The sequence below is a fragment of the Scyliorhinus torazame genome, chromosome 3 (genome assembly GCF_047496885.1).
Source record: "Scyliorhinus torazame isolate Kashiwa2021f chromosome 3, sScyTor2.1, whole genome shotgun sequence".
NCBI lineage: Eukaryota > Metazoa > Chordata > Chondrichthyes > Carcharhiniformes > Scyliorhinidae > Scyliorhinus > Scyliorhinus torazame.
The window spans coordinates 321,092,094-321,236,272 of record NC_092709.1 but is presented as its reverse complement, the minus strand read 5'-3'; positions in this window follow the sequence as shown (position 1 = coordinate 321,236,272).

The window sequence follows — 144,179 nt, the reverse complement described above, 5'->3', positions numbered from 1 at the left end:
ATTTACTGTACATTTCCCACCTGTATTCGACCTTCCAAAATGCATTACCTCACATTCCTCTGGATTAAACTCCACCTGCCATCTCTCCATCTGCCATCTTATTTAAATAAAGAGAGATTACAGAGCTCGGTGGTACAGAAGGATCTGGGTATCCTGGTGCACGAGTCACAAATAGTTTGTAGGTGCTGCAGTTGATCAGACAGGCAAATGGACCTCTCCATTTGGACCCTTCCCTCTGGGCCCCTACCTCCTCTCAATCTGTTCAGTGAGGACTGAGCGTGAACTGGGCTGCTTCAATTCCTCTTCTCCACTTGGCCATTCTAACATGTATCCTTCTGAATCTGCAGCATTCTGTTCTCTCAAGTACAACCTGTCGACATGGGTATTACTGTTGTTATCTGCCCTACTGGCAGATAAGGAGCCGGGACAGTGAAAACAGCGGGGGAGGAGAGAGAGCCAGGACAGTGAAAACAGCGCGGGAGGAGAGAGAGCCGGGACAGTGAAAACAGCGCGGGAGGAGAGAGACCTGGGACAGTGAAAACAGCGCGAGAGGAGAGAGAGCCGGGACAGTGAAAACAGCGCGAGAGGAGAGAGAGCCGGGACAGTGAAAACAGCGTGGGAGGGGAGAGAGCCGGGACAGTGAAAACAGCGCGAGAGGAGAGACAGGCGGGACATTGAAAACAGCGCGAGAGGAGAGAGAGCCGGGAGATTTAAAAAGCGCGGGAGATTTAAAAAGCGTGGGAGTTGCGATTCTGTGCAGAGATTTAAAAAGATCGTGGCCCAGTTTCTGGAGCCGTTCAGAGGAGGAGGAGCAGTCTCTGTCAGGGAGAGAACCTGAGAACATCTAAGACCCTCAGAAGGTAAGTAAGTGATTTTTACTCATTTTTACTTTTATACCTTTTTCAAATTGTGTGTGTGGGGGGGGCGGAAACTGAAGTGACATCACAGAAAAGCTGTGACCTGAGTGGCTGGTTGGGAATCTACACTAAATTAAAAAAATTAAGCATTGGTAACTAATTAAACATAATTACTTAATTATAATTTAGAGGCGTATCTAAGCCAGAGATCGGAGAGTACTATATTTAGCTTTCACATTTATAGTAGAAATCTAGTACTAGTAAACAGATAGATAACGGTAACTTTAAAAGATTTTTAAAAAACTTTTAATTTTAATTTATTAATTAATTGACGCAATGTCAGTTAGAGGGGTGCAGTGCTCTGACTGTGAGATGTGGCAGGTCCGGGAGGCTTCCAGCGTCCCGGGTGGCTTCATCTGCAGAACGTGCACCCAACTGGAGCTCCTCACAGACCGTATGGTTCGGTTGGAGCAGCAGTTCGATGCACTTAGGAGCATGCAGGTGGCGGAAAGCGTCATACATCGCAGTTATATAAATGTGGTCACACCCAAGGTGCAGGCAGGGAAAGGGGTGACCACCAGAAAGGGCAGGCAGTCAGTGCAGGAATCCCCTGTGGTTGTCCCCCTCTCGAACAGGTATACCCCTTTGGATACTGTCGGGGGGGATAGCCTATCAGGGGAAAACAGCAGCAGCCAGAGCAGTGGCACCACGGCTGGCTCTGATGTTCAGGAGGGAGGGTCAAAGCGCAGAAGAGCAATAGTAATAGGGGACTCTATAGTCAGGGGCACAGATAGGCGCTTCTGTGGACGTGAAAGAGGCTCCAGGATGGTATGTTGCCTCCCTGGTGCCAGGGTCCAGGATGTCTCCGAACGGGTAGAGGGCATCCTGAAGGGGGAGGGCAAACAGGCAGAGGTCGTTGTACATATTGGTACTAACGACATAGGCAGGAAGGGGAATGAGGTCCTGCAGCAGGAGTTCAGGGAGCTAGGCAGAAAGTTAAAAGACAGGATCTCTAGGGTTGTAATCTCGGGATTACTCCCTGTGCCACGCGCCAGTGAGGCTAGAAATAGGAAGATAGAGTAGCTAAACACGTGGCTAAACAGCTGGTGTAGGAGGGAGGGTTTCCGTTATCTGGACCACTGGGAGCTCTTCCGGGGCAGGTGTGACCTATATAAGAAGGACGGGTTGCATCTAAACTGGAGAGGCATAAATATCCTGGCCGCGAGGTTTGCTAGTGTCACACGGGAGGGTTTAAACTAGTATGGCAGGGGGGTGGGCACAGGAGCAATAGGTCAGAAGGCGAGAGCATTGAGGGAGAACGAGGGAATAGGGACAGTGGGGCTCTGAGGCAGAGCAGACAGGGAGAAGTTGCTGAACACAGCGGGTCTGGTGGCCTGAAGTGCATATGTTTTAATGCAAGAAGTATTACGGGTAAGGCAGATGAACTTAGAGCTTGGATTAGTACTTGGAACTATTATGTTGTTGCCGTTACAGAGACCTGGTTGAGGGAAGGGCAGGATTGGCAGCTAAACATTCCAGGATTTAGATGTTTCAGGCGGGATAGAGCGGGATGTAAAAGGGGTGGCGGAGTTGCGCTACTGGTTAGGGAGAATATCACAGCTGTACTGTGGGAGGACACCTCAGAGGGCAGTGAGGCTATATGGGTAGAGATCAGGAATAAGAAGGGTGCAATCACAATGTTGGGGGTTTACTACAGGCCTCCCAACAGCCAGCGGGAGATAGAGGAGCAGATAGGTAGACAGATTTTGGAAAAGAGTAAAAACAGGGTTGTGGTGATGGGAGACTTCAACTTCCCCAATATTGACTGGGACTCACTTAGTGCCAGGGGCTTAGATGGGACGGAGTTTGTAAGGAGCATCCAGGAGAGCTTCTTAAAACAATATGTAGACAGTCCAACTAGGGGAGGGGCGGTACTGGACCTGGTATTGGGGAATGAGCCCAGCCAGGTGGTAGACGTTTCAGTAGGGGAGCATTTCGGGAACAGTGACCACAATTCAGTAAGTTTTAAAGTGCTGGTGGACAAGGATAAGAGTGGTCCTAGGATGAATGTGCTAAATTGAGGGAAGGCTAATTATAACAATATTAGGCGGGAACTGAAGAACATAGATTGGGGGCGGATGTTTGAGGGCAAATCAACATCTGACATGTGGGAGGCTTTCAAGTGTCAGTTGAAAGGAATTCAGGATCGGCATGTTCCTGTGAGGAAGAAGGATAAATACGGCAATTTTCGGGAACCTTGGATGACGAGAGATATTGTAGGCCTCGTCAAAAAGAAAAAGGAGGCATTTGGCAGGGCTAAAAGGCTGGGAACAGACAAAGCCTGTGTGGAATATAAGGAAAGTAGGAAGGAACTTAAGCAAGGAGTCAGGAGGGCTAGAAGGGGTCACGAAAAGTCATTGGCAAATAGGGTTAAGGAAAATCCCAAGGCTTTTTACACGTACATAAAAAGCACGAGGGTAGCCAGGGAAAGGGTTGGCCCACTGAAGGATAGGCAAGGAAATCTATGTGTGGAGCCAGAGGAAATGGGCGAGGTACTGAATGAATACTTTGCATCAGTATTCACCAAAGAGAAGGAATTGGTAGATGTTGAGTCTGGAGAAGGGTGTGTAGATAGCCTGGGTCACATTGAGATCCAAAAAGACGAGGTGTTGTGTGTCTTAAAAAATATTAAGGTAAATAAATCCCCAGGGCCTGATGGGATCTACCCCAGAATACTGAAGGAGGCTAGAGAGGAAATTGCTGAGGCCTTGACAGAAATCTTTGGATCCTCACTGTCTTCAGGTGATGTCCCGGAGGACTGGAGAATAGCCAATGTTGTTCCTCTGTTTAAGAAGGGCAGCAAGGATAATCCAGGGAACTATAGACCGGTGAGCCTTACTTCAGTGGTAGGGAAATGACTAGAGAGAAGCTCAACGCTACGACCAAGAAAGCACAACAGCGCCTACACTTGCTCTGGAAACTAAGAAAATTCAGTATGTTCACATTGACTCTTTCCAATTTTTACAAATGCATCACAGAAGGCATCGGTCTGGCTGCATCACAGCCTGGTATGGCAACTGCTCGGCCCAAGACCGTAAGAAACTACAGAAAGTTGTGAATACGGTGCAGTCCATCCCACAAACCTGCCTCCCATCCATTGACTCTGTCTACACCTCCTGCTGCCTGGGGAAAGCGGGCAAATAATCAAAGATCCCTCCCACCCGGGCTAGTCGATATTCCAACCTCTTCCATTGGGCAGGAGACACAAAAGTCTGAGAACACCCACTAACAGATTCAAAAACAGCTTCTTCACTGCTGTTACCAGACTCCTGAATGATCCCCTTATGGACTGAACTTATCTTTCCACACGTCTTCTCTACTGAGTAGTACTACACTCCTGTATGCTTCACCCGATGTCTATGTCTCTGTATTTACATTGTGTATTTATCGTATGTCCTCTGTTTTTCATGCATGGACCAATCAGCCTGGACAGTACACAGAACAACTTTTCACACTACCTCGGTACGTGTGACAATAAATTAAATCCAAATCCTTCATGTAGTCCAACCCTGACACTCCCTTTCCCTTCCTTGACCTCTCTGTTTCCATTTCCGGTGATATACTGACCACCAATATTCATTACAAGCCCTCTGACTCCCACAGCTATCTCGACTGCAGCTCCTCACACCCTGCTCCCTGTAAGGACTCCGCCCCATTTTCCCAGCTCCTCCACCTCTGTCGAAACTTTTCCAATGACGCCAGGAGCGTTTCAGACATGTCTACCCTTTTGAAAGAGAAAATGCTGGAAAATCTCAGCAGGTCTGGCAGCATTTGTAGGGAGAGAAAAGAGCTAATGTTTTGAGTCCGATGAGTCTTTGTCAAAGCTAACAGACAGAGAAAATGGGAAATATTTATACTATGGAGTGAGAATGAAAGATGAAAGCTTTGACAAAGAGTATTCGGACTCGAAACGTCAGCTCTTTTCTCTCCCTCCAGATGCTGCCAGACCTGCTGAGATTTTCCAGCATTTTCTCTTTCGTTTCAGATTCCAGCATCCGCAGTAATTTGCTTTTACCCAATGTCTACTGTTTTTCTCAATCCAGGTTACCACCACCATGGTTGACACGGTATTTAAACGTGTCTGATCCATCTCCTGTCCCTCTGTCCTCACCCCTTCCCCTCCCTCCCAGAACCATGACACGTTCCCATTTGTCCTCACTTTCCACCCACCAGCCTCTACATTCAAAGAATCATCCTCTGCCATTTCTCCCAACTCCGGCTTGATGCCATCACAAAACATATCTTCCCCTCGCTATCCCTCTGAGCCCACCACAGGGATCACTCCCACTGTGATACCCTGGTCCACTCTTCCATCGACCCCTTCCCATGCAATCGCAGAAGGTGCAACACCTGTCCCTTTACCTCCTCCTTCCACAGTGTCTTCGTTTCACTTGCATCTCCTTCAATTTGATTTACCGTATTCGCTGCTCCAAATGCGGTCTCCTCTACATTTGGGAAACTAATGGCAGACTGGGTGACCGCTTTGCCCCAACCTTCCTGTTTCCTGCAATTTCAACTCAGCATCCTGCTCTCCTGCCCATGTGTCTGCACTTGGTTTGCTGTCGTGCTCCAGTGATGTACAAGACAAACTGGAAGAACACCTCATCTTCTCATTAGGCATGTTACAACCTTGTGGACTCAACATCGAGTTCACCAACTTTAGATGTCCAGTTTCCCCTCCATCTTGACCCCTTTTTTCATTTTTTGGTTCCCTTGGCTTGCTCAGTACAACTCCACCCCCACAGGGACACCTGTCACTTGTTTTTCAGTTTGCTTCCACTGAGCACTGACCTTTATTCTCCTATTAACATGTACTGCTCTCTTACTTTTACCTCTCTATTAGCACTTCTTCACTCCTAATGGCACCAGTAACACCCACTTTGTCAATCTCTCCTCGGCTCCAGCCTATTTCTGACCTTCCATTCTGCCCCCCCCACCCTTCATCTATATAATTCATCACATTTCTATCCCTCTTCAGTTCTGTAGAAGGGCCGTATGGACTTACATAGATACAAAGAAGATAGAAGCTCCGTCATACATCACGATCATGGCTGATAATCCAACTCTAGTGTAATCCTGCTTTCTCCCCATAACCATTGGTCCAATTTGCCCAAAGTGTTATATCTAGCCTCCTCTTGAATATATTCAATGTTCAACTACTTCCTGTGGTAATGTATTCCACAGGCTCACCACTCTTCTTCAAAAAAGGAGACCAAAACTGCACACAATATTCTAGGTGTGGCCTCACCAAGGCCCTGTATAATTGCAACAACACATCCATGCTCCTATACTCAACCTATCGCATGAAGGCCTACACACCATTAGCCTTCTTTACCGCCTGCATAAGGACACCTAGGACCCGCTGTACACTCCGCTCTCCCAATTTACAATCATTCAGGTAGTGATCTGCCTACCTGTTTTTGCTTCCAAATTGAATAACCTCACACTTATCCAAATTATACTGCATCTGCCATTGATTTTCCCACTTGCCCAACCTGTCCAGATCATGCAGTAGAATCTCTGCATCCTCGTCACAGTTCACCCTCCCACCCAACTTGGTATCATTTGCAAACTTTGTGATGCTATATTTTGTTCCCTCATCCAAATGTGAATAGCTGGGGTCCCAGCACTGATCCCTGTGGCACCCCACTAGTTACTGACTGCCAATTTGAAAATGACCCATTAATCCCTCCTCTGATTCCTCTCTGCCAACAAGTTTTCTATCCACCTCAGTACACTTCCCCCAATCCTATGAGCTCTAATCTTGCACAATAATCTCTTATGCGGGACTTTGTCAAACGCTTCTGAATGTCCAAATATACCACGTCGACTGTACAAGTTACATCTTCAAAGAATTCCAACAGATTTGTCAAGCATGATTTCCCCTTCATAAATCCATGCTAATTCTGACTGATCCTGCTACTGCTTTCCAAATGTTCTGCTATAAAGTCCTTGATAATGGATTCAAGAATTTTCCCAACTACCGATGTTAGGCTTACTGGTCTATAATTCCCTATTTTCTCTCTACCTCCCTTTTTGAATGTTGGAGTGACATGAGCTACCTCCAATCTGCAGGGACTGTTCCGGAGTCTATCGAATTCTGGAACACGACCACCAATGCATCCACTATTTCCAGAGCCACCTCTGTAAGCACTCTGGGATGCAGATTATCAGGCCCTGGGGATCTATCCGGCTTCAATCCCATCAATTTTCAATTTTCCGAGCACCATTTCTCGATTAATATTGATCTCCCTCAGTTCTTCCCTCTCACTAAACCTTTCATTCTCCACCATTTCTGGTATCTGATTTGTGTCCTCCTTTGTGAAGATAGAACCAAAGTATGTATTCAATTGCTCAGCCATTTCATTGGCCCTTATTATTCGTTCCCCTGTTTCTGCCTGTAGGGGGCCTACATTTATAGGCCTTTCTCTTTCACTTCACATAGCTATAGACTTGAAAGGTTAACTCGGTTTCTCTCAGGGCAGCACGGTGGTGCAGTGGGTTAGCCCTGTTGCCTCACGGGCGCCTAGGTCCCAGGTCCAATCCCGGCTCTGGGTCACTGTCCGTGTGGAGTTTGCACATTCTCCCCGTGTTTTTGTGGGTTTTGCCCCCACAACCCAAAGATATGCAGGCTAGGTGGATTGGCCACACTAAATTGCCCCTTAATTGGAAAAACTGAATTGGGTACTCTAAATTTATTTTTAAAAACTCTGTTTCTCTCTCCACAGATGCTGTCAGATCTGCTGAGTTTATCCAGCATTTTCTGTTTTCTATTTCAGATTTCCAGCTTCCACAGATTTTTCCTTTTATTTGAGAGGCTATGCTTGAGTCATACTGGTGAGACCACCTCTGCAGCAAGGTGTGTAGCATTGGTCATGTTATTTAAGGAAGGATGTATACATGTTGGAAGCAGTTCAGAGAAGGTTTACGGGAGTAATACCAGGAATGGGCGAGCTGTCGTATGGGAAATGTTGGACAGTCTGGGCCTGTATCCGCTGGAGTTTAGCAGAGTAAGAGGTGACCTGATTGAAACATGGAAGATGCTGAGGTGTTTTGTCAGAGTGAAGAAGATGATTCCTCTGGTAAAAAGAATTGACAACTCGGGGTCACTGTTTAAATAAAAAGGGGGTCACCCATTTGAAGAAGAGGGTCGTGAGTCTTTGCTTCCACTACATTCTGAAGAAGTGAGTTGCAGAGTCTTTGAATATTTTTAAGGCAGTTAGGTGGCTCCCTGATAAGCACGGGGGTGAAAGATAATTGGGGTAGGCAGGAATGTGGAGTTGAGGTTACAATCAGATCAGCCGGTATCTTACTTAATAGCAGAGCAGGCTCGAGGGGCCGAGTGGCCTACTCTTGTTCCTAATTCATCTGCTCGTATGTGTCAGAAGGAATGAAACAAGAGGATTTACACTTCATTAAGGAGGTTGAAGTTTATACATCCTTTATCACTCAGCACTCACCAGCTACTGCAGAGAATAATTTACCATCCTTGGCTTGTGTGGCCTGCCTGTGACTCCAGGCCCACAATAATGTGGATGACTGATCATTACGCTCTAAAATGGCTGAGCAAGCTATTCATTTGTATTCAAGAGGGTGGCATCACTGCCACCTTCTCAAGGACAATTAGGGATGAGAAACAAATCCTGCGAATGAATAAACAAAGCTTACAATTTTGACAAGCTGGTGTGGTGCCAATAGAACTTGTCTGTTGAAACAGCAAAATTGAGCTTATCATTTCACCAGCCTGGCTTTTCCGCTGAATGAGTCTGACCTTGGAAGGTGCTGCACACTTAAAATTCCCACATTCAAGAAGGAACCACTTATTTGCCTTTTTGACTTGCTTAACAGACACACACAAAATCACAGGATATGGAGACCTGAGACGTTTCAATGCACAGTGAAAATTAAATTCACTAACGACGGTGAGGTATAATAGGGTTGACTATTATATATAGGGTTGGCTAACCACTGTGCCACCCTGCTATCACCCTCTCTAAGCACAACAGAATCAGAGTTGGAATTGAAACCAATACCCTGTTAGCGGTAATGAATACAAAAGAATCATTCAACACTCATGGTATGGTAGCACAGTGGTTAGCACTGTTGCATCACAGCGCCAGGGTCCCAGGTTCCATTCCCGGCTTGAGTCAGTATCTGTGCGGAGTCTGCACGTTCTCCCCGTGTGTGCGTGGGTTTCCTCCGGGTGCTCCGGTTTCCTCCCACAGCCCAAAGATGTGCAGGTTAGATGGATTGGCCATGCTAAATTGCTCTTCGTGTCCAAAAGGATTAGGTGGTGTTACTGGATTACGGGGATAGGGTGGAGGTATGGGCTTAGGTAGGGTGCTCTTTCCAAGGGCCAGTGCAGACACTCTAAATCGATGAACACTCGGATCTGCTCCAAACGTCAAACATGTTATTGTTGTAGGACTGGCTGGGAGCAAGTCTCTGAGTAAAACCAGGTAGCTGTCCACTGAACAAAGGAAAATGATCATCAGTTGTACAATTATAAATACTTAATTGGGCCACCTCGCTGAGCACGATCCAATCATAACAATTATAGATTACGTGCATCGATTTTTAGAACCAATTAAATTGGGTAACAGGCAACAGGGAAGTGCGTGATCGTCTCATGGACAGCTAGGGGGTTACTCATGATCTCATGACCTCTTCCAGATCCCCTTATCAACTGTCCTTGGGTCTTATGCATAACTTTGTTACAGGCTGTACCATTGTCAGCATTCCATAAGAGCATCTGCCTGGGGGCTACAGATTAGGAAAATTCTGCTGAATACGCCTTTTCTGTGTGAATCAGTGTGAGATGGGCCTTACAAGGAATGTGGTCAAGTTAGTTAGCTAAGTCCCATGATACCTCGCAAACATTTCATTGCTAGTTATAATTATATATTAGCATACAGTATGTTGTGCTTTTAAAATACTTGCTTTTTTATATAATATTTATTGCGGTTGCCTCTGCCCTGGGAAACACACTTCAACATCCCCAACATATAAACACTGTGTTCAGCATGAAATTAACTGTAGGTTTTACCCTTCTAGGCACAGAAACATTAAAACTATACCTTATTGATATCGTGTTTATCAATATATATATATTAGTCCCTTAAAATTACCTTATATTTTTGAACAACCTCAATTGGCAGGAAGGTCAACTATGGGTCTTTCTGCCCATATCTAATTCTGGCAGAGGGTGGAAAGGAGGTGGGGATTAGATACACAACTATCCCACTTAATATAATGCCATTCCCGCCTCCAGTCTTGCCACCAGAGGGAACAGAACATTCCAACTAAGATCTTAACCAGATCCCAGGTATGTTTCCAGAACGCTCAGTATGGTGTTAGTGACTTAACTTTTTAGCTCCACCTGTAGGCATAAGAAATCTAATACAATGCTCATAGATCAGTGAATGGACCAACACTATCAAGCACAGATCTATTAAACTATTGAACACTACAAATGCGATCAAGTAGGCTGCAGCTGATAATACACAAGTCTAGTTATGCATCAAAGCGTCATCCAGCAGAGGGCAGTAGAGCAGAGCTGCTGATTGGTGTTGCAAGGGAAATTTGCATACCTCTGTCGTGGTCACCCTAAATTGATGGTGTACCTGAGCTAGAGACCCTAGCTGTTCGAGTGAAGACAAGTATCCAGCAGAGGGCAGTAGAGCGGAGCTGCTGATTGGTTTTGCAAGGGAAATTTGCACACCTCTGTCGTGGTCACCCTAAATTGAAGGTGTACCTGAGCTAGAGACCCTAGCTGTTCGAGTGAAGACAAGCATCCAGCAGAGGGCAGTAGAGCGGAGCTGCTGATTGGTGTTGCAAGGGAAATTTGCATATCTCTGTCGTGGCCACCCTAATTTGAAGGTAGTTTGTGGAGGAGCTGTTGTCAAGTGACACTTAAACCCGAAACACTTCTTCAGTGTTTCCCTCCCTACCCCCTCCTCTTACCAAAAAAAAACAACAGCTGTGAAGATCAAGAGGAAGGCTCGAGGTCAGTGACTGGTAAGTAGTGTTTCTGTTTTCTTTTTCTTTTCATTGGTATATTGATATATTTTTTTCTTCGTTGTTTATTTATTTAATTAATGTTTGGGTGTAAATTGTAATTGTTGAAGTTAACCGAAGGTTTAAGACATGGCAGGAGATCTCAGACCCATGTCATGCTCCTCGTGTGCGATGTGGGAGCTCAGGGACACGTCCACTGTCCCTGGCTCCTTCATGTGCAAGAAGTGTGTCCAGTTGCAGCTCCTGTTAGACCGCTTAACGGCTCTGGAGCTGCGGATGGACTCACTTTGGAGCATTCGCGATGCTGAGGACATCGTGGATAGCACGTTTAGCGAGTTGGTCACACCGCAGGTGAAAGGTACTGAGGGAGATAGAAAATGGGTGACCAAAAGACATAGCAAGAGTAGGAAGGCAGTGCAGGGGTCCTCTGCGGTCATCTCCCTGCAAAACAGATATACCGCTTTGGATACTGTTGAGGGAGATGGCTCACCAGGGGAAGGCAGCAGCAGCCAGGTTCATGGCACCATGGCTGGCTCTGCTGCACAGCTGGGCAGGAAGAAGAATGGCAGGGCTATAGTGATAGGGGACTCAATTGTAAGGGGAATAGACAGGCGGTTCTGCGGACCCAATCGAGACTCCAGGATGGTATGTTGCCTCCCTGGTGCAAGGGTCAAGGATGTCTCAGAGCAGTTGCAGGACATTCTGGGGGGGGAGGGTGAACAGCCAGCTGTCCTGGTGCACATAGGCACCAACGATATAGGTAAAAAACGGGACGAGGTCCTACAAGCTGAATTTAGGGAGTTAGGAGTTAAACTAAAAAGTAGGACCTCAAAGGTAGTAATCTCAGGATTGCTACCAGTGCCATTAGCTAGTCAGAGTAGGAATGTTAGGATAGATAGGATGAATGCATGGCTCGAGAGATGGTGCAAGAGGGAGGGATTCAAATTCCTGGGGCATTGGAACCGGTTCTGGGGGAGGTGGGACCAGTACAAACTGGACAGTCTGCACCTGGGCAGGACTGGAACCGATGTCCTAGGGGGGGTGTTTGCTAGAGCTGTTGGGGAGAGTTTAAACTAATGTGGCAGGGGGATGGGAACCGATGCAGGAAGTTGGAAGGTAGTAAAACAGGGACAGAAACAAAAGGCAGTAAGGGGGAAAGTGTAAGGCAGTGAAGCCATAGTCAAAAATCAAAAAGGGCGACAGTACAAGGTACAGTGACTGAGGGGAGCTCAGTGAATAGGACCAGGAATATTAAAAGGAATAAAACGAGAAGTGAAAACATTAATGGTAAGCGACGCGGCAGGTTGTTACATGAAGATATGGATTCAACAACAAGGAAAATTAGGAGAAAGGTTAAGAGGAAATATAACTCAGGAGAGGTTACTGATCGAGGTGTTAAGATTCAGAAGAGGTAAAAAAGCCAACATAGGTACTTTACCTGAATGTTCGTAGTATTCGGAATAAGGTAAATGAGTTGATGGCGCAAATCATCGTGAATGATGACTAAAACATGGTAAAAGGATGGTCACGACTGGGAGTTCAATATCCGAGGGTATCAAACTATTCGGAAGGACAGAGTGGATGGTAAGGGAGGTGGTGTAGCTCAGTTATTTAAGGATGATATCCGGGCAACAGTAAGGGATGACATCGGTGCTATGGAGGATAAGGTTGAATCCATTTGGGTGGAAATCAGGAATAGTAAGGCGAAAAAGGTCACTGATAGGAGTAGTCTATAGGCCACCAAATAGTAACATTATGGTGGGGCAGGCAATAAACAAAGAAATAACTGATGCATGTAGAAATGGTACAGTAGTTATCATGGGGGATTTTAATCTACATGTCGATTGGTTTAACCAGGTCGGTCAAGGCAGCCTTGAGGAGGAGTTTATAGAATGTATCCGCGATAGTTTCCGAGAACAGTATGTAATGGAACCTACGAGGGAACAAGCGGTCCTAGATCTGGTCCTGTGTAATGAGACAGGATTGATTCAGGATCTCATAGTTAGGGATCCTCTCGGAAGGAGCAATCACAATATGGTGGAATTTAAAATACAGATGGAGGGTGAGAAGGTAAAATCAAGCACTCGTGTTTTGTGCTTAAACAAAGGAGATTACAATGGGATGAGAGAAGAACTAGCTAAGGTAGACTGGGAGCAAAGACTTTATGGTGAAACAGTTAAGGACCAGTGGAGAACCTTCCAAGTGATTTTTCACAGTGCTCAGCAAAGGTTTATACCAACAAAAAGGAAGGACAGTAAAAAGAGGGAAAATCGACCGTGGATATCTAAGGAAATAAGAGAGAGTATCAAATTGAAGGAAAAAACATACAAAGTAGCAAAGATCAGTGGGAGACTAGAGGACTGGGAAATCTTTAGGGGGCAACAGAAAGCTACTAAAAAAGCTATAAAGAAGAGTAAGATAGATTATGAGAGTAAACTTGCTCAGAATATAAAAACAGACAGTAAAAGTTTCTACAAAAATATAAAACAAAAAAGAGTGGCTAAGGTAAATATTGGTCCTTTAGAGGATGAGAAGGGAGATTTAATAATGGGAGATGAGAAAATGGCTGAGGAACTGAACAGGTTTTTTGGGTCAGTCTTCACAGTGGAAGACACAAATAACATGCCAGTGACTGATGGAAATGAGGCAATGACAGGTGAGGACCTTGAGAGGATTGTTATCACCAAGGAGGTAGTGATGGGCAAGCTAATGGGGCTAAAGGTAGACAAGTCTCCTGGACCTGATGGAATGCATCCCAGAGTGCTAAAAGAGATGGCTAGGAAAATTGCAAATGCACTAGTGATAATTTACCAAAATTCACTAGACTCTGGGGTGGTCCCGGCGGATTGGAAATTAGCAAACGTGACACCACTGTTTAAAAAAGGAGGTAGGCAGAAAGCGGGTAATTATAGGCCAGTGAGCTTAACTTCGGTAGTAGGGAAGATGCTGGAATCTATCATCAAGGAAGAAATAGCGAGGCATCTGGATGGAAATTGTCCCATTGGGCAGACGCAGCATGGGTTCATAAATGACAGATTGTGCCTAACTAATTTAGTGGAATGTTTTGAGGACATTAACAGTGCGGTAGATAACGGGGAGCCAATGGATGTGGTATATCTGGATTTCCAGAAAGCCTTTGACAAGGTGCCACACAAAAGGTTGTTGCATAAGATAAAGATGCATGGCATTCAGGGGAAAGTAGTAGCATGGATAGAGGATTGGTTAATTAATAGAAAGCAAAGAGTGGGGATTAATGGTTGTTTCTCTGGTTGGCAATCAGTAGCTAGTGGTGTCCCTCAGGGATCAGTGTTGGGCCCACAACTGTTCACAATTTACATAGATGATTTGGAGTTGGGGACCAAGGGCAATGTGTCCAAGTTTGCAGACGACACTAAGATAAGTGGTAAAGCAAAAAGTGCAGAGGATACTGGAAGTCTGCAGAGGGATTTGGATAGGCTAAGTGAATGGGCTAGGGTCTGGCAGATGGAATACGATGTTGACACATGTGAGGTTATCCATTTTGGTAGGAATAACAGCAAAAGGGATTATTATTTAAATGATAAAACATTAAAACATGCTGCTGTGCAGAGAGACCTGGGTGTGCTGGTGCATGAGTCTCAAAAAGTTGGTTTACAGGTGCAACAGGTGATTAAGAAGGCAAATGGAATTTTGTCCTTCATTGCTAGAGGGATGGAGTTTAAGACTAGGGTGGTTATGCTGCAATTGTACAAGGTGTTAGTGAGGCCACACCTGGAGTATTGTGTTCAGTTTTGGTCTCCTTACTTGAGAAAGGACGTACTGGCACTGGAGAGTGTGCAGAGGAGATTCACTAGGTTAATCCCAGAGCTGAAGGGGTTGGATTACGAGGAGAGGTTGAGTAGACTGGGACTGTACTCGTTGGAATTTAGAAGGATGAGGGGGGATCTTATAGAAACATATAAGATTATGAAGGGAATAGATAGGATAGATGCGGGCAGGTTGTTTCCACTGGCGGGTGAAAGCAGAACTAGGGGGCATAGCCTCAAACTAAGAGGAAGTAGATTTAGGACGGAGTTTAGGAAGAACTTCTTCACCCAAAGGGTTGTGAATCTATGGAATTCCTTGCCCAGTGAAGCAGTAGAGGCTCCTTCATTAAATGTTTTTAAGATAAAGATAGATAGTTTTTTGAAGAATAAAGGGATTAAGGGTTATGGTGTTCGGGCCGGAAAGTGGAGCTGAGTCCACAAAAGATCAGCCATGATCTTATTGAATAGTGGAGCAGGCTCGAGGGGCCAGATGGCCTACTCCTGCTCCTAGTTCTTATGTTCTTATGTTCTAAAACAAACAGAGGCAAAATATTAGCCAGCATGGCTCGATGTTAAGAAAAGAAAGGCAGTCATGGAGGAGTAGGTCGCACATTTGATAGCTCCCGTCCGTAGTGGACTTTTGGACCTTTTCCCCTGATTTTTCTTGGATTTTTTGGGATAAATCGGCTGCAGTAAGGAGGTTTCCCTCTCTGGTGTATGGAGAATATGACCAGAAGTGGCCGTGTGAAACGACTCAGTCCTGGTAGTGAGAAGCAAGCGGAGCTGGTACCGCGGGACAGCATGGCGGAGGGCAAGGGCCAAGGAGAGACGGCGCAGTGGTCGACGGAGCAGCTGGTGAAGTTTTTTGAGGATTGCTTCGCCAAGCTGAAAAAGGATACACTGGACCCGATCAGGGCTTCGATTGATCAAGTAGTCTTGAATCAGGAGACCCAGGGGAAAGCGATACGGGAGATCGAACAAAAGTTATCTGACCAGGAGGACGATATAACCATGCTGGAGAACAAGGTTGAGGTGCTGGATGATCGCCAGAAGAGGATGCAGGAGAAGCTGGAGGACCTGGAGAATAGGTCCAGGAGGCAGAACCTCAGAATCGTTGGCCTCCCTGAAGGCAATGAAGGATCGGATGCGAAGGCATATGTGACGGACTTGCTGGAGAGGTTGATGGGGGCTGAGGCATTCCCTCCGCCCCTGGAGGTGGACAGAGTGCATAGCGCCCTCGTGAGGAAGCCCAGGGCGAATGACCCACCGAGGGTCATGGCGGTACATTTTCACCGGTTTACAGATAAGGAGCACGTCCTGCGGTGGGCCAAGAAAGAGCGGAGCAGCAAATGGGAGAACTGTGAGGTGCGTATTTATCAGGATCTGGGAGCGGAGCTGGCCAAGAGACGGGCTGGGTTCAATCGGGCAAAGGCGACCCTCTTCAAGAAGGGGGTGAAGTTCGGGATGCTGTACCCAGTGCGGCTGTGGGTTATGCACGAGGAGCGAGACTTTTATTTTGAGAGGCCGGACGATGTATGGGCATTCATTAAAGAAAAGAAGCTGGAGACTATTTAAAGGCACTTAAGTTTCAGAGACGTTTTGTAGCGTGGCTCGTATTACTGTACTGGTTTTTCAAAAGAAGGGATTTCATGTCGTTCTGGGGGAAATTGTGGTCTGCGGTGATGGTGGTAGGGTGCGTTGCCTTGCAGGTATTTGATGTGGGGGAGGGAGGGGGTCTTCAATTTAGAGCTTTTCTTTGGGAGACGGGATTTTGCCTGAAGTGACTGTCGCTTCACTGTTTTCTGTTAATTGCATTTTTTGTTTGTTTGTTTTTGCTGCTATTTACTTACTGTGGAATGTGATGCTGTTAATAAGTTTATTCATGTGGGGGGGAGAGGTCCGAACAATAGGGAGACAGACTGTTTGGCACCAGGGGCGGCGGTTATCGGGGTCAGCATGGTATAGCTGACTCTCGGAAGCGCAGTGGCGGGTGAGCAAGTGTTAAACTGGTGCTTATCCTGGGGGATGAAGTTTCTGGTGCTATTGGGGGGGGGGGTGAAGGGGGGGAGACTGCTTTGCTGACAGGGGAGGAAATATTGTCGGGGAATAAATGGGAGATCAGGAGCGGCTGCTGCTCATGGGGGTACTCGGGGGGCGTGGGCCCGGGGCTGGCCTAAAAAGGGTGATGGCTAGTCGGGGGGGGGGGGGGAACGGAAGCCCCCATCCAGGCTGATTACGTGGAATGTGAGAGGACTGAATGGGCCGGTCAAGATGGCGCACGTGTTCGCGCATCTAAGATCTAAGGGAACTGAAGGCAGACGTGGCTATGCTGCAGGAGACGCATCTTAAGGTCATAGATCAGATGAGATTGAGGAAGGGTTGGGTTAGCTAGGTGTTCCACTCAGGGCTGGACTCAAAGACCAGGGGGTTAGCAATTTTGATTAGGAAGCGAGTGGCATTCGAGGCTGGGAGAATCGTGTCAGATAAGGGGGGTAGGTACATAATGGTGAGTGGAAGGTTGGAGGGTGTACGAGTGGTGCTCGTGAACATATATGCTCCGAATTGGGACGACGTGGAGTTTATGAGGCAGGTGTTAGGTAAGATCCCGGGCTTAGAGTCACACAGCCGGATCATGGGGGGGGACTTTAACACGGTCATTGATCCGGAATTGGATCGGTCAATATCTAGGTCAGGAAGGAGGCCGGCTGTGGCAAAGGAATTGAAGGACTTTATGGCACAGATGGGGGGTATAGACCCATGGAGGTTTATATGGCTGAGGGCGAAGGAGTTTACTTTTTTTTCTTACGTCCATAAGGTTTACTCACATATTGCCTTTTTTGTTATGAGCAGGGCGCTAATACCGAGGGTGGTGGGGACGGAATAGTCGGCAATTGTAATGTCGGATCATGCCCCGCATTGGGTGGATTTGCGGGTTGGCGAGGAGAGAGGGCAACGTCCGTTATGGAGACTGGATGTGGGGTTGTTAGCGGATGAACCGGTCTGCGGGCAGGTGAGTAAGTCCATTCAGAACTATCTGGGAACAAATGACATGGGAGAGGTATCTGCGGCGACGGTGTGGGAAGCTCTGAAGGCGGTTGTTAGAGGGGAGCTAATTTCGATTCAGTCCCACAGGGAAAAGGGGGAACGGGCGGAGAGGGAGAGATTAGTGGAGGAGATACTCTGGGTGGACAGGAGATATGCTGAAGCCCCAGACACGGGGTTCCTGAGGGAGCGGCGGAAGCTGCAGGCGGGGTTTGAGTTGTTGACCACAGGGAAAGCAGTGGAACAGTTGAGGAAGGTAAAGGGGGCGATTTATGAGAACGGGGAAAAGGCGAGCAGGCTGTTAATGCAACAGCTTAGGAAGAGAGGGGCGGCCAGGGAGATTGGTAAAGTAAAGAATAGGGTCGGGAACATGGTCTTGGACCCAGGGGGGGTGAACTAAGTGTTTAAAGAATTTTACAGTAAATTATATGAGTCGGGACCCCTGGCCGGTGTGGAGGAGATGAGGCAATTTTTGGTTCGGTTGGAGTTTCCGAGGGTGGAAGAGGACCTGGTGGAGGGGTTGGGAGCCCCAATTGAGATGGTTAGGGGCTGTTTAGCACAGGGCTATATCGCTGGCTTTGAAAGCAGACCAAGGCAGGCCAGCAGCACGGTTCAATTGGGGGGGCGGGGGGCGGGGGGCGGGAGGAGACAAACCTCTGTATTGCGAGATCCTACTTCAATTAAAAGGCTGCTTTTCAGCACCACTGTGTTGATTTAGTGAGTCATGTATCTACCCCAGTGAGATGTTTGATTAACATTCATAGATGATAGTGACTCACTTTAAGATGATGGGTTTGTGGCAATTGATTGTCCCTTATATTTCGTTTAATGGAATATTTCACGCTGAAAATGGCAGGCGCCATTCTTTCATACTGGTTTCAACTTTGGAATCACGAATTGCGGAGCATTCTGCTCTGTAGGTTTAAAGCAAAAACAAAAAAAAAGACCCTTCTTCAATCACTGAGAGTGACAGCATTTATTCAGGTAGCTCACGTCAAAAGAGGGTATCAAAGTTCAAGCTATAAGACCACTCGCCAGACGTCATCAAATTTAATTTGCAGCCTTGTGTTACAAGCCTTATGTTACACTTTCCTGCCCACAGCCAGCAGGACCTGACTAACATATGTGTGTCCGACCGAATGTCAAACGTTGAAGTTAACTGTTTAATTTGTTCAATGAAGGGTGTTACAGACAGGAGGGGGGGTTAATTTAAACCACACTAGTTTCTCTGCTCTTCCCACCTGTCTGTAAACAGAAAGATGTTTTTGATTTATTTTCCACTTCTTTCAGTGGTGGCACGGTAGCACATTGGTTAGCACTGTTGCTTCACAGCGCCAGAATCCCAGGTTCGATTGCGGGCTTGGGTCACTGTCTGCGCGGAGTCTGCACGTTCTTCCCTGTGTCTGCGTGGGTTTCCTCCCACAAGTCCTGAAAGACATACTGTTAGGTAATTTGGATATTCTGAATTCTCCCTCTGTGTACCCGAACAGGCGCTGAAGTGTGGCGACTAGGGGTTTTTCACAGTAACTTCATTGCAGTGTTAATGTAAGCCTACTTGTGACAATAATAAAGATTATTCTTATTATTTTCCAACCTCCCAGTTTTTTTGTGATTCAATTTTCTATTAATAACCCCACAGCAAACTCTAGATAGGATGAAATCAAAGGGTTAATTTATTTGCACATCCTCAAATGTGGGAGGAGGGCAGCAACATTGATTCTTTAGCACTCACACAGCAAAATAGGGAGATAAAAAAAGATGTACAGTGCAGACACCACAAAGGAAAGAAATATTGGGCGCGATTTAATGGGAAAAGTTCAAAGTGTCATATTGGGTGCAACTTCCCGGGTACTTCCCGACGGCTGAGCCGGTGAGACCGCGGTCCTTATTTAACCACAGTTAGTGCTGAAAAAGATCCCCCATGAGCTTTATGGAGGAACTGGCTGTCCCGCCAGTTGATTCGCTGGACTCGGGCCCCGGCAACTCCCCACTACAACGGGGGAGCTAGAACATAGAACATTACAGCGCAGTACAGGCCCTTCAGCCCTCGATGTTGCGCCGACCTGTGAAACCACTCTAAAGCCCATTTACACTATTCCCTTATCGTCCATATGTCTATCCAATGACCATTTGAATACCCTTAGTGTTGGCGAGTCCACTACTGTTGCAGGCAGGGCATTCCACACCCTTACTACTCTCTGAGTAAAGAACCTACCTCTGACGTCTGTCTGAAATCTATTTCCCCTCAATTTAAAGCTATGTCCCCTCATGCTAGACATCACCATCCGAGGAAAAAGGCTCTCACTGTCCACCCTATCCAATCCTCTGATCATCTTGTATGCCTCAATTAAGTCACCTCTTAACCTTCTTTTCTCTAACGAAAACAGCCTCAAGTCCCTCAGCCTTTCCTCATAAGATCTTCCCTCCATACCAGGCAACATTCTGGTAAATCTCCTCTGCACCCTTTCCAATACTTCCACATCCTTCCTATAATGCGGTGACCAGAATTGCACGCAATACTCTAAATGCGGCCGCACCAGAGTTGTGTACAGCTGCAACATGACCTCATGGCTCCAAAACTCAATTCCTCTACCAATAAAAGCTAACACACCGTACACCTTCTTAACAACCCTCTCAACCTGAGTGGCAACTTTCAGGGATCTATGTACATGGACACCGAGATCTCTCTGCTCATCCACACTGCCAAGAATCTTACCATTAGCCCAGTACTCTGTCTTCCTGTTATTCCTTCCAAAATGAATCACCTCACACTTTTCTGCATTAAACTCCATTTGCCACCTCTCAGCCCAGCGCTGCAGCTTATCTATGTCCCTCTGTAACTTGTAACATCCTTCCGCACTGTCCACAACTCCACCGACTTTAGTGTCATCTGCGTATTTACTCACCCATCCTTCTACGCCCTCCTCCAGGTCATTAATAAAAATGACAAACAGCAGTGGCCCCAAAACAGATCCTTGTGGTACACCACTAGTAACTGGACTCCAGTCTGAACACTTCCAATCAACCACCACCCTTTGTCTTCTTCCAGCTAGCCAATTTCTGATCCAAACTGCTAAATCTCCCTGAATCCCATGCTTCCGTATTTTCTGCAGTAGCCTTTTTCAGAAACGCTCCCTCCGGACTCACTCGCAGGCAGCACACGACCATGGCACCACGTAGACCTGCTCCACGCTCCTGGGAAGCCAACCTGACCAGGCTACTGGATCGCCTGGAGGCGAGAAGGGACACCCTGTTCCCCCGAGGGGACCTTGGCAGCGGCCGTCAGTTCAACTACAACTTTCATATTTGTACATTAAAGCCGCTGTATAATTGCAATATTTTGTCATCATGAGCGATCCTGTGGATGATACTGAAGGGTTGAAATCACTTGTGAATGGAAAGGTTGACAGGAATGGTGAGGAGAGGGCACAGACCCTGATAATGAATGGCTGGCTGAGTGCTCTGGGATTCAGAGCAAAGGTGGAAGAATTGGAAATAAATCGTGAATACCGCGAGGACTTTACCTCCTCCATCATCCATCACCTTTATTTGTGGGCACTAATAACTCTGGAATGTTTAGATGATCCCCATGATGGTGATTATTGTAAAAACTCATCTGGTTCATGAGTGTTCCTTTAGGGAAGGAAATCTGCCAACTTTGCGTAGTCTGGCCAACATGTGACTCCAGATCCACAGTAATGTGGTTGGCACTTAACTGCTCTCTGAAGCAGAGGGCAGCATGGTAGCATAGTGGTTAGCACTATGTCTTTGCAGCGCCAGGGTCCCAGGTTCGATTCCCAGCTTGGGTCACTGTCTGTGGGGAGTCTGCATGTTCTCCCCGTGTCTGCGTGGCCCTCCGGGTTCTCCGGGTTCCTGCCACAAGTCCCGAAAGACGTGCTTGTTAGGTAATTTGGACATTCTGAACTCCCCCTCTGTGCACCTGAACAGGCACCTGAATGTGGCGACTCGGGGCTTTTCACAGTAACCTCATTGCAGTGTTAATGTAAGCCTATTTGTGACAATAAAGATTATTATAAAAGTGGTCTAACAGGTCACTTAGTTCAAGGGAAATTAGGGATGGGTAGCAAATGCTGGCCTTGCCAGCAATGTCTTCATCCATGAAAGAAACACTGCTTTGATTCACCCTGAGAAGTGCCACTTGTTATTCCCAGGCCCCAAGCAAATATTTTTAAAAATTATTTCATGAGATGTGGACATCGCTGACTAAGCCAGCATTAATTGTCCATTGCTAATCGCCCTTAAGAAGGTGCTAGTGAGCTTCCTTCTTGAACCACTGTAGGCCATCCGATGCAGGCACACCCACAGTACTGTTAGGAAAGAGTACCAGTTTTTGACCCAGTGACAATTAACATACTTACAATCAGAATGGTGTGTGCCTTGAAGGGGTATCTTGAACTTATAGGTGATGGTGTTCCTATGCATCTGGTGTTCCTGTCCTTCTAGTTGGTAGAGGCTGTCGGTTTGGTAGGTGCTGTCAAAGAAGCTTTGGTGAGTTGCTGCTGTGCATGTCCTCGATGGTACACACTGCTGCCATTTTTCATCAGTGATGGAGGGGTGTCAGTCAAGCGGGCAGTTTTGTCCTTGATTTTCTCAAGCTTCATGTATGATTTTGGAGCTGCACTCATCCAGGCAAGTGGAGAGTATTCCATCACACTCCTGACTTGTGACTTGTAGGTGGTGGACAGACTTTGGGGAGTCAGGAGGTGAGTTACTCGCCGCAGGATTCCTGGCCTCTTACCTGCTCTTGTAGCCACAGTGTTTAGAGGCTAGCCCAGTTCAGTTTCTGGCCAATGGTAACACCCGCATAGAACATAGAACATTACAACGCAGTGCAGGCCCTTCGGCCCTCGATGTTGCGCCGACCTGTGAAACCACTCTAAAGCCCATCTACACTATTCCCTTATCGTCCATATGTCTATCCAATGACCATTTGAATGCCCTTAGTGTTGGCGAGTCCACTACTGTTGCAGGCAGGGCATTCCACACCCTTACTACTCTCTGAGTAAAGAACCTACCTCTGACATCTGTCTTATATCTATCTCCCCTCAATTTAAAGCTACGTCCCCTTTTGCTAGACATCACCATCCGAGGAAAAATGCTCTCACTGTCCACCCTATCTAATCCTCTGATCATCTTGTATGCCTCAATTAAGTCACCTCTTAACCTTCTTTCCTCTAATGAAAACAGCCTCAAGTCCCTCAGCCTTTCCTCATAAGATCTTCCCTCCATACCAGGCAACATTCTGGTAAATCTCCTCTGCACCCTTTCCAATGCTTCCACATCCTTCCTATAATGCTGCGACCAGAATTGCCACAATACTCCAAATGCGGCTGTACCAGAGTTTTGTACAGCTGCAACATGACCTCATGGCTCCGAAACTCAATCCCTCTACCAATAAAAGCTAACACACCGTACGCCTTCTTAATAACCCTCTCAACCTGGGTGGCAACTTTCAGGGATCTATGTACATGGACACCGAGATCTCTCTGCTCATCCACACTGCCAAGAATCTTACCATTAGCCCAGTACTTTGTCTTCCTGCTATTCCTTCCAAAATGAATCACCTCACACTTTTCTGCATTAAACTCCATTTGCCACCTCTCAGCCCAGCGCTGCAGCTTATCTATGTCCCTCTGTAATTTGTAACATCCTTCCGCACTGTCCACAACTCCACCGACTTTAGTGTCATCTGCAAATTTACTAATCCATCCTTCTACGCCCTCCTCCAGGTCATTTATAAAAATGACAAACAGCAGTGGCCCCAAAACAGGTCCTTGTGGTAAACCACTAGTAACTGGCTCCAGTCTGAACAATTGCCAAGATGTTGATCGTGGGGGATTCAGTGATGGTAATGCCATTGAATGTCAATGGGCAATGGTTAGATCCTCTCTTGTTGAGGATGATCATTGCCTGGCACATGTGTGGCTTGAATGTTATTGCCACATGTCAATCCAAACCTGAATGTTTTCCAGCTCTTGCTGCATATGGTCACAAACTGCTTGAGTACCCTGAAGAGTCAGGAATGGTGCTGAACATTGTGCAGTCATCAGTCAATGTCCCCACTTTTGTCCTTCATTGATGAAGCAGCTGAAGGTGATTGGGCCCAGGACACTACCCTGAGGGATTCCTGACTGATGTCCTGGAGCTGAGATGACTGAACTCCAACAACCATAAGCATTTTCCTTTGGGTTAGGTATGAGTCCTACCAGCAGAAGGCTTTCCCTCTGATTTTCATTGACTCCAGTTTTGCTTGGGCTTCTTGATACCACACAGGGTTGAATCCTGCCTTGATGAGCGGGCTATCACTCTCACTCCACCTCTTGAGCTCAGCTCTTTTGCCCATGTTTGGTTCAAGGCTGTAATGAGGTCCGGAGCTGAGTGACCCTGGCAGAACTGAGTGTCAGCGGACAGGTTATTGCTGAGTACGTGCCGCTCGATTGTACTGTCACAGTGCCATCCAGCACTTTGCTGATGATCGTGAATAGCCAGATGGGGCGGTAATTGGCTAGGTTGGATTCATTCTGCTTTTTGTGGGCAGGACACACCTGGGCAATTTTCCACATTGCTGGGTGGATGCCAGTGTTGTAGCTGTACTGGAATAGCTTTGGTTAGGGGCGCAGTTGGTTCTGGAGCACAAGTCTTTGAAATGCATTATCTATTTCGGTCCTAAAAGCCCTGGTGCACTTGTTCCCAGCCTTCCAGAACTTTGCGCATTTTCAAGTCAAGCTGGCTCCCGACTGGATAACCACCAATTTCTCCTCAGGCCACTCCAAAATTTACAAAGTTGTGTCTAAAGTTGCAGGAGTGAGATACAAAATTTTGATTAGTACATCAGGAGCAAAGCATTTGGAGGGTATTTTGTGGAGCTTTTAAAAATTCTCTTGTGGTATCGCTGCCTAGGCCAGTATATATCTCTCATCCTGAATTGCCTTTGGGAAGCTGATGGTAAGCTGCCTTCTTATAAGGGGATCAGGGGTTAGGGGTTATGGGGAGCAGGCAGGAGAATGGGGATGAGAAAATATCAACAATGATTGAATGGCGGAGCAGACTCGATGGGCCGAGTGGCCTAATTCTGCTCCTATGTCTTATGGTCTTATGGTCTTCTTGAACTGCTGCAGTCCATGAGGTGTAGGTACAACCGCAGTGCTGTTAGGGAGGGATTTCAGCATTTTGTCCCAGCGACAGTGAAGGAACAGCAAATATATTTCCAAGTCAGGATGGTGAGTGGTTGGAGGGTAAAATCCCGGTGGTGGTGTTCACATTTACAGGGTGGCCTTCTGGACGGTTGAGATTGTGGGTGTGGCTGATGCCTTGCTCGGTTTCTGCAGTGCATCTTGCAGATGGTACACACTGCTATCACTGTGGTCGGGGATGGAGGGATTGAATGTTTGTGGAAGGAGTGCTAATCAAGTCGGCTTCTTTGTGCAGGATAGTGTAAAGCCTATTGAGTGGGATTCTCTGTCCCGCCACACTGGTTGTGATCTTATTAAAATTGGCCTTCCCCCAGTTTAGAACTTTGAGTCAAGGCCCATCCTGATCCTTTTCCACAACAGTCTTGAATCTAAACTGGTGATCGAAGCGAGTATGGCAAGGGTTTGGGAACCAGAGCGCTAGCTAAGTAGATGTAATAACTTAAGGGGAAATAGAGATTAAAAATAAGAGATCAACATCACCCTGTCTGCTCAAATGCAGTGGTTTGAAGTGTATTTGTTTCAACGTCAGAAGAATGGCAGGTAGGGCAGGTGACCTTAGAGCACTTATTAGTACTTGGAACTATGATGTTGTGGCTATCACAGAAACGTGGTTAAAGGAAGGGCAGGATTGGCAGCTAAACGTTGGAGGGGGCGAAGCATCGCAAAAGCGGCACTGCCCCCGATTCTGGCGCAAAAGGGGATTTTCCGATCGATCGCCAAATGCGGTTTCGCCGTCGGCGACCGGTGGGATTCTCCGGATGTCGGGATTCCCTTTTCCCGCTGGCAGTGTACCCCTGCCAGCAGCCTTCCTGGTGGTGTGGGGGTAGCTTCAATGGGAAATCTCATTGACAAGTGGGCGGGGCGGGGGAGAATCCCGCCGCTGAGAAACACACAGCTTGGGTACCGGAAAATCCAGCTCCAGGTAGAATTAGGCCCTAGTGGACTGGGAGCAGTCACTTTCAGGTAAACCTGTGACAGAACAGGGCCAAAATCTTCCAATTAAGAGAAATGGTGGGTCCAACAAATTCAGGGATATGAAGAATTGGATAAGGAGAAAAAGGAAGGCTTATGGCAGTTTTCAATGCCTCAAAACGGCAGAAGCCCGAGAGATATATAGAATTTACAAAGGAGAGTAAAATGGGACATGAAAGGATACTGACAGGTAAAATAAAGAAAAATGCTACATCGTTTTACAAGTACCTTAAGAGCCAAAGGATAACGCTATGAATAGGGCCCATTAAGTACCACAGTGGTAATTTGTGTGTGAAGCTGAAGGACGTAGGTAGGGTTCTAAATGAATTCTTTGTGTCAGTGTTCACTCGTGAGAGGGACAGTGTGGGTATAGAAATCAGGGAGAAGGGCTGTGATAAAATTAAAGAGATTAACATAGACAGAGGAGGTTCTGAATGGTCTGTCATGCTTAAAAGTAGACACATCTCCAGGGCCAGATGAAATGTATCCCAGGCTGTGGAGCGAGGCAAGGGAGGAAATAGCAGGGGTGCTGGCAACAATTTTCAATTCCTCTCTCTCCACAAGAGACATTCCAGAGGATGGGATGAGAGTCAATGTGGTACCATTATTCATGAAGGAGAAAGGGATAAACCAGGAAACTACAGGCCATTCAGTCTAACCTCAGTGGTGGGGGAACTGTTGAAAGCAATTCTGAGAGTCAGAATTAATCTGCATTTAGAGAGGCAGGGATTAATCAAGAACATTCAGCGTGGTTTTATTAAGGGTAGGTCATGTCTGACCAACTTGATTGAATTTTTCGAATAGGTAGCCAGGTGCATAGATTTAACATAGTCTACTTGGACTTCAGCAAGGTTTTTGATCAGGCCCCACATGGGAGAATGATGGCGACGGCAAGAGCCCATGGGAACCAAGGAAATTTTGAAAATTGTATCTCGAATTGGCTGTGTGGCAGGAAGTGGTGATTTTTAAAAAAAATTTAGAGTACCCAATTCAATTTTTCCAATTAAGGGGCAATTTAGCATGGCCAATCCACCTACCCTGGACATCTTTTGGGTTGTGGGGGCAAAACCCACGCAAACACGGAGAGAATGAGCAAACTCCACACGGACAGTGACCAGAGCTGGGATCGAACCTGGGACCTCGGCGCCCTGAGACAGCAGTGCTAACCACTGTGCCACCGTGCTGCCCATGAGGGGTGATTTTCTGACTGGAAGCCTGTTTTCAGTGTGGTCCCGGAAGGATCAGTATTGGGGCCCTTGCCATTTGTGGTTTATACAAATGATTTAGACATGAATGTAGTGGGTTGATTAATAAGTTTGAGGTTGATACGAAAATTGGTGGGGTGGTAAATAGTGAGCAGAATAGCCTTAGATTGCAGGAGGATTTAGATGGGCTGGTCAGATGGCTGATCAGTGGCAAATAGAATTCAATCCGGATAAGTGCGAGGTGATGCACTTGGGCAGGACAAACAAAGCAAGGGAACACATGATAAACAGCAGAACACTGGGAAGCATTGAGGATCAGGGGGACCTGGGTTGTGCATGCGCACCGGTACCTTAAGGTAGCAGAGCAGGTGGATACAGTGGTTCCGAGGAAATATGGTACACTTGACTTTATTAGCCGAGGCATAGAGTTTAAGAGCAGCGAGATTATGTTGGAACTGTATAAAATGTTGGTTAGGCCACAACTAGAGTATTGTGTGCAGTTCCTCAATCTACATTATAGGTGGGATGTAATAGCATTGGAAAGGGTGCAGAGGAGATTTATCAGGATGTTGCCTGGGTGATGCACTATCAATTACGATGAGACGAGAGTAGAGAGTAATCGAGGCTTTATTACATAGAGAGGTGTCGCCTCCTACAGCTGCTGCTGAAATGGCTGCAGTTGGGAGAGCACACACATTTATACTCCACCTACTGGGCGGAGCCAGCAGGCAGGGATCTACCCCAGTACCTGTAGTACAGGGACCTTACCGTAACACCCTCGTATGCAGTGCAGTATATACAATACAATACAAAAGTGGTGACTACCACATTCACCCCCTGTTAGAAATGAGTCCAGCGGGGGTGGTGGAAAACTATTTACATACAGGTTGTCATTAAAATTTCAGAGAAGGTTACAAATTTAGATGGTCGGGCGTCTTGATCCGTCGTTGAAAGCGCCACGAGTTAGGCGTCGGCTCGGTCGTCGGTGACTCCGGGAGCATGTCGACATCCTCTTCATCTCTGGGTGGGACCAAGGGGAGGATGGATTGTCCTGGAGCGGGGGCTGTGGTGGGGTGCACTAGGGGAAGGGAGGGTGGTGCTGGGGCAGAGGGGGGATTGTGCCAGGTCCCTGAGGGAGACTGTGTCTTGGCGGGGTACGCTACGTAGGCGTACTGCGGGTATGCGTGGAGTAGCTGTACCCCCTCAACCAACAGGTCCGCCTTGTTGAGCCGCACGTGCTTGTAGAGGAGAATGGGTCCTGGAGCTGCCAGCCACGTTTGGAGCGAAACCCCGGAGTTGGACTTCCTGGGGAAGGCAAAGAGACGTTCATGGGGGGTTTCGTTAGTCGCCGTGCACAGGAACGACCGAATGGAGTGAAATGCGTCGGGTAGGACCTCCTGCCAGCAGGAAGCCGGGAGATCTCTGGACCGTAGGGTCAACTGGACTGCCTTCCAGATCATCCCATTCTCCCGCTCCACCTACCCGTTTCCCCGGGGGTTGTAGCTGGTCCTCCTCCTCAAAGCAATGCCCCTGTTGAGCAGGTACTGGCGCAGCTCATCGCTCATAAATGAGAATCCCCGGTTGCCGTGGACGTAGGCGGGGAAACCGAACAGAGCGAAGATGGTGTTGAGGGCTTTGATGACGGTGGCAGACGTGATATCGGGGCATGGGATGGCGAAGGGGAATCTGGAATATTCGTTGACCACATTGAGAAAATATGTGTTGCGGTCGGTGGAGGGGAGGGGCCCTTTGAAGTCCACGCTGAGGAGTTCAAAGGGACCGGAGGCCTTCACCAGGCGCGCACGGTCTGGCCGGTAGAAGTGCGATTTACACTCCGCGCAGACCTGCCAGTCTCTGGTGACAGACCTGACTTCCTCGATGGAGTGGGGCAGATTGCGGGCCCTAATGAAGTGATAAATGCGGGTGACCCCTGGGTGACAGAGATCATCGTGCAGGGTCCAGAGTCGGTCCACTTGTGCGCTGGCACATGTACCTCGGGACAGGGCATCGGGGGGCTCGTTGAGCTTACCGGGGCGATACAAAATCTCGTAATTAAAAGTGGAGAGCTCGATCCTCCACTGCAAAATCTTATCATTTTTGATTTTACCCCATTGTATGTTGATAAAAATGAAGGCAACCGACCGTTGGTCAGTGAGGAGAGTGAATCTCCTGCCGGCCAGGTAATGCCTCCAGTGCCGCACAGCTTCAACGATAGCTCAGGCCTCCTTTTCGACGGAGGAGTGCCGAATTTCGGAGGAATGGAGGGTGCGGGAAAAGAATGCCACGGGCCTGCCTGCCTGGTTGAGGGTGGCGGCCAGAGCGACGTCTGATGCATCGCTCTCGACTTGGAAGGGGAGCGTCTTGTCAACTGCGTGCATCGCGGCCTTGACAATGTCGGCCTTGACACGGTTGAAGGCCTGGTGGGCCTCGGCCGTCAGTGGGAAACCGGTGGAGTGGATGATAGGCGGGCTTTGTCCGCATAAGTTAGGGAACCACTGGGCGCAGTACGAAAAGAACCCCAGGCATCGTTTGAGGGCCTTGGGGCAGTGGGGAAGGGGAGATCCATGAGGGGGTGCATGCGATCGGGGTCGGGCCCTAGAACTCCGTTCTGAACCACATAGCAGAGGATGGCTAATCGGTTCGTGCTGAACACACACTTCTCCTTGTTGTAGGTTAAATTGAGGAGTTTGGCGGTGTGGAGAAATTTGGAAAGGTTAGCGTCGTGGTCCTGCTGATCGTGGCCGCAGATGGTGACGTTATCCAGGTATGGGAAAGTGGCCCGCAGTCCGTACCGGCCAAACATTCGGTCCATCTCCCGTTGGAAGACCGAGACCCCGTTAGTGACGCCGAAGGGAACCCTAAGGAAATGGTAAAGGCGGCCGTCTGCTTCAAACGCGGTGTACGGGCGGTCCGCCTTGCGAATGGGGAGCTGGTGGTAGGAAGATTTCAGGTCCACTGCGCAATCTGATTGACCATATCAGATATGCGTGGGAGGGGGTACGCGTCGAGCTGCGTGTACCGATTGATGGTCTGACTGTAGTCAACAACCATCCTGTTTTTCTCCCCCGTTTTCACCACGACCACTTGGGCTCTCCAGGGGCTGTTGCTGGCCTCGATGGTACCTTCCCGCAGCAGTCGCTGGATCTCAGACCTGATGAAGGTCCTGTCCTGGGCACTGTACCATCTGCTCCTGGTGGCGACGGGTTTGCAATCCGGGGTGAGGTTTGCAAACAAAGAAGGTGGGTCGACCTTAACGGTCGTGAGGCTGCATGCAGTAGGGGGTGGTAGGGGCCCACCAAATTCCAGGGTTAGGCTCTGGAGGTTGCACTGGAAGTCCAGGCTGAGTAGCGAGGCAGCACAGAGGTTGGGAAGGACGTAGAGCCGGAAGCCGCTGAACTCTACGCCCTGGATGGTGAGGGTGGCGACGCAGTACCCCCGACCCCCGGATCACCACGGAGTGGGATCCGGAGGCCAGGGAGATTCTTTGGTTAATGGGGTGTACCGCGAGGGAGCAGCACCTTACCATATCGGGGCGGATGAAGCTCTCCGTGCTCCCGGAGTGCAGAAGGCAGGATATCCCATGCCCATCGACCTTCACCTTTGTCGACGCGGTCGCGAGGTTGTGCGGTCGGTACTGGTTGATCGTGACAGAGGCGAGACGCGGCTGGTCGGCGGCGGTTGCAGGCGATGAGCGGACCGATGAGGTGCCCGACCGGCAGGGGTCCTGAAGCAGGCAAGATGACGGCGCCCTTGGGCCGCATGTATCCTGGGTCAGGCAAGGTGGCTCCGCCCATTTTGTGAGGGGAGAAAGATGGCGGCGCCCACGGACCGCATGTGGTCTGAGGCGAGGAAGATGGCGGCACCCACTGGCCGCACATGGGGGTGCCAGGACAATAGCGGCGATTGAGCAGGCCTGGCACACTGCAGCGAAATGCCCTTTCTTGCCTCAGGCCTTGCAGAGCGCGCTCCGCGCCGGGCAGCACTGCCGTGGCTGTTTTGTCTGTCCGCAGAAGTAGCACTTGGGTCCCCCGGGGTTGGTTGGCTGCCGCATGGCGCAGGCGTGGGGTTGGCTGGGGGCGGTTGCTGATGGGGTCCACGACTGGGTGGCCGCTGGCGCGGTTCACGATGCCCAGGAGAGGTGAGCCGTGCGGTCGAGGGCATACGCCTGTACATTGCGTGAGGCGACTGTGAGCGAGAGCGCTAGTTTCTTGGTCACCGCGAGGTCAAGCGTGGCCTCTTCTAAGAGGCGCTGGCGGATGTAGTCAGACCCTATGCCCGTAACGAACTCGTCTCTCATTAGCAGGTTTGAATGTTCAGTGGCCAAAACGGCCTGGCAGTCACAGTCTCTCACCAGGGCGAGCAGGGCATGCCAGAAGCCTTCCACAGACTCACCGGGAAGTTGGTGCCGCGTGGATGGGAGGTGCCTGCCGTAGATCTTGTTGGTCTGCTGAGCGTAGTTCTCCTTCAGTAGCACCATGGCCTCTGCGTAGGTAGGCGCGTCCTGGATGAGGGGAAAGACATCGGAGCTCAGCTGCGTGTACAGAATCTGGAGCTTCTGTGCTTCTGGGATTGGGTCTGTCGCAGATCCGATGTATGCTTCAAAGCAAGCTAGCCAATGTGCGAGGTCCTTTTTGGCGTTGTCTGCTTGAGGGTGCAGCTGCAGGCGATCCGGCTTGTTGCGGAGATCCACCTTTGTAAAATCTCTGTGTAATAAATTGATGCACTATCAATTACGATGAGACGAGAGTAGAGAGTAATCGAGGCTTTATTACACAGAGATGTGTGGCCCCCTACAGCTGCTGTCCAAATGGCTGCAGTTCGGAGAGCACACACATTTATACTCCGCCTACTGGGCGGAGCCAGCAGGCAAGGATCTATCCCCGTACCTGTAGTACAGGGGCCTTACCGCAATACCCTCGTATGCAGTGCAGTATATACAATACAATACAACAGTGGTGACGACCACACTGGGCTGAAGTGTTTTGGCCCATAAGAGCTTTTGGATAGGCTGGGGTTGTTTTCTAGAGCAGAGGTGACTCAGGTGGAGGGGGACAGGAATGAGATGTATAAAATTATGAGGGACATAGATAGAGGAGACAAGCAGAAACATTTCCCCTTGGTGGAGGGATCAATGACAAGGGGGCATAGATTTCAGTCTGGACTCTGACATTCTAAGCATATGGGCAGCCCAGCGGAGTGGTTTCGGATGATAATGGCCTCGTATTCATGCTATTGAATCCTTTAAGCACATCCATGTTAGTACGCCTGTCCTCCCAGCTGATTCAGAGCAAAAGTACATTTGAATTTTGCAATGTATTTTAAGCTGTGTTGTTTAAGAGTCTCCATGATGTAATGTTGATCCCTACAAGTCTCAGTGATTATTTCAAATCCTGTAACAAAGTTTAATGTCTGTAGTTGACATATGCAAGCTCCTGTAAGCTGATGTGAAATATCTCTCTGACGGGTTTTGCAGAATCCAGTGCAGATTCAAAATCTGTATTCATGCTTCACCTCTTCTGAGGCATCACACATCTCGGTTGGCTTCTTAAAATCCTTGAAGTTCTTTTAAGCTTTGCCATAGACACAGGGATCATGAGAGAATAGTCAGGCTACATCTCCGCCTGGCGAGGAAGCAAATCAATTACCCACCTCAAGTGTGCACAGGCAAAGGACATCATATGAAGCAATGTCAGAGGAGATGTGTGCCAGGAGACTGCACTTCAGCAAGGAAATAATGGGATGCCTTTGTGAAATGTTGATGGAAGATCTGAATCTGAACTCTAACTTCTGTACTGCCTTAACAGTGGAAATGAAATATGTGACCGTGTGACAACTTGTCACTGAACACTTTGCATCTGGGTCCTTTCAACATGGCGTTTCGGGGGATCGACAATGAAGTACAGGAATGATACAATCGTGCGCATATAGCAACACGTCAGGTAATGGAGAGGACAATTGGTGTTTTGAAATCATGTTTTCGATATCTGGCCAGGTCAGGAGCTTGTTACAATATGCACCAGAGATAGTCACAAAGGTTTTTGGAGAGTGTGGGGCATTGTACAACTTTACCATTCGGCATGGACTGAGCATTCATCCGAAAAATGTCTTGCCATCAGAAATGGACAGGCTGGAGGAAGGTAATATGGAGCCTGATGCAGTCATATCTCCAGCTCCAGGTGTGCAAGCCCAGGCTCCAGGTGACATAAGGGCCATTTGAGATGGCCTGGCAGCTGACTTGGATCTTGTAAAATTAACAATTGTTCTGTCAAATCCCTTTCTCCTTCCTCATCTCACTCCCTCCCTCTCTACCCTCCCCATCCACCTCTACCCTCCCCTCCCTCCCTCTCCTTCCACACTCTTCCCTCCTTCCTCCCTTCCCCATTACAAATAGACAGAACCGTTTTGTTTATGAAATGAAATGAAAATTGCTTATTGTCACAAGTAGGCTTCAAATGAAGTTCCTGTGAAAAGCCCCTAGTCGCCACATTCCGGCGCCTGTTCGGAGAGGCTGGTATGGTTTATGTGGGAAAATGTATTTTATTAACCGCTGTGTTTAAGTGAGAAAATATATTTTATTGTAAGAAATTTGGAAAAGCTGAGGTTGATATTCCACAAAATGTCATTGTTCAGCTGATAAAGTTAAACATTAAATTAAGTGTTAACTGGTTTCAAAGTTTGGTATTTATAAAATTATTTTTGTTGATTAATGTTTTGCTTTAACCTTTACAAATGTCTGCAAATGTTTTATTCAAACATCAAAGAACAGCATTTAAATATCAGACTTTTTAAACTTAGTAACGTAATTGAGGTAGTCAAAGCAGAAAAATAATAAGAATAAACATAAGGAAAAAAAATCTGATGTTACAAGGACAATGACAAAAAAAAGAAAAAAGCTCTGGGGGATACTTTTTAAATCTTATAACTAGGTTAGAACCACCTTGCAACAACATTTTATGACGCCTTCCGCAGGTCGATAAGGAGACAGTGTTATTTACATCTTGTCTTGCTTCAAGAATCTCCGCTGTTCATGGTTCAAGAATTTCAGACTTCTCTTCGTCCCAACTAAATTTTCAGTTGTCAAAATCTACATTCAAACATACAAACACCTTTAAGCGTGCCACATGTAAAGAGACATAATAATATAGTGCAGATTTAAATAGTTTCACAGATTTAAAACAAATAACAAAACCGATGTTCACTGACAAATAATCACCTTTAATCATAAAAAAAAAATTAAAATTACTTTAAAAGAACCAATAATGACAATGTCTGTATAAAAGAAAGTTCAAAGAAAACCCTTCTACATACCTTTAAAACGCTTGTAAAACGTCTTGCCTGTTGTCTTCAATGTAAACCTGCAGTTTAAATGCCTACCCTCAATGGGTGTTCCCGAAGCTGCTGCGTCACAACGGGGCGTGGCTACATTGAAAGTGCGCCATGCTGGACCCTGCGCAGACAGTCGCGCTGGAGGCTGCCGCAGGAGCTGAAGGTGCGCCGCACTTTTCGCGCGCAAAGTGCGCACTTCTCGCTCCAAGTATCACCAATGCTCGGAAGTTACGGGTCATTAGGTCTGATAACCAAGAGCCTGGTCAAACATGTAGGTTTTAAGTCTTTTAAAGGGGGGAACTGAGGTACAGAGGAAGAGAACTGTAGTGTGGGCATTCCAGGGCGTGGGACCTAGAAAACTGAAGGCATAGCTACCGATGGCAGAGCAATCATGATTGGGAAGACGCAGGAGGCTAGAATTAGAGAAATGCAGAAATCCTGGAGGATTGCAGGAGATAAGGATGGCCCAGGCACTTGGATGGATTTGAAAATCAGGTTAAGAATTTTAAATGGAGTAAGTTAATTTACTGGGAAACAATGTAAATGAGCAAACACAAGGCTGATAGGGGAGCAAGACCTGCAGCGAGTTAATATGTGGCAGCAGATTTTTGGATGACCTTAAGTCAATAGAGGGTAGAATGCGGGAGGCCGGCCAGGACAGTGTTGGAGCAGTCAAGCTGAAAGGTAACAAAATCATGGATGAGGGTTTCAGCAGTAGATCAGCTGAGGCAGGGCGGGGGGGTGAAATTAATGTTACAGAAGTGGAAAAAGGCACTGTTAGATTCTCAAATGGAAATGGCAATCTGAAGCCAACAAGACCTTTCCATCCTTTTTTTTCCTGGTAGTTTATCGGATACACCTGTTTTTCTTTCTCTGTCCACGATGGAGCAAATATCAGACCATCAGAGTGAAGGACATAAACGGAACCATTGGTGGTCCAGAAGCCATGCTCTGTTATTGCCCCTGGCAGTCTATGTTCTTAAGAAAACAGCCTGGTTGCACTCAGTATCAGCTGCTATTTACATCTTGTGTTCTTATTGCTTGTTTGTTAGAGCTCTTTGACATGTTTATATAAAATATCCATTCTCTTCAACTCATTGGTAAATCATTGGAGTCCCTTGGTGCCGATTTGAACTCAACCCTTAGGCTTGACTGAGAGCCAGATATGGTCCACCGCAACTGTTGAATTCATCTGGAACTTGTATTTGCAATGAAAAAAAGGAAGACACTAATGGCTGTATTGATGGTGATCAACATAACTGTATATTTTCTGAGCAAGCTATGTTTTGTGCTCCGAGAAAAACATCAGCTGCTGTTGGAGGATCATCAATTAGGCGAAAGATGCTCTTTGATCCACCTGAAACTTGATCTTCCAGAGCAGAGAGGTCCCCATGACTGGGTGCTGCCAACGGGCACATTCCAAGGTCCAGGACGATATGCTGAGCTACGTATTAAAGCTTGAGGCAACCACTGGACAGGTTTATTGTGGAAAGTCTACTGTCTTATGTCTACCTGCCATTGAATACTAAGGGGCTGGAAACTGTCAGACAGTATCTTAGCCATGAAATATATATTGTGAATTGTGCAATAGTATTTGGGCACCTCAGAATGCCAACACTTGAACTGTACTGCATCTCGGGAAATGTCTAATCTGAACTGTTTCTAATTTTTGATGAATAAAGTATATTTCAAAAAACGATATGGAGCAAAGTTTAGAGTAACAATAAAGAACAGAGCCTTTGAAATGGAGGGGGCCATTCACCCAAACATTATCAGGACCAAACAGGTAAATACTATGCCTACAAGAGCAGGACTGCAGCGACTGACTCACCTCCTGACTCTTTAAAGTTTGCCCTCCAACTACACGGCATAAATGCACTGTGATGAAATATTCTTCACTTTACTGAATGGGTGCAGTTACAACAACATTCAAGAAGCTTGCCACGATCCAGTACACAATATCCTATATTTAACTTTAAACATGGAATAGAATTTTCTGGAACAGTCTGTTACTTGAAAATTGACACTAGTAAGACTGTTAAGTTGGATGCCAAGGCTCAGGTGACTTTTGCAAGTTCTGCACAAAGGATTAACTCATGTCTAGGAAAATGCCTCTCGAAAATTCTCAAATGCAGATGGGTTTCCTAGGTACCAGCTCAAAGGAAGAGATGGAGCAAAGAATAACTGCCAGATGTGTTGGGACCATAGCGATAGAATATCAAATAGGGGCCGGGATTCTCCGAACCTCTGCGCCGAAATTGCAATCGGCACGGGGGCGGTGAATGGGCCGTCAGACCCACAAACGGGTCCGACTCCATTCTCCGCGGACCGGAGAATCACAGGCAGTTGCGCGGTCGACGCGGCACCAGTCGGGGGCCATTGAATGAGGCCCCCGCAGCGATTCTCCGCCAGCAGCTGGCTGAGTTCCCGCCAGTGTGGTTCTAACATGGTTCCACCCAGCGAGCACTCAGAGTGGCGGCTGCTGCGGCCGCCCTGGTGGGGGCGGGGGGATCCGTCACCGGGGGGTCCTCCAGGATGGCCAGGGTTCCGATCGGGGGCCGCCGATCGGCGGGGGCCCTTGATCTGGGGGGCGCCTATATTGTTGTGGCCAGTTTGCTGTGTGGGTCCGTCATGTCGCGCGGGGCTGCCGCCGCAAGCCCGGACCCGCGGCCGGAAGTGCAGGGCCCCGTATCGGCAGGTGGAGCTGCGCGGAGCACTCCGGCGCCCTGCTGACCCCCTTCAGGTAAGTGAATTGCTGGGCCAAGGGGCCCATTGACGCCGGTGTGCAACGCTCCGGTGTTGACGCAGGCGTCAACACTTAGCCGCCGTTTTGGAGAATCCCGCCCAAGGCCTTCCAGTGAACTAATCATAGCTGGCATGTTGCTGGGTAATTAATCATTTCCCCATTGTGTATCAGTCACCCTGGCTTTAATGCATTTATGCGGACAATAGACGCCTTCGACACGTGCATGAAACTGGCTACAGGTAATAAGTTGATTTTCACAAGAACCAGATAGTAACAGTAGACTAGGAAGTAAAGTCGCTATCATCCCAGATGACCATAGGCTGCTTTTCGCTTTGAGGAAGAGTTGACTGGTGGTATTTTCACCTGAGGATCACCACACCTCAGGCGAGGGTCAAGGTTGCGAAGGCGGGCTTCATGAATAACCTCAGCCGGTACGGGAATTGAACCCAGTCTGTTGGCCTTGCTCTGCATCACAAACCAGCCGTCCAGCCAACTGAGTTACACTGCACCCCCCATGGTTAATCTGCACCCCCACGGTTGACTACATTGCCACCAGCTGCAAAACATCAGCCAGAAAGGAAGCAGACTCACACCTTTTTAAAACTGAAGAATATACATCGATTAAGTCTCCCAGCCTGATATCTATTCCAAAGCTGCTTGTTAAGAAATTTGATATCCCAGTAAAAATAAACCATATGTGAGTCAATTTGTAGCCTGCTGAATATCTATCTCTTCAAGGGAATCCCATACTAATCCCTGATATATAACTCCTGTTGTTGAAACTATCCTTTCAGAACGAAAACGCAAACTACCTTTTCTGGGTCCACAACTGTTCACCCTCTGAGCCAAACACATGGGTTGTGATTTACCGGCCTTGTCGCTTCCGATTTGGTGACCTGACAAGGCTGTTGAATCTTGCGAGAGGCCTCCCCTGAGATTCCCAACACTTGAGACGTTTCGTGAGATTCAACCAAACCTCGCAAAATGTTGTGATCAGGATCTCGCCCTCGCTGGGCAAGATCCAGATCAGTATATTTAAACGAGCCGTCCAGCTTATTTAAATATGTCTGCACCAGATTCTCACGCATCTGGGAAACTAACAGCCTCCCTGGCAAGGCCTTGAACAGTTCAGTATTGGTCCACACAAACATGGACCAGGTGCAACAATACCTGGGGGGTTTCACAGGCCATTGGAGACCCCAGAGTGGTCGGGGATAAGGCAGGGTGGCCCCTTGGCTCCCCTTCCATCACCTTGGCATTTGCACCTTGGCATGGCCAGGGTCCCTGGGTTTTTCAGTGGCGGAGGTGGCCCGTCAATGGGATTTCTTGTTCCGCCTTTGTAAATAGGATTTCGCTTTGACTGCACCCCTCATTGCCGGGAAACCCATGTGCCTTTGGTGGGACTGGAATATTCCACTGGTGCAAACAGCCGGTAAATTCCACCCTAAATGTGGTTGAAGCAGTGTAGATCTCACCCGAAAGTTCAATGAGAAACCCGCTCAAAATTACAATTCAAAATGTTTTGGTTGAGTTCTGCTCGTGAACTATGAGCTATTATTTTGTTTATAATGTGAAACGGTGCCCTGTTCTCTTGACCTGTGCCTTTTTTATATGTGTTTGCACTGAGTGCTGAATTTGGTGCATTTGAGTGCGATAGTGAGAGTTTGGTGACCGAGGGAGTATAAGGCTTAATTTTTATCTAAACTTTAGTCTTTCTTTTATTTAGTTAATTAACTTAAAAGTTGCTGTTTGGTTTAGAAGAAGATGAATTTTCAATCAGCTTTAAACAGGCTTCTACTTGTAGGCACTTGCAGCTGGAGCTTGTTAATTAGTTAATTGGATTAGGCCAGTTTTCAGAGGCTAGATTCACAGTATAAAAGTGATCCTCTACAGTGCAGACTTTGTTTGCACTGAGTGCTGAATTTGGTGCATTTGAGTGCTATAGTGAGATTTTGGTGACTGAGGGAGTGCTGAATTTGGTGCATTTGAGTGCGATAGTGAGAGTTTGGTGACCGAGGGAGTGCTGAATTTGGTGCATTTGAGTGCGATAGTGAGAGTTTGGTGACCGAGGGAGTTAGGTGAGGAGGGAGTAAGGTGCTCCTTTCATTTTGTTTCCGACATTTCCGCAAAGAGTGCGAAGAGAGCCAGGAGCTTACAGAAAGTGTAGCTGACTGGGAGCAGGGTCGGAGGGCGGAGATCTAGTTAGTCCACAGGGCAGCTATATTCTGTCAGATAAGAGGGGATGGAGGCTAGGCCAGTTACATGCTCCTCCTGTAGGATGTGGGTGGTGAGGGATACCACCGGTGTCCCCACTGACTATACCTGCGGGAAGTGCACCCAACTTCAGCTCCGCAAAGACCGTGTTAGGGAACTGGAGCTGAAGCTGGATGAACTTCGGATCATCCGGGAGGCAGAGGGGGTGATTGAGAAGAGTTACAAGGAGGTAACCACACCCAAGGTACAGGACAAGAATAGCTGGGTTACAGTCAGGGGGAAAAAAACAAACAGGCAGAAAGTGCAGGGATCCCTCGTGGCCGTTCCCCTTCAAAACAAGTATACCATTTTGGATGCTGTTGGGGGGGAATGACCTACCGGGGGAAGGCCCTAGCGGCCAGGTCTCTGGCACTGAGTCTGGCTCTGGGGCTCAGAAGGGAAGGGGGGAGAATAGAAAAGCAATAATTGTAGGAGATTCAATGGTTAGGGGAATAGATAGGAGATTCTGTGGTCGCGAGCGAGACTCCCGGAAGGTATGTTGCCTCCCGGGTGCCAGGGCAAGGGATGTCTCGGATCGTGTCTTCAGGATCCTTAAGGGGGAGGGGGAGCAGCCAGAAGTCGTGGTGCACATTGGTACCAACGACATAGGTAGGAAAAGGGGTGTGGAGGTAATAAACCGGTTTAGGGAGTTAGGCTGGAAGTTAAAAGCCAGGACAGACAGAGTTGTCATCTCTGGTTTGTTGCCGGTGCCATGTGATAGCGAGGCTAGGAATAGGGAGAGAGTGCAGTTGAACACGTGGCTGCAGGAATGGTGTAGGAGGGAGGGCTTCAGGTATTTGGATAATTGGAGCGCATTCTGGGTAAGGTGGGACCTGTACAAGCAGGACGGGTTGCATCTGAACCAGAGGGGCACCAATATCCTGGGAGGGAGGTTTTCTAGTACTCTTCGGGAGGGGTTAAACTAATTTAGCAGGGGAATGGGAACCGGATTTGTAGTCCAGCAACTAAGGTAACCGATATTCAGGACGCCAAAGCGTGTAATGAGGCAGTGGGGAAGGGAACACTGACAAAGGAGAGTACTTGCAGGCACGGAGATGGGTTGAAGTGTGTATACTTCAACGCAAGAAGCATCAGGAATAAGGTGGGTGAACTGAAGGCATGGATTGGTACTTGGGACTACGATGTGGTGGCCATCACGGAAACTTGGATAGAAGAGGGGCAGAAATGGTTGTTGGAGGTCCCTGGTTATAGATGTTTCAATAAGATTAGGGAGGGTGGTAAAAGAGGTGGGGGGGTGACATTATTAACTAGAGATAGTATAACAGCTGCAGAAAGGCAGTTCGAGGAGTATCATCCTATTGAGGTAGTATGGGTTGAAGTCAGAAATAGGAAAGGAGCAGTCACCTTGTTAGGAGTTTTCTATAGGCCCCCCAATAGTGGCAGAGATGTGGAGGAACAGATTGGGAAACAGATTTTGGAAAGGTGCAGAAGTCATAGGGTAGTAGTCATGGGCGACTTTAACTTCCCAAATATTGAGTGGAAACTCTTTAGATCAAATAGTTTGGATGGGGTGGTGTTTGTGCAGTGTGTCCAGGAAGCTTTTCTAACACAGTATGTAGATTGTTCCGACCAGAGGAAGGGCAATATTGGATTTAGTACTGGGTAATGAGCCAGGGCAAGTGATAGATTTGTTAGTGGGGGAGCATTTTGGAGATAGTGACCACAATTCTGTGACTTTCACTTTAGTAATGGAGAGGGATAGGTACGTGCAACAGGGCAAGATTTACAATTGGGGCAAGGGTAAATACGATGTTGTCAGACAAGAATTGAAGTGCGTAAATTGGGAACATAGGCTGGCAGGGAAGGACACAAGTGAAATGTGGAACTTGTTCAAGGAACAGGTGCTACGTGTCCTTGATATGTATGTCCCTGTCAGGCAGGGAAGAGATGGTCGAGTGAGGGAACCATGGTTGACAAGAGAGGTTGAATGTCTTGTTAAGAGGAAAAAGGTGACTTATGTAAGGCTGAGGAAACAAGGTTCAGACAGGGCATTGGAGGGATACAAGATAGCCAGGAGGGAACTGAAGAAAGGGATTAGGAGAGCTAAGAGAGGGCATGAACAATCTTTGGCGGGTAGGATCAAGGAAAACCCCAAGGCCTTTTACACATATGTGAGAAATATGAGAATGACTAGAGCGAGGGTAGGTCCGATCAAGGACAGTAGCGGGAGATTGTGTATTGAGTCTGAAGAGATAGGAGAGATCTTGAACGAGTACTATTCCTCTGTATTTACAAATGAGAGGGGCGATATTGTTGGAGAGGACAGTGTGAAACAGATTGGTAAGCTCGAGGAAATACTTGTTAGGAAGGAAGATGTGTTGGGCATTTTGAAAAACTTGAGGATAGACAAGTCCCCCGGGCCTGACGGGATATATCCAAGGATTCTATGGGAAGCAAGAGATGAAATTTCAGAGCCGTTGGCAATGATCTTTTCGTCCTCACTGTCAACAGGGGTGGTACCAGGGGATTGGAGAGTGGCGAATGTCGTGCCCCTGTTCAAAAAAGGGACTAGGGATAACCCTGGGAATTACAGGCCAGTTAGTCTTACTTCGGTGGTAGGCAAAGTAATGGAAAGGGTACTGAAGGATAGGATTTCTGAGCATCTGGAAAGACACTACTTGATTAGGGATAGTCAGCACGGATTTATGAGGAGTAGGTCTTGCCTTACAAATCTTATTGAATTCTTTGAGGAGGTGACCAAGCATGTGGATGAAGGTAAAGCAGTGGATGTAGTGTACATGGATTTTAGTAAGGCATTTGATAAAGTTCCCCATAGTAGGCTTATGCAGAAAGTAAGGAGGCATGGGATAGTGGGAAATTTGGCCAGTTGGATAACGAACTGGCTAACCGATAGAAGTCAGAGAGTGGTGGTGGATGGCAAATATTCAGCCTGGATCCCAGTTACCAGTGGCGTACCGCAGGGATCAGTTCTGGGTCCTCTGCTGTTTGTGATTTTCATTAATGACTTGGATGAGGGAGTTGAAGGGTGGGTCAGTAAATTTGCAGACGATACGAAGATTGGTGGAGTTGTGGATAGTAAGGATGGCTGTTGTCGGCTGCAAAGAGACATAGATAGGATGCAGAGCTGGGCTGAGAAGTGGCAGATGGAGTTTAACCCTGACAAGTGTGAGGTTGTCCATTTTGGAAGGACAAATATGAATGCGGAATACAGGGTTAACGGTAGAGTTCTTGGCAATATGGAGGAGCAGAGAGATCTTGGGGTCTATGTTCATACATCTTTGAAAGTTGCCACTCAAGTGGATAGAGCTGTGAAGAAGGCCTATGGTGTGCTCGCGTTCATTAACAGAGGGATTGAATTTAAGAGCCGTGAGGTGATGATGCAGCTGTACAAAACTTTGGTAAGGCCACATTTGGAGTACTGTGTACAGTTCTGGTCGCCTCATTTTAGGAAGGATGTGGAAGCTTTGGAAAAGGTGCAAAAAAGATTTACCAGGATGTTGCCTGGAATGGAGAGTAGGTCTTACGAGGAAAGGTTGAGGGTGCTAGGCCTTTTCTCATTAGAACGGAGAAGGATGAGGGGCGACTTGATCGAGGTTTATAAGATGATCAGGGGAATAGATAGAGTAGACAGTCAGAGACTTTTTCCCCGGGTGGAACAAACCATTACAAGGGGACATACATTTAAGGTGAAAGGTGGAAGATGTAGGAGGGATATCAGAGGTAGGTTCTTTACCCAGAGAGTAGTGGGGGCATGGAATGCACTGCCTGTGGAAGTAGTTGAGTCGGAAACATTAGGACCTTCAAGCAGCTATTGGATAGGTACATGGATTACAGTAAAATGATAGTGTAGATTTATTTGTTCTCAAGGGCAGCACGGTAGCATTGTGGATAGCACAATTGCTTCACAGCTCCAGGGTCCCAGGTTCGATTCCGGCTTGGGTCACTGTCTGTGCGGAGTCTGCACGTGCTCCCCGTGTCTGTGTGGGTTTCCTCCGGGTGCTCCGGTTTCCTCCCACAGTCCAAAGATGTGCGGTTTAGGTGAATTGGCCAATGATAAATTGCCCTTAATGTCCAAATTGCCCTTGGTGTTGGGTGGAAGTGTTGAGTTTGGGTATGGTGCTCTTTCCAAGAGCCGGTGCAGACTCAAAGGGCCGAATGGCCTCCTTCTGCACTGTAAATTCAATGATAATCTATGATTAATCTAGGACAAAGGTTCGGCACAACATCGTGGGCCGAAGGGCCTGTTCTGTGCTGTATTTTTCTATGTTCTATGTTCTATGTGTGTGCGCATGAGTAAAAGTATTCGGACATTCAGAGTACTTTCGTGAACAAATAATTCTCTTTATTTCACCCACAAAAGCTTGCTGCTGTTATTTAAATTCACACTTCTGGGGCTCGGGGAAACACACATTTTCCTTTCCAAAACAACATCGATGATATAGAGGGAAAGGGTACAAAGGTTTCAGTTCTCTCCTAACCCAGTCTGTAATATTGTGAGGCTGAGATTTTTACAATTGGAAAGGTCAGTAAATCAACAGTAGTATAAATACTGGAAAATTGCACATACCTTTTATATGGGTGAAATGCACATCAATGCTCATTGCAGTCACTTGTATCTGCTTTATTAGCTGCTTTATTAGCTGGTGCTGGTCCAGATTCCATATTTATAATAATATTACAGCATATACAGATTATATTAGAAGGTGCTTTGCACTTCTGTACCGTAGTTTTTATTTGTTTCTACCTTGCTCACTGTTTATTTTGTACTCACTGAAAATAAGGTAATTATTCTAGATGGAACACATTCTTTTATTTTTAATCTTTATTGTCACAAGTCGTGGTGAATTTTGTGCCTTCCACTGAGGCAGGCGGTAGTGGGGGTGGGATATTTAATCAGATGGGAGAGTGATAGGTAGGAATCCCCCATTGGGGAGTATGACACGTCAATCCCAATGTGTTTCCCAGCAGGCTCCTATGGTGGCTCCTCACTTAGAGTCATTCCGTACCTTATTGAGGAACCTGGCATCGGGAATTGAGGGGAGGGGGGGTGAAAGCCACTCTTCTTCCCTTGCTGTTGACCTCCCTCCCTCACCCCGAAGCCCCTTTCCCATTATCAATCACCTCCGCCTGGGTAACGCATTGATCTGCGGTCTTGTGCAGGTGTCGAATCACCAGCACCTCCGTGGTGGCGCTGCTGTGTAGAGCAGAGCAGCCAGCCTCTGACTGACCTGTAGCTCCAGATGGGCAGGACTTTGGCTGGGTAAAGGCCTGCCACCTGCCTATTCAGTCACCTGGTGGCTCTTCTCTTGCTAAGAGAGGCAAAGCAGGGCCAGTTCTCCAGCTAGTCAACTAGACCACCGTCTCCCCCCCCTCCCCCTCCCCCACTAAATCGAGGTCCTTATTTCTGATGAGACGAGAGATCAGAGAAAGGTCGAGATTGGAAATGTTGCCTTTTGCTGATATGCAAAATGCATGATCAGCAGCCTGTTAGACTGATTGTTACAGACCTGAGATGGCGCTTCATACTTCAGACTATCTGCAAATGTCAGCTTTATCCGATAGGCCGCCACTGCTCAGACCTGCTAAAAGGTCACCTGGAAATGTTAATCCTTCCAGATGCTGACCATTGTTGCATTTTCAACACCTGTTCAAATTTCTCGCAGTTTGTTTAATCTTCCATTCTGTTGGAGAAATAAATGACAAATGGTACACTGATCACAATGAGCAACAAAACAAAATCGACATCTGTGGTGTTTTACTCCCTATCTGACACCCTGTCACATGGGCTGCAGCGATTCAAGAAGGCGACTCAGTGGTGGCCACATTATCCCATGATTATTATTTTTTTAAAATTCCAGACACTTCAGTCAGTATTTTCTTTTTCCAAAATAAAAACGAGAGATGCGGAAAATATGCAGGTCAGGACTAATGGCTCATTTAAATATGCTAATGCTGATCACGCCCAGCGAGGGGCCGATCCAGATGGAGCTGAGTGGAGCGATTCGGGTGAATCACAATTGGCCCGGTGCTGAACCTGATTTGGTGCTCTCGCTTGGACCCCTGTCAATCAGAATTTAATTTGTTGATACTGGCTGGAATTCACCGGACATGCATGGCCCTGGCTGAAAGTTTGGAAGTAAGCAACCTCCACAGGGTTGAGAAGCTCCAGTCTGATTTTACCCCTGTCAGGCCATCAACATTCCAGCCATTGCAGATCAGAGACTGGGAATTCTATGGTGAGTAATTTACCAATTCACCTCCTGACCTTTGTCAAATCCAGTCAATCATAAGGCAGAAGTGAGGAGTGTGATGGAATATAAGAAGCACAACGCCATCCAGGATAAAGCAGCCCATTTGATCGGCACACTATCCACCACCTTAAACATTCACTCTTTTCACCACCTTCTCTGTCAGTGCTGTCTCCCAGCAATTTCCTTTTTCAAATCTTTCCATCCGTCGCTGACACTCTTTCACACAATATTTTCCTTGCAATCTTTCAAATCCAGCCCCAAGTAACCCAACATCTACTTGGCTTCCCACTAAATACTATGTTTCCTCTTTTACTTCCCCAAACTTTTACAAAGGCTATTGACCCTGTGAACATTCTGGCAATAGTACGAAGACTTGTGCTCCAGAACTGGCTGTGCCCCTATCCAAGCTGTTCCAGTCCAGCTACAACACTGGCATCTACACAGCAATGTGGAAACTTGCCCAGGTGTGCCTTGTACACAAAAAGCAGGACAAATCCAACCCAGCCAATTATTAGCCCATCTGTCGACTCATGATCATCAGCAAAGTGGTGGAATGGGTTATTGATCGTCCTGCCAAACAGCGCTTACACAGCAATATCCAAGTGATGCTCATCACTCAGCTCCTGACTTTATTATTGCCTTGGCCCAAACTTGCACAAAAGAGCTGAATTGCCCTTAACAGCAAGGCATTGTTTGTCTGAGAGTGGCATCAAGGAGTCCTAGCAAAGCTGGTGTCAATGGAAATTAGAGGGAAACTCCACTCATACTGACATAAAGGAAGATATTTGTGGTCATTGGGGTTCAATCATCTCAGTCCTGGAAAATCGCTGCAAGGATTCCTGGTTCCAAACGTCTCTAGCTGTTTCCTCAGTGACCTTCTCAGAATTGATTGGGAATATTTTGTTGTCATTAAAATATCTGGGAAATCCAAGATATTGGCATATTTTCTGTTGGTTATACATTTTGAAACTGGGAAAATGTAAGTTATGGGAGAGACAGAAAGGCTGTATTAATGGAACTCATGCATTTGATATGTTGATGTGTTCAGAAACACTGCAAACAGATGTTTACCTGAGGCAAGTTAGCAACAATGGGGACAGAACATGAAAGGATTTGAATTAGTTGGAAAAGATTCAAAGGAAGATATACAAGGTGTGAAAGAGGTGTAAATAGAGGTTTAAAAAGTCACATTTTAAAAGCTAAGATCAAGAAATGAACGCAATTAAGTCTGAATTCTAAAGAAGTTAGGCTAGATAAAGGAAAATCAAAGGTAAGAACTGTATTTAAGGGGAAGATTAAACCTATGCAGAGAGCTATTTTTAGACCTAAGCCAATAGCAGAAATAGGTGTTTACCTCCCAGCAAGAATTGACTGTGAATGACGCCTATCTTGAAATGCAAGCTGCTGGTTTTACCTCAGAAGCAACCTCAAAGTAATGTAACTGCCTGGTGTGGTAACTGCAACTGGACTGTTGTATATTTTTAAAACCTAGTGTTATGGAACAATTTGGGGAGAGTTAGCTCTGAAGTTAGTTATGTTAACTTTGTTTGGAACTGTTCAAATTAGTTGGATTAGATTGAATTTGTTTATTGTCACATGTACCGAGGCACAGTGAAAAGTATTTTTCTGCGTGCAGCTCAAACAGATCATTTGGTATATGAAAAGAAAAACAGCGTAGTGATATTGTTGTTACAATCCCCATTGATGTTGTAGATAGACAGAAAGATCACAAAATGGAACCCTGGCTCCAAAGACCATGGGTGGGATTCTCCGCCCCCCCCCACCCCCCCCCCCCCCCCCCCCCCCCCCCACCCTCCGCACCAGTTTTCCAACAGGATTTATTTTGTCTCAAATGCTTCTACACAAATTCTGACATCCAGCCATTTATTTATTCGATTATTTCAAATAATGTCTCAAAAACCTTAGAACTACTGTAGATATCTTTCTGGCCTCTCACAATCCAATGCCTTTTCAATTTCTGCATTTTACTGAACAGTAACCAGCTTCCTCAATTCTGTTCAACTCTAGCCTTCTTATGAAATTACTTTTGTCCCAATTCCTCGGTTATCTGGACTCTAACCTATTCCTTGCATCTTTGCAATTCCCTTGTCCTGCCCAGCATCTCCTTGCAGAGTTAAGAGTTAAGACCATAAGACCATAAGACATAGGAGCGGAAGTAAGGCCATTCGGCCCAGCGAGTCCACTCCACCATTCAATCATGGCTGATTTCAACTCCATTTACCCGCTCTCTCCATAGCCCTTAATTCCTCGAGAAATCAAGAATTTATCAACTTCTGTCTTAAAGACACTCAACGTCCTGGCCTCCACCGCCCTCTGTGGCAATGAATTCCACAGACCCACCACTCTCTGGCTGAAGAAATTTCTCCTCATCTCTGTTCTAAAGTGACTCCCTTTTATTCTAAGGCTGTGCCCCCGGGTCCTAGTCTCCCCTGCTAATGGAAACAACTTCCCTACATCCACCCTATCTAAGCCATTCATTATCTTGTAAGTTTCTATTAGATCTCCCCTCAACCTCCTAAACTCCAATGAATATAATCCCAGGATCCTCAGACGTTCATCGTATGTTAGGCCTACCATTCCTGTGATCATCCGTGTGAATCTCCGCTGGACCCGCTCCAGTGCCAGTATGTCCTTCCTGAGGTGTGGGGCCCAAAATTGCTCACAGTATTCTAAATGGGGCCTAACTAATGCTTTATAAAGCTTCAGAAGTACATCCCTGCTTTTATATTCCAAGCCTCTTGAGATGAATGACAACATTGCATTTGCTTTCTTAATTACGGACTCAACCTGCAAGTTTACCTTTAGAGAATCCTGGACTAGGACTCCCAAGTCCCTTTGCACTTCAGCATTATGAATTTTGTCACCGTTTAGAAAATAGTCCATGCCTCTATTCTTTTTTCCAAAGTGCAAGACCTCGCACTTGCCCACGTTGAATTTCATCAGCCATTTCTTGGACCACTCTCCTAAACTTTCTAAATCTTTCTGCAGCCTCCCCACCTCCTCCATACTACCTGCCCCTCCACCTATCTTTGTATCATCGGCAAACTTAGCCAGAATGCCCCCAGTCCCGTCATCTAGATCGTTAATATATAAAGAGAACAGCTGTGGCCCCAACACTGAACCCTGCGGGACACCACTCGTCACCGGTTGCCATTCCGAAAAAGAACCTTTTATCCCAACTCTCTGCCTTCTGCCTGACAGCCAATCGTCAATCCATGTTAGTACCTTGCCTCGAATACCATGGGCCCTTATTTTACTCAGCAGTCTCCCGTGAGGCACCTTATCAAAGGCCTTTTGGAAGTCAAGATAGATAACATCCATTGGCTCTCCTTGGTCTAACCTATTTGTTATCTCTTCAAAGAACTCTAACAGGTTTGTCAGGCACGACCTCCCCTTACTAAATCCATGCTGACTTGTCCTAATCTGACCCTGCACTTCCAAGAATTTAGAAATCTCATCCTTAACAATGGATTCTAGAATCTTGCCAACAACCGAGGTTAGGCTAATTGGCCTATAATTTTCCATCTTTTTCCTTGTTCCCTTCTTGAACAGGGGGGTTACAACAGCGATTTTCCAATCCTCTGGGACTTTCCCTGACTCCAGTGACTTTTGAAAGATCATAACTAACGCCTCCACTATTTCTTCAGCTAGCTCCTTTAGAACTCTAGGATGTAGTCCATCTGGGCCCGGAGATTTATCAATTTTTAGACCTCTTAGTTTCTCTAGCACTTTCTCCTTTGTGATGGCTACCATATTCAACTCTGCCCCCTGACTCTCCGGAATTGTTGGGATATTACTCATGTCTTCTACTGTGAAGACTGACGCAAAGTACTTATTTAGTTCCTCAGCTATTTCCTTGTCTCCCATCACAAAATTACCAGCGTCATTTTGGAGCGGCCCAATGTCAACTTTTGCCTCCCATTTGTTTTTAATGTATTTAAAGAAACTTTTACTATCATTCCTAATGTTACTGGCTAGCCTACCTTCATATTTGATCCTCTCTTTCCTTATTTCTCTCTTTGTTATCCTCTGTTTGTTTTTGTAGCCTTCCCAATCTTCTGACTTCCCACTACTCTTTGCCACATTATAGGCTTTCTCTTTTGCTTTGATGCATTCCCTAACTTCCTTTGTCAGCCATGGCTGCCTAATCCCCCCTCTGATAACCTTTCTTTTCTTTGGGATGAACCTCTGTACTGTGTCCTCAATTACTCCCAGAAACTCCTGCCATTGCTGTTCTACTGTCTTTCCCACTAGGCTCTGCTCCCAGTCGATTTTCGTCAGTTCCTCCCTCATGCCCCTGTAGTTACCGTTATTTAACTGTAACACCTTTACATCTGATTCTACCTTCTTTCTTTCAAATTGGAGATTGAATTCTACCATATTATGATCACTGCCTCCTAAGTGCTCCCTTACTTTAAGATCTTTTAACAAGTCTGGCTCATTACATAACACTAAGTCCAGAATGGCCTGTTCCCTCGTGGGCTCCATCACAAGTTGTTCCAAAAAGCCCTCCTGTAAACATTCAATGAATTCCCTTTCCTTTTTCCACTGGCAGCATTATTTACCCAGTCCACCTGCATATTGAAGTCCCCCATGATCACTGTGACCTTGCCTTTCTGACATGCACTTTCTATTTCGTGGTGCATTTTGTGCCCCCAGTCCTGGCCACTGTTAGGAGGCCTGTACATAACTCCCATTATGGTTTTTTTGCCTTTGTGGTTCCTCAACTCTACCCACACAGACTCCACATCATCTGACCCTATGTCATTTAGTGCTATTGATTTAATTTCATTCCTAATTAACAAGGCAACCCCGCCCCCTCTGCCCACCTCCCTGTCTTTTCGATAGGTTGTGAATCCCTGGATGTTTAAATGCCAGTCCTGAACCCCCTGCAACCATGTCTCTGTGATGCCTACCACATCATACCTGCCAGTCACAATCTGGGCCACAAGCTCATCTACCTTGTTCCGTACACTGCGCACATTTAAATATAGCACCTTTAATTCTCTATTGACCGTCCCTTTTTGTTTTCTTAGTGTGGTGGACCTTGGTGTACTGAGCCTTTCCATACACTGTGTCATATTTTGTGGGATGGGGACTATCGTAACCTCTCCTGTGTTTTGTCTTTTCGTGCTTTTTTGTATACCTAAGCAGCTACGCTTCCCACTGATTACTTCACCTCTTGGTTCCCTGACTTTCCCTTCCCCCGCAATCTTTAGTTTAAAGTCCTATTGACCACCCTATTTATTCTTTTCGCCAGAACACTGATCCCAGCTCGGTTCAGGTGGAGACCATCCCAACGGTATAGGTCCCCCCTGTCCCAAAACTGATGCCAATGTCCCATGAAAAGGAACCCCTCTTTCCCACACCACTCTTTCAGCCACGTGTTAACTTCCCTGATTCTTGCCTCCCTATGCCAATTTGCACGTGGCTCGGGCAGTAATCCGGAGATTATGACCCTTGAGGACCTGTTTTTTAATTTGAATCCTAGCTCTTTATAATCTCTAAACAGGTCCTCTTTCCTAGACTTGCCTATGTTGTTGGTACCGACATGGACCACAACAACTGGATCCTCCCCCTCCCTCTCCAGTATCCTTTCAAGCCGGTCAGAGATGTCCCACACCCTAGCACCCGGCAGGCAACATACCATGCGGGACCCTTTATCCTGCTCACAAAGGATACTATCTATCCCCCTGATAATAGAATCCCCTACAACTACAACTTGCCTATTTACTCCCTCCCCTTGAATGGCCTGCTGAACCATGGTGCCTTGGTCAGCTGACTCATCCTTCCTGCAGCCCTGTTCGCCATCCACACAGGGAGCAAGTGCCTCATACCTGTTGGACAGAGTCAAGGGCTGAGGCTCCTGAGTTCCTGACTGCTGGTTCCCTTTACCTGCCTGACTTGCAGTCACACCCTGCTGTCCCTGGCCACTGGCAGGATTTAAACTACTTACTCTGACAGGTGTGACTGCCTCCTGAAACACAGTGTCCAGGTAAGTCTCCCCCTCCCGGATGTGCCTCAGTGTTTGAAGCTCAGACTCCAGCTCATCAAGTCTGAGCCGGAGCTCTTCGAGCAGCCAACACTTACTGCAGATGTGGTCGCTGCAGCTCGCAATGGGATCTGCCAGCTCCCACATCAAGCAGCTCAAGCACATCACCTGACCAGCCATCACTAATTAATTAATTAGTTTAATTTGAGTTTGAGTTTAGCTGTGTTTTTTTTTTTAATTTGGGGCAGATTTGCTATCAACCAATCAGATCACAGCTTCCCTCTGACGTCACTTTTGGAAAAAAAAACTGAAAAACAGGAAGTTACCGTTAGGTTTTTATACTCAGAGACTGCTCCTCCTCCTCCGAACGGCTCCCGAACTTAGGCCCGAAGAAAGAGAGAGAACAAAACAGTAGGGAAAAAGCACCTTCTCCCACTCTTCACCGAATTACCTCACTGCACCAAATTACCAAATTCTCACTCGGTCTGTATCTCTCTCACTCAGGCTGTGTCTCCTTGACCTGCGCAATGCTTACTAATGTGCACTTTCTGTCTGTCTTTTATACAGACTTTAGGATGACTCACACAAAAACTTCAAATAGAAGAAAACAATGTGTACCTTTGTGCCCCTTAACAAGCCTCAGGTGACTGCCAGATAACTGCCTCTCAGCAATTAGGGTGGGGGCAGCTTCAGCCAATCAGACACTAATCTACACTGCACTTTTAACTGAAAAACAGCAAAATTAGATTAACCACTTACCTTTACTGGTTACCTCACTGCACCAAATTACCAAATTCTCACTCGGTCTGTATCTCTCTCACTCAGGCTGTGACTCCTTGACCTGCGCAATGCTGTTCAGTCCTCAGTGATCTGCTTGCAACTGCTGTGGCTTTCAGCTAAAACTAAAAGCAAAAGAAAGCTTTGTCTCTGTGTGAAGTGGCCTCCTGTTGCAAAGCAACACTTGTTGACTTTATTTATTTGTCATATGTTAGTCCTCTCTAAGCACAATAGAATCACGTTGGAATTGAAACCAACCCCCACACATAGAAACACCTTTGTCCAGCATGAATCTAACTATGCATCCCTTCCAGGCACAGAAATATTACATTAAATCCACCTAAAACTATACCTTATTTATGATGTTTACCCATACAAATATAAATCCCTTAAAGCTGCCTTTATTTTCTTGTAAAGCTATTGTCTTATTTAAATGTACTTCTAGTTTACTTTATTGTTGTTTATTTTATTCCCTAATAGTTAAAATTATCACAAAACATCTGGACATCACTCGATGGATGTTAAATCTTTCCTCATACTATACCAAATTACAAAATATAGTTGAAGGCAATTGATTCAAGTTTTTCTTCTGGGATTTGAACAACTGCAATTGACCATCAGCTGTGTCCTTAACACCAGAAGTGGAAAAAATTCACTATTGAGTACTACATTTTCAATATCGTTCACAACTCTTTGAATTCTGAAACAGGCCTTGCTCGTATGCAGCAAGGCCTGGACAACATTCAGGCTTGGATTGATAAGTGGCAAGTAACATTCATGCCACGCAAGTGCCAGGTAATGGCCATGTCCAACAAGATGGAATCCAACCATTTCCCGTTGACATCCAATGGCATTACCATTGCTGAATCTCCCATTATCAGCATCCTCGGGGTTATCAGCGACCAGAAACTGAACTGGACCAGTCATATAAATACCATGGCTACAAGAGCAGGTCAGAGGCTGAGAATTCTGGGATGAACAATTCGTCTCCTAACACCCCAAAGTCACCCATCATCACCCAGCCACAAGTCATGAGTGTGATGGGAAGCAACCCACTTGATTGGCACCCCCCATACACCACCTTAACTATCTGTTCCCTCTACCATTGATGCACAGTGGCAGCCATCTACAAAATGCATTGCAGCAACTCACCAAGGCTCCTTCAACAGCATCTTCCAAACCCGTGACCTCTACCGTCTAGAAGGACAGTAGCAGCAGATACATGGGAACAACATCACCTGCGATTTCCCCCTCCAGGCCTCTCACATCCTTGGAAATAAATTGCCGTTCCTTCACTGTCATTGGGTCAAATCCTGGAATTTCCTCCCGAACAACACTGTAGGTGTACCTACACCACGTGGACCGCAGTGGTTCAAGAAGGTGGCTCAAAACCTCCTTCTCAAGGACAATTAGGGATGACCAAGAAATGCTGTTCTTGTCAGTCATGCCCACATCCCATGAAATAATTTTTAAAAAATTCTGCTATCACCTAGCGGGTGGAGGTCCTGTGCAGTGCAGATGTGAGCCTGCGGAAGTGAGGCCCTGAGGTGACGGGATTAGTGACTAGCTTAGGCTCCAATTTCCTTCATTATAACAGTGATTGCTTCTCAAAACTGTTTCAATGGCTGTGCAACACTTTAGAAAATGCTGAGAACAGGAAAGATGTTGGACAAATACACGGTTCTTTCTTCCTTATTTGGCTGTCGTCACTGAGTCACATTCATAGAATCTTAGATTGTGAAAGCGGAAAAGTGAGCGGGGGATTGGATTGGATTTGTTTATTGTCACGTGCACCGAGGTACAGTGAAAAGTATTTTTCTGCTAGCAGCTCAACAGATCATTAAGTACATGGGAAGAAAAGGGAGTAAAAGAAAATACATAATAGGGCAACACAAGGTATACAATGTAACTACATAAGCACTGGCATCGGTTGAAGCATACAGGGGTGTAGCGTTAATGAGGTCAGTCCATAAGAGGGTCATTTAGGAGTCTGGTGACAGTGGGGAAGAAGCTGTTTTTGAGTTTGTTCGTGCGTGTTCTCGGACTTCTGTATCTCCTGCCCAATCGAAGAAGTTGGAAGAGTGAGTAAGCCGGGTGGGAGGGATCTTTGATTATGCTGCCCGCTTTCCCCAGGCAGCGGGAGGTGTAGATGGAGTCAATGGATGGGAGGCAGGTTCGTGTGATGGACTGGGCGGTGTTCACGACTCTCTGAAGTTTCTTGCGGTCCTGGGCCGAGCCGTTGCCATACCAGGCTGTGATGCAGCCCGATAGGATGCTTTCTATGGTGCATCTGTAAAAGTTGGTAAAGGTCAATGTGGACATGCCGAATTTCCTTAGTTTCCTGAGGAAGTATAGGCGCTGTTGTGCTTTCTTGGTGGTAGCGTCGACGTGGGTGGACCAGGACAGATTTTTGGAGATGTGCACCCCTAGGAATTTGAAACTGCTAACCATCTCCACCTCGGCCCTGTTGATGCTGACAGGGGTGTGTACAGTACTTTGCTTCCTGAAGTCAATTACCAGCTCTTTAGTTTTGCTGGCATTGAGGGAGAGATTGTTGTCACTACACCACTCCACTAGGTTCTCTAACTCCCTCCTGTATTCGGACTCATCGTTATTCGAGATCCGGCCCACTATGGTCGTATCGTCAGCAAACTTGTAGATGGAGTTGGAACCAAATTTTGCCACGCAGTCGTGTGTGTACAGGGAGTAGAGTAGGGGGCTAGGTACGCAGCCTTGCGGGGCGCCGGTGTTGAGGACTATTGTGGAGGAGGTGTTGTTGTTCATTCTTACTGATTGTGGTCTGTGGATCAGAAAATCAAGGATCCAGTTGCAGAGTGGGGAGCCAAGTACTAGATTTTGGAGCTTTGATATGAGCTTGGCTGGGATTATGGTGTTGAAGGCGGAGCTGTAGTCAATAAATAGGAGTCTAATGTAGGAGTCCTTGTTTTCGAGATGCTCTAGGGATGAGTGTAGGACCAGGGAAATGGTGTCTGATGTGAACCGGTTGCAGCGGTATGCGAATTGCAGTGGATCAAGGCGTTCTGGGAGTATGGAGGTGATGTGCTTCATGATCAACCTCTCAAAGCACTTCATTATGACTGAAGTCAGGGCCACTGGTGGGAGTCATTGAGGCACGTTGCCTGGTTCTTCTTTGGTACCGGTATGATGGTGATCTTCTTGAAGCAGGTGGGGACCTCGGAGTGGAGTAGGGACAGGTTAAAGATGTCCGTGTATACCTCTGCCAGCTGATCCGCGCAGGCTCTGAGTGCACGACCAGGGATCCCGCCTGGGCCCATTGCCTTCCGAGGGTTCACTTTCAGGCCGATCTGACTTTGGAAGCTGTGGTGGAGGGTATGGGTGAATTGTGGGCTGCTGGGGCACTCGCCAACGGATTGTTTGTTACCTGCTCGAACCGAGCATAGAATGCATTGAGTTCATCGGGGAGGGGTGCGCTGCTGCCAGAGATACTGTTCGGCTTCTCTTTGTAGCCCGTTTGTTGTTTAGTCCTTGCCACAACCACCGAGAGTCTGTCTGTAACTCTAGCTTGGTTTGATATTCTCTCTTGGCATCTCGGATGGCTTTGTGGAGGTCGTACCTGGATTTCTTGTATAGGTCAGGGTCGTCTGCCCTGAACGCCTCAGATCTGTCCTTCAGTCGGGAGTCAATCTCGCGATTGAGCCATGGTTTCTGGTTGGGGAACGCACGTACTGCTTTCTTTGGCACGCAGTCGTCCACACGTTTGCTGATAAGGTCTGTGACGGTGGTGGCATACTCATTTAAGTTGGTCGCTGAGTTCTTAAATATGGACCAGTCCACTGTCTCTAAGCAGTCACGTAAGAGCTCTTCTGTCTCCTCGGACCAGCACTGCACAACCTTCTTAGCTGGATTCTCCCGCTTGAGTTTCTGCTTGTATGCCGGGAGAAGGAGCACCGTCCTATGGTCTGATTTCCCAAAGTGCGTTCGGGGGATGGAACGGTAGGCGCCCTTGATTTTTGAATAGCAGTGGTCAAGAGTGTTGTCGCCCCTGATGGGACAGGAGATATGTTGGTGGAATTTTGGCAGTACACTCTTGAGGTTGGCCTTGTTGAAGTCTCCGGCCACTCCGGCCATTTATCAATGACCTAGAGGAAGGCGCAGAAGGGTGGGTGAGTAAATTTGCAGACGATACTAAAGTCGGTGGTGTTGTCGATAGTGTGGAAGGATGTAGCAGGTTACAGAGGGATATAGATAAGCTGCAGAGCTGGGCTGAGAGGTGGCAAATGGAGTTTAATGTAGAGAAGTGTGAGGTGATTCACTTTGGAAGGAATAACAGGAATGCGGAATATTTGGCTAATGGTAAAGTTCTTGAAAGTGTGGATGAGCAGAGGGATCTAGGTGTCCATGTACATAGATCCCTGAAAGTTGCCACCCAGGTTGATAGGGTTGTGAAGAAGGCCTATGGAGTGTTGGCCTTTATTGGTAGAGGGATTGAGTTCCGGAGTCGGGAGGTCATGTTGCAGCTGTACAGAACTCTGGTACGGCCGCATTTGGAGTATTGCATACAGTTCTGGTCACCGCATTATAGGAAGGACGTGGAGGCTTTGGAGCGGGTGCAGAGGAGATTTACCAGGATGTTGCCTGGTATGGAGGGAAAATCTTATGAGGAAAGGCTGATGGACTTGAGGTTGTTTTCGTTGGAGAGAAGAAGGTTAAGAGGAGACTTAATAGAGGCATATAAAATGATCAGGGGGTTGGATAGGGTGGACAGTGAGAGCCTTCTCCCGTGGATGGATATGGCTGGCACGAGGGGACATAACTTTAAACTGAGGGGTAATAGATATAGGACAGAGGTCAGAGGTAGGTTCTTTACGCAAAGAGTAGTGAGGCCGTGGAATGCCCTACCTGCTACAGTAGTGAACTCGCCAACATTGAGGGCATTTAAAAGTTTATTGGATAAACATATGGATGATAATGGCATAGTGTAGGTTAGATGGCTTTTATTTCGGTGCAACATCGTGGGCCGAAGGGCCTGTACTGTGCTGTATTGTTCTATGTTCTATGAACAAGGCCTCTGGGTGTTCTGTTTCGTAGGTGTTTATTACTGTGTATAGTTCGTCCAGCGCCTTCTTCACTACTGCCTGGTGTGGGATGTAGACCGCTGTGATAATGGCTGAAATGAACTCACGTGGAAGATAATATGGACGGCACTTCACGGTCAGGTATTCCAGGTCTGGGGAGCTGTAGGTCGCCAGAGTCGCCACATCCAAGCACCAGGAGGAAGGAGTTGATGAGGAGCATTTGATTCTTCATGCCCTCTGAAAGAGCTATTCAATTAGTCCCACCTTCCTGCCCTCTCCCTATAGCCTTGCAAAGTCGTCCTTTTCAAACACCTTTTGAAGTGCTTCTGCCACCTTTCCAGACAGTGCATTCCATTTTGTCTCACGTCGCACCTAAAAACACCTTCAAATCAATGTCTTCTGCATATCAGCGTTTCAGCCACGTGAAAGGGGTTCTCTGTATTTACTTCTTTGTGACAGCTGCTGCTGTGAGATCTGCTCTCATTGAATTCTTTAATGATCCTGAGTAAATCTCCAGTTAAAGGTCACAATTGCCGCTCTGCTAACGATCAGCAGTGACCCGCGAGTGCACAAACCATTTTGATGCAGTGCCAAGCAGCTACAATGAAGTCTCAATAGCAGGGCTTACGGGGGGTCACAGGATACTGGAACAGGGAGCTGAGAAAACATAAAGCAGAAAGACTTGACCTCAATTTGTCCCGTACTCCAGAATTCCCGACTGAATCTTCTGGAGTCTGTTTTATCCGTCAGTTATAAGCAATATCAAGTGAATCCCTTCCTGCACCCTCCAAATTTTTTGATGGAATGTGGCTGACTCTTAACTGCTCTCTGAAATAGTCCGACAATCCACTGATTTCGGGACAAATCGGGATGGAGAACAAATGCTGGCCTTGCCAGCGATGCTCACGTCCAGAGTCATTGAAAAGAAAAGACCAACAGGTGGCAGCACTGATCCCTGTTGCTGCAAGTTAGCTTGGAGACTTCAGTTGAAATTGATTGGATTTCGGCGGCAGCGGTGCGCAGGGGCCCTCTGGGAGGTGAGTAGTGTATTTAAAAACCTTACCTTTACAGGAGCAGCCCTTTGGATTTCGGCGGCAGCGGTGCGCGGGGGCCCTCTGGGAGGTGAGTAGTGAATTTAAAAACCCTTGCCTGGTCCCGTGTCTGTTCTTCTTTTCTGTTTTATTTGTTTTTATATAAGGCGGGAACCGGAAGTTCGACCTCTGGCAAGTCCCCCCCCCCCAAACCAATAAATTCTGGTGGAGAGGAAACCCGAGACACTACACGTGTAGTGTCTCCCACCCGCCCTCCTCCTCTAACCTAATAATAAGACCCATTGGTGTAAGGTAAGTGCCATATTATATTATTATATTATTAGCATTGTGCAGGTCAAGGATTGGAGGTGGAGGAGCAGTCTCTGTCAGCGAGAGAACCTGAGAACATCTCAGAAGGTAAGTAAGTGATTTTTACTTTTATACCTTTTTTCAAATTGTGTGTCGGGGGGAAACTGAAGTGACATCACAGAAAAGCTGTGACCTGAGTGGCTGGTTGGGATTCTAACCTAAATTTTAAAAAAAATTAAAAAAATTTGAGTATTTGGGAACTAATTAAACATAATAACTTAATTATAATTTAGAGGATATCTAAGCCAGAGATCGGAGAGTATTATAGTTAGCTATCGCATTTCTATTAGAAATCTAGTGCTAGGAAACAGATAGTTGACAGTAACTTTGCAATTTAAAAAAAAAAAAGTATTTAAAAAAAAAAGACAAATTTTAATTAATTGACGCAATGTCAGTTAGAGGGGTGCTGTGCTCTGACTGTGAGATATGGCAGGTCCGGGAGGCTTCCAGCGTCCCGGATGGCTTCATCTGCACAAAGTGTACCCAACTGCAGCTCCTCACAGACCGCATGGTTCGGTTGGAGCAGCAATTGGATGCACTTAGGAGCATGCAGGTGGCGGAAAGCGCCATAGATCACAGTTATGTAAATGTGGTCACACCCAAGGTGCAGGCAGAGAAATGGGTGACCACCAGAAAGGGCAGGCAGTCAGTGCAGGAATCCCCTGTGGTTGTCCCCCTCTCGAACAGATATACCTCTTTGGATACTGTCGGGGGGGATAGCCTATCAGGGGAAAACAGCAGCAGCCAGAGCAGTGGCACCACGGCTGGCTCTGATGTTCAGAAGGGAGGGTCAAAGCGCAGAAGAGTAATAGTAATAGGGGACTCTATAGTCAGGGGCACAGATAGGCGCTTCTGTGGACGTGAAAGAGACTCCAGGATGGTATGTTGCCTCCCTGGTGCCAGGGTCCAGGATGTCTCCGAACGGGTAGAGGGAATCCTGAAGGGGGAGAGCAAACAGGCAGAGATCGTTGTACATATTGGTACTAACGACAAAGGCAGAAAGGGGCATGAGGTCCTGCAGCAGGAGTTCAGGGAGCTAGGCAGAAAGTTAAAAGACAGGACCTCGAGGGTTGTAATCTCGGGATTACTCCCTGTGCCACGTGCCAGTGAGGCTAGAAATAGGAAGATAGAGCAGACAAACACGTGGCTAAACAGCTGGTGTAGGAGGGAGGGTTTCCGTTATCTGGACCACTGGGAGCTCTTCCGGGGCAGGTGTGACCTGTATAAGATGGACGGGTTGCATCTAAACCGGAGAGGCGTAAATATCCTGGCCGCGAGGTTTGCTAGTGTCACACGGGAGGGTTTAAACTAGTATGGCAGGGGGGTGGGCACGGGAGCAATAGGTCAGAAGGTGAGAGCATTGAGGGAGAACTAGGGAATAGGGACAGTGTGGCTCTGAGGCAGAGCAGACGGGGAGAAGTTGCTGAACACAGCGGGTCTGGTGGCCTGAAGTGCATATGTTTTAATGCAAGGAGCATTACGGGTAAGGCAGATGAACTTAGAGCTTGGATTACTACTTGGAACTATGATGTTGTTGCCATTACAGAGACCTGGTTGAGGGAAGGGCAGGATTGGCAGCTAAACGTTCCAGGATTTAGATGTTTCAGGCGGGATAGAGGGGGATGTAAAAGGGGAGGCGGAGTTGCGCTACTTGTTCGGGAGAATATCACAGCTATACTGCGAGAGGACACCTCAGAGGGCAGTGAGGCTATATGGGTAGAGATCAGGAATAAGAAGGGTGCAATCACAATGTTGGGGGTATACTACAGGCCTCCCAACAGCCAGCGGGAGATAGAGGAGCAGATAGGTAGACAGATTTTGGAAAAGAGTAAAAACAACAGGGTTGTGGTGATGGGAGACTTCAACTTCCCCAATATTGACTGGGACTCACTTAGTGCCAGGGGCTGAGACGGGGCGGAGTTTGTAAGGAGCATCCAGGAGGGCTTCTTAAAACAATATGTAAACAGTCCAACTAGGGAAGGGGCGGTACTGGACCTGGTATTGGGGAATGAGCCCGGCCAGGTGGTAGATGTTTCAGTAGGGGAGCATTTCGGTAACAGTGACCACAATTCAGTAAGTTTTAAAGTACTGGTGGACAAGGATAAGAGTGGTCCGAGGATGAATGTGCTAAATTGGGGGAAGGCTAATTATAACAATATTAGGCGAGAACTGAAGAACATAGATTGGGGGCGGATGATTGAGGGCAAATCAACATCTGACATGTGGGAGGCTTTCAAGTGTCAGTTGAAAGGAATACAGGACAGGCATGTTCCTGTGAGGAAGAAAGACAAATACGGCAATTTTCGGGAACCTTGGATGACGAGTGATATTGTAGGCCTCGTCAAAAAGAAAAAGGAGGCATTTGTCAGGGCTAAAAGGCTGGGAACAGACGAAGCCTGTGTGGCATATAAGGAAAGTAGGAAGGAACTTAAGCAAGGAGTCAGGAGGGCTAGAAGGGGTCATGAAAAGTCATTGGCAAATAGGGTTAAGGAAAATCCCAAGGCTTTTTACACGTACATAAAAAGCAAGAGGGTAGCCAGGGAAAGGGTTGGCCCACTGAAGGATAGGCAAGGGAATCTATGTGCGGAGCCAGAGGAAATGGGCGAGGTACTAAATGAATACTTTGCATCAGTATTCACCAAAGAGAAGGAATTGGTAGATGTTGAGTCTGGAGAAGGGGGTGTAGATAGCCTGGCTCACCTTGTGATCCAAAAAGACGAGGTGTTGGGTGTCTTAAAAAATATTAAGGTAGATAAGTCCCCAGGGCCTGATGGGATCTACCCCAGAATACTGAAGGAGGCTGGAGAGGAAATTGCTGTGGCCTTGACAGAAATCTTTGGATCCTCGCTGTCTTCAGGGGATGTCCCGGAGGACTGGAGAATAGCCAATGTTGTTCCTCTGTTTAAGAAGGGTAGCAAGGATAATCCCGGGAACTACAGGCCGGTGAGCCTTACTTCAGTGGTAGGGAAATTACTGGAGAGAATTCTTCGAGACAGGATCTACTCCCATTTGGAAGCAAATGGACGTATTAGTGAGAGGCAGCACGGTTTTGTGAAGGGGAGGTCGTGTCTCACTAACTTGATAGAGTTTTTCGAGGAGGTCACTAAGATGATTGATGCAGGTAGGGCAGTAGATGTTGTCTATATGGACTTCAGTAAGGCCTTTGACAAGGTCCCTCATGGTAGACTAGTACAAAAGGTGAAGTCACACGGGATCAGGGGTGAACTGGCAAGGTGGATACAGAACTGGCTAGGCCATAGAAGGCAGAGGGTAGCAATGGAGGGATGCTTTTCTAATTGGAGGGCTGTGACCAGTGGTGTTCCACAGGGATCAGTGTTGGGACCTTTGCTGTTTGTAGTATATATAAATGATTTGGAGGAAAATGTAACTGGTCTGATTAGTAAGTTTGCAGACGACACAAAGGTTGGTGGAATTGCGGATAGCGATGAGGACTGTCTGAGGATACAGCAGGATTTAGATTGTCTGGAGACTTGGGCGGAGAGATGGCAGATGGAGTTTAATCCGGACAAATGTGAGGTAATGCATTTTGGAAGGTCTAATGTAGTTAGGGAATATACAGTGAATGGTAGAACCCTCAAGAGTATTGAAAGTCAAAGAGATCTAGGAGTACAGGTCCACAGGTCATTGAAAGGGGCAACACAGGTGGAGAAGGTAGTCAAGAAGGCATACGGCATGCTTGCCTTCATTGGCCGGGGCATTGAGTATAAGAATTGGCACGTCATGTTGCAGCTGTATAGAACCTTAGTTAGGCCACACTTGGAGTATAGTGTTCAATTCTGGTCGCCACACTACCAGAAGGATGTGGAGGCTTTAGAGAGGGTGCACAAGAGATTTACCAGAATGTTGCCTGGTATGGAGGGCATAAGCTATTAGAAGCGATTGAATAAACTCGGTTTGTTCTCACTGGAACGAAGGAGGTTGAGGGGCGACCTGATAGAGGTATACAAAATTATGAGGGGCATAGACAGAGTGGATAGTCAGAGGCTTTTCCCCAGGGTAGAGGGGTCAATTACTAGGGGGCATAGGTTTAAGGTGAGAGGGGCAAGGTATAGAGTAGATGTACGAGGCAAGTTTTTTACGCAGAGGGTAGTGGGTGCCTGGAACTCGCTACCGGAGGAGGTAGTGGAAGCAGGGACGATAGGGACATTTAAGGGGCATTTTGACAAATATATGAATAGGATGGGAATAGAAGGATACGGACCCAGGAAGTGTAGAAGATTGTAGTTCAGTCGGGCAGTATGGTCGGCACGGGCTTGGAGGGCCGAAGGGCCTGTTCCTGTGCTGTACATTTCTTTGTTCTTTGTTCTTTGTTCTTTGATTGTCTGAACTTTAAATGTTTGGACAACAGAGGTGGAAGCAGAGGCTAATTAAAAATTTGAGCTTGGAGATCCTTTCACAACAATGTTGAGGCGTGCGGCTTTGAATTGTTGCAAACCGTCCTCTGCAGCGGCCCAGTTTGAAAAACTCAGGAGTTTTCTTCTCAAGTTAACAGACCTCAGTTCAATATGTATAGACTTTATATCTTCCGAACAGTATTCTTGCTGCAAGGGAGGTAACTGTACTCTCCTTCTGAGTGTCTCTGAGACAGCCAAAGTTGAAGAAGTGGAGTAAAAGGCAAATAGGAAACGTTGATCTTATAAATGTTGATCTGATAACCAAAGAGAAAATGCTGGAAAATCTCAGCAGCTCTGGCAGCATCTGGAGGGTGTGGTGATATGCATCACTGCAAAGACAGAAGGGGTTAATGTAGATACATGTAGACTAGCTAGACATTAGAGGGAGCACCAGTACATGACACACAGACACTCAACCAATAGAACAGTTAGATAGGACACGACCAATGGGCATTCACGATACACACAGAGGTGACACGACCACAGGAGGGCATTACACCAACCCATATATAAAGGACACAACACGCATGATCTTCCTCTTTCCAGTGGAGACAATCAGTGAGTAGAGACACAGGGTTGATTCATTACACCCACCACGTGGATTGTAGCAGACTGGTTAGTCAGTCTGGGTAGCTATAGAAGGATTAACAGTAGTGGTGAACCCGAGTAGGAGAAGTGTAAATAGATTAATAAACGTGTTGAAGTTATCTCCACGTCTGAACCTTCCTTTGTCAAGTGCACCACAAGGAAGCCGCTTATGCTAAGCCTAGAGCGTAGGGGGTCATTGTGTCAGTTGAGTGACTGTTTCAATCCATATAGCTACAACTCAGCAAACAGTGACAACCAGCAACAAAAGCCAGGTAAGATGATGTTTGGGATTCCGATTCCACAGCAGCTCCAGTACCAAGGCAATCTCAGTGAAAACTGGCGTTGGTTCCGGCAGAGATTCGAGATCTACCTGGTAGCGTGCGACCTAGATGGCGTGGCGGATGCAGAGAAAATAAAGCTTCTACTTACCATCGCGTGTCCAGAAGCAGCTGAAATCTTCCAGACCTTCAAATACTCAAAGGGGCAAAACAAGAGCGATTTCCAGGCATTCCTGGACAAATTCCAAGAATTCTGCGAGGAACATACAAGAAAAAAAGGTAAAAGAGGCTCCAAAACTCACCGCGAGGTAGGCTTGCAGCGCCGAATGGCAGTTTTGAATTGCAGCCATCTTGGAAAAGGTGCTGCACATGTGCAGTTGCGGGAAGAGCACACAGAACGGGAAGGTCCATTTGCACACGCGGGAGAAGCCGCGCATGCGCAATTGTGAAAAAGGCCCCAAGTAAAGGAACAGCATGTGCAATCATTTCCTATGCTCTACGTCACAAGCGTCGTGACGTCAGAGGCCCCGGACCACGCCCACTTAAATGGGAAATGTCCCAAATCACAAAACATAATTCTTAAAGCCGTAAAACAAGCTTCTTTCACCTGCAATGACAGCACAATGCCTCAAATTCAACCAGGAACTGAAAGTAAACTCCACAAAACCCTGCAACAAGCAGTTAGCACCACCCAACGCGATGACACAGACCTTGAATACTACGACACCGACCATTATTTTTTCTCTGGACATCGCGAGCCCCATGCCAGCTCCGACACAAACAGTGATGATATGGTCCTAGAGGACTACGACTCGGACGAAGGTTTTGTCATTAGAAATGGCGACCCCCATACTGAATCCGACGCAGATGCGGATTCGTTCTTCGGATTTGAGGATCTTCAGCCCAGCATATACGACATCCCGACTCGTGAGTGCAGGATTATGCTGCGGCCTGACACCAAGAGACAGAGAGCGGTACAATCCCACAGAGAGCGGCCTGCTGCCACACAGAGCGTGGTCCACGCACCGTTCAGGGTTCCCGACTCTACGAAAGAAGACATGCAAGACTCCACACCGCAGTCCTTGCATGAACAAGAAGTGACTCCAGTGTCACAAGCCTCCACAACGAGCTCGTGGACAGACTCCACGATTGAAGAAACGCAAGACTCCAGAGCGCAGTCCTTGCACGAACAAGAAGTGACTCCAGTGTCACAAGCCTCCACAGCGAGCTTGTGTACAGCCTCCATGATAGAAGCAACGCAAGACTCCAAAGCGCAGTCCTTGCAGGAACAAGACCATGACGGTCTAGCAACCTCCTCTGACCAACTAGCGGCAGACGATGCAAGTCTGCCATGCTCAAGTAAACAGCAAGAAGACTATGACAGTCTACCACGCTCCAGTGCACAGCAGGATGACCATGACGGTCAATCATGCTCCAGTGAAGAACAAAGCGACTATGACAGACCCAGCCCAAGTGAACAACAAGAAGCTACTGAGACTCTATCCACTGTCTGTGAGACGAGTGACAACAGCCTCCCACTTCCCATGCAAGATGTGCAATGTGACATGTCATGATATTCAGACACACACATCATGATAGACACACCAACAGACAAATCAGAACACACACCACCACAACCAATCACAGAAAGATATAAAAGCACAAACACGACACCTGGTGGTCAGTATTAGCTGGAGACGAGGACCAGGACAGACCTGCTACACGACACACTCAGGGAGACAGCACGTGCAGAGTATCCAGAACAAACAGTATTATAAGTGTTAAAATAAAAGAGAGTTGTACCACATACAACTGTGTTGGCTCATCTGTGCACCAGAGCACCCAACACCACATGGTACAGGAGTGGATCGATACCTGCCGGCATACCTCAGTGTACACAGACAACCAGCAGTGCCCAGGCAAAATGATAGAGCTCCCGGTTCCGCAGCCGCTCCAGTGCTACGGCGATCTCCGCGAAAACTGGCGGCGATTCCGGCAAGTGTTCGAATTGTTCCTGGTGGCAGCTGAACTCCAAGACCTGGATGATAGCGAAAAAATTGAATTTCTCCTCACCATCGCCGGTGCAAGGGCATGAGAAATATTCACAAGGTTCAGGTTCTTCAGGAGGCAGCAAAGGTACGATTACAAGGCAGTCCTGGACAAATTCTCCAAGTACTGTGAAGAAAACGCAATCCAATCGGCAAGTAAAGGTAAGAAAAGCGGCAGTACTCACCTCGTGGCTGGGATCCCGGAGCCTGAATTCCCAGAGGCCGAAATCCCGAGCCTGAGAGAGGGCTGGGTCGAGGTCGACGGCCATCTTGCGAAAGGTATCACGCTAGCACAGTTGCGCGAGCAGTGCGCAGAACCGGAAGTTTCGTTTGCGCATGCGCGAGATGCTGCGCATGCGCAGTCAAGAAAACGGCCATCGGTAAAGGAACAGCGATCTGAGCATGCGCAGTCGCTTCCTACGTGCTACATACTGAGCGTCAGGATGTCAGAGGCCCCAGACCGCACCAATTTAAAGGGGAAACGTCCCAAATCCAATTTAAAAGGGAAACGTCCCAAATCAAAAAAACAAAAATCTGTTAAAGCTCTAAAACAACCTTCCCTCACCTGGAATGACAGCACATTGCCGCAAATTGACCCAGGAGATGGATTTGACCTCCGAAGAACCCTCCGACAAGCAGTTACCTGCGCACAAGCCGATGATTCCGACCTCGAATACTTCGATGACGATCTTTACAGTGCTTCCGGACCTCGCGAGCCCAATGATAGCTCCGTGGTCCTATACGACTATGACTCGGACGAACCTTTCGTGTTGCACATTGGCGGCCCCCACATTGAATCCGACGCAGATGCGGATTCATTTTTCGGATTTGAGGATCTTCAATCCAGCAGATATGACGTCCCAACTTATCAGTACCGGATGATGCTGCAGCCTGACATTAACAGACAGGGAGCGCTGCAAACACACGGAGAGTGCCCTGGTGCCACACAGAGCGTGGTCCACGTCCCGCTCAACGTTCCCGACTCTATGAAAGAAGACATGCAAGACTCCAGAGCGCAGTCCTTGCACGAACAAGAAGTGACTCCAGTGTCACAAGCCTCCACAGAGAGCTCGTGGACAGCCTCCACGATAGAAGCAACGCAAGACTCCAGAGCGCAGTCCTTGCATGAACAAGAAGTGACTCCAGAGTCACAAGCCTCCACAGGGAGCTCGTGGACAGCCTCCATGATAGAAGCAACGCAAGACTCCAGAGCGCAGTCCTTGCACGAAAAAGAAGTGACTCCAGTGTCACAAGCCTCCACAGAGAGCTCGTGGACAGCCTCCACGATAGAAGCAACGCAAGACTCCAATGTGCGGTCCTTGCTGGAACAAGACCATGAGGGTCTAGCAACCTCTCCTGACCAACCAGCGGCAGACGATGCAAGTCTGCCATGCTCACGTGAACAGCAAGAAGGCTATAACAGCCTACCATGCTCCACTACACATCAGCATGACCATGACGGTCTCTCATGCTACAATGAAGGGCACAGCGCTGAAGACTGTTCAAGCCCAACTGAAGAGAAGCCAAAGGAATCGCCTCTTCCAAGCCCGAAGAAAAAAGGTTTATGCGCTGACCTTCACGATCATTATAGCCGAACAGAGATTAATAATGCTGCATGGTCACAGAAGGATGCTGAGGATTTGCTAAAGAAATTAATTGAATGTTTAACTTGCAAGGAGCAGACTGAGAATTGCCAGTGTTTTAGTACGGATCGAAAAAATGGACAAGACATTGATCCTCAGGTAATGGAAATAACACAACCTGAATCATATCTACAGCAGGGACAAATGTCTCCCTTCAACACAACGCCGCAAAGTCCCAACTTCGGAGACCAGCAGTTAGTCAGTAATGACTCTTCAAACCTTGAGGGGAACATTAATTGCATTGAACCTATACACACTCCACTGATAAATGAGCAGAACATTGGAGCAAGAATCCTGAGGACACCGACATCGAGTAGCCAGATAACGAATTTAAAACCCGCAGCAGTTTCAAGTGAACCAAGTGTGCTTTCCACTAATGGTGAAGATGCAGATAAGGTCGACCCGATTATCCATTGTACCACACTAACCCCAGTGATTAAGCAGTTATGTATGGGGAGTATAATGTGGGCAATTGAGAACAGTAAAAGAGAGACTGTGACCATGCCAGTCCCAGCAAAATCAGACCCAGAGACCATGAAGGCATGTACACTAGACAAAGATACATATGAGGTACCTGAGAAGAAAAGTGAAACGGAATGTTCTTTGGAAAATAGTACAATGTCGATAGAAACATTGGATCCTATATTCGAGACCATACCTATGGGAGAATTTGGGGGTAATAAACAAGGTTCTGCAATGTCTGGGGGAAGATTTAAAATTCCAAAGAAGAAAAGCCCAAATGAAGGACAACGGCAAGACAATGACAGTCCACCGACATGGTGTGCACCACCAGATGAAAACTCTGACAATTTACCCAACCCTAGTGAACAGCAAGCTGCTAATGAGGATCTATCCACGGGATGTGAGACGAGTGACGACAGCATCCCACTTCCCATGCAAAAGGTGCAAGGTGACAGACCACGCCGAGTGCGTACCGAGGCACTCGACGATCACGGTGGGACCACTGACGACTGCGGTGGCGGCGCACCGCTTCCACCCTCGATGGCTCGAGCCTCTCCACTGGTTGGTGCATTCCTGCATGTTCCGACTCCAGAAGTGCAGCTTCAGGGAATCTCGGCTGCCTCCAGTGAACCTGTTGGGACTCCGGACGGGGAGCATCGACGGAAGGCAGACCGGACTCCAGATGGGGAGCAGCCAAGCGCCGACTCTGATTCGCGCACGCCAGACCTTGCTCCGGACGGGCGGTGTCGCGGCCTCGGTGATGGCACGCTCAGGGTGACGGCGGATGCCACGGCGACAGGGAATGGATCGCGTAGCAGTCCCACTGGGTCGGCAGTGGCGACCAGCACCGGCGGTCCAAGACGGACACACCAATTCGCGCCATCGCCAGACGTTGATGCGAGCAACAATTCTCTCTCCAAGGCGACATGCTTCGACGTTTCTCTGCGGAATCGCCCTTCCGGCACAGCAGGTGGCCAGAACCAGCGTGCACGGTCTCGGCCAACTTCCACATCTGGCACAGTCATCGTCTTGCATGATATTAGTGATGGTGCTACTTCGATGGCAACGACCCATCGGCTACAAGATGCCGTCCACCACAAACATAAAAAGAAAAAAGACTCCACCTTGTTCCTGGCATGCAGGGTGGATGGATTGGTGCGTAGGCGCAATCAGCGAGCTTTGCACCGCCTTCCACGCTCGCAACTGAACCGTACGCACACGCCGGATCCTCCACTGGTTCCCAAGGATGACTTCGTGGAGATGCCACGGATCATGCCCCTTCCATCGCCACCAGAACCAAACCACAGCCAAGGCAACACTAACAAAGATGTTGAATGTTATATTTGCACAAATGAAAAACCAAGCACTGCACGAAGTACAACAAATGGAAAAGTAGAGACTTCGGCAACAGCATCACCTCCAACAGTCCAAGGTGAACCAGTGTGAACCCAAATCTCCACAGCTGAACCGGCTTGAGGACCAGCCCATTCTTGAGGCGGTCACCCATTAGACTGGACTTATAACGCTGTTCATACGTTCAAAAAGTCAAACACTTCTGTATTATAACCTGTTGTTGTTTATCGTTCCAGATATCGTCTGACCGGACCACTGTTCAAGTTGTTTTTTTTCTCGCATTCATGTTTTGTTATGGTACAACCTTGTTAGTGCGACGCACCCGACATCGCCCCATGTAAATAGTTACGTCATATACACACGCTGTACACAACACACGCACACACTCTTAGATGCACTCACGACACGATTATATTTATCACCACGTAGGCACATATCTTTGTAAAAAGGGGGGATGTCATGATATTCAAACACACACATCATGATAGACACACCAACAGACAAATCAGAACACACACCACCACAACCAATCACAGAAAGATATAAAAGCACAAACACGACACCTGGTGGTCAGTATTAGCTGGAGAGGAGTACCAGGACAGACCTGCTATATGACACACTCAGGGAGACAGCACGTGCAGAGTATCCAGAACGAACTGTATTATAAGAGTTAAAATAAAAGAGAGTTGTACCACATACAACTGTGTTGGCTCATCTGTGCACCAGAGCACCCAACACCACATGACAGACCTCAGCTAGTGTGTACAGAGGCACTCGACGATCACTGTGAGACCACTGGTGACTCCGGTGACACCACGTTACTTCCAACCTCATTCGCTCGAACCTCTCCACAAGTCAATGCATTCCTGCATGTTCCGACTCCAGGAACCTGCTAAGACTCCGGACGGGAAGCACCAACAAACCAACACTGACTAAGGTGAAACAGACCAGACTCCAGGTGGAGAGCAACCAAATGCCAACTCTGATTCATGTAAACCGGACTTTACTGCAGACAGGGAGTGCCGCAAACTCAGTGACCGCACGCTCAGGGTGACGACAACGACAGGAGATGGATCACTTGACAATTACACTGGGTCAGTAATAACAAGTAGTGGCTACAGTCCAAGAGGAATACACCAATATTCACCACAGCCATACCCACACATTTTTTCCACACCAGCAGTGCAGCCAATGACAGCTCATGCTGTACAAACCCAGTATTCAGGCATGCAGCAGCCAGCAGTCTATGCAGCATATTCTCAAACAGGCCAGCACTATGGATTGCCCACTAATGGAATCAAGACCGAAGGAGGACGGCCGCAAGCACAATCTGCACTGCAGACTGGATGCCTTAGTTACAGCCCAGGATTTGCTGCACCCCAGCCTGGCCAGACAGCATATTCCTATCAGATGCAAGGTTCTAGTTTCACACCATCACCAGGTATTTATGCGAGCTGCAATTCTGTTTCCAATTCGACAAGCTTCAACAGTTCCCATCAGGATTACCCTTCCTACACAGCATTTGGCCAAAACCATTATGCACAGTATTATCCAACTTCCACAAATGGCACACACATGACCTCGAATGATACTGTTGATGGTGCCTCTTCAACGTCAACGACTTATCAGCTACAAGATGCCATCCAACATCACCATCACATACATCGAAAAAAAAAAGACTCCAAATCAGACAGCGAAGTGATTTGACCACTTCTTGGTTCCTGATACACAGGGACACCGATGGCGCTCACAAGGACATGCCACCATCAAACTCACCACCCCACCAAGAGAGACATTTGACCATGATGATTGAAGGGTTTCAGACTCGCACATTTGATTTGGACTTATTGTTTCATCACTGTTCTCATGACTTGTACATACCATAACTTATCTACCTGTTTTTTGTTCAATTTTCTTTAAGTGTACAGAAAATATGTAACATGTAAAAAATGGGGGTTGTGGTGATATGCATCACTGTAAAGAAAAGGAGTTAATGTAAATACATGTAGACTAGCTAGACACTAGAGGGAGCACCAGAGACATGACACACAGACACTCAATCAATAGAATAGTTAGATAGGACACGACCAATGGGCATTCACGATACACACAGAGGTGACACGACCACAGGAGGGCATTACACCAACCCATGTATAAAGGACACAACACACATGATCTTCCTCTTTCCAGTGGAGACAATCAATGAGTACAGACACAGGGTTGATTCAATATTACACCCACCACGTGGATTGCAGCAGACTGGTTAGTCAGACTGGGTAGCTACAGTAGGATTAGCAGTAGTGGCGAACCCGACTAGGAGAAGTGTAAATAGATTAATAAACGTGTTGAAGTTATCTCCACGTCTGAACCTTCCTTTGTCAAGTGCACCACAAGGAAGTCGCTTATGCTACGCCTAGAGCATAACAAGACAGAGGGAGAGAAAAGAGATAAAGTTTCGAGTCCAGATGACCTTTGACAAAGAGTCATCGGACTCGAAACGTCAGCTCTTTTCTCTCCCTACAGATGCTGCCAGACCTGCTGAGATTTTCCAGCATTTACTCTTTGGTTTCAGATTCCAGCATCCGCAGTAATTTTCTTTTATCCAATGTTGATCTTATTCAGAGAGGAGTTTCGAGGTGAACAACCTTAAACAGGGGACGGAGCAGAGAATGCTGCATGAAAATCTGATCCCAAAGAAAAATAATTAAATTAGCATTTAGATAGCATCGTTCATAACCACAGCATGTCCTAAACTCTTTACAGCCAATTATGTACTTTTAAAGAACAGCCTCTCTCATCATGCAGGAAAGGCAGCAAAAAATTTGAGTACAGCAAAACTTCCCAAGCTTTTAAAATGTTTTTAACTCCATTCTTAAAGTTACAAAGCCTAAGTGCAGAGTGCACATGTTTGTCGGGACTGTCCGATGTGGATAGATTGGTTCAACTGGGCCTGTATTCACTCGAGTTTAGAAGGATCAGAGAGGTCTAGGTGTGTCAGAGAGATCTAGGTGTACAGGTCCACAGGCCACTGAAAGGGGCAACACAGGTGGAGAAGGTAGTCAAGAAGGCATACGGCATGCTTGCCTTCATTGGCCGGGGCATTGAGTATAAGAATTGGCAAGTCATGTTGCAGCTGTATGGAACCTTAGTTAGGCCGTTCTTGGAGTATAGTGTTTAATTCTGGTCGTCACACTACCAGAAGGATGTGGAGGCTTTAGGGAGGGTGCAGAAGAGATTTACCAGGATGTTGCCTGGTCTGGGGGGCATTAGCTATGAGGAACGGTTGAATAAACTTGGTTTGTTCTCACTGGAATGACGGAGGTTGAGGGGCGACCTGATAGAGGTCTACAAAATTATGAGGGGCATAGACAGGGTGGATATTCAGAGACTTTTTCCCAGGGTAGAGGGGTCAATTACTAGGGGGCATAGGTATAACGTGTGAGGGGCAAGGTTTAGAGGAGATGTACAAGGCAAGTTTTTTACACAGAGGGTAGTGGGTGCCTGGAACTCGCTGCCAGAGGAGGTGTGGAAGCAGGGGCGATAGTGACGTTTAAGGGACATTTTGACAAATACATGAATTGGATGGGAATAGAGGTAATAAGGACCCCGGAAATGCAGAAGATTTTAGTTTAGACGGGCAGCATGGTCAGCGCAGGCTTGGAGGGCTGAAGGGCCTGTTCCTGTGCTGTACTTTTCTTTGTTTTTTGTTCTTTGATGAGAGGAGATCTGGTTGAAACATATAAAATTCTAACATGATTGAACAGACTGAAGGCGGCACGGTAGCACAGTGGTTAGCACTGTTGCTTCACAGCCCCAGGGACCCAGGTTCGATTCCCGGCTTGGGTCACTGTCTGTGCGGAGTCTACACGTTCACCCCGTGTCTGCGTGGGTTTCCTCCGGGCACTCCGGTTTCCTCCCATAGGTCCCAAAGGTGTGCTGTTAGGTGAATTGGACATTCTGAATTCTCCCTCAGTGTACCCGAACAGGCGCCAGCATGTGGCGACCAGCGGCTTTTCACAGTAACTTCATTGCAGTGTTAATGTAAGCCTCCTGGTGACACTAATAAAGATTATTAAAATGCAGGGAAGATGTTTTCCCAGGTTAGGGAATCTAGAGCCTAGGATACGGAATCGACCATTTAGGACTGCAATGGGGGAACATTTTGTCACTCAAAGAGTAGTGACCATGTGGAATTCTCTCCCACAGATGCCGTCACTGAATATGTTCATTAACGATATGGGACGCAACGAGGCCATTAAATCTCGCAAGAGGCCTCTTGTGATATTTGGGACGTTCGGGGCAACTCGCTAGATCTAATGACATCTTGCGAGGCCTTGGATTGAACACCTGTGCCGGGAGACCTCACCGTAGAGCTGGTCGATACAAACGGCACCTGTGGAGGTCGCCCAGGCCATTGGAGGCCCCCGGGTGGTTGGGCTCTGGGCAGGGTGGGTACCCTGGCACTCATGTTACTACCCGGGAATGTGGCAGTGCCAGGCTGACAGCGGCACTGCCAGAGTGCCAGGTTGGCACTGCCAATCTGGACGGGTGCCAGGTTGACTGTGCTGGGTTTCAGGCATGCGGGTGCCCAGCCCTTATGAGATAGAGTGAGGAGGGCTCGGGGACCCCCTAACAAGTAAGTTGGGCCATTGGGGGGTGGGGGGTCCGGAGGTCATAGTGGAGATCGGGAAATCGAGGCAGCATTTTAAAATGGTGCCCCGGTCTCTTCCATTACTGACAGGTCAGTGCAGGAAATGAAGGGAAGTGCGTCCTCGGTAGGGCGTTCCTCACGGAGGCCAGGAAAACACCAGAATCCCGTTTGATAGTGGGGTCATTCTCAGTGCTGCAGGTGTTGCCAATCGGCACCAATAATGTCGCCAATTAATAATGATGCTCTTTGGAGGCGCCAGGTATCAAATGATACCACCACAAAGCTTTACTGGATATCGATCAAAGGACCACACAACCAGTTAGTCAGTTCAAGTTCAAAGATGGTTTATTTGCACACAAGGATTACTTCGACATGCAACACAAAACACTACAGGTTAAACTACACCTAACAACTACAATAACCTATACTTAACTTCAGGGCAACCGACTCTGTGCAGATGGACAAGGCCTTTGTCCAGATCTTGTGGGCTGGGTGGAAGAAGTGGCTCAGTTTCTGCTGGGCTCATCCGTCTGGTAGCGATCGTTGGTCTTGAACTTGTCTGTCTGGTCATTATGCTGCACTTGGGTTGGCATAGGCCGGATCCAAGAGAGACCAAGCACATGGCTGTGTCTCTTCTTATCCCTCTGGGATTTTGCGCTCTTTGGGGCGGTCCTTAACTTGGTCCCAATAATTCGACAAGCTTCGATCACTGCCTTCGATTTTGGCCAATAAATAGGTGGGTGCCTTGATGGCTGGACGTGTCCTTAACGGTCATTGACCTTGGCTGTTTGGGCTCCCTGAGTAAAGGGAGTGGGGCCGATTAGTCTGTATCTGTATCGGTTACCTGAGTACAGTTCTTTTGTTCTGGGGAAATGGGCAGTTAGAATGCAAATGAGCGGGGGTTTTGATCGCGTCTAGCTATCTGGGTGTGTAGCCATCTGGGATGGTCACTTCCAATTAGGTGCAGAGGAACTCACAAAGACTGGCGGGTAAAACGGACAAGCCAAGACTCAGGCAGGCTCAGAGCCTGAAATGCATATTTGCCAGCAAAAGTCCAGACGGTATCGAAACTCCATCCAGTTAGCATTGTAATGGGGCCGATTGACATTTGATGGCCCATCTTCACGAAAACAAAGGACTGGTACTCAAGCAACCGGGACAGTCCTAGACACTTCGGCGCCACTCCCTGTCCAAGGGTAATGCAAACAACGGGGTCAGTGACCGCTTGGGACACGCCCAGACATCCAGATCCCTGCCCACTTATTGGCTAAGGAATCGTACAGAGTGATCAGGGATCACCCAATTAGTAAGGCCCAAATCGAAGGACCGCCCAAAAGGAGAGCGAAAACCCCCCGAATATAAAGGAAGAGTTCACCATATGTTCGCTCTCTCTTGGCCTTGGTACCCCGGTCATGGCCATCGCCAATCGTAGCAACACCAGAAGCGAGTTTGAGTTCAACGCCCGCTACCAGATGGATGAGCCCAGCTAAGCAGCAGTTACTACTTCTAACCCGAGAGACCCAGAATTGAACAGCGGCCACTGTTTTCTGACCTAAGCCGGGTGCCCGAAGTTAAGTACAGGTTGTCTTAGTCGATAGGTGTAGTTAACTAGTAGTGTTTATGTTGCACGACTAATTGTGTGTAAATAAAGTACCCTTGACCTTGAACTAACTAACTGGTGTTTGGCTCTTTGATCGATAGCCGGTTGAAACTTGTGGTGGTATCATTCGATACATGGCGACTCTAAGCATTCGGGCATAGACAATATAGAAAGAAGGCAAATTCACTGATTGCCATAATTGGAAAAGAGCCCAGAAAGGAGAGAGTAGGAAAAGAAAAGGCAACAGTTGCAAGTACACACACAAGCTCTGAGTCTGTCTGAGTTGGCCATAATTCCCACGGTCCTTTGCAGGTGGCCATCTGAGATGGCTACACAGGCACCAAGAAACATTCCGCTGAACGTGCCCAAAATGGGACATTGTTTTCCTGTTAAATCACGTCTTAGATAATTTTTTTTAGATTTTAACGACATCAAGGGGTATGGGGAGAAAGTGGGAATATGGCATCAAGGTAGAGGGTCAGCCATGATCATGTTGAATGGTGGAGCAGGCTCGAAGGGCCGAATGGCCTCCTCCTGCTCCTAGTTTCTATGTAACTCACACCTGCTCTTCTTCAAAATGGCGACATGGGATCTGAGCATTCACCTGAGAGGGCAGATGGACCCTTAATCACAAAAATAATGCACTTTTTCATGAATAGGATAAAGATATGATTAAAAACAATCCATTGGGAATTAAAGGGTAGAATGCGAAAGTGGAACTAAAAAGAAATATGCAGTCCAAAAGGTTAATTGCAGAGCAGCACGGTGGCACAATGGTTAGCACTGGTGCCTCACGGCGCCGAGGTCCCAGTTTCGATCCCAGCTCTGGGTCTCTATCCGTGTGGAGTTTGCACATTCTCCCCGTGTTTGCGTGGGTTTCGCTCCCAGAACCAAAGATGTGCAGGTAGGTGGATTGGCCATGCTAAATTGCCTCATAACAGATGCATGTAGAAATGGTACAGCAGTTATCATGGGGGATTTTAATCTACATGTTGATTGGTTTAACCAGGTTGGTCAAGGCAGCCTTGAGGAGGAGTTTATAGAATGTATCCGCGATAGTTTCCGAGAACAGTATGTAATGGAACCTACGAGGGAACAAGCGGTCCTAGATCTGGTCCTGTGTAATGAGACAGGATTGATTCAGGATCTCATAGTTAGGGATCCACTCGGAAGGAGCAATCACAATATGGTGGAATTTAAAATACAGATGGAGGGTGAGAAGGTAAAATCAAGCACTAGTGTTTTGTGCTTAAACAAAGGAGATTACAATGGGATGAGAGAAGAACTAGCTAAGGTAGACTGAGAGCAAAGACTTAAGAGTGAAACAGTTGAGGAACAGTGGAGAACCTTCCAAGTGATTTTTCACAGGGCTCAGCAAAGGTTTATACCAACAAAAAGGAAGGACGGTAAAAAGAGGGAAAATCGACCGTGGATATCTAAGGAAATAAGGGAGAGTATCAAATTGAAGGAAAAAACATACAAAGTAGCAAAGATTAGTGGGAGGCTAGAGGACTGGGAAATCTATAGGGGGCAACAGAAAGCTACTAAAAAAGCTATAAAGAAGAGTAAAATAGATTATGAGAGTAAACTTGCTCAGAATATAAAAACAGATAGTAAAAGTTTCTTTAAATACATAAAACAAAAAAGAGTGGCTAAGGTAAATATTGGTCCTTTAGAGGATGAGAAGGGAGATTTAATAATGGGAGATGAGGAAATTCAGAAGGGGAGAGATTCAGAAGGGCCCAGAGGGGCAATTTCTTCACTCAGAGGGTAGTGAGTGTCTGGAATGGGCTGCCAGAGGTAGTAGTAGAGGCGGGTACAATTGTGTCTTTTAAAAAAACATTTAGATAGTTACATGGGTAAGATGGGTATAGAGGGTTATGGGCCAAGTGCGGGCAACTGGGACTAGCTTAATGGTAAAAACTGGGCGGCATGGACTGGTTGGGCCGAAGGGCCTGTTTCCATGCTGTAAACTTCTATGATTCTAAATGGCTGAGGAACTGAACAGGTTTTTTGGGTCGGTCTTCACAGTGGAAGACACAAATAACATGCCAGTGACTGATGGAAATGAGGCTATGACAGGTGAGGACCTGAGAGGATTGTTATCACCAAGGAGGTAGTGATGGGCAAGCTAATGGGGCTAAAGGTAGACAAGTCTCCTGGACCTGATGGAATGCATCCCAAAGTGCTAAAAGAGATGGCTAGGGAAATTGCAAATGCACTAGTGATAATTTACCAAAATTCACTAGACTCTGGGGTGGTCCCGGCGGATTGGAAATTAGCAAACGTGACACCACTGTTTAAAAAAGGAGGTAGGCAGAAAGCGGGTAATTATAGGCCAGTGAGCTTAGCTTCAGTAGTAGGGAAGATGCTGGAATCTATCATCAAGGAAGAAATAGCGAGGCATCTGGATGCAGACGCAGCATGGGTTCATAAATGACAGATCGTGCCTAACTAATTTAGTGGAATTTTTTGAGGACATTAACAGTGCGGTAGATAACGGGGAGCCAATGGATGTGGTATATCTATATTTCCAGAAAGCCTTTGACAAGGTGCCACACAAAAGGTTGTTGCATAAGATAAAGATGCATGGCATTAAGGGGAAAGTAGTAGCATGGATAGAGGATTGGTTAATTAATAGAAAGCAAAGAGTGGGGATTAATGGGTGTTTCTCTGGTTGGCAATCAGTAGCTAGTGGTGTCCCTCAGGGATCAGTGTTGGGCCCACAACTGTTCACAATTTACATAGATGATTTGGAGTTGGGGACCAAGGGCAATGTGTCCAAGTTTGCAGACGACACTAAGATAAGTGGTAAAGCAAAAAGTGCAGAGGATACTGGAAGTCTGCAGAGGGATTTGGATAGGCTAAGTGAATGGGCTAGGGTCTGGCAGATGGAATACAATGTTGACAAATGTGAGGTTATCCAGTTTGGTAAGAATAATGAAATGAAAATCGCTTATTGTCACAAGTAGGCTTCAATGAAGTTACTGTGAAAAGCCCCTACAGCAAAAGTGATTATCATTTAAATGATAAAATATTAAAACATGCTGCTGTGCAGAGGGACCTGGGTGTCCTAGTGCATGAGTCGCAAAAAGTTGGTTTACATGTGCAACAGGTGATTAGGAAGGCAAATGGTGTTTTGTTCTTCATTGATAGAGGAATGGTGTTTAAGACTAGCCAGGTTATGCTGCAACTGTATAGCACAGTAGGTTAAACAGCTGGCTTGTAATGTAAAACAATGCCAGCAGCGCGGGTTCAATTCCCGTACCGGCCTCCCCTAACAGGCGCCGGGATGTGGTGACTGGGGCTTTTCACAGTAACTTCATTGAAGCCTACTTGTGACAATAAGTTATTATTATTCTATTATAAGGTGTAAGTGAGGCCACACCTGGAGTATTGTGTTCAGTTTTGGTCTCCTTACCTGAGAAAGGACGTACTGGCACTGGAGGGTGTGCAGAGGAGATTCACTAGGTTAATCCCAGAGCTGAGGGGGTTGGATTATGAGAAGTTGAGTAGACTGGGACTGTACTCGTTGGAATTTCGAAGGATGCGGGGGGGATCTTATAGAAACATATAAAATTATTAAAGGAATAGATAGGATAGATACGGGGAGGTTGTTTCCACTGGCGGGTGAAAGCAGAACTAGGGGGCATAAGGGGAAGTAGATTTAGGACTGAGTTTAGGAGGAACCTCTTCACCCAAAGGGTTGTGAATCTATGGAATTCCCTGCCCAGTGAAGCAGTTGAGGCTCTTTCATTAAATGTTTTCAGGATAAATATAGATAGTCACTATAATTTATTTGAATGAGGTCCTTGACCTTTCTCGGCGGGGACCTCATTAACTCTCTGACGTGTTGGCGGTAGTGGGGACAAACTATAAACGAGACCTCAGCGCCGAGATTCCCTCTTGTTTGTCTCTCAGGGGATATTGTGCCCATGCCGACAGCCGCGGGCATAGGGTGATGGGGATAGAGCAGGGGAATAAACTGAGTGGCCTGCTCTGTGGAGAGCTTGAATTGACCTCTTCTGTCCCATAATGATGCCTCTAACCCGGTCAGTATAACCACTGATTTCTCTGCTTCTCAAAACCTTCCCTTTTAATGTTTAGCACAGGGCTAAATCGCTGGCTTTGAAAGCAGACCAAGGCAGGACAGCAGCACTGTTCAATTCCCGTACCAGCCTCCCCGAACAGGTGCCGGAATGTGGCAACTAGGGGCTTTTCACAGTAACTTCATTTGAAGCCTACTTGTGACACTAAGCGATTTTCATTTCATTTCAAATGTATCTCTGCTCTGAAGTAAGATTTGAACAGGGACTTGAACCTTTGATCCTCAGATTAGAACTTTAATACACTCTCCACTGAGCTATCCAGCCTTTTGATTTTGCTAGCAGGCACCTGTGCACTCCCTGCAATTCCTTTCCTATTTATCAGGATTTTTCACTTGTTGCTGCTTTCTTTGACAGGATAAATAAAGCACCCGAGATATTATTCATACCCCTGCTGAGATTCGAGCCGTTATTAATTTCCGTTCACCGCAGTCAGGATCATTATCAATTAAAAGATGTGGAGGCAGAGGTTGGGAATCTCAAAGAGAAAAATCACTTAGTTCCTGTTGAAGCATGGTCTCAGACTTTAGGCAAAAGGTTTTTCGTTCAAAGAACCAACCTCAAAGCTCCCCGGTGACCTTGTGTGTGTGTGTGGGGAAAAGATGCCAAGCACGTAATGTTTAATCACACCCGTCACTGAAGGTAAATACTGACCTTGTGCGATCGTGTAACACGGATGACAGCAAGTCCACAATCTACTTAATCTTTCCTGATATTTATTTATTACTGTTGGAAATAGAAACTGGGAGGGGATGTAAAATGGGCTGCTGCCTCGCTGTCACCCATTTGAAAGCAGACAATGCTGGAAAAGTTTCCATGCAGTGTCCGTAGAAAGAGAAACAGTCCGTGACCTTTCATCAGAACTGCCTTACACCATTATACAACGTCAAAATCACCCGTCCTCTCGAAGTGTTTGGTCGGGCGCATCCTTTGTCTGTAAAAACTTCAAACCCTCATTGTGACAAATTAAACTTCATGGTTACATTTTTAATTTGTTGTCTGTTTATTGTATAATTTGTCCTAAGTATGAACACAAGAACATAATAAAGAGGAGCAGGAGTACCCCATACAGCCCCTTGAGCCTGCTTTGCCATTAAGTAACATCATGTCGGATCACCAGCCTCAACTCCATTTTCCCATCCATTCTCCATATAATGTGACAGGGGCTGTTTAGCACAGGGCTAACTCGCTGGCTTTGAAAGCAGGCCACACAGCACAGTTCGATTCCTATAACGGCCTCCCCGAACAGGTGCTGGAATGTGGTGACTAGGGGCTTTTCACAGTAACTTAATTTGAAGCCTACTTGTGACAATAAGTGATTTTCATTTCATTTCATTTTCACATGTGGTGAGCACTGGTTAGTGGATAGTTGTTAGCACTGCTGCCTCACAGAGCCACGGACCCGGGTTCAATTCCAGCCTTGGGTAACTGTGTGGAGTTTGCACTTCCTCCCAGTGTCTGCGTGGGTTTCCTCCGGGTGCTCCGGTTTCTGCCCACAGTCCAAAGCTGTGCCGGTTTGGTGGGTTGGCCATGATAAATTGGCCCTTCGTATCCAATGTTGCATCGGTCAGGTTGCGGGGATGGGGCAGGAGAGTGAGCCTGGGTGGAGTGCTCTTTCAAAGAGTTGGTGTAGATTTGATGGGCCAAACGGCCTTCTCCTGCACTGTTCGCATTTCCTCCAGCATCCAAATACATATTGATATCAGCCTTGAATATACCCAATGACTTCAGGGTGGAGAACGCCACTCATTCATGACCCACTGAGTGAGCAATTGTTTGTGAGCTTGGGTTAGGATCAGGGTTGTATCTCTCTTGTATATTCCTGATAGGAAATGCAGACATAAGGTCAAGTAATAGGAGATAAATTGTGCTGTTTCACCCCTTGAAGCAGCGCTACCATACAGTGTAATGGCATCTTATTCATGTCTTGATGGAAGATTTGAGCAAAAGCTTTGAATTCAAACATGGCTGAACCTCTTTAATACAGATATTTGACAAAAAAGGATAAATGCAAATTAGGTTCTTCTTAAATTTTATAAGCTGAAGCTGTCTACTGAAGTAACACAGTAAGTAATCCTGATGGACTCAGTATTCCTTTTTTTCTAACCCTTTGAAAGGAATTCTAAATTCTGATATTTTTGATCAGAATTTGCTTCAAAAGTTTAAGGCCTGGATTTTTAGCCTTCTTGGAATAGCATCCCACCAAGGGGACCATATCATAGACTCTGGCTGATCTTCAAGTCTCAAGGACATTTGATTATTGGAGATGGGCTTCCCGACCTTTGTGCCGGAATCTGGGTGCTGCGGCGAGCGTTGATGAATGCTCCTACATCTCAGCATTGACTTGCAGGAGCATTCATCAACTCCCTCGAGAAAAATGGATTTCCGGGTTCAGAAGAGAGTGTGTCTGGGACAGCTCCATCTGATGAACGACCTTGATCAATTTGGCAATGGAACATAACAATAGGAGCAGTCCATTCAGCCCTCAAGCCTGTTCCTCAACCCAGTTCAATCATGCCTGGTCTATCTCACTAGGGGGGACAGTTTAAAGATAAAGGGGTCTCCCATTGTAGATGGGGCGGATCTTCTCCCAGAGGGTAGTTAGTCTTTGCATTCTATTCCACAGAGAGCAGTGGAGCTGGGTCAGTAGACATATCCATTGCTGAGTTCAACACATTTTTGATTGACAAGGCAATCGAGGATAATGGGCGACGGACAGGAAAGTGGATTTAAGGCGAGGATCAGACCAGCCATGACTTTACTAAATGGCAGACCTTACTGATGGGCTGAATGGCCTCACTGCAGCTCTGAATTCTTAAGGCCATCTGATGATCAATCTGCCTTGCGTCTTTAATCCTGAATATTTTTGCTAAGGAAAGTGATCTTAAATTCCATTCAGACTGATTAGCGTTGCATACATTTTCAACTGTAAAGCGGACGCAATGATGTTAAAATGTGGTCCCGTGTTTCTTCATTCCGAGGTGGAGGGTATGAATGGAGGGCAGACTGAGGTCGGATGACATGTCTTATTCAGTCAGTCAATGGGTTGGCAATAGGGAGATTTGCGCTCAGACAACCACCCCATTCCTGGTATTAGCCGCTGCCACTCTCAGTAATGACCTGTTGTGACTGGGCCACGCTCTGGAGAACCACTGCAATATCCAGGTGGCTCTGGTGCATGGCCTCGGCCAACACCTGCGCAGATTGCCCCAGGCATTGGACATCTTGATCACAGCTGAACCCTTCGCCCCCAAGGCCTCCACCACAGATGCCATCTGTGCGGTGTTTTTTTAAATTATAAATTTAGAGTACCCAATTCATTTTTTCCAATTAAGCGGCAATTTAGCGTGGCCAATCCACCTAGCTTGCACATTTTTGGGTTGTGGGGGCGAAACCCACGCAAACACGAGGCGAATGTGCAAACTCCACATGGACAGTGACCCAGAGCCGGGATCGAACCTGGGACCTCGGCGCCGTGAGGCCACAGTGCTAACCCGCTGCGCCACCGTGCTGCCCCATCAGTGCGGTGTTAGCCTGGGTGGCACTTTTGTCGGACCACCTCCTGCTCCTGGACACGGTTGGACTCCTCCACTTGCACCTGCAGGTGTTGGATGCGCGCCGACAACCCCTCATGTAGTCCCTCGCTCTGCGAATGCATCTCCACGATCAAAGGGGCCATCTTGGTTCCAGATACCCGAAACCCATCTAGACGGCAACTAGTCCCTGGGGTCCGCCCCCCTCTGACCGTCTGCCCCCTCGGGGGTTCCTACCTCCACCTGTTGTAACGCAGAATGTGTATGATGCACACCAGATAGTGCCCCAGGAGCCTGTTCACTAAAGTGCCCAACCAAGGTGAGTGTCTCTGGAATGGTGGAGGGTGTTGGAGACAGCTGTGTCGGGAAGTCAGTGTCTTCCCCGGATTCAAGCACCGGGGTGTTACGCGTTGCGAGTTGAGGGCTCCCGCCCATGTCCGTGTCCCCGCCATCGCTGCTCTCCACTTGTGGTTGTTTTTGGGGTCAGGGGCTGGGGACACCAGAAGTGCCCGCATCATCACCAGCTGCTCCTGCAAGACACAAGTCAAGAAGCATGATTGAATCAGTTTCCGGGGGAGAGCAGGGTAGGTGGGGGTTTGGGGGGATGGAGAGTGGTGGTAGAGAGGGACTGTAGTGGTGGTGGTAGAGCAGAGAGCCCCACCACCTGGAGGTTGCCCTCCAAGTCACTCAATGTCCTGATTTGGAAATATATCGCCATTCCTTTGCTGTCCCTGGTGCAAAATCCTGGAACTCTCTACCTAACAGCACAGTGGGTGTACCTACACCTCAGGGACTGCAGCCGTTCAAGAAGGCAACTCACTCCCACCTTCTGAAGGGCAACTAGGGATGGGCAATAATTCTGGCCTAACCAGTGACACCCACACCCCGTAAATTAATTTTAAAAAATTGTTCCCAATATATCTACTGGCAGTGAAACAAAAAGAGCCTGTTCATTGTTGGGTTTACATTCTGAGAAAAGGCCTCTGCCTCTCTGTTTTACAGTAAGAAATCTTACAACACCTGGTTAAAGTCCAACAGGTTTACCTGAGGAAGGAACAGTGCTCCGAAAGCAAGTGATTTGAAACAAACCTGTTGCACTTTAACCTGGTGTTGTAAGACTTCTTACTGAGCTCATCCCAGTCCAACGCCGGCATCTCCACATCATCTCTCTTTTACAGCATTGCCAAACATGCGGTCTGTTTCTCCGAGGTTCTCATTCACCTGACATTGCCTAAAGCCTGATTTATGCTACATCCTTGAAACCTCAATACTGGGTGGAATGGAGACCAGCAGAACAAAGAACAAAGAACAAAGAAATGTACAGCACAGGAACAGGCCCTTCGGCCCTCCAAGCCCGTGCCGACAATGCTGCTCGACTAAACTACAATCTTCTACACTTCCTGGGTCCGTATCCCTCTATTCCCATCCTATTCATGTATTTGTCAAGATGCCCATTAAATGTCACTATCGTCCCTGCTTTCACCATCTCCTCCGGTAGCGAGTTCCAGGCACCCACTATCCTCTGTGTAAAAAACTTGCCTCGTACATCTACTCTAAACCTTGCCCCTCTCACCTTAAACCTATGCCCCCTAGTAATTGACCCCTCTACCCTGGGGAAAAGCCTCGGACTATCCACTCTGTCTATGCCCCTCATAATTTTGTAAACCTCTATCAGGTCGCCCCTCAACCTCCGTCGTTCCAGTGAGAACAAACCGAGTTTATTCAACCGCGTTCAGGGGTTGGAACGGATAGTGTCTGAGAGTTCCTGTATCTCTTTTGATTGCAGCATGAGTCACAGCCAGTAATTAATTCTTCAGCTCAAGTACAACTGTACAAAGACTGGGACTGATTCAAGGAGTCATCCTACCCCTTCAGGGTTATATAGAGCACCGCCATATCTATTTGTAGTCCTCAATCTCTCAGCTCACTCGTATGATCAAGTTACAATTATTATCCTTTACATTGCTCATTTACGACCAGATTTTACCTCGGGTAATATACATCCGGGCTGGTGGTTGTAAGGGGGTGAGGTGAATGATGTTGGACTGTTTGAATTCAATTTACAATGAGAAAAGACAAAAGACGCCAAGTTGGCACCTAATTTGGTGGTGGCTGGCACTAAAGTACCAATCTCAGTGGGAATCTTTCAATGGGAAAGTAGGGCATGAAATGGAAAATGCCACACAGATTCAAGTAATAAGGTTGGGGCTGACAAGGGCATATTTCTGCTGCCTAACAGTGGGTGGGGAGTGGGTGTACATTAGTATATGTTGCGTCAGTTCTTAGGACTGTAATGGGCAAAAAACACATCAAATTAAAAGAGGGACAGGGCAACCGATGCCCAAGATACTTGTTGCTAAATTCCCAAGGTCTTTTTTTTTCAGGAACCTAATGAGGATAGATACCTGAAACACCCCATCCCAAATATATTCAGTCAGTGGGGCAAGCTTGGGGCCTTCATGCACTGTTCAGTGGAAACCTTCCTTATGCTCCTCTCTCCACCGCCCCTTCCCCCACCTCCTATGTGAATGTTGGTGCATTTGATCTTTAAAGAGCATTAAGGGTAGCCAGGAAAAGCAGGATTGATCCTCCACCCCTGTCTGAGTCACAATTGCACCCCATCACCAACCCCCTCAATAACCCACTGAAACATGCACTCCGAAACTAGCTCAGGGTGTGACCAGCTTGGGCCTCGGTTTTAGTGCAAGCTGGTCATCCTACAGGAGCACAGTACGAAGTCTTACAACACCAGGTTAAAGTCCAACAGGTTTGTTTCGATGTCACTAGCTTTCGGAGCGCTGCTCCTTCCTCAGGTGAAGGTTGCTGCTCCTTCCTTCACCTGAGGAAGGAGCAGCGCTCCGAAAGCTAGTGACATCGAAACAAACCTGTTGGACTTTAACCTGGTGTTGTAAGACTTCGTACTGTGCTCACCCCAGTCCAACGCCGGCATCTCCACATCATCCTACAGGAGCTTTGTGGTGGCACGGTGGCAGAGTGGTTAGCACTGCTGCCTCACAGCGCCAGGGACCCAGGTTCGATTCCAGACTTGGGTGACTGTCTCTGTGGAGGTTACACTTTCTCCCCGTGTCTGTGTGGATTTCCCTTTGGGTGCTCTAGTTTCCTCCCACAGTCCAAAGATGTCCGGTTATGGGGATGAGACGACCTAGGTACAGTGCTCTTTCAGTGGGTCAGTGCAGACGTTATGGGCCAAATGGCCTCATTCTGAACTGTAGGGATTCTCTGGCTAACACTACCCTAAACTGGGAGTAAAGAATGCCAACACTGTGTGCCTGAAATAGGGAAAAATTCATTGGGGAGACCAGACGTGGACTGGGTGCCTGCATTGTGGGACATCTCCATTTCGTCCGCAAGCACGGCCTTGACCATTTCAGTTTACCATCTTGCTCTCCTGTCCTTGGCGTGCTGCAATGTTTCAGTGAAGCCTAACTCCAGCTTGAGGAATGGCATCTCTTCTTCTGACTAGGCTCTTCACAGTCTCCCACATAATCCGTAGAACCCCAATAATGCCGAGGGAGGCCATTTGGCCCATCGCATCTGCACCAACCTTCTGAAAGAGCACCCTGCCTAGGCCCACTCCCCCGCCCGGTACCGGAACCCCACCGAACATCCACACCTTTGGACTGTGGGAGGAAAGCGGAGCACCCGGAGGAAACCCACGGAGGCACAGGGAGAAAGTGCAAACTCCACACAGTCACCCAAGGGCGGAATCGAACCCAGATCCCTGCTGCTGTGAGGCAGCAGTGCTAATCACTGTGCCACCATGCTGCCCTTCTGGACTATAGTCTATACAGTCTTCTGGATTCAACATTGAGTTCAACAACTTCAGACCTTGAACTCTGTCCTCAAATTTTTTTTCTCCCTCTCGTGCCAGTCTGTATCTCGTTCTCATGTTTTGCTTTCAGACAATGCTGACCTTTATTGAAATGAAAATCGCTTATTGTCACAAGTAGGCTTCAATGAAGTTACTGTGAAAAGCCCCTAGTCGCCACATTCCGGCGCCTGTTCGGGGAGGCTGTTACGGGAATTGAACCGTGCTGCTGGCCTGCCTTGGTCTGCTTTAAAAGCCAGCGATTTAGCCCTGTGCTAAACAGCCCCTACTTATTCTGCCATTAACAACACCTCTGGACAAATGCTTATTATTCTTTTACGACTACCATTTCCAATCTCTTTGAATTCTGTTCCATGACACCTTTGTCATTAAATCCCTCCCCAGCCTCCAACCTAACTCTGACTTTCCCTTATTGTTCCATCTGACCCTCCCCACTTTTCCAACCAAATAGAAACCGTCACATTTCTGCTCCCCTTCAGTTCCAAAGAAGATTCATATGGACTCGAAACGTTAACTCTGTTTCGTTCCTCTCAGACGCTGCCAGACCTGCTGAGTATTTTCCAGCACTAGGTGGATTGTCCATGATAAATTGCCTTTACTGACCAAAAAGGTTAGGAGGGGTTATTGGGTTACAGAGATAGGGTGGAAGTGAGGGCTTAAGTGGGTCGGTGCAGACTCGATGGGCCGAATGGCCTCCTTCTGCATTGAATGTTCTATGGTCTATCACTTCCTGTTTTTGTTGGGAGAGGTTTAATTTCCCAGCATCTTGACAAACAAAAAAACACATGGAAAAATGGCAAAATGTTACGAAATGTCCTGCTCTTTTGCCGATATTTAAAACAAAATGTTTTCAGAGGCCTCGGTTATAAATTTTCAGTGAATCCTTTTGGATTTTGTATTCTACATCCACATGATCGCAAACTATATCTAATCTTCATTGACACTTGTGTAGACATGACAGCTGCACCAGGATCAACCGCTGGAAGTTCTTAAACTCATATGAAATGAAAATCGCCTCTTGTCACAAGTGGGCTTCAAAATGAAGTTACTGTGAAAAGCCCCTAGTCGCCACATTCCGGCGCCTGTTCAGGGAGGCTGGAACGGGAATTGAACCGCGCTGTTGGCCTGCCTTGGCCTGCTTTCAAAGCCAGCGATTTAGCCCTGTGCTAAGTCAGCCCCTGATTTATCTATGTATCCTCAGAGAGTAAGACGAGCAGATGTTTCTGCCGGTTTAAATGAGAGCTTTTGGATTCTTCTGCCAAGGTCAGCAGTGGGCCCATCCAAGTTCAGGGAAGACCAAGTCTCCATGGCAGGATGATTTCACACAGGAATATCAAAATGGGCTTGGGAGCTGCACTTGGTGTCGCTTTGGGTTATGCATTCCCTTGTACAGATGCTGGGAATGCTGTAACGTTATTAGGACGACTGAACCTCATAGGGCAGAGATGTATGACAACAAGATGCCAAGAAAAGACACGGGACAATTCATTTCAAAGAACTAGATCCAATACGGGGTTAGCCTTTCAACCCTTTGAAGATTCCAATGAAATTACCGCATTGCAACAAAAAGAACAATTAGAATCCTCAATTTGATCAAAGTTGAGTAACACAAACTATGAACAGGGTCAGTTCAAGAAAATTAACCGCAGTATTCAGATCAGGCTGCGTTACATCATTAAGCTTTGGGTCTGTGAAATGATTTTTTCCCCCCATTCCCTTCAGATATTACTGATGGAATGCTACAGTCAACAGATGCACACAAAATTAAACAGTTTATTTCGGAATGGATTAAGGGTGCATTTAGAAAGAAAGAACTTATTAGCGTCTTCGGTATGTATTCAGGTTCTTCATGGCCAATGAAATACATTTGAAGCCCATTTACTGTTGTAATGTAATATACGACAAGTTCCCACGAGCAGAGATGGCATTTAAAGATCAGGGGCCGAGGTGGAGATGGTTGACAGCTTCAAATTCCTAGGTGTGCCCATCACCAACAATCTGTCCTGGCCCACCCACGCCGACACTACCACCAAGAAAGCACGACAGCGCCGATACGTCCTCAGTAAACTAAGGAAATTCGGCATGTTCACACTGAGTCTTACCAACTTTTACAGATGCACCATAGAAAGCATCCTATCGGGCTGCATCACAGCCTGGTATGGCAGCTGCTCGGCCCAAGACCGCAAGAAACTTCAGAGAGTCGTGAACACAGCACAGTCCATCACACGAACCTGCCTCCCATCCATTGACTCCATCTACACCACCCGCTGCCTCGGGAAAGCGGGCAGCATAATCAAAGACCCCTCCCACCCGGCTTACTCACTCTTCCAACTTATTCCATTGGGCAGGAGATACAAAAGTCTGAGAACATGCACCAACAGATTCGAAAACAGCTTCTTCCCCAGTTATTAGACTCCTAAACGACCCACTTATGGACTGACCTGATTATTACTACACTCCTGTATGCTTCACCCGATGCCGGTGTCCATGGGTGGGATTCTCCGGCCCCCCGCCGGGTTGGAGAAACCCCGGGGAGCGGCGTGAATCCCACCCCGCCGCTCCGACGCCGGCTGCTGGATTCTCCGGCGCCAGTTTTTGGGCGGGGCCAGGGATCACGCCACGCTGGTCGGGGCCCATTGGCAGCGGCACCCCCGGCAATTCTCTGTTTTTAGCCACTCGCGCCGGCGTGGATTGGACATGGTCCCACATGGCGGGACCTGGCAGGTAAGTTGGCTGGTGCGGCCCTCGGGGGGGCGCGGGGGGATCTGACCCCGGTGGGGGGCCCTACGGTGGTCTAGCCCACGAGTGGGGCCCACCGATCTGCGGGCGGGCCTGTGCCGTGGGGGCACTTCTTCCTTCCACGCCGGCTCCTGTGAGGCTCCGCCAAGGCTGGCGCAGAGAAGACACCCCCCTGCGCATGTGCCAGAATGCGCCGGCTGGTCTGCGCATGCACTAACACGCGCATTCCCTTTGGCGCCGGCTGGCACGGGGGTGGTCGGAAAATCCAAGGAGGTTTCACCTTAAAATAAACCAAAGTCTGTTGGAGGGGTGAGAGAGATGAAAAAGGTTTGATGTTTTCAGTATGTCAGAATGCTGGCGATTATATGGAAAACCAGTCGGGGTTACAAATCTTTACACGGGAAATAGGGGGCAGGATTCTCTCAGCCCACGCCGGGTCGGAGAATCGCCGGGCCGGGTGGGATTCGCACGACGCCCCCCCTGCACCAGTCCGCTGATTCTCCGGCCACCGGAGAATCGGCGCCATTGGCTCTACGCAGCCCCCCCCCCCCCCCCCGGCGGCAATTCTCTGCCCAGGATGGGCCGAGTGGCCGCCGAAAAAAGCCCCAAGTCTCACTGGCGCCGTTCACATCTGGTCTTACCCTGCGGAATCTCGGCATCCACCGTGGCCTGGCCCACGATCGGCGGGCCGGCCTCTCCTGGTGGGGGCCTCTTTTGCTCCGTGCCGGCCCCTGTAGCCTGACGGTATTTTGCGTCGGGACCGGCGAGGAGAAGGAAGCCACCGCGCATGCGTGCATACACGCAGGTCGCAGTGCGCATGCGCGCAATCACACCTGTCACAGCGCGCATGCGCGCAGACCCACGGCGCCCATTTGACGCCGGTATCGGCAGCTGGAGCAGCAGTGCCGTGCTGACCTCCTGTAGGGCAGAGGATTGCTACACATAGCAGTCCAATGACGCCGTCGTTAAACTCTCCAGCCTTCAGATGGGTGAATTAGAAGCTGGAGAACAGGGGAAGCAGGCCGAGTTTGTATACAGAGTAAAGGAGCAAACATTGGGAAGGAAGTATGTGTGCACAACCTGTAAGGGACAGAGTGACCAGGGGTGGCAGGTGTTTAAAGATTTTGTGTGCACTGGTAAAGTGTTTTCACGTGGACTGGATAAAATGGAAAAAGATTGCCGGGATTCTCCGGACGTTGAGACACACTTTTCCTGCCAGAGGCGGATCCCGCCCATGGGTTTCCCGGCAGCATTGGGTGGCATCAATGGGAAAGCCGCCGTGACAGGGACCAGAGAATCCAGTCCGATATTAAAATCTTATGAGACACATGCACAAGTCAATCTCTATTACTGTGGGATATAGATATTTGTTGTCCAGAAGAAATATAGATTTTCCCAGTAACTTCATTGCGGTGTTAATGTAAGCCTACTTGTGACAATAAAGAAGACCATATTATATTGACGGACAAGGATCTGGTCAGCGGCATCCTCAGTGAAACAAAGGATATTGTTTTTTAATTAGCTTCCAGTGTAGTTTGAAGACAGAGGAAGTAATGGTCGGCATGGTAGAAACTTTGCCCATTTCAGGCATTCAATTCATTCAAGAGAATGATAGAACAGGACAGAAGGAAATTGAGTACATAATTGAGAGTGACAACCAGATGGTATTGATGCCTACTGTAGTTGAACAGCTGATAGCAAATCCTGCCCCAGAGAAATTACAAACAGATCACTCTGGAGTATTTCTGGATTGCGTGGTGACGTGATCAGGGACTCATAAACTAAGAGAAAAGGGGGAGGAGTTGCGAGCCCAGGGTGAGGCCAGTGAGATCAAGTTACCAGACACCTTCTTTAGCAAGCTAAATGAGAATGACTCAGACACAGAAAATGAAGCAAATGTATTTGATTCAAAGAAATTGATTCAATTGCAGCAGAGTGACTCAAAATTAAAACATTTAAAGACAACCCAGCAAGGAATGAAATCAAGGGTTGATAGGAAGGCCCAGACTCAGAGTTTTACAACAGGAAAGAGTGTGCTCGTGTTATTACCTGTGTCAGGCGAACTCCCGAAAGCTAGAATCCGTGGGCCATATCAAAGTGAAAGGAAATTGAGTGAGGTAAACTATCTGGTACACACCCCAGATAGACACAAATCACACAGTATGTGTCATGTGAACATGTTAAAGAAGTATTGGGTGGGCAGCACGGCGACGCAGTGGATTAGCCCTGCAGCTTCACAGCGCCGAGGTCCCAGGTTTGATTCTGGGTCACTGTCTGTGTGGAGTTTGCACATCTCCCTGTGTTTGCGTGGGTTTCGCCCCCACATCCCAAAGATGTGCAAGGTAGGTGGATTGAACAAAGAACAAAGAACAAAGAAATGTACAGCACAGGAACAGGCCCTTCGGCCCTCCAAGCCCGTGCCGACCATGCTGCCCGACTAAACTACAATCTTCTACACTTCCTGGGTCCGTATGCTTCTATTCCCATCCTATTCATATATTTGTCAAGATGCCCCTTAAATGTCCCTATCGTCCCTGCTTCCACTACCTCCTCCGGTAGTGAGTTCCAGGCACCCATTACCCTCTGCGTAAAAAACTTGCCTCGTACATCTACTCTAAACCTTGCCCCTCTCACCTTAAACCTATGCCCCCTAGTAATTGACCCCTCTACCCTGGGGAAAAGCCTCTGACTATCCACTCTGTCTATGCCCCTCATAATTTTGTAGACCTCTATCAGGTCTTCCCTCAACCCCCTTCGTTCCAGTGAGAACAAACCGAGTTTATTCAATCGCTCCTCATAGCTAATGCCCTCCATACCAGGCAACATTCTGGTAAATCTCTTCTGCACCCTCTCTAAAGCCTCCACATCCTTCTGGTAGTGTGGCGACCAGAATTGAACACTATACTCCAAGTGTGGCCTAACTAAGGTTCTATACAGCTGCACCATGACTTGCCAATTCTTATACTCAATGCCCCGGCCAATGAAGGCAAGCATGCCGTATGCCTTCTTGACTACCTTCTCCACCTGTGTTGCCCCTTTCAGTGACCTGTGGACCTGTACTCCTAGATCTCTTTGACTTTCAATACTCTTGGGGGTTCTACCATTCACTGTATATTCCCTACCTGCATTAGACCTTCCAAAATGCATTACCTCACATTTGTCCGGATTAAACGCCATCTGCCATCTCTCCGCCCAAGTCTCCAGACAATCTAAATCCTGCTGTATCCTCCGACAGTCCTCATCGCTATCCGCAATTCCACCAACCTTTGTGTCGTCTGCAAACTTACTAATCAGACCAGTTACATTTTCCTCCAAATCATTTATATATACCACGTTAAATTACCCCTTAATTGGAAAAAATAATTGGGTACTCTAAATTTATTTTTAAAAAGGAGTATTGGGTAAGAGGAGATGAGAACAAGTATGAGGCCCTGTTAGTAATGGAACAGGGGGAAGACGAGGGGCCCAATTCTGACAGTGAGTTCCCTATAATTTATTTGGGCAATGAGGAAGTACGGGAAAGTTCAAACCAGTGTGTAAGTCATCTCCCTGATAAGAGCCGGAGCGAACTGACAGAGTTACTGCAGTCCTATACATGTTTTTGCTGGAATAAACTAGGATGAACGGCGTTAACGGCACATGATGTAGATGTGGGGGACACCGTTCCCATCAAACAACATCCACATGTGTTAAGTCCAACTAACTTATCGCAGGTAGAGAAGAAAATTGGGTATATATTTGACACTTGGAAGCCTAGGCATTATCATTGCAATCACTTGTGATCACCATGTTAGAAGTTGCAAAGAAAGCCTATGGGACTTGTGGGGGTTCATAAGGAGGATTCTGAAAGCGAACGTAGAGCTTGTGGGGCCTGTGGGGCTGGAATTGACTGCGCACTAGCCCAGGGTGTCGTAACAATGCGGCATGGACATCGCTGGCTAGGCCAGCATTTATTGCCCATCCTTACTTACCCTTGTTGAAGTGGTGGGGCGCTGCTTGCTTAAACCGTTGCAGACCATCGGGTGTAGCTCCACCAAAGTGCTGTTCGGAAGGGAGTTTAGGATTTTTATCTAGCAACATGAAGAAGTGGCCATATCATTCCAAATCAGGATGGCATGCATCATCATGTACGATAGGTAACTGGGGACTCTCATGCACAGCTTTCAAGATATCGGATAATATCCTCAGAGGTGTGAGACTTAGGGAAGACCATCTGCTTATGGTTTTAGTCAGAGAATTGTTATTTGGCACTGAAGACAAAAGAGAACTAATTTTGTTATTCAACATCCACTGCCCTGATGGAGATATTGTCTTTCAGGTGAGCATTCAAACCAAGGCCCTGACGGCTCTCTTGGGTGGGTGTGAAAGATCCCATGGCACTATGGGGGAATTACCCTGCTGTACTCCACAATATTTAACTCAGAACCAACATCACTAAAAATTAACTCATTGCCATTTGTGCGATCTTGTTGTGTTAATTTGAACAGTAGCTGCAGTTCAAAAATAGTTTATTGGCCCTCAGAAGCTCTTTGGAATCTTCTTGAGGAGATGAAACGTACAACATAAATGCAACACCTTATTTCTTTGACTAAAAACAAGATCAGGCGCGGTTGTGATGCTTCCTCTCGCTGAATACTCAGCCTATATTTACAATGTTGGCTCACACGTGAAGGCTAGCAGGTTGAGTGAATGAATGGTGCCCGCTGACCGAAGCTATCCTAGCAAGAAGACAAAGCAGAAGAAAGAAATTGGCAGACAGAAAGCTTGGCTCTGAAATGACAGCTGAAAAAAAATGTCATCTTGGACACGCAGGTATGTATCTTTGTGAGAACGCTATGATTTAAACATAGAAAATGCCCTCAATACCCAGAAGCGTCATGACTATGAGATAATGAAGCCATGATTCCATGCCACTGAAATTCCCTGCCAGAGATATTCCCAATTCACACATGCAACCTGTGACTGTTTCTCCAATTTAATGGTACTGGGAAATTAGTCCTGTTGGCAGCAAATGTCCAAAGACAACAACTCCCATTTCATCCATTTCCATTCACAATGTTGCTTTTTCCCTTCATTAACTCTTCAAAGAACTCTTCTTTGTGAAGAGTCCATAAATGTTATTAAAGTAACAAGTTAAGAAACCATATATTAACAAATATAAGAGAATGTAAAGCTGCTTATAACTCAGGCCGCTTCGCAGAAACAGGGTGGTAGTGGCACTCCAATAACTGCTCCACTTTCTGCCTCATTCCTGCTCCTAAATGACATACCGCCATATTTCCCGGAGCCTTCTGATGACTGACCGACCCATCTACCCGGCTGAATCAGGCAGGAGTCTCCTTACTACTATCTACATCAGCGTTTTTCAAATATTTTTGCCCGCGGCTAATTTTTGACAACTGGCCATCCTTCGGGACCCACGCTGGCCAATCATCGCGACCCGCACCGCCCGCACTTTGTGACCCACACCTCCCGAACTTCACGACTCACCATTTTCACTTAATGTGACAGCTGAGCTTGCTTGGTCCTTGTCATGATATGCAAACATGCAACCAATGAACACTCAGAATAGGACACAGCCAATGGGCAGTCAGGACACTCAGAGGTGGCATCACCACAAGGGGGCATGACATAAACACTATAAAAAGGATGAGGCACTCACACCCTGCCTCTTTCCACAGACAGACATCTAGAGAGTTAGACAGGGTTGACCAGCAGCATCACACCCCAGCACGTGGCTTAGAGCAAGCTGGTACAGTTAGACTGAGTTACTACAGTTAGATTAGCAGAGAGTCAAACTCATTTGAAAACTGTGTTAATAGTTCAATAAACACGTTGAACTCATTTCAGAGTCTGGAGCATCCTTTAGTTAAGACTGCATCAAGTAGCAGCCTGTCTTATCCGAAGGAGCAGAACACAACATGATACCAGGAGAGACTGTTCAATCTATTTAGTTCAACTCAGCAAGATCCATGACAACCAGCTACTGCACACAGGCACAATCGACAAGATTCAGGCTCCTCATCAGCTCAGGACCACCGGCAATCTTAGTGCCAACTGGCGATCATTCAAGCAGAAATTTCAACCATACGTGGAAGCATCCGCCCTCAGTGGTGCGACCGGTGCGCGGAAGATAGCTCTTCTACTCACCACTGCGAGGGACCATGCGATAGAGATCTTCAACTCCTTTCACTTTTCCGAAGGGCAGGACAAAACAAAGTACCAAACCATCCTGGACAAATTCGACAGCCACTGCGAGGTGGACACCAACAAAATCTTCGAGCGCTACATCTTCAAGCAGAGGATGCAAGGTAAAGACGACTCCTTCACCTCCTATCTAACTAACCTTAGACTGCTAGCGCAATCCTGCAACTTCGGTAATATCACTGACTCCATGATCAGAGACTAAATCATTTTTGGAGTCCACTCTGATCCTCTGCGACAGCAATTGTTGAAAATCAAGCACATGACTCTGCCAGTCGCGATTGAAACGTGTACTGTGCATGAGCACTCTAAAACTCGCTATTTACAGTACAAAATGGCAGAAAGTGAAAAAGGTGGAGAGTGTTCAGGCCATCTCCCGGATGCAGCGCCTCCACATTGACGAAAGCAGCCATTTTGCGCGCTCTTCCTGGGCCCGATGCATTGTGCAGGTGCAGACGTCCGAGAATCGCACTGCACATGCGCAACGACGCACTGAGCGTCATCACGCCGACGTCATAACGTGTGCGTACTGAGGCACCGCCCATTTTTAAAAAAACTGTCCTGCAAGAGGCAAACGCTGTTTAAACTGTGGGAAACCAAACCTCTATGTAGCCCTGTACTGCACCACCAGTCAGGAGCCAGCGCTCTCAATTCCAACAGCGGCGCATCAGAAGTGTGCAACACCAAATGCATGACTCTGATCCAGGCAGTGCGACGGATCCAGATGATGAATACTTACCGAGTGGGCATTATTACGAAGTGCGAATACGCCACACCGGACACATCGCAAGTCCAATAAATCCTGGCCGTGGATTCCAAGGACGAATGGCGAGCAGTGATGAAGGTCAACCACTGCCCCATCCAGTTCAAACTGGACACAGGTGCCTCCGCCAACCTATTTCCGAAGGTGGGCTTCAAGAGAATCAAGAAGCCCCCCACAATCCTTCCACCTGCCTGCAAACGTCTGGACTACAATGAAAACGCAATCAAGGCGCTGGGGTCCTGCCATCTGCAGGTGTCTAGCTGACACACACAAGCAAGCTTACGCTTCGAGACTGTTAAACCAGACAGAGTGTCCCTACTAGGTGCGCACGCCTGCAAGCAACTGAACCTCATTCAAAGGGTCTACACCACGACGCCGTCCCATTTGGATCTTCAGGCCAGCATCGACGACATCCTAACCCAGTACCCAGATGTATTTAGCGGAATGGGCATGCTGCCGTACGGGTACAAGATTCTACTGCGGCCTGATGCCAAGCCAGTGGTCCACGCACCACGGCGTGTCCCTGCTCCACTGAGAGAGCGCCTGAAGGCAGAGCTCACGAGACTACAACAAAAAGGCATCAACTCCAAAGTCACTGAACCAACCAACTGGGTCAGCTCGATGGTGTGCGTAAAGAAGCCTTTGAGGGACCTATGCATCTGCATTGACCCCAAGGATCTAAACAAAAACATTATGCGAGAACATTACCACATCCCGAAGAGGGACGAAATCACGAATGAGATGGCACACGCGCATTTCTTCACAAAATTGGACGCAGCCCAAGGATTTTGGCAAATCCAACTTGAAGAATCCAGCAGAAGGCTTTGCACCTTTAACACGCCTTTTGGCAGGTTCTGCTACAACCGAATGCCATTTGGCATCATCTCGGCATCAGAGATTTTCCATTTCATCATGGAACAGATGATGGCGGGAATAGAAGGAGTTTGTGTCTACGTTGATGATATCATAATCTGGTCCACAACCCCAGAGGAACATGTGTCGCGACTCAAGAAAGTATTCCGACGCATACATGAACATGGCCTCAAGCTAAACAGGTCCAAGTGCTGTTTTGGGACATCCATGCTGAAGTTCCTGGGCGATCAGACTTTGCGACACGGTGTGCGCCCGGACAGAGACAAAATTAAAGCCATCGAGGCAATGAAAGTTCCCGAGGACAAGAAGGCAGTACTGCGCTTCCTGGTGTTGCTCGTTGTGTATTTACTTAATTTGCTCTGTTTTATAACCTTTGCTCTAGAGTCGCCAGGTATCTTTATGATACCACCACGAGGTTCAAGTTCAAGTACTGATCAATAACTCAATACACCAGTTAGCAAGTTTCAAATCAAAACACATTTATTATACACAGGCAATCACTACTCATGTATAAAACTCCACTTTCTAGACTATCTCTAACACTAAGAGGCCTATACTTAGCTTTGGAACTGGCCCACCAGGTCAGGGGAACAAATGGCCTTTCGTTCAATTCTGAGTCTGCAGGCTTCAAAGCTGGTATAGACTGGTAGCTAGGAGCGCCTATCTCGTAGCGTGCGTTGACTGTAGACTTACTTGGTTGGTGCAGCTGCTAGGCAGGTCACGGTCAAGGGTTGTTTTGAGCTGCTGAGAGGCCCTGCCGAGAAGGACGAATTGAACTTGGGGACTCTATTTTATAGTCCCCAGGGGCTTTGCGCCCTTTTGGGCAGATCCCGTACCTGGTTCCAAGTGTTTGAACTAAGTTCTGATCACTTGGATCGATTTCTCCAATACTGGGGCTGTTCCCTGTTCGCTGGGCGGTTCCTAAGTGTCCGTTGGCCTTCCTTTGTCTTGGCTCCTGCTGGCGCCGAGGAGTCTGGCTTGGCCTTGTTTATCTTAACTGTTTCCAATTGTTCCCGGGGATCGCTCATCAATATGTAGATGGTTGTTAGTTTCAGTGCTGTCTGGGTTCCTGCAAGTTCTGATATACAGGAAACTTTGCACCTGCTTGTTTTTCCTGTGTTTGACTGAATTTCCCTGCATTCTTAGCGGATCTCCATTTTAAAGTCTGGAAGTGGCCAACCCAGGTGGCTACACACCCTCCTTGTGATCCCTAATGTGAAGCGTGAAGGATCATATAACTGCGTCGTCTTCACTCCCTGACCCAGTGAACACTCTTCCATGGCCTCTACACTGACCATAACTATGCAAGAAAATGTTAACTGACAATTCTAAGTGGCGCTATGTCACAACAGAGACATGCAGTACAATATATTAAAAAACGGTACCTCTAACTATCTACCATAAACTACACTCACTTAAACATCCAATCGTACTAACTTCCTAACAATACAAAAATAATAGCAGCATTCACATTTTCCTCTGGCTTGGCGGTCAAGCACAGAGTTGTACAATCTTTCAGTTGCAAATGAGACATATTTCTTTATTCACAAATGACGCAAAAAGAATGTCCTTTATTGTAGATCAAGGGGATTGGGGGCCTGGTGAAAACCGAAAATAGGGGATCTCATCCTGTATACCGGGGTGCGAGAGCGGTCGGCTCTCCTTCGCCATTTTCTCATGCGGATAGTCTGCACGATGCTGCAGAATATTGCCCATACTAAAAGGGATTCAATTACGTGTGAAAGGGAGTACAACAAAGAACAAAGAAATGTACAGCACAGGAACAGGCCCTTCGGCCCTCCAAGCCCGTGCCGACCATACTGCCCGACTAAACTACAATCTTCTACACTTCCTGGATCCGTATCCTTCTATTCCCATCCTATTCATATATTTGTCAAGATGCCCCTTAAATGTCCCTATCGTCCCTGCTTCCACTACCTCCTCCGGTAGTGAGTTCCAGGCATCCACTACCCTCTGCGTAAAAAACTTGCCTCGTACATCTACTCTAAACTTTGCCCCTCTCACCTTAAACCTATGCCCCCTAGTAATTGACCCCTCTACCCTGGGGAAAAGCCTCTGACTATCCACTCTGTCTATGCCCCTCATAATGTTGTATACCTCTATCAGGTCGCCCCTCAACCTCCTTCGTTCCAGTGAGAACAAACCAAGTTTATTCAATCGCTCCTCATAGCTTATGCCCTCCATACCAGGCAACATTCTGGTAAATCTCTTCTGCACCCTCTCTAAAGCCTCCACATCCTTCTGGTAGTGTGGCGACCAGAATTGAACACTATACTCCAAGTGTGGCCTAACTAAGGTTCTATACAGCTGCAACATGACTTGCCAATTCTTATACTCAATGCCCCGGCCAATGAAGGCAAGCATGCCGTATGCCTTCTTGACTATCTTCTCCACCTGTGCTGCCCCTTTCAATGACCTGTGGACCTGTACTCCTAGATCTCTTTGACTTTCAATACTCTTGAGGGTTCTACCATTCACTGTATATTCCCTACCTGCATTAGCCCTTCCAAAATGCATTACCTCACATTTGTCCGGATTAAACTCCATCTGCCATCTCTCCGCCCAAGTCTCCTGACAATCTAAATCCTGCTGTATCCTCAGACAGTCCTCATCGCTATCCGCAATTCCACCAACCTTTGTGTCGTCTGCAAACTTACTAATCAGACCAGTTACATTTTCCTCCAGTAACATGTTATAAACCTATCACACCATGATGGTGTGTTGTTACTTGTCACTGGTCTCTGGATGCTATGGGGAAGTGAATCATTGATGGCCGGGGGGTTGTTGGGATCAGGGGGTTCGCATTCGCACGTACCCGAATGCAAATTATAATGATAACGAAAAACACGTATGATGTCTTCATTGTTCTCTTCTTTCTTCTCTTCTCTTCCTTTTCGTCTCTTCGCTCTTCCTGGAGCTTCTGGAATTCTGTGGATCAAGCATAGTTTCTGTTACTATCTTGTTTAATATCTTGTATGTTAGCATGTCTATCTTGTAGTGCCAATTTCCCTTTATAATTGGTCACCATGTGTGACCCCCTCATTTAAAAAAATTTTTTTTAAACCGAATATTTGGACTAGACATCTAAGAAAATACTGCCGTACTGCGAGCTGTCTCGCAGCCTGTGTGATTTACCATCCCAGTGTTTGAAGATGTAAATAGCACAGGGAAGCAACCTAAGGGTTGCCAAAACCAAATAAAAGAATTTTGAACGTAATGAGCCAAAATGGGGTGCGTATGGGCCGCGGCGAATAAGATTTGGATGGAATCCCCGGGTAGGACGGTGATCAATGCCGTATGTGCTCTACCCGAGCATAGCTGACCAGAGGGGGGTCCTCAGGCAGGGCGGGGACCAATGCTGTTTCTCCACCGGCAAGAACGGGTAAGAATGTGGTCGTCGTGGGGGCTGCCTCTTGAATTAGGAGAGCAACTATGAGTCGGTTTCTGTCGACAGACTAGTTCCTCTGAACTATTGTCTGGGACAAACTTGTACCTTTAACAATTTTCTGGGGAAAAACTAGTTCCTCGAACAGCAATTGGGCGTCGAAGGGGGTGGTGACGTGGGGCCGTGAAAAACTTTCCGAGTTTACACACAACACTTAACGATAACACTAATCGAACATACATTCAACAAACCATTATCCCCTGTGGTTGTCCCCCTCTCGAACAGGTATACCCCTTTGGATACTGTCGGGGGGGATAGCCTATCAGGGGAAAACAGCAGCAGCCAGAGCAGTGGCATCACGGCTGGCTCTGATGTTCAGAAGGGAGGGTCAAAGCGCAGAAGAGCAATAGCAATAGGGGACTCTATAGTCAGGGGCACAGATAGGCGCTTCTATGGACATGAAAGAGACTCCAGGATGGTATGTTGCCTCCCTGGTGCCAGGGTCCAGGGTGTCTCCGAACGGGTAGAGGGCATCCTGAAGGGGGAGGGCAAACAGGCAGAGGTCGTTGTACATATTGGTACTAACGACATAGGCAGGAAGGGGCATGAGATCCTCCAGCATGAGTTCTGGGGGCTAGGCAGAAAGTTAAAAGACAGGACCTCTCGGGTTGTAATCTCGGGATTACTCCCTGTGCCACGTGCCAGTGAGGCTAGAAATAGGAAGATAGAGCAGCTAAACACGTGGCTAAACAGCTGGTGTAGGAGGGAGGGTTTCCGTTATCTGGACCACTGGGAGCTCTTCCGGGGCAGGTGTGACCTATATAAGAAGGACGGGTTGCATCTAAACTGGAGAGGCATAAATATCCTGGCCGCGAGGTTTGCTAGTGTCACACGGGAGGGTTTAAACTAGTATGGCAGGGGGGTGGGCACGGGAGCAATAGGTCAGAAGGTGAGAGCATTGAGGGAGAACTAGGGAATAGGGACAGTGGGGCTCTGAGGCAGAGCAGACAGGGAGAAGTTGCTGAACACAGCGGGTCTGGTGGCCTGAAGTGCATATGTTTTAATGCAAGACGTATTACGGGTAGAGCTTGGATTAGTACTTGGAACTATGATGTTGTTGCCATGACAGAGACCTGGTTGAGGGAAGGGCAGGATTGGCAGCTAAACGTTCCAGGATTTAGATGTTTCAGGTGGGATAGACGGGGATGTAAAAGGGGTGGCGGAGTTGCGCTACTGGTTAGGGAGAATATCACAGCTGTACTGCGGGAGGACACCTCAGAGGGCAGTGAGGCTATATGGGGAGAGATCAGGAATAAGAAGGGTGCAGTCACAATGTTGGGGGTTTACTACAGGCCTCCCAACAGCCAGCGGGAGATAGAGGAGCAGATAGGTAGACAGAGTTTGGAAAAGAGTAAAAACAACAGGTTTGTGGTGATGGGAGACTTCAACTTCCCCAATATTGACTGGGACTCACTTAGTGCCAGGGATTTAGACGGGGCGGAGTTTGTAAGGAGCATCCAGGAGGGCTTCTTAAAACAATATGTGGACAGTCCAACTCGGGAAGGGGCGGTACTGGACCTGGTATTGGGGAATGAGCCCAGCCAGGTGGTAGATGTTTCAGTTGGGAAGCATTTTGGGAACAGTGACCACAATTCAGTAAGTTTTAAAGTGCTGGTGAACAAGGATAAGCGTGGTCCTAGGATGAATGTGCTAAATTGGGGGAAGGCTAATTATAACAATATTAGGCGGGAACTGAAGAACATAGATTGGGGGCGGATGTTTGAGGGCAAATCAACATCTGACATGTGGGAGGCTTTCAAGTGTCAGTTGAAAGGAATTCAGGACTGGCATGTTCCTGTGAGGAAGAAGGATAAATACGGCAATTTTCGGGAACCTTGGATAACGAGAGAAATTGTAGGCCTCGTCAAAAAGATAAAGGAGGCATTTGTCAGGGCTAAAAGGCTGGGAACAGACGAAGCCTGTGTGGACTATAAGGAAAGCAGGAAGGAACTTTCAGGAGGGCTAGAAGGGGTCACGAAAAGCCATTGGCAAATAGGGTTAAGGAAAATCCTAAGGCTTTTTACACGTACAGAAAAAGCAAGAGGGTAGCCAGGGAAAGGGTTGGCCCACTGAAGGATAGGCAAGGGAATCTATGTGTGGAGCCAGATGAAATGGGCGAGGTACTAAATGAATACTTTGCATCAGTATTCACCAAAGAGAAAGAATTGGTAGATGTTGAGTCTGTAGAAGGGTGTGTAGATAGCCTGGGCCACATTGAGATCCAAAAAGACGAGGTGTTGGGTGTCTTAAAAAATATTTAGGTAGATAAGTCCCCAGGGCCTGATGGGATCTACCCCAGAATACTGAAGGAGGCTGGAGAGGAAATTGCTGAGGCCTTGGCAGAAATCTTTGGATCCTCACTGTCTTCAGGTGATGTCCCGGAGGACTGGAGAATAGCCAATGTTGTTCCTCTGTTTAAGAAGGATAGCAAGGATAATCCAGGGAACTACAGACCGGTGAGCCTTACTTCAGTGGTAGGGAAATTACTGGAGAGAATTCTTCGAGACAGGATCTACTCTCATTTGGAAGCAAATGGACGTATTAGTGAGAGGCAGCATGGTTTTGTGAAGGGAAGGTCGTGTCTCACTAATTTGATAGAGTTTTTCGAGGAGGTCACTAAGATGATTGATGCAGGTAGGGCAGTGGATGTACAAAGAACAAAGAAATGTACAGCACAGGAACAGGCCCTTTGGCCCTCCAAGCCCGTGCCGACCATACTGCCCAACTAAACTACAATCTTCTACACTTCCTAGGTCCGTATCCTTCTATTCCCATCCTATTCATATATTTGTCAAGATGCCCCTTAAATGTCCCTATCGTCCCTGCTTCCACTACCTCCTCCGGTAGTGAGTTCCAGGCACCCACTACCCTCTGCATAAAAAACTTGCCTCGTAGTCTTGCCTCGTATGTTGTCTATATGGACTTCAGTAAGGCCTTTGACAAAGTCCCTCATTGTAGACTAGTAAAAAAGGTGAAGTCACACGGGATCAGGGGTGAGCTGGCAAGGTGGATACAGAACTGGCTAGGTCATAGAAGGCAGAGAGTAGCAATGGAAGGATGCTTTTCTAATTGGGGGGCTGTGACCAGTGGTGTTCCACAGGGATCAGTGCTGGGACCTTTGCTGTTTGTAGTATATATAAATGATTTGGAGGAAAATGTAACTGGTCTGATTAGTAAGTTTGCAGACGACACAAAGGTTGGTGGAATTGCGGATAGCGATGAGGACTGTCAGAGGATACAACAGGATTTAGATTGTTTGGAGATTTGGGTGGAGAGATGGCAGATGGAGTTTAATCCGGACAAATGTGAGGTGATGCATTTTGGAAGGTCTAATGCAGGTAGGGAATATACAGTGAATGGTAGAACCTCAAGAGTATTGAAAGTCAAAGAGATCTAGGAGTACAGGTCCGCAGGTCACTGAAAGGGGCAACACAGGTGGAGAAGGTAGTCAAGAAGGCATACGGCATGCTTGCCTTCATTGGCCGGGGCATTAAGTATAAGAATTGGCAAGTCATGTTGTAGCTGAAAAGAACCTTAGTTAGGCCACACTTGGGGTATAGTGTTCATTTCTAGTCGCCACACTACCAGAAGGATGTGGAGGCTTTAGAGAGGGTGCAGAAGAGATTTACCAGAATGTTGCCTGACCTGGAGGGCATTAGCTATGAGGAGCGGTTGAATAAACTCGGTTTGTTCTCACTGGAACGAAGGAAGTTGAGGGGCGACCTGATAGAGGTCTACAAAATTATGAGGGGCATAGACAGAGTGGATAGTCAGAGGCTTTTCTCCGGGGTAGATGGGTCAATTACTCGGGGGCATAGGTTTAAGGTGCAAGGGGCAAGGTTTAGAGTAGATGTACGAGGCAAGTTTTTACGCAGAGGGTAGTGGGTGCCTGGAACTCGCTGCCGGAGGAGGTGGTGGAAGCAGGGCCGATAGTGACATTTAGGGGGCATCTTGACAAATACATGAATAGGATGGGAATAGAGGGATATGGACCCAGGAAGTGTAGAAGATTGTAGTTTAGTCGGGCAGCATGGTCGGCACGGGCTTGTTGGGCCGAACGCCCTGTTCCTGTGCTGTATATTTCTTTGTTCTTTGTTCTTCTTTGTTCTTTAAACATGGTGCAGGTTCCATCAGAAAGGACACCGTTTCTCCCAAGCGGTTCCTTTTAAAACATCATCTGGACACCTCAGTTATCAGTTGCGCACAGGGTCGCAAAAGGGTTCTCGTTTTGGGAGTCAGACTCAATGTCATCATCTTCTCCCGGATGCCATAGTCTTGAATGGATGTGGGTTGCTAAAGCTGCATGGTGTGACTTAGGGTCCATCTCGTCGTTTCGGACGAGCCTGTACGAATTGTCACGGTGCCAAATAGTGGTGTCTAATTCTGTGGGGACGGAGTCGGGGTCGTCATCGTAGTGCGGTGGTCTTTGGTGAGGTTTGTTAAGGAATGTGATCAGGAAGGGATCACTCAAATCGTGTTCAGATTCGCTGGGTGTGGGGCCTGTTGCATGGGGATAGTAGGGAGGCGTGCTGTGGCTATCGTCTGTGTCACAGTCGCTGTCGCTACTGCTGCTGCCTGTGGGCATTCCACGGCGGAGTCTAGAGTTCGGGGGGTGGGGAGTCGAGGTCGAGTCCGTGGATGGGGTGGATGTGTTGCGGGAGGGTAGGGATACGTTGGCTGTGGGCGGGGCGTGGTCTGCTGCGTCGAGCATGTCGTGGTGTGCGTGGTTAGACTGCGAGCCATATGCCTTGAGCTGGTTAATATGAAACCACACGGTCTTCCCGTTGGGGTACTTAATCTTATAAACAGAGGGGCTTACTTTGTCCTCAACGGAGTACGGACCCGAATACTTAGGTGACAGGAAGGTGCTGGGGTTGTAGATGGAGAGCATGACCTGCTGTCCTACATCAAACTCAGTCGCATGCACTGTTCTGTCAAAACAGGCCTTTCTCTGTTTCGTCCTGGTGCCTAATTTTACTGCAGCTTCTAGCTCAGCCGTTTTTACATTCTCTACTAATTAGAACATAGAACATAGAACATTACAGCGCAGTACAGGCCCTTCGGCTCTCGATGTTGCGCCGACCTGTGAAACCTCTCTCAAGCCCATCTACACTATTCCCTTATCATCCATATGTCTATCCAATGAACATTTGAATGCTCTTAGTGTTGGCGAGTCCACTACTGTTGCAGGCAGGGCATTCCACACCCTTACTACTCTCTGAGTAAAGAACCTACCTCTGACCCTCTGTAACTTGTAACATCCTTCCGCACTGTCCACAACTCCACCGACTTTAGTGTCATCTGCAAATTTACTCACCCATCCTTCTATGCCCTCCTCCAGGTCATTTATCAAAATGACAAACAGCAGTGACCCCAAAACAGATCCTTGTGGTACACCACTAGTAACTGGACTCCAGTCTGAGACTCCAGAGAACTGCGTTCTCGTGTGTGAGGGCCGCACTTCGGGACTGGTCAAGTCAAGTCCTAATAAAAATTCTGTGCCTTTCATGGGGCGTCCGGTAAAGAGAGTGTGTGGGGTGTATCCTGTGGATGTCAAAACAGTGTTACGCAAAAACATTAGTGCAAAAGGGAGGACTGAATCCCTAGTGGTGCTGTTTTGTTGGATCATTTTCCTGAGGGTTGCTTTTAGGGTCCGATTCATTCGCTCCACGATACCACTTGACTGGGGGTGGTATGCGATGTGGAATTTTTGGGTAATGCCAAATATCGTGAGGACGTTCTTCATGACACGTCCCGTAAAATGGGAACCTTGGTCGGATTCAGTGCTGTGGGGGAGTCCCCATCTCGTAAAGATGTGGTGGGTTAAAATATTAGCTGTAGTCTTTGCCGCGTTTGTTCTGGATGGGAATGCTTCTACCCATTTCGTAAACGTGTCTATAACAACTAACACATACTTGTGACCATTCCTGCAAGGGGGCAATGGTCCTATAAAATCAATCTGGAGGTTAGTCCAGGAGCCATTAACAGGGCGGGTGTGGCTAAGCTGAACTTTCTTCGCATATCTGTCCGGATTTATTTTGGGCACAGATAAGGCAATTTTCTACACAGTGCGTGACGTCTTCCTTTAAATTCGGCCACCAACAGAGCTGCTTGAGGTGGGCTGTGGGGTCAATTCCCTGATGCCCATGACTATCATGGAACAAACAATAAGCTGATTCCTGTCCTGTTCAGGAACCACATAAAGGGTGTCTTTTAGGACCACACCGTCATGTGTGGTCAGTGCATTTTTAAACCTATCGTATGGGCTGGAAATTTTCCTTTTAAAATCTCCCTGAGATTACTATCTTGCTTCTGGGCCTGCACTCAATCTTCCATATTTGTCTGTGAGACCTGAACTGCATTCACTGGTGCGCTTTCGGGGGGCTTCCAAAAATATCCATGTCTGGAACGTGCTTTAGCCAGTGCGTCGGCTTTTACATTTCCAGGTGGGGAGGAACGGTGGTGACTTCGTACTTTACTAACACCAAATATCCTGCCCTGTGCTTTGTCCAAAATGTGCCGGAGCAATGGGGCTGAAGGGAGGGGTTTTCCGTCCGCGGAAACAAATCCTCTTGCTTTCCACAGGGGTAGAAACTCTGTGAGGCTGTTAAAGACATAGCGGCTGTCCGAGTATATGTCTGCTGGGCTGGGGAAGGAATCTGGGTGCTCTACAATGTATGCAATGCCTGCTAGTTCTGCCGCCTGCGCGCCTAAGTGTCCTGGCAGTTTAAACGAGATTTCTTCTAGGGCGCGTCCTTGTGCATCCTCAACATAGATGCCACATCCTGTAATGCGCTTCCCATTTAATATAGTGGAAGAACCATCCACATATATTCTCAAGGGTGCGCACGTGTCTGTGTGCTGGGGGCTCTGGGGTGAACTACCTATCTTTTTGGGGGTGTTTTCGCGATAAAGGGGCCTGTGTTGTGGTGCGGTGAGATGATTTCACATTCGTGGGGGGTGCCTGGGTACTGAAGGTTGTCCGCTAGGAAAGTGTGGGTCTTGGTCCTTTTCACAGTGATGTCCCATCCCTGCAAAAGAAGGGTCCATCTGACTGCTCTGATCTGGCTTAATGTACCGTCCTTAAGTCGTCCGTCTAGTAAAAGTTGGGTGGGGGTGTGTTCCATGAGGATTGGGGTTTAGTCCGGTGATATATATTGAACTGCCCAGAAAACTGCGAGCTGGTGCCTTTCACAGGCCGAAAATCCCTGCTACACAGGATCTAAAACTCTGGAGGCGTAAGCCACGGGTCTTAACTGTTCGTGCCGTTCCTGGAGGAGCATGGCCGAAAGGGTACGATCTGTGCTAGCTATCTCTATAGCACAGGGGGAAAGCGGGTCTGGAACCTGTCGTGCGGGGGCTGCAATGAGTGCGCGCTTTAAAGCATCTACAGCATCCGTATGCTGCGGAAGCCATTCCCAAGGGGCTCCTTTCTTTAGGAGTTCCGAGAGGGATGCTGCTTTGGTGGCGAAACCGTCAATATGGTTTCGGCAGTAGCCAACCAGTCCTAAAAACGACTGGAGGGCGGAAATATTCTGGGGAAGGGGCAATTTGACAATCGAGTCAATTCTTTTATGCTCGATCTCGCATTTACCATGCGTGATAATCGTTCCCAAATACACCAATTTGTTTTCCAAAATTTGGGCCTTTTTGGGGTTTACTTTACATCCAATTTGCTGTCGGAGTTCCAGGAGTTCGGACAGAAGCGCGATGTGCTCTGCCTTGGTGTCTGTCTGCAGTAATATGTCATCTACATACTGGTCCAGACATTCGGGGCGAGAAAATTTTAATAAACCTTTGACCAGCTGTCGGTGGAAAATGGAGGGGGAGATGTGGAATCCTTGTGGAAGGCATGTCCACGTGTACTGCTGACCTTTAAAAGTGAAGGCAAATTTGTACTGGCACGCTTTTACCAATGGAATGGACCAGAATCCGTTACTGATGTCCAAAACCGTAAAATATCCTGAGTTGAGTCCCTGTTTGAGCATGGTCTCGGGACTTGTGGCTACCGTGAGGGCTGCTGCGAGGGTGACTTTGTTGAGTTCCCGGTAATCGATGGTCAGTCGCCATGATCCATCGGGCTTTCTCACTGGCCAAATCGGGGCATTATTAGTAGAGGCTACTGATCTAAGTACGCATTGTTCTAATAAACTATCAATAACTTTTGAGATTTTTCCCTCTGCCTTTTGGGGAAATCCATATTCCTTCGGGGGTCTAGGGTCAGGTCCTGTTATTTGAACCGAACCAGCCATCCTGCCGCAGTCATGTTTATGACTTGCAAATGTGGCCCTGTTTTTCTGGAGAACTGCCCTAACCTGTTTGTCTGCGCTAATGGTGGTCGGGTCAAACCAAAAATCGCCGACTGCGCTAATCTTATTAGCATACTCACCTACCGTGAGCGTTGCGGGGGCTCTTGCTGACTTTGTCATCTTCCAGACACATTGATTTACTGGGTCAAATGACAGGTTGTGGGAGTTCATGAAATCGATGCCCAAAATGTGTTCTGCTGTGTGAGGCAGATCGACCAAAACTAGGGGGTGTTTTGTTGTAATGTTGCTAATTGGAATGGGTACAGGGGCTGTGATGTGTCCCTGTTGTGAGTGGCCTGTGAAGCCGCTGAGGGTGATTGTGGCTGTAGTGGACTACGTGGCTTTTTGGAACATGGTGGAGGAATTAATTGTGGCGCGGGACCCTCCTGTGTCCCAGAGAAATTTGATGGGCTGTCCCCGTATTTTCGCTGCAACGACTGGTCGGCTGGACCTATCCCAAAGGGTGTCGCAGACCCAGGTGGGGGAGCCCGAACACCGTCAGTCAGTTCCGTTCATGTCTGTCTGGTCTGAACGGGTGCTTACACTATGTATGGGCTTTGTCCTGTTTCTATTCAGAGTGCCTGCATGCTGGGCTCTCTGTGGCTTTCGTGGGGCATTGAACTCTCGTGCATAGTGACCTAATTGTCCACAGTTGTAACACTCCTGTGGTTTCTGTGGGGGGCTGTTCATGCCTTCATTCACCCATGCGGGGTTCTGGTGTGCTTTAACTGCTTGACTATCTGCCTCTGCCTGCTGTTCTTCGGGTTTTCTAATCGCGGGTTTGTTGTGGACAGATTTCTCCCAGGTGCGGGACAACCTTTTTGAAACCCACTTTTCGTTGTGCGTTTCTTCCGAGGGGTCATAATTAGTACAAGCTTTTTGTCCTGCCTCTGTGGCATGGGAGATAAGGTTGCGGGTCCATTTGGCCATGTTGTCTGGGGACAAATGGGCGCGGTTTAAGTTTCCGAAAACGGCTGTAAAATGGATCCACAGGTGTCCAGCAAACGCTGTGGGGTGTTCTGTTTTATTCTGCCTACACTTATTCAGGCCTTCTACTGGATCACCTCTGTTATAACCAATCGCGTCTAGGATCGCTGTGTGCATCTCTGCAAGGGTGCCTCCTCCTACATTCTGTGGGTCGGGAAGGGCTGCTACAACAGAAGGTTCTAAGCTTAAAACTGTGAGCTTCACTTTCTCACGCTCATCCAGGCCGTACATGGTCACCTGCTGCTTCACTCCAGCAAAGAAGTGGTGGGGGTCTGAGGTGGGGAGGAACGGTGTGATCTTTTCGCACACGTCCCGTAATTGGGTCACGGTTAAGGGGGTGGTGTAAAGGAATTCCGCGACTCCGTCCGATGTGACTGTGCGGTGGGTAGTTACAGGATTCATGGGTGCCTGATCTATCTGCTCTGTGGGGGGCTGGGGTGCTTTTCTCCTTTGGTGCTTTCCTTGCGCACATGAAATGAATGAAATAAAAATTGCTTATTGTCACAAGTAGGCTTCAAATGAGGTTACTGTGAAAAGCCCCTAGTCGCCACATTCCAGCGCCTGTTTCGGGGGGCTGGTGTACATATCTATGCACGGTTTCATTTAGTTCTTGCCAATCAGGGCCGTCTTCTTCATCTAATTGGGATCTAAAGGTGCTTTGAAACCCAGTGTAGCCACCTGGATTGGCCACTTCCCGACATTAAAATGGATATCCGCTAAGAATGCAGGGAAATTCAGTCAAATGCAGGGAAAACAAGCAGGTGCAAAGTTTCCTGCATATCAGAATTTGCAGGAACCCAGACAGCACTGAAAGCAAAGACTGCAGTTCCGCAATCTGCTTCCGGCATTTGGCATGATCCACTGAGCTTTGTGTGTGCTCCGTGGTGGCAACACAGAGTGCTTTTAACGCTGCTTTTAGATCACTGCACTGCCTTTGCAATGCCTCCACCTGTTTCTCTGTCTCTTCTCTTACCAGGACTGCACGTTGCGTGCCCTGATAGGCCTTATCGTATTGGGTTTGGAAGCTGCTCAGACTGGTGTGCCCGCTTGGCATCATCCACCTCTCCGTCCTTTGCTGCCAACTTCCTTCTCAATTCTCCATTCTCTCTATCGATCTCACTAACATCGACCATGCTCATTCGATGTCTCTCTTCCATCTCTTTGCGGAGCGTCTGAACAATCTCCTCTGTGCCTCACAATTGTGCCAGACAGGACACGATTGCCATCGGCTTGCGAGCTTTCCCTAAGCTCTTCTTATGGATTTCGCTCAGGTTCTCCCACCAAGTATTTCCCATACTCCCTGGACCTGTTTCCTCATTTGAAAAAAAGTCACTCCAAAGGGGCCATCCCTTCCCTTTGAGGTACCTTCTAATCTCAACTTCCCAAATGGGTCACTGACCTACTCTGCTGCTGGTCACTGCGACCACGAATTCTTGAGGGTTCATGAGGCGTTCCATTGCCTTCATTGCCATTTTTCCTATCTGAATGCTCTCTTTTAAAATTTGGAACGAGGGGTACAAAGGCGGTGCTGTAAACATGGGTATGGCGTTCGCTATTTTCCGGAATACAAACTCCCGACAGTTTTTCGCAACAAAATCTATCAGTTTTACCTTATATCCCTGTTAGTTACGCATGCATTAACACGCTTCCGAATTATCAGGATTGATCAGAACTGCTTGAACACTTGTGAATGTTTCTGTTCCCAATTGGATTCTCAATTCAAATTTTGGATTCTTACGGAGTGGTTAGGCCACTTCTAAGTCGAGTCCCATCAGATGTCACCAGTAAATGTTGCCCGTTGTGTCTACTTAATTTGCTCTGTTTTATAACCTTTGCTCTAGAGTCGCCAGGTATCTTTATGATACCACCACGAGGTTCAAGTTCAAGTACTGATCAATAACTCAATACACCAGTTAGTAAGTTTCAAATCAAAACACATTTATTATACACAGTCAATCACTACTCATGTATAAAACTCTACTTTCTAGACTATCTCTAACACTAAGAGGCCTATACTTGGCTTTGGAACTGGCCCACCAGGTCAGGGGAACAAATGGCCTTTCGTTTGATTCTGAGTCTGCAGGCGTCAAAGCTGGTATAGACTGGTAGCTAGGAGCGCCTATCTCGTAGCGTGCGTTGACTGGAGACCTACTTGGTTGGTGCAGCTGCTAGGCAGGTCACGGTCAAGGGTTGTTTCGAGCTGCTGAGAGGCCCTGCCAAGAAGGACAAATTGAACTTGGGGACTCTATTTTATAGTCCCCAGGGGCTTTGCGCCCTTTTGGGCAGACCCCGTACCTGGTTCCAAGTGATTGAACTAAGTTCTGATCACTTGGATCGATTTCTCCAATACTGGGGCTGTTCCCTGTTCGCTGGGCGGTTCCTAAGTGTCCGTTGGCCTTCCTTTGTCTTGGCTCCTGCTGGCGCCGAGGAGTCTGGCTTGGCCTTGTTTATCTTAACTGTTTCCAATTGTTCCCGGGGATCGCTCATCAATATGTAGATGGTTGTTAGTTTCAGTGCTGTCTGGGTTCCTGCAAGTTCTGGTTACAGGAAACTTTGCACCTGCTTGTTTTTCCTGCGTTTGACTGAATTTCCCTGCATTCTTAGCAGATCTCCATTTTAAAGTCGGGAAGTGGCCAACCCAGGTGGCTACACTGGGAATGGTCAATTTCCTTGGCAAGTTCATCCCGAATTTGGCCACACACACCACGGCCCTACCCAACCTGGTGAAAAAAATCAACCGCCTTTGAGTGTAAGGCGGAGCACCGAACAGAGTGGCTGGATCTGAAAGCCAAGCTTACCACTGCACCCGTCCTTGCATTCTATGACCCAGACCGAGAGGCCAAGATATCCACAGATGCGAGTCAGGATGGCATTGGGGCTGTGTTGCTTCAAAGAGATGACACGTCACCCTGGGTACCAGTAGCATACGCGTCACAGGCAATGACACCCACTGAGACCAGATATGCGCAGATTGAGAAGGAGTTTTCAGGTCTTCTCACTGGCATCCTCAAATTTCATGATTATGTCTACGGCTTGCCAACATTTACTGTTGAGACGGAGCATAGGCCTCTGGTCCACATCATCCAAAAGGACCTGAACGACATGATGCCTCGTTTGCACAGAATTCTGCTCAAACTCCGGAGGTATGATTTCAATTTGGTGTACACACCTGGCAAGGATCTCATCATCGCCGATGCATTGTCCTGCTCCGTCAACTCACCCAGTGTACCACTGGAGATCATCCAGCACATTGAATTGCAGGTACAACTGTGTGCAAACACTCTCCTGGCAACAGATGAGAATATCGTTCTCATCTGAGAAGAGACAGCCAAAAACTCCCTGTTGCAGCGAGTCATCCACAACCTCGGCAATGGCTGGCAAAAAGGGCAATGCCCTCAATTCTACAACGTAGGACGACCTGACGCTGATCAACGGCATCCTGCTCAAGCTGGACAGGATAGTCACCCCGCTACGTCTCCAGATCATGGTGCTGCGGCAGATTCATGAGGGATACCTTGGCGTAGAAAAGTGCAAACGCAGGGCAAGCGGTCTACTGGCCTGGCATCAACCAGGACATCACGGTCCTGAACTGCGAAACCTGTCAGAGGTTCCAACCCGCGCAGAGCAAGGAGATGCTCCAACCACATGACCTAGAGACCTCTCCGTGGTCCAAGGTTGGCATTGACCTATTCCATGTGAATTGTCATGACTATATCTTAATCATCGATTACTTTTCGAACTATCCTGACGTGCTGAAGCTGCTAGACCTCACCTCACAGACCATCGTCAAAGCGTGTAAAGAGACATTCTCACGGCATGGCATCCCGAACACCGTCATGAGCGACAATGGCCCGTGCTTCCACAGTCGAGAATGGTCCACGTTTGCCAAGAGCTACAATTTCAGGTATGTCACCTCCAGTCCGCACTATCCACAGTCAAATAGCAAAGTCGAAAAAGGGGTGCACATCGTTAAGCAGCTCATCCGCAAGGCCTCAGACTACACTTTTGACATCAACCTTGCACTACTTGCGTACCGGGCGACTCCCTTGTCCACTGGCATGTCGCCAGCTCAACTCCTGATGAACAGGAACCTGCGGACGACGCTTCCAGCCATACACCTGCCCAACCTTGATCACCTCCCGGTGCTGCAGAAGATGCAGCAGCTTCACGACAGCCAGAAGCAGGGCTATTACGCACATGACACCGATCTGGACGCGCTATCCCCGACAGACACGGTCAGAATCAAGATACCGGATGGTGGGTGGTCTGCTCCAGCTGTCGTTGTTCGACAGGCCGCGTCCGGATCCTATGTCATACGTATGGCTGATGGCGCCACTGTGCGAAGGAATCGAAGGGCACTGCGAAAAATTGCTTGCCCACAACCACTTTCCCCTCCATTTCCACATGTCGAATTGCCACCTCCAGACACCTCAAACCTCAAGGCCACCAGTCGTGCCTCCCACTCGCTTGTCAAGACACCGTCATCCCCTCCACCACCTCTCCGGCGGTCGACGAGGATCAGACGCAAGCCTCAGAGACTGGACTTATGAGCATTTGTTTTGTTTGTCCTGTTCTGTATTCCTCAGTCAGTCACATTAGACAGACACCTTCACATGTATGTACATCGACAAAAGAAAAAAAAAGGGGGAGATGTCATGATATGCTAACATGCAACCAATGAACACTCAGAATAGGACACAACCAATGGGCAGTCAGGACATTTAGAGGTGGCATCACCACAAGGGGGCATGACATAAACACTATAAAAGGGATGAGGCACTCGCACCCTGCCTATTTCCACAGACAGGTATCTGGAAGGTGAGACAGGGTTAATCAGCGGCATCACACCCCAGCACGTGGCTTAGAGCAAGCTGGTACAGTTAGACTGAGTTACTACAGTTAGATTTGCAGATTGTCGAACTCATTTGAGAACTGTGTTAATAGTTCAATAAACAGGTTGAACTCATTTCAGAGTCTGGATCATCCTTTAGTTAAAACTGCATCAAGTAGCAGCCTGTGTTATCCGAAGCAGCAGAACACAATAGTCCTCATGATGTCACTGCCAAGGACTTCAGCTGATGATTTACGTTCTCACTGCATCCGTTGGAAAAAATCAAGATGTTTGTCCTCAAACTTACCATGCTTAATCTTCAAATGCCTTTGAAGTTTTGAGGGTTTTAATCTTCCATTTCCCTGCATATAATATACATTGACTCTGCATCCTGATTTGCATTGATACAATTAATAAACCTATTGCTCAAGAAAATGTCTTTCCCGCTGCTTTATTCCTGATTTCAGCTTATTCTTAATGGGTTGTTCATCAGGGGCTCTGGTGCTCACACCAGCACTGCCAGCAGCTATAAAATGGAGGAATATATTTTGCGCCCAGATCATGTGGCTTCAGTGTATGGGGCATGTGACTTGCTCTCTGCCGCAGCTTCTGGAGAGGAGACTCCATCCATTTACAAAAGGAATCCGCTCCTGGGTCAGCACGGAAGAGGCAGTCTGCCTCTCTGCGCTCTGGGCCTGCGCGCTGCTGAGGGGGCACGCATGTGTGGGACAGCCGGCATTCTGAAAGCCAGTTGTGACCAGCATTTTTTCCCATGATCGGATGGCCCCACGACCTTCCCGACACCCACATGCGACCCACCCGCGGGTCGCGACCCTGAGTTTGAAAATGACTGATCTATATCCTAGGGGTTACCATAGACCAGAAACTTAATTGAACTAACCATATGAATAGTGTGGCTACAATTGAAAGACAGTGTCTAGAAATCCCGTGGCAAGTTATTCACCTGCTGATTCCTCAAAGCCTGTCCACCACCTACAATGCATGCGTCAGGAGTGTGGTGGAATACTCTCCACTTGCCTGGATGAGTGCAGCTCCAACAACACTCAAGAAGCTCAACATTATCCAAGAAAAAACAGCTTGCTTGATTGGTACCCCATCTACAAATATTCACTCCCACCACCACTGACGCACAATTGTCTCTGTGTGTCCCATATACTCAAGAAGCTCAACACCATCCAGGACAAAGCAACTCGCTTGATTGGCACCCCACCCACCACCTTCAATGTTAATTTCCTCCACCACCAATGCACAGTGGCAGCACTGTGTACCATCTACACAAAGCACTCCAGCAACTCACTATGCCCCCTTTACCAGCGCCTTCCAAACCCGTGACCTCTACCACCTTTAAGGAAAAGGGCAGCATGGGAATACCACCTCCTGGAAGTTCCCCTCCAAGGCACACATCATCTGACTTGGAAATATATCGCTGTTCCTTCACTGTCACTGGGTCAAAACCCTGAAGCTTCCTTCCTAACAGCACCCTGGGTGTTCCTACACCACATGGACTGCAGCGGTTCAAGAAGGCAGCTCACCACCATCTTCACAAGGGCAAATAGAGATGAGCAATAAATGCCGGTGATGCCCACTTTGCAAAAAAGAACAATAAAAAAACAATGCCGTTTTTCACTTGAATGCTTGACAATTGTCAGAAGAAATCGCTTCTGTTTTTTCTATAATTTAAATTCCTTTCTCAGAGTTACAAAGCCAATGCGCAGAGTGGATGGGCCAAGCCCTTAAACATCACCTTGCTTGCTCCATAAAACAATTCAAATTGAATCCAATTCATGGTCCCCACAAGAGAGACAGATCCAAGCTGACAAGAGCAGGCATTGCATCTGACCTCGGGTTTGATCCTATGCTTGAGCTCAGCCACCAACTCCCACGTTGCATGAAAGATTTTTTAAAAATGTTGTTCTTTCACTTGAAAGCTTGGCAATTGTCAGAAGTAATAACCTGACAACCACATTATTTAACAGTCACTTACCTTTACCACTAATCACTTAATTATACATAGGTATAACCCAGGCTGCAGCATTTCAAGATGAATTGAAAAGTGGCAGAACCTTACTTACTCAACCTTTAGACCCTTTCCACCTCCAATTCTGTGTTCACATCTCCATTCTGCAGGTATAATTTAAATCCCTTTACATTTTCGGTCCATTTTGTATCCCGGGTTCGAATCCCACCTTGGCAGGTGATGGGATTTAAAATATCTGGAATTAAAAGTCTAATGGTGACCATAAAACCATTGTCAATCATTCTAAAAACCCATCTGGTTCACTAATGTTCTTTCGGGGAAGGAAATCTGCCATCCTTACCTGGTCTAGCCTACGTGTGACCACAGCAATGTGATTGACTCTTAACTGCCTCCTCAAGAGCATTTAGGGATGGGCAATAAATGCTGGCACAGCCTGCGATGCCCACGTTCCATGCACAAATAAAAAAAAAAGAAGAGGGTCTAAGGGACAAATGCTGCCCTTGTCAGCCTGAGATTGTTTTTTAAAAAAATGAAAACGCAATCCTATATCCTGCAGCACATTTGCAGACACCACACTCACACATACACACAGAGACACACAACACAAATGGACAAATGGACACAGACACACTGCCTGGCACTTTGAGCACAAGTAATGTGCATGTCCAGAATGTCAGTCTCCACCATTTTGCCACAAATAATAACCTCTTTAAATGAAGAATTAATTAAAGTTGAGGGGAACTTCAGAGGAATGTATTAATAATGCATAACGCTTGGCCACCCACTATTTAAAACATGGCTATACTCCTTCCAGTAGAGTAATCAAGTTCTAGTGCTTGAATCACAGTGGAAATCATCACATGTACAACTATTCACACGAAATAAGTGTCAAGTGTTGCCATGAAATGAAAGTGCCATGGGACGACTATTTTTGTGCAACTGATTTTTGGTTTGTTTGCCACCGATGTGGTTCATATTGTTTTCTCTTCTGTCTACTTTAGAAGCCACAAGAGCTGAACAAATAAATGTTGACAGATTGCTTCTTTTGCAATGCCTTCACCATATGATGTGAGCCGAATGAATTTCCAAACAAGGGCGAGGACTGAATGTCCTCTCTGAAGAGAATCCTCGCATTGCATTCATTCATCTGTAAGAACTTCACCATAGATGCAAACATTTAAAAAAATGATCTAAAGAAGACATAGATGTTTACGATTTAAAATCGCAGGTGTGCTGCACTCACATCTGGCTCCTTTCAGTTGCTAAGTTCCCCTTTGTTGTCTGGCATGTTAAATGACGATCCAGTGAACTTCATTACCACTACAAAACAAGCCTCCAGGGGTCATTGAAGCTGATCATTTCTGGGCAATATAATGCGACCTTGCGAAACCGGCTAAAACAAAATGGGTTAAAGGGCACAATTCTACATTTCTCCAGTGTGAGCTAAAAGAAAAACTCCCATATCTTATTCCAGCAGTTAACCTGAGGCAGAGGCTGAGACTGAGATTTAAAAGAACAAAATTTACAATTGGGTGATGTTTCTGGATGTGTTTTTAAGATCACCTGTTTGGCAAGGAGCTCCTGACAAGAAAAGAGAATTAGCTGTCAAGCGTTGAATATTTTGCCTTCTGCTGTCCTGTGGTGGCAGTCGTGTTACTCAAAGGGGAAGGGAAATCCGAAGGGAGTACGGTTGTTCCAAAGTAAAAAAAGTTCCCAGCTTGGACTCCCGCATCACGCAGGAATGCATGGGTCATGAAAAGATGATTTTGGCCCATCTGCCTGGCCCCGGAGGTCAAGAACGGAATGCTGCACTCTCCAACAGTTTTCACTCTCCAAAGGCTTGCCATGTGGTAAAGATACTAGAGTGACTGTCAGAGGCTGGCTTGAAGTCAGAGATCTAAACATACCTCCAAAGTTGGCGGATGTGATTGGGGATTTGTAGCAGATGTCAGAAGGGGCCATAACTAAAGATGTTTTCTTGGGGCATGTTTCCCATGCATTTGACCGAGGGTGAGGAATGACTTATCAATTTACCCCACCAGAATCATTTCAAAATATAGGGGACCCCAGACAGGCTGAGCAATGGCAAAATTGGTAAAGATATTTCCCCCAGTACACAATGCTTCATGACTTGCTCATAAGGATAACAAAGACTATGTTAGCACTTTGTTGTACAAAGTGGGGAACATCGCAGATGATGTCTTGGACAGTGGGTGAATGCAGAGACAGCCTCCTATGGAGGTGTGCTTTCGAGCCTTTGACTCATATTTTGGCAAAAAATATTGTGATAGAGGGCAAAATTTAATCATGCAATTTAATGCTGCAATCAAAAACAGGGGAAAGGGATCAGCTCAATCTTCGACAGGTTGTACCATCTATTAATAGGACACAATTCTACAAAACTTGCTGGAGCGGTTGAGGCGGTTTTAAACTAATACGGCAAGTGGGTGGGAACCTATGTTAGGATTCAGAGCAGGGGGATTAAGAATCAGGAACAAGAGAAAAAGACAGCAAGAAGATTAAGAAAAAGTGATAGGCAGGAAAATTAAGAGCCAGTATCAGATAATGACAGGGTAAAACGTTGTAGGGACGGGAAAGGAAAGTTAAAAGGACTAGCCTCGAGGTTTTGTACCTGAACGCTCGGAGCATTGAAAACAAAATGGATGAATTAGTTGTGTAGATAGGTGGAAAGGTGTATGACATATTTGGAATTACGGAGACATGGCTCCAACATGATCAAGAGTGGAAACTAAACATTGACTGCTGTTCAGTATTTAGGAAGGACAAAGTGGGGCTGCCTTTGTGGCGAATCCGTCGATATGGTTCCGACGGTATCCGACCAGTCCTAAAAATGACCGGAGGGCTGTAACGTTTTGGGGAAAGGGCAAATTTACAATGGAATCAATGCGTGTGAGTTCTATTTCACACTTCCCATGCGAGATGACTGTATCTAAATAAGTGACGTTTTCCTGAAGAATTTGGGCTTTCTTGAGGTTAATTTTGGATCCAATCATTGTAAGGAGTTCCAATAATTCAGAAAGAAGTGAGATGTGCTCTTCCTTGGTGTCAGTCTGTAGGAGCAAGTCGTCCACATACTGAACAAGGCATTCAGGGCGGGAAAATTTAGATAATCTGTTTGCCAATTGTCGGTGAGAAATGGAGGGGGAGTTGTGGAAGCCTTGTGGAAGGCACGTCCACGTGTACTGCTGTCCCTGGAAGGTAAACGCAAATTTATACTGGCATGCTTTGTCCAATGGTATGGACCAAAAGCCATGACTGATGTCTAATACCAAAAAAAATTTTGAATCACACCTAGATTCAATAAACTTTGAATTACGTTGGCTATCTCTCCCTCGGCTTGTTGGGGGAAGCCGTACTTTTTCTGGGGCTTGAGATCGGGACCTGTAATGTTTACTACACCTGGGATTTTGCCGCAGTCGTGCTTGTGCTGGGCAAATGCTGTTTTATGTCTTTTCAAGACCTCTCCAACCGCTTTGTCTGTGGTAATGGTTTGTGGATCAAACCAGTACTCTCCTACTGAGCTGATTCTATGGGCATAATCTCCTACTGTGAGCGTGGCGGGGCTCGCGCTGCTCTGGCCATTTTCCATATGCATCGGTTGACTGGGTCGAATGAAAGGTTGTGTGCGCTCATGAAATCGATGCCTAGGATGTGTTCTGCTGCCTGGGGCAAGTCTACTAAAATAACCAAATGTTTTGTCCTGATATTACCGAGCAGTATGTCCACTGGGGCTGTGATGTGTCCCTGCTGGAGATGACCTGTAAAGCCACTAAGGATAATGGTATCCGTAGTGGGCCATATCTCTTTCTGGAACATGATGGAGGAATTTAACGTGGTTCGGGACTCTCTTGTGTCCTAAAGGGACTCTACAGGGTGTCCCCGGACTGTGCCTGCAACTACCGGTCTTCCGGAGTTATCCCAAAGGGTATCGCAGACCCAAGTTCATAGATCATAGAACTTACTGTGCAGAAAGAGGCCATTCGGCCCATCGAGTCTGCACCGGCAATTGGAAAGAGCACCCTACCCAAGGTCAATACCTCCACCCTATCCCCATAACCTAGTAACCCCACCCAACCCGAAGGGCAACACCGGCTCTTGGAAAGAGCACCCTACACAAGGTCACTACCTCCACCCTATCCCCATAACCCAGCGACCCCACCCAACACTAAGTTGGGGAGCCCGAACACCAATAATCGGTGCCATTCATGCCCGAATTATCTGGTCGGGCACTAATGCTGTGAATGGGTCGGGTATTGTTTCTGGGGGTGGCCGTTTGAGTGCTGATTCCTTTGCTGCTTCGGGGGGGCTTGACATTCTCGGGCGTAATGTCCTTTCTGTCTGCAATTATAGCATTCCTGTGTCTTGGGGTGCTGCGCTGTACCCCTGCCTTCATTTACCCATGCGGGGTCTTGGTGCGCCCTTACTGGATTCATTGTGGCATCTGCTCTCTCATGCTCTGTCTTTTTCTGAACGGACTGTTCCCAAGCACTGGACAATCATTTCAGAGCCCACACTTAATTTTGTGCTGGGTCTGAGGGGTCATAACTGGTGCATGCCCTCTGTGGCATGGGATACTAATGTACGGGTCCATTTGGCCGTATTGTCTGCTGATAAATGGGCGCGGGTAACTCACCAAATACCGCAGTAAAATGGATCCAAAGGCATCCAGCAAACGCTGTTGGGTGCTCTCCCTTTTTCTGCCTGCACTGGTTGAGTCCGTCTACCGGGTCTCCTCTGTTATATCCTGTGGCATCTAAAATGGCCATTTTCATTCTGTGGAGGCTACCTCCTCCTACATTTTGTGGTCGGGAAGGGCTCAACTAACTGAGGGGCGTAAGCACATAACTATGAGCTTAACCTGCTCTGGCTCGTCTAAAACATCCACAAGGGTTTGTTGTTTTACTAACTCGAAAAAGTGATGTGGGTCCGATGTGGGGTGGAAAGTATCTATCTTCTCGTGGGCATCTCGTAACTGGGTGATCGCTAATGGGGTGGTGTACACAAAATCGGGTTGGTCTTCCGTGGTAACCCTGCGCTGCGTGGTAATGGGGTTCATTGGGTTGGGTGCTGCCTCGGCAGTCGGTGGTGCGGGTGCTTTTCTCTTCGGGGCCTGGGGGGGGCTCTATTTTGATTCTCGGTCTCGCTTACCTACCGTTGGGGCGTTTCACTGAGTTCCTGCCAACCGGGGCCGTCTTCCTGGTCTAGCTGTGGGCCAAAGGTGTCTCTAAACCCATTTTGAACAGATAGCAGGGATTGCAACCTTGCAGTTTGCTGCCTGCATTTGGCATGGTCCAGCGAACTCTGTCTCTGTTCCATGGTGGAACTGTGGAGTGGTTGGAGGGCTGCTTTTAGATCCTCGCACTGTTTCTTTAGCTGCTGTACTTGATTCTCTGTCTCTTCTTGTACCATTACAGCATGCTATGTGTCCTGGTAGGCCTTATCATATTGGATTTGGAAGCTGCTAAGGTGGGCGAGACAGGATTGATGTGCCCTCTTGACATCATCCATTTTTTTGTCCTTCGCTGCTAACTGCTCCTGGAGCTGTACATTTAATTTCTCGCTTTCACTTAAGTCTCCCTCTCTACTTTTCTCCTTCTCCTCTAGCTGCTTGTGGAGCGTCCTCACGACCTCCTCTGTGCCTCGCAATTGTGCCAGTCAGGACACGATTGCCATCGGCTTACGAACCTTAGTCATACTTTTCTTATGGATCTCGGTCAGGCTGTCCCACCAAGTTTGTCCTATGCTGCCAGGGCCAGTCTCTTCATTCACGCAAAACTCAGACCATAGGAGCCATCCTTTCCCCTTTAAGTACTTTCTGATCTCTTCTTCCCATACGGGTCACTGTTTTGATCTGTTGGTTGCTGCGACCTCGGGCTCTTGTGGATGCATAAGGCGTTCCATTGCCTTCATGGCCATCCCTACAAATACTTCTGTCTCTTACCGGAAATTTGGAACAAGGGGGAATAAAGCGGTGGTGCAAACACGGGTATGGCTTAAGCTATTTTCCGGTTTACGCAACTGCCGAAAGTTTCACCACAACAAAATCTGTCGAGTTTACGTTATATCCCTTTGTTAGTACGCATGCAAATTACACACTTCCGAATTCTGGAGGTTTGATCGATACTGGTGTCGTTTGTGGTTTCTTTTACTTTGCCAATTTGGATTCTAATTCAAATGCTTTTATGAGTTCTCTCGGAGTGACTCGGTCACTTCTGGGTCGAGTCCCACCAGAGTCGCCAATAACTGTTGTCTTTCTTTTCTACTTGGTCTTTTCTGTGGCTCTGTTCCAATTAGGGCAACCAGTGAATTTCCCTTTCTTTCTATGTTATCTATATCTGAATGCTTAGAATCAGCAGGTATCGAATGATACCACCACAAGTTTCAACCGGCAATTGATCAAAGAGCCAAACACCAGTTAGTTAGTTCAAGGTCAAGGGCACTTTATTTGCACACAATTAGTCATGCAACATAAACACTACTAGTTAACTACACCTATCAACTAAGACAACCTGTACTTAACTTCGGGCACCTGGCTTAGGTCAGAAAACAGTGGCCGTTGTTCAATTCTGGGTCTCTCGGGTTCGATGGAGTAACTGCTGCTCAGCTGGGCTCATCCGTCTGGTAGCGGGCGTTGAACTTGGACTCGTTTCTGGTGTTGCTACGATTGGCGATGACTGTGACCGGGGTACCAAGGCCAAAAGAGAGCGAACATATGGCGAACTCTTTGTCTTATACTCAGGGGGTCTTTTGGGCGGTCTTTCGATTTGGGCCTTACTAATTGGGTGATCCCTGATCACTCCGTTCGATTCCTCAACCAATAAGTGGGCGGGGATCTGGATGGCTGGGCGTGTCCCAAGCGGTCACTGTTCATCCTGGTCACCCAGGTAGGCAGTCACGGCACTGATCCCCGCCCCTACCTGAGGACCCCAAAATTAACCGGTCAATCACGCTCAGGTAGTGGAGTAACGGCACTAACCCCCGCCCTACCCAGGGATCCCACCCATTCTTGGCCCACAGTGGCCCACATGCATCCCATGTTTCACATCATGCTCTCTGGAAAGGTTTACTACACACTTTTGCTGCTTTGGGAAAGTCTTGAATCTTCCTCCCTGCTCCAAATCTAAACCCTTCTTTCTTCCACTGTTCTTTCCAACCCCTCCAAATGCTATTTACACTTAAAAACACAACAGTTGCTGATCACTGTTGCTCCCTCTGAGCCCTTGGGATGAAACTCTATAAAACTGGCCGCCCTGAAATTCGGCTGGTTAAGCAGAGCCTCAACCTCCTTGGTTGCTAGTAAACATGGAGAATGGACGAAGAAAGCATCCGCCCACTCCTCGCATCGACCACACAAGCTGTGAGACACTTGAATACTTGAATTGAGACACTTGGATTAGTACCTCTCCAAATTTTTTTTAAGAAAGCAAATTGGGGAGTCACACATGCTGACAATCATAAAGGGAAATTGGAACCAAGAGAGAGAGACTAACACACACAGATATTAACCAATGATACTGACATGATACTATGCTTGATTCCCTAGGATTACACGGAAATCAGACACCGCAGGATGATCTTCATATGGACAATTGCCGCACTTACCGGACTCCGAGCACAAGATACCCAGGACTTTCCACAGCCCGGTGGACTGTGGTACCGTCCCCAGGTGCAGGGGAATGTGAGAGAGGCACCCTATGGGTGCGTAAGAACAGAAGCATCATATTTGGATGCAATAACCAACTGACAATTTACAGAAAGCCTAATGGGTCCACATCAGAATGTTACATTAGCACAACCGGAACAGAAGATTGGTGGAACTTACAAATGAAGGGTGCCCCGAAATTGGATGTTTAAATAAAATTGCAGGGAACACAACAAAGATCAGACAAAATTGCCCCGGGACACCACTAAAGGTAATTTGGCAATACACACAATTAGAGTAGGACTAAACCAGCCCCGAGCGACACCACCCCACAGACCACCTCCAGTCAGGATACCACACTACAACTGTTAGAGATAGAGGCCGAAACCCCCACCTGGTGGGAAGGCATTGCAAAATGTAACCCACTCTCATACATAACAGAGACCCTCCTCCTGATTGCAATAATCTATAGTGTAGTCCTCACATTCAATCTCTGTAAATGGAAGGCAAAAGCCTCCCAGCCCCCTATATACATAGTTCGAGCCCCCCTCTTTGGAATCCAATAGAACTCTACTAAGAATGTACAACTTACAAATCTGTGATAACCACTGCTAAATGGACCCTTTATACCTCTGTACCGATGAAATGTGATAAGGCGAAATAATGTGGTGCTGCTGTTTAAGTTTGTAGATTTTGTGTTATAGATAAGTTCTCGAGGCAAAACTAGCAGCATGAGTGTAGTTTAGAAAGTTTAGTTAGAAACCAACTGTTTTATATGTTAATTTAAGTTAAAATGTTTTATATGGATCCGATTTTAGGAATGAATTAGCTATCAATAGTGAATAGGTTTAATGAATGTATGTAATATTGTTATTAATAATAATAATAATCGCTTATTGTCACAAGTAGGCTTCAGTGAAGTTACTGTGAAAAGCCACATTCCAGCGCCTGTTCGGGGAGTCCGGTACGGGAATTGAACCCGTGCTGCTGGCATTGTTCTGCATTGCCAGCCAACTATTTAGCCCACTGTGCTAAACCAGCCCCTAATTAATGAATTAGGTAAAATTGTACAATACCTTTAGGACAGAGTAGATTAGGACCTGAACTGACTGACCAGTGCCGGCTTGATAAGGTAGACTACGGGATCAAGACTGTGATCCACCACGCTTCGCGTTCAGGATCAAGAGGATGGAATGTAGCCATGTAAAATGGCCACCTGCAAAGGACCATGGGAATTGTGGTCAATTTGCAGATAATACATAGTTGGGTTTGAGGGTGAGCTGTGAGGAGGATGACCTGTGAGGAGGATGTAGAGATGTTTCAGCGGGATTTGGACAGGCTGAGTGAGTGGGCACATGCATGGCAGATGCAGTATCATATGGATAAATGTGAGGTTATCCTCTTTGGCACCAAAAATAGGAAGGCAGATTATTATTTGAATGGGCGTAAATTGAGAGAAGTGGACACTCAACGAGGCCTTGGTGTCCTCGTGCATCAGTTGCTGAAAGTAAATGTGTAGGTACAACAGGCAGTAAGGAAGGCAAATAGTATGTTGGCCTTCATAGTGAGAGGATTAGAGTGTAGGAATAGAGGCCACACTGGAGCATTGTGGGTAATGTTGGTGTCATTATTTGAGGAAGGATGTTCTTGGTATGGAGGGAGTGCACTGACGGTTTACCAGGCTGATTCCTGGGATGGTGAGCAGTCATATGAAGAGAGACTAAATCGATTAGGATTATATTCATTGGAGTTTAGGAGAGTGAGAGGGGATTTCATAGAAACTTATAAAATTCAAACAGTATTAGACAGGATAAATTCAGAAAGAATGTTCCCGATGGTGAGGGAGTCCAGAACTAGGGGTCATAGCTTGAAGATAAGGAGTAAACTTTTCGAACTCAGGTGAGGAGAAATATTTTTCACCCAGAGAGTGGTGAATCTGTGGAATTCACTGCCACAAAAAGTAGTTAAGGCCAAAACATTGTATACTTTCAATAAGGAATTAGATATTGCTCCTTGGGCGAAAGGGATCAAGGGATATGGGGGAAGGCGGGATCAGGGTATTGAACTTGATGATCAGAGGAGGGGGTGGCAGGGCACGCTCAATAACCGGGTGAAGGGCCACACGTGGAGGGGGCTCAGAGGAGACAATACCGGCCACGGGTCTACCAGAGGAGTGGACCAGCTGTGCCAAAAGATGCTGGAGTCAGGACCACATGGACTGGGAGGTCACCCCCCTGTGACCCTGAAGGTTACAGGAGGGTTGCTCATAATGATCATAATGAATGGCGGAGCAGGCTCGAAGGGCCGAATGGCCTCCTCCTGCTGCTTTTTTCTATGTTCGTTTCAATGTATGGTTTTAACCATAAGCCACCTGCCAATTGCTGGCAAGGCCCCCCAATCGCTGGCAAGGGCTCTCCCCCCTCCCCCGCCAACTGAGTCCGCGATAACGCTTGATGGACTCACCGAATGGCCCCCACTTCAGGAGGTCTATCTGAGGAAGCAACCCTCCTGTAACTTTCAGGGTCACAGGGAGGTGACCTCCCAGTCCATGTGGTCCCGACTCCGGCATCTTTTGGCGCAGCTGGTCCACCGTCCTCCTCAGGACAGCGCAGTATTCTCCGGCACTGGATGTCTGACATGGAGGTATGATGCTCTCCTCTGGTAGACCCATGGCCGGTATTGTCTCCTCTGAGCCCACTCCACGTGTGGCCCTTCACCCGGTTATTGAGCGTGCCCTGCCACCCCCTCCTCTGCAAGGCACTGCTCCTGCTCACGAGCAGCCGCATATTGACGCCATTGTGGTTGCGTTACAGCAATCAATTGTGCTGCCAGCTCGACTGACTCCATCATCCTCTCGATCTGAAAACTGAATGGAAACAAACAGAAATGTGAACAATGAGGAGTGCTGACAATGTCCTGACCCAGCACCCTCTCAGGATTTGGGGCACCCACCCATGCACATCCAGCTACGTGAGTGCCTTTCCTCTGAGCTTCACTCCCTTCTCTTTCACACAATGACCAGATCCTCACACTTGCCTCTCCCGACCCCACTTGAGAGATATGCCTCAAATGCGTGAGCCTCAGCAGCCTGTGTGATTCCCCAAGGGTGAGGACTGCAGGCAAATGAGTGCATTCACTTGATATATGGACTGAATTGAATGAAATGAAATGAAAATCTCTTATTGTCACAAGTAGGCTTCAAATGAAGTTACTGCGAAAAGCCTCTAGTCGCCACATTTCGGCGCCTGTTCGGGGAGGCTGGTACGGGAATTGAACTGTGCTGCTGACCTGCCTTGGTCTGCTTTCAAAGCCAGCGATTTAGCCCTGTGCTAAACAGCCCCTTCCCGGGTGCACAAAATGTTGCCACCTGTTATATCCTGTCACGATTGACTGATGAGTTCAGTTATCCTTGTGCCTTGCAATGGGAGCAAAATCTATGTCACTTGTCAGTGCTGTGTCTCAGCAATGGAGTTCAGTGTTTGGCCGCGAGGCTTCCAACCATTTTAACCAACGTAAATAACCAAATAAGCAAAATCAAATAAACTGAGGGACAAATTAAAGGGACAGTCCCTTAAAGGGAAACTGCCTAAAACCAAAAAGCGAATCACAGCACCCCAAAGCGTTAACTATTGTGCGTCAATCACTGGCTCAGTAATGCATTGCGAGACTGACTCAAGTGGCATAATTGACTCGTCAAGGATGGGTCAAGGGTCCGATCCGGGAACTGGATTCCGCCTGTAGCAGCCAAAGCTCATGTGATTCATGGCAAGACTGAAATTCACAGTCAGCCCCACCCTTCGATTTTAACCTCAATCCCCCAGCTTTGACAGGTTGTGGATGACATGAGCCTCCCAACTTGAGAAACCAGCCACCCATGATGACACGTCTGAAAGCCTGGCCTCCAGGACCAGTGGCATTTGACATCCACACAGCTCGTGCCCTAAGGCTGCACTTTGCAGTCTGAGGGCGGGGGTTTATTTTGATTCCATGCGTCATTCCCCCCCCCCCCCCCCCACCTGTTTGAGGGTCTGTATGCCCTCATGCAGCCAGGCACCGCCCCATGCAAGTGTCCTTCACACTGCCCATGCAACCTGGCTTTTCACGGGACTCCATTCCCTGACCTCACAGATCACCCTCGCTCCCCCGCCCATGCTGACCCTGACCCTGTGATGTTTATCGCTCCCACCCACTTCCAGCTGCCACTGCAGAAGGGCAATCCCTTCGAGGGATGATCGCTTTAACCCCAACAAGATCCCTACACACCAGGCACCAGAGCCCTTTGAGACCTATGGCCAACAACAATGAAGGCCCGTTAAGGCCTGCAAGCATACCCTACTGCCCCATGCAGAGACTCAACCCTCCCCGCGTAATCGCTTATCTATTTCCCTGATGTCCTCTCCATGTGCCCCCTTCCAATTCGACAACCTAGAGGGTAATGGAGGCTTGAGCGTTCACCTCTGATATCCCCTTCGGAAGTGAGGTTGCCAGCTTCTCATTGTTATAGAGCTGATGTAGACCATGCCGGCGTGACATCATGCAGACAAGTAAAAATATTCAGTGAGAGCGGAGGTCCTGACAGGATGGCCCACTAATGAGATGCTCATGCATTCCTGGGCAGGAAGCTGGTTATGTCACGGGTGAGGGGCCTGGAAGATTCCGAAATGGGACCTCGTCAGGAGAATCTCATTTCGGGCCCTCGTGGAATTTTGTGCCCACATCACAGTTTATGCTGACAGTTAATGCAGGCTCAGAATTCTTCCCAATATCTTTTGGGGATCTTTTAGCCCTTCCACTGTTCATCCCGATGTGTAGATCTTTATTCCAAATTGCAAAGCAAGTATTTGTGGCTTGCTTGTCTGGTTCAGACACACCTGAATCAAGAAACCTTGACTCTGTACACTGTTCAAATATTTTGAACTTGGACAGTGAAGAGGATTGTCAGAGGATACAGCTGGATATAAACTGGGTGGAGTCTTGGGCGGAGAAATGGCAGATGGAGTTTAATGAGACAAGTGTGAGGTAATGCACTTTGGAAGGTCCAATGCATGTGGGAATGACACAGTAAATGGTAGAACTCTTGTGAGTACTGACAGGCAGAGAGATCTGGCGTGCATGCTCACTGATCACTGAAGGTGACAACGTATATGGAAAAGGTGGTCAAGAAGGCATACAGCATGCTGGCCTTCATCAGTCGGGACATTGAATATAAAAATTGGCATGTCATGTTGCAGCTGGACAGGACCTTAGTAAAGTCGTGGCGGGGCGGGACGGAGAATCCAGCCCCATAAGTGCATATGGTTTTAGTTTAGGCAGGTACCATGGTTGCCGCAGGCTTGGAGGGCCGGAGGGTCTGTTTCTGTGCTGCATTGTTCTTTGTTCTTATTCTTTAGTAAGTCAACTGCATCCCAATTCAAACTAGGGAATGTTTTGGAAATTCTGACAATATCCCTTTGACCTTCCTCCTTGTTGTTGTTCAGCAACTCCTGAAGTCACTCGTTATATTTGCAACCTTCTTGGGATGATTTTATGGCAATTTTGTTTTGTTTTTGTCCGCCTGTCCCTCGTTCGCTATTGATCCGGCCTACACCCTGGTCACTCGTCTTTGCTAACGATCTATCCCGCAACTCATCCTCTCATTGCACTCTCCTGCTCACTGAACCGACGTTCTCACTATGGGGAACCCATCTGCTTTCCAGCTTTTCATTTCAGCACAGTCTCTACACTGTGTCTTCAAAGCTTTCCTGTGCAGTCATGATCCGTCGATATCAGTACTCCCTGCGTTGCGAACTCGTTGCGGTCTATTCTAAACTTTGAGGATCGTTACATGCCATACAGCACGAAGGAAGAGTGTTCATCATGGCGTAACCCTACTTAATCTTGATCCCAGGCTGTTTGACCACCGCTGAACACCATGTTGTGATTTATTATGATATAAAGTTGCCAACAAATAAGGGGATTTGTAAACATGTTGTGGGTTCATTTATTAAGGCTCGATGCATTAGAACAGCTACACAAAGACTTGAAGACATCAGCAACAGAGCTATGTGTGCTGTGTTCCGCTCACAGGCCAAAGTGAAACTGAGACTGGATCACTTCACACACTTCCCTTCTAGTGATGTCATGCTGTTCTCCTTTCAAGGCATATTACAACAGAGGTTACGAAAGGAATTATAATTATGCAAATTCTTCTTTAATATTCTTCATGTTTACAATTCATGTAGATTCTCCAAATGAAAGTACATTATTGATGATGTACTTACCACTTTGAAGACTCTTAATCCCAAAGCCATCCTCTTTATGGACAAACCGTTCTAATCCACAATAAATAAGAGTCATACACACGCATGCCTGAAAATTGCCAAGATTTTATTTGAATCAATATACGTGATGTATACCATTTGGGGCAGAGGAGTCACAGAGCTTCAATGCAATCTATTAAGAAGAAGACTTGAAGATTGATGCATACTGTCCTAAACTGATGTAGTGGTTCTGATGGCTGAATCATTCAGGACAATGCTGCAGTACAGTCAGCCAAGATGCCCAAATGCTTACTTAGGTTCTTTTGAAGATAAGCTTGAAAATTTATCAGTGCCTTGGCCGACGTCCCTTTCTTAATCGTATTAATTAGTCGTTCCTCTCTGTATTGCTTGTTGGAAATGCTGGACGCAGAAAGACTCTTGTTTATCTGGCACTACAATTGAAGTTAATATAGCTTTGGTAGGAGATAATATTTAATTGATTGTTTCAGAACACCATTTATATTTTATTATGATCCTTGGCCAGACCCCGGGTCGTGGCGAGGAGACCCGGTTACGGAGCAGTCATGTTTCGTTGAAAGTAGACAACAGTTGAACAAAAGTCGTGGGCAGCACGGTAGCAGTGGGCAGCACGGTAGCATTGTGGCTAGCACAATTGCTTCACAGCTCCAGGGTCCCAGGTTCGATTCCGGCTTGGGTCACTGTCTGTGCGGAGTCCGCACATCCTCCCCGTGTGTGCGTGGGTTTCCTCCGGGTGCTCCGGTTTCCTCCCACAGTCCAAAGATGTGCAGGTTAGGTGGATTGGCCTTGATAAATTGACCTTAGCGTCCAAAATTGTCCTGAGGGTTGGGTGGGGTTGCTGGGTTATGGGGATAGGGTGGAGGTGTTGACCTTGGGTAGGGTGCTCTTTCCAAGAGCCGGTGCAGACTCGATGGGCTGAATGGTCTCCTTCTGCACTGTAAATTCTATGTAAATCTATGTAAAGAACAAAGAACAAAGAAAAGTACAGCACAGGAACAGGCCCTTCGGCCCACCAAGCCTGTGCCGACCATGCTGCCCAACTAAACTACAATCTTCTACACTTCCTGGGTCCGTATCCCTCTATTCCCAACCTATTCATGTATTTGTCAAGATGCCCCTTAAATGTCACTATCGTCCCTACTTCCACCACCTCCTCCGGTAGGGAGTTCCAGGCACCCACTACCCTCAGTGTAAAATACTTGCCTCGTACATCTACTCTAAACCTTGCCCCTTGCACCTTAAACCTATGCCCCCCAGTAATTGACCCTTCTACCCTGGGGAAAAGCCTCTGACTATCCACTCTGTCTATGCCCCTCATAATTTTGTAGACCTCTATCAGGGCACCCCTCAACCTCCGTCGTTCAAGTGAGAACAAACCAAATTTATTCAATCGCTCCTCATAGCTAATGCCCTCTGTTCAATCTCTTCTGCACCCTCTCTTAAAGCCTCCACATCCTTCTGGTAGTGTGGTGACCAGAACTGAACACTATACTCCAAGTGTAGCCTAACTAAGGTTCTATACAGCTGCAACATGACTTGCCAATTCTTATACTCAATGCCCCGGCCAATGAAAGCAAGCATGCCCTATGCCTGCTTGACTACCTTCTCCACCTGTGTTGCCCCTTTCAGTGACCTGTGGACTTGTAAACCTAGATCTCTCTGACTTTCAATACACTTGAGGGTTCTACCATTCACTGTATATTCCCTACCTGCATTAGACCTTCCAAAATGCATCACCTCACATTTGTCCGGATTAAATTCCATCTGCCATCTCTCCGCCCAAGTCTCCAAACAATCTAAATCCTGCTGTATCCTCTGACAGTCCTCATCGCTATCCGCAATTCCACCAACCTTTGTGTCGTCTGCAAACTTACTAATCAGACCAGTTACATTTTCCTCCAAATCATTTATGTATACTACAAACAGCAAAGATCCCAGCACTGATCCCTGCGGAACACCACTAGTCACAGCCCTCCTATTAGAAAAGCATCCTTCCATTGCTACTCTCTGCCTTCTATGACCTAGCCAGTTCTGTATCCACCTTGCCAGCTCACCCCTGATCCCGTGTGACTTCTCCTTTTGTACTAGTCTACAATGAGGGACCTTGTCAAAGGCCTTACTAAAGTCCATATAGACAACATCCACTGCCCTACCTGCATCAATCATCTTTGTGACCTCCTCGAAAAACTCTATCAAGTTAGTGAGACACAACCTCCCCTTCACAAAACCATGCTACCTCTCACTAATACGTGCATTTGCTTCCAAATGGGAGTAGATCCTGTCTCGAAGAATTCTCTCCAGTAATTTCCCTACCACTGACGTAAGGCTCACCGGCCTGTAGTTCCCGGGATTATCCTTGCTACCCTCTTCAACAGAGGAACAACATTGGCTATTCTCCAGTCCTCCGGGACATCACTTGAAGACAGTGAGGATCCAAAGATTTCTGTCAAGGCCTCAGCAATTTCCTCTCTAGCCTCCTTCAATATTCTGGGATCGATCCCATCAGGCCCTGGGGACTTATCTACCTTAATATTTTTCAAGACGCCAAACACCTCATCTTTTTGGATCTCAATGTGACCCAGGCTATCTACACACCCTTCTCCAGACTCAACATCTACCAATTCCTTCTCTTTGGTGAATACTGATGCAAAGTATTCATTTAGTACCTCGCCCATTTCCTCAGGCTCCACACATAGATTCCCTTGCCTACCCTTCAGTGGGCCAACCCTTTCCCTGGCTACCCTCTTGCTTTTTATGTACGTATAAAAAGCCTTGCGATTTTCCTTAACCCTATTTGCCAATGACGTTTCGTGACCCCTTCTAGCCCTCCTGACTCCTTGCTTAAGTTCCTTCCTACTTTCCTTATATTCCACACAGGCTTTGTCTGTTCCAAGCCTTTTAGCCCTGACAAATGCCTCCTTTTTCTTTTTGACAAGGCCTACAATATCTCTCGTTATCCAAGGTTCCCGAAAATTGCCGTATTTATCCTTCTTCCTCACAGGAACATGCCGGTCCTGAATTCCTTTCAACTGACACTTGACAGCCTCCCACATGTCAGATGTTGATTTACCCTCAAACATCCGTCCCCAATCTAGGTTCTTCAGTTCCCGCCTAATGCTGTTATAATTAGCCTTTTCCCAATTTAGCACATTCACCCTAGGACCACTCTTATCCTTGTCCACCAGCACTTTAAAATTTACTGAATTGTGGTCACTGTTCCCGAAATGCTCCTCTACTGAAACTTCTACCACCTGGCCAGGCTCATTCCCCAATACCAGGTCCAGTACAGCCCCTTCCCTAGTTGGACTGTCTACATATTGTTTTAAGAAGCCCTCCTGGATGCTCCTTACAAACTCTGCCCCGTCTAATCCACTGGCACTAAGTGAGTCCCAGTCAATATTGAGGAAGTTGAAGTCGCCCATCACCACAACCCTGTGTTTTTACTCTTTTCCAAAATCTGACTACCTATCTGCTCCTCTATCTCCCGCTGGCTGTTGGGAGGCCTGTAGTAAACCCCCAATATTTTGACTGCACCCTTCTTATTCCTGATCTCTACCCATGTAGCCTCACTGTCCTCTGAGGTGTCCTCCCGTAGTACAGCTGTGATATTCTCCCTAACCAGTAGCGCAACTCCGCCACCCCTTTTACATCCCCCTCTAATCCGCCTGAAACATCTAAATCCTGGAACGTTTAGCTGCCAATCCTGCCCTTCCCTCAACCAGGTCTCTGTAATGGCAACAACATCATAGTTCCAAGTACTAATCCAAGCTCTAAGTTCATCTGCCTTACCCGTAATACTTCTTGCATTAAAACATATGCACTTCAGGCCACCAGACCCGCTGTGTTCAGCAACTTCATCCTGTCTGCTCTGCCTCAGAGCCATACTGTCCCTATTCCCTAGTTCTCCCTCAATGCTCTCACCTTCTGACCTATTGCTCACCCCCCTGCCATACTAGTTTAAACCCTCCCGTGTGACACTAGCAAACCTCGCGGCCAGGATATTTATGCCTGTCCAGTTTAGATGCAACCCGTCCTTCTTATATAGGTCACACCTGCCCCGGAAGAGCTCCCAGTGCTCCAGATAACGGAAACCCTCCCTCCTACACCAGCTGTTTAGTCACGTGTTTAGCTGCTCTATCTTCCTATTTCTAGCCTCACTGGCGCGTGGCACAGGGAGTAATCCCGAAATTACAACTCTAGAGGTCCTGTCTTTTAACTTTCTGCCTAGCTCCCTGAACTCCTGCTGCAGGACCTCATGCACCTTCCTGCCTTTGTCGTTAGTACCAATATGTACAACGACCTCTGCCTGTTTGCCTCCCCCTTCAGGATGCCCTCTACCCGTTCGGAGACCCTGGCACCAGGGAGGCAACATACCATCCTGGAGTCTCTTTCACGTCCTCAGAAGCGCCTATCTGTGCCCCTGACTATAGAGTCCCCTGTGACTATTGCTCTTCTGCGCTTTGACCCTCCCTGCTGAACATCAGAGCCAGCCGTGGTGCCACTGCTCTGGCTACTGCTGTTTTCCCCTGATAGGCTATCCCCCCCGACAGTATCCAAAGGGGTATACCTGTTCGAGAGGGGGACAACCACAGGGGATTCCTGCACTGACTGCCTGCCCTTTCTGGTGGTCACCCATTTCTCTGCCTGCACCTTGGGTGTGACCACATTTATATAACTGCTATCTATGATGCTTTCTGCCACCTACATGCTCCTAAGTGCATCCAACTGCTGCTCCAACCGAACCATGCGGTCTGTGAGGAGCTCCTGTTGGGTGCATTTTCTGCAGATGAAGCCATCCAGGACGCTGGACGCCTCCCGGACCTGCCACATCTCACAGTCATAGCACTGCACCCCTCTAACTGACATTGCATCAATTAATTAGTAAATTAAAGTTAAAAGTTTTTTAAAAAGTTACTGTTAACTATATGTTTCCTAGCACTAGATTTCTACTATAAATGTGAAAGCTAAATACAGTACTCTCCGATCTCTGGCTTAGATACCCCTCTAAATTATAATTAAGTAATCATGTTTAATTAGTTTACCAATGCTTAATTTTTTTACATTTAGTGTAGATTCCCAACCAGCCAATCAGGTCACAGCTTTTCTGTGATGTCACTTCAGTTCCCCCCCCCCCCCCCCACACACACACACACAATTTGAAAAGGTAATAAAAGTAAAAATGAGTAAAAATCACTTACTTACCTTCTGAGGGTCTCAGATGCTCTCTGGTTCTCTCCCTGCTGATTAAAAGTTACAGGCCAGAAGAAAGAGAGAGAACAAAACAGTAGGGACAAAGCACCTTCTCCCACTGTGCACCGAATTACCTCACTGCACCAAATTACCAAGTTTCAAAATCCCACTCTGGATGTGTCTCACTCACTCAGGCTGTGTCTCTTTGACCTACGCAACGCTTACTGAGTGCACTTTCTGTCTGTCTTTTGTACAGACTTCAGAATGACTCACACTACTTAAACTTCAAAGAGAAGAATACAATGTGTACCTTGAGATTCATGACACCTGCTTTTGGAATAAAGACACAAGATTCCATGTGTTTTGAACAAACAAAAACAAACTTTATGAGGCAGGTACAGAAATATAAAACAATTTACAATATGTAACTTACACTCTCACATGCAAGGAAAGAATGAGGCACATGTTAATTAATCATTGAAGCGTGACAGTCTTAGAATTTGGGTGCCTCCACTATTTGGCCACTGTGGGGGTGGAGTTGCTGCAAGGAACAATCCCTGCAGCTGTATGCTGAATCCTGGGACGAACCCGATATGGAATAGAACAACAAAGAACAAAGAAAATTACAGCACAGGAACAGGCCCTTCAGCCCTCCCAGCCTGCGCCTATCCAAATCCTTTATCTAAACCTGTCTTCTATTTTCCAAGGATCTACTTCCCTCTGTTCCCCGCCCGTTCATATATCTGTCTAGATGCATCTTAAATGATGCTATCGTGCCCACCTCTACCACCTCCGCTGGCAAAGCGTCCCAGGCACCCACCACCCTCTGCGTAAAAAACTTTCCACGCACATCTCCCTTAAACTTTCCCCCCTCACTTTGAAATCGTGACCCCTTGTAATTGACAAATACCGGGCTTCATTATCACCCAGTTGGTGGGCACTAGTCAGTAATGGACACTTTGCTGGCAAACTGGAATGGAAGGTCTGGCATCTGCAGCAATGATCCTCAGGTAAATGGTTAAATGATTCGGGAGTGGAAATGACCGGGAAGGGGGAGAGCAATCAGGAAGCCAGGAAGCAGTAATTGATTGGGTAGACAGTTAGCAGTGTGGGTCAAAGGGAAAGTAGGCAGTGGTCATTGGGAGCAAGCAGGGATGGCATTCCAGCTATGCCCCTCATGTCTCACTACATTAACACCCCCCCCCCCCCACCATCTGGCATGGGCTTGCGAAACCCTACCAACTGTCGAGGCTTGAGACAATTCACACCTCTTTAACCTGTGATTATCCCCCTGTCCAGTCGCACCATCATGACCTTAATTACCTGCAAAGACTCGCATTCAAAGTAACATCTATAGACTTTGTCGATATATGTGTTTATGGAACCCATCTCTTCACTCACCGAAAGCTAGTGATTCCAAATAAACCTGTTGAACTTTTACCGAGTGTTGTCAGACTTCTTACTCTGCCTACCCCTGCAATACAGAGAGCAGCTGTGTCCAGTTCCTCCTACAGTGTCACCAATGCTTTTCAGCATTAACACACATTGCCACAGGGTGGCAATTTCAGGCTGTTATAGCATCAGGCTCTTGTGCAGTTAGATGTTGCTTGGTGAGCACAACCTGATGCCAAGTGGACAATTAAACCAATGTGAGACAATCCTTATTGGTGAAACGCCAGGTTTTGTGTTGGAAAATTCTTCTTAGAAATGTCTGAAAGAGAAAAAAAAATCCCTTGTCAAGACGCATGTCTCGTGGAATTGATTGATAGGGGAAAGATTCGTTGATACTGCCAGCAGTTTGCAAATATATTGCAGGTTAGTGAAAGAATGGCAATCTGTTCTACTAGACAAGCTGGATATGCAGAGACACATTTCACACAGATATTTGCAGCCAAGTTAGCTGATGATATATTTCAACCCCACCCCACCACTGGTCTTAAGAGCTCAGTATACCTCAACTCATTGGGCAGATTTACTGATCTATGAGTGAAATGATAATCATAAGCTCAACCTGTGTTTCCTTACCATTGTTCGTTTAGGAAAGATTCAGGTTTACCATTCTGTGGTATCTGAACTAATGAACCAACTAGAGAATAACTGGAGCAAGAAAGGTTCCCAGGTGGAGCTGAAATGTAGCTGTCTGAGGTTTGGTATGAGCCAACTCTTCTTGCCTTCATATCCTGCCTCAACTTATGAAACCAGGATTTTTTTTTATAGCGATGTCAGATTGTCCATTCACTTTTAAAATACATCTTGAGAATTTTCAGTGTATCCAAACACCTTACAGAAGGTGAATTAAAAAGAACCTTAAAGAAGGAAGTCCCGAATGGTGGGTGTGTCCAGAACCAGGGATCACAGCTCAATGGCTTTGCCCCTCCCGATCTCTGTAACCTCCTCCTCCGACCCCGCACTCCTCTAATTCTGGCCTCTTGAGCATTCCCAATTAATGTTGTTCCACCATGGGGACTTCAGGTCTCTAGGCCCCAACTCTGGAATCCCCCCTGTGCACCTCTCCACCTCACTTCCCTCCTTTAATACACTTTTGAAACATAACTTTTTGATCAAACAGTTGGTCATCTGACCTAATATCTCATTATCTTCTGATCTTACCCAATACCTCCTTATCTTCTGTTTAGGCACATTACAGCCTTCTAGATTCAACAGTGAGTTTTACAACTTTATATTGTTAACTTCCCCCTCCACCTTAAACACCCCCCTGCCACCCTTTTTGTAGTTTGTTTCCGTTGTTTTTCAGCTGCCCCAACATGACCCCACCTCTACCCCACATGGCCACCTGTCCCTGGCTGTTCAGTTGCTCCCATTAACACATTCTGCTACCCTAAATTTTGCCACTATTGCCACTATTATAATCCCTTAATGACAACTTTAACACTCCTCTTCGCCTTATGCCCATGACAAATTTGTCCATATCTCCTTTGCCCCAACCTATCCCTCTTCTTCTATTCTGCCCACCTCCTCCGCCCCCTTTCCAAACATATATTTCTGTACAGTTCTACATTCCTTCAGTTCTGTTGAAGGGTCATTTAAACTTGAAACATTAACTCTGTTTCTCGCCACAGATGCTGCTCGACATGTTGAATTTTTTCAGCATTTTCTGTTTTTATTTCAGTTTTCCAGCATTTGCAGTATTGTGCTTTTATCTCCTTATGTTGGTCGATATCATACTTTGCTTCATAATGTCCTTTCGCAGCACCTTTCATTATGTTATAGGTGCTACATGAATATAAGTTGTTGTTAGATGATTTGGAACACCACCCTCTGGAGTTGCCAAAACAGGTCTGTGACCATGACCAATAGGATAGTCGAACAGCATCCTAACTGAACAGAGGGATCTAGGTGTCCATGTACATAGATCCCTGAAAGTTGCCACCCAGGTTGATAGGGTTGTGAAGAAGGCCTATGGAGTGTTGGCCTTTATTGGTAGAGGGATTGAGTTCCGGAGTCGGGAGGTCATGTTGCAGCTGTACAAAACTCTGGTACGGCCGCATTTGGAGTATTGTGTACAGTTCTGGTCACCGCATTATAGGAAGGACGTGGAGGCTTTGGAGCGGGTGCAGAGGAGATTTACCAGGATGTTGCCTGGTATGGAGGGAAAATCTTATGAGGAAAGGCTGATGGACTTGAGGTTGTTTTCGTTGGAGAGAAGAAGGTTAAGAGGAGACTTAATAGAGGCATATAAAATGATCAGGGGGTTGGATAGGGTGGACAGTGAGAGCCTTCTCCCGCGGATGGAAATGGCTGGCACGAGGGGACATAACTTTAAACTGAGGGGTAATAGATATAGGACAGAGGTCAGAGGTAGGTTCTTTACGCAAAGAGTAGTGAGGCCGTGGAATGCCCTATCTGCTACAGTAGTGAACTCGCCAACATTGAGGGCATTTAAAAGTTTATTGGATAAACATATGGATGATAATGGCATAGTGTAGGTTAGATGGCTTTTGTTTTGGTGCAACATCGTGGGCCGAAGGGCCTGTACTGCGCTGTATTGTTCTATGTTCTATGTTCCATGTTCTATGTTCTAACTAGAGTTGCCAGCCCTCCAGGATTAGTCCAGAATCTCTAGGTATTGAAGATCAATCTCCAGGATGCTGCAACCCAGGAGAAAAGTCACTAGGGTATTAAAAAGATTGTTTCTGTGTCACTTTCTGAGAACATTTCTCTTAAGCAGATATAAAAATATTGAAAATTTGAGAAAAAAGGCGTTTTGGCTCATAGTCAAACGTCAACCTATTTGGTAAATGAGTCTTTTTGCTTTCCAGTTGGTGTAGGAAGGCAGTGCGTCACAAGGATGGATGTGTTGGCCGACTAATGGATGGAACGTGGGGGCAAGTCATGTGATGAAATCTCCAGGAATACACTTCATCACAACTGGCAATCCTGGTCCTGACACACACAAGGTGCTGTTCCTTTAGCATGAATGGATTAATCATAGAATCCCCGCAGTGCAGAAGGCATCCATTCTGCCCATCGATACTGCACTGACCCTCTGAAAGGACACCCCACCTAGTCCAGCACCCCTTCCCCATTCTCGTAGCCCCAACTAATCTTTGGAAACCTACAGGCATTGTAGCACCGTGGTTATCACTGTTGCTTCACAGTGCCAGGGTCACAGTTTCGATTCTTGGCGTGGGTCACTGTCTGTGCGCAGTCTGCACGTTCTCCCTGTGTTTGCGTGCGTTTCCTCTGGGTGATCTGGTTCCCTCCCACAAGTCCCGAAAGACGGGCTATTAGGTAATTTGGACATTCTGAATTCTCCCTCTATATACCCGAACAGGTATCGGAATGTGGCGACTGGGGGCTTTTCACAGTAACTTCATTGCAGTGTTAATGTAAGCCTACTTGTGACACTAAAGATTAATATTAATTTTTAGCATGGCCAATCAACCTAACCTGCACATCCTTGGACTGTGGGAGGAAACCGGAGCACCCGGAGGAAACCCACGCCGACACTGGGAGACCGTGCAGACTCCGCAGACAGGGACCTAAGCTCAGAATCGAACCCGGTACCCTGACACTGTGAGGCCGCAGTTCTATCTCCTGTGCCACCGTCCTGCCTGGAATTCCATACCTAACCCTACTTAGTATATCATCAACGGTAAGTGAGGGAAACGAGAATGGACATTGGTCACAATTCAAAAAGCTGTAATAACATCAAAGGCAGACTCAATTCAGGGAGGTAAGGCTTATATAGTCTCAGTGAGGATTTCTGGGGGGGAAGTTGGCACTGCAGCAAATGTTTGCCTGTAGTTTGTGTAATGGAACAAAATGACATCCGTTATTAATACATGGAAGCAGGACCAATGGACTTCTAAGTCTGAACTCTGATAATCTGTATTGCTTTATCCTTATTAGAAGTGGCGAGGGTTGATTATTAAGCCTAATTGTGGTAATTGGTCAGAAATTCTACCTGCACATGGTTGAGGGTTGAACGTTCCAGGCTCCTCACTGATTGCTAAAGTGCAGAATTTTCAGACGTGTGATTTTGAACGAAGAAGGTTTCACTTCTGGCAATCAAACCCCCCATGACCCCATGTAGGTTGTGCCAACCGAATCCCCTGGTGAATTTCACTGTAAGGGGTTCTGTTATTTATTTTTCTCTGTGGCTCTGCTATTCTTGGCCTTTCTCCATTCTCTCAACATCATGCTGCACGTTTTATGTTCAGCTCACTCAATCCCTTCGCCTGCTGAAAAGCAAAATACCGCGGATGCTGGAAATCTGAAATAAGAGGAGAAAACGCTGGGAAAGCTCAGCAGGTCTGGCAGCATCTGTGGAGAGAGAAACAGAATCAACATTTCAAATCTGTGTGGCTCTTTTTCGGAGTACCACCTCTTGCTTCCTTGTGAGATTTGGTGCAGCTTGTTTTTTTCTGATTATTTCAGTTCCGATTTTATTTTTTAATTCATTTTGGGTCATATTTACACTCTTGCTGATCAAAATATTTATTATGCATTGTCGTAGCTGACCCCTTTAAGGGGCGTACATCAGGAGGGTCATGTGACCCCCACCACCCAATGGGAATAGAGCGCGGGGATCTTGGTGCAGAGCGAGGGCTTTTGCAGCCAGAGTGGATCCGAGAGAGAATAGTGGTAACACGGTGAAAGGCTGTGTGTAAATACCGTTTGAAAATAAACCGTTATAATTCATTATACATGCTGACTGGTGATTGCCAATCCTTCCTTTACTACCTGCATGTTCATGATTATACCTCAAAAGGAGCCCCTAAAATCCTCTGCTGAAGTGCTGTTGTGCAACAACACTGAATCAATTTATTTAACCACTTGCCTCAATTCTTTGAAGTTAGATTTTTAAAAATTGATTTGTGAAATGGGGAATCGAGGGCAGTGTGTCGCCCTGATTTTCCAACCTGTGTGATTGGTGAGAAAAGCTTGAGCTAACAACACAGATGTGAAAACCTATGTTGAAGAACTAAAATCCAAGATGGGCAATACCAATTGCAATAATTCTCCTGAATTAATATTTGCTCTGGCAGTGCATTTACAAACAATGGGGGTCAAAGGGATTCCACATTGTCACTGGACGGAGATATACGGAGACCCCCATTACAGAACCCCCACCAGAGACTACTCCATAAGAGAGCCCCATATCAGAGAACCGATATTATAGAGACCCCCACCAGAAACCCCCCCATTACAGACCCCCCTCCCCATTACAGAGACCATTGCCTAGAAGCTACAGCAATCCAGGCAGAGACAGTGAATAAATCACTTTTAAAATTCACCTGTGCAATAGACCTGCTGGCTCAGGCAGAGGAAGCAGCACCTGCAAAATCCTAAAAAGTGAAAACCACATCAGCTGGGTATGAACACTCTCAGTTCTTTGATCTGCAAGGATTTCATACACTTTGGGGGGGGGGGGGCAATCTCTGGTGGGGGTCTCAGTCATGGGGGGGTTTCTGGTGTGGGTCTCTGTAGTGGGTGCTTTCTGGTGGGGATCTCTCTTATGGGGGGGGGGTCACTGGTAGGGGGGTGCTTTGGTGGGGGTGGGTGGGCCAGATTTGTGGATGGGAGGAGGGCCTTCTGGTGGGCTTTGCGGGGCACCTCCCTTGAGAAGTTCCCCCTTTGGCCCACCATGAGGTCCACTGCGCCAGGGCCACGCCTGCACCAATTCTGGCTCCAGAGGGCTGGAGAATCACACAGACTTGGAGAATCCGGTGCCCAGCTCCTTAATAGGATGCAAATGGGTCCTCCCCCTGGAGCGGGGCACAAACCTCAATACCCCCCGCTAGCAGGGGACCGGAGCATCAGAGCAGGATCGGTGCCATGCTGGATTCTCCGACGCATCGGGAACTCCGCTACCAGCAGGAAATCCAGCCCAGTTTCAAACAAGTTAAGATCCTCACTATCCCCAGGC